Source organism: Dicentrarchus labrax, unplaced genomic scaffold, assembly GCF_905237075.1.
Source record: "Dicentrarchus labrax unplaced genomic scaffold, dlabrax2021, whole genome shotgun sequence".
NCBI classification, from domain to species: domain Eukaryota; kingdom Metazoa; phylum Chordata; class Actinopteri; family Moronidae; genus Dicentrarchus; species Dicentrarchus labrax.
In genome coordinates, this window is record NW_026136707.1 from 19,356,543 (window position 1) to 19,478,499 (window position 121,957).

General features: G+C 39.5%; 2 protein-coding genes and 1 long non-coding RNA gene across 9 annotated transcripts; 2 read left to right on the forward strand and 1 right to left on the reverse strand.

Annotated features, from left to right (window-relative positions):
- The first annotated feature begins 1,346 nt into the window (after positions 1 to 1,346).
- On the forward strand, positions 1,347 to 13,679 carry LOC127366998 (uncharacterized). The gene is made up of 3 exons (XR_007885421.1): positions 1,347 to 1,460; positions 1,576 to 1,650; positions 12,935 to 13,679. It is a non-coding gene; the product is annotated as an uncharacterized LOC127366998 (long non-coding RNA).
- A 2,988-nt stretch (positions 13,680 to 16,667) lies between these two features.
- On the forward strand, positions 16,668 to 30,268 carry ctnnb1 (catenin (cadherin-associated protein), beta 1). Its single transcript, XM_051406485.1, has 17 exons — positions 16,668 to 16,844; positions 23,367 to 23,417; positions 23,940 to 24,164; positions 24,284 to 24,537; positions 24,616 to 24,854; positions 25,153 to 25,354; positions 25,473 to 25,617; positions 25,708 to 25,811; positions 25,931 to 26,065; positions 26,205 to 26,408; positions 26,789 to 26,947; positions 27,151 to 27,270; positions 27,544 to 27,694; positions 27,951 to 28,072; positions 28,227 to 28,287; positions 28,948 to 29,195; positions 29,473 to 30,268. The coding sequence occupies exons 2-16, from the start codon at positions 23,405 to 23,407 to the stop codon at positions 29,157 to 29,159; spliced, it is 2,346 nt and encodes a 781-aa protein (XP_051262445.1). The 5' UTR covers positions 16,668 to 16,844; positions 23,367 to 23,404; the 3' UTR covers positions 29,160 to 29,195; positions 29,473 to 30,268.
- A 1,553-nt stretch (positions 30,269 to 31,821) lies between these two features.
- ulk4 (unc-51 like kinase 4) lies at positions 31,822 to 108,721 on the reverse strand. Of its 7 annotated transcripts, none has more exons than XM_051406465.1 (38): positions 108,667 to 108,721; positions 107,549 to 107,689; positions 107,255 to 107,354; positions 106,887 to 107,026; positions 106,647 to 106,788; positions 106,123 to 106,224; positions 105,721 to 105,804; positions 105,510 to 105,585; positions 104,778 to 104,930; positions 103,856 to 104,184; positions 103,499 to 103,568; positions 103,075 to 103,147; positions 102,446 to 102,538; positions 102,134 to 102,194; positions 101,790 to 102,016; positions 100,779 to 100,825; positions 100,134 to 100,212; positions 93,730 to 93,837; positions 89,414 to 89,497; positions 77,475 to 77,636; positions 76,661 to 76,846; positions 74,905 to 75,032; positions 70,139 to 70,272; positions 69,766 to 69,887; positions 68,976 to 69,032; positions 68,562 to 68,613; positions 67,726 to 67,820; positions 64,845 to 64,896; positions 63,336 to 63,534; positions 62,222 to 62,314; positions 56,782 to 56,830; positions 54,484 to 54,564; positions 53,669 to 53,774; positions 45,834 to 46,000; positions 43,805 to 43,906; positions 41,227 to 41,421; positions 35,534 to 35,622; positions 31,822 to 32,061 (listed from the first exon to the last, which is right to left on the reverse strand). In XM_051406465.1, exons 2-38 carry the CDS (start codon positions 107,684 to 107,686, stop codon positions 32,001 to 32,003), a joined length of 4,236 nt encoding a protein of 1,411 aa, XP_051262425.1. In that variant the 5' UTR covers positions 107,687 to 107,689; positions 108,667 to 108,721; the 3' UTR covers positions 31,822 to 32,000. The 7 variants fall into 7 exon arrangements, 6 of the variants coding, with proteins under 6 accessions (XP_051262425.1, XP_051262428.1, XP_051262424.1 ...); XM_051406468.1 differs by having other exon boundaries at positions 67,726 to 67,811; positions 108,650 to 108,721; XM_051406464.1 differs by having other exon boundaries at positions 108,650 to 108,721.
- Positions 108,722 to 121,957: the final 13,236 nt, after the last annotated feature.

Below are 121,957 nucleotides of genomic sequence, written 5' to 3' on the forward strand. Positions count from 1 at the left end.
GTCATTTAATGATATTTATGTTTAGAAAATAAACTCCAGACTTACTTCTAGCAGGGGTATAGTTTAAGGCTGTTGAAGTAGGGTGTACTGTGACCCACCATGGATTTTTAAGAATGGCTGTACTGAATTCCAGTTAAAATATGCTGAAATGTCTGTAATGCTACACAGGGTTGCACAGTTATTCACAATATGGTCAAGTGCAACATGTTAATTGCAGAAGCTGCAATTTTTTTTTAAGGTAGAATGTGACAAAAACAGCACTGTAACGAAGTACTGTAGTGCTGTAGAGATGCCCTGGCGTACAAATCATGTTCCAGGTTTAAGAAAACATGATACAGACAGACACCAATAAATGTCACATCATCATATAAATAGTTTTATCAGTGAAAAATAATCGCAATAGGATTTTTTTCCCCATGCCGTGCAGCCCCACATAGAAAATACACATTTGAATTCAGTTGGCAGTTGAAGCTGTAATTATTTAGAGGAAAACTGAAAGATTACAGGAAAGATGTAGACCAATTCATTGTTATAAACTCTAATCAAAAAGTTCCTGCAACACTCATTGTAGAGAATTAAATCACTTACTGCACATGCACATTGAAAAGAACATCTACTGGGGGTAATGTCGAAAACATACCTTGGGAATTTTATAAACTCATTGTCTGTTGAGATTTTCTGTGTCAGACAGGCCTTAAGTAGTGATAGTTTGTCGTGTTGTTGCCAGTTGCGTGTGCTGGAATGAAGTCCATATTCCAAGCCCCACATACTGTTCGTCCCCATAGGAACCACCACAACTCAGTCAGTGCTGACAGAATTACAGATATTAGCCCTTCATGGCAAAAGCATTTGAAGAGTGTCTTGAGACTTAAAACACAGAAGTACAGCAGAGCACATACACTGTGAAAAGTTTTAGAAAATTTAACAGGAACAATGTGTTTCATCAATGAAAAGAGTTTGTTGTATTTGTGCTGAATATATTGAGGCTTATTGGACCAGCAGTTGCCCACCAAATCCTACACTGTGAGAACCATGTGACAATGGCCATGCTAAACTCAATGCTAAAGAATCCCGGCTTTATGGTTATCATGGCACATTGGCCGCAAAAAGGAAAGTTTCATGCTTGTGTGTGTGTGTGTGTGTGTGTGTGTGTGTGTCTTTTATGTGGGTCACCCCACCATGTCTAATGGCCCCTTGCTGTGTGCAGCGTCCTGCGCTGAGCTGCTCCCTGCTGTCACACTCACACAAACAAACGCATACACGCAGCGGGGGAGATTTTGGGGTGTCCCTCACCCTAATACCCTCCACAATACACCACCACTGCATCTGTTGCTCCTGTTCTCAAAGTTGAAAGTTGATCAGTGAAGTGCTAGCATGTCTCTGCTATTTTTTAGATTTGGTCCTCTTTCTTTGTCACTTTTTCTCTCTCTGTCTACTTTTTCATCCCACACCACAGATGGGTGACTATTTTTACCATTTTTCTCTTCATTTAGGTTTCTTTTTTTTACCCTTAGTTGACTGGATTTTTAGGGTTAGCTAATGGCTCCTTCTTTGTGTTTTGTCTGTGTAAAATAGAAATGAAGGCATGGCCCTCTTTAGGCCTCCATCGCACAGACAGCTATTTAACCTGCTAGCAACTGCCTCAAACAGGTGAGCATCTGCACCACACACATTTAAAGCACCACTGAGACCTGTGCTATGTATATGTCTCTTAGGATTCAGGTTTTGTAATGAATCAGCTGCAGCACTGTAGTAAAATCATTTGATATGTTTGTATTGTTTGCATGCATTTCTGCTGAATGGAAATCAGTAGTATCAATATTTGTACTTGAAACATGAAACAGCTTGTTAACATTAGTAATCCTGAAGAAAATGCTGACACCAAGCTATCCTAGTGAAATTATCTTATCACTGTGTCTCATAAAACAACTGAATCCAGTCAGCTTATGTCTTACATTGTAATGGTATAGTTGTATTTGTAGTATCATTATTACTAGTAGGGTTTATTCTGAATGAATTCTGCATGAATGTGTGTTGTTTCCCTGCAAAGACGTCTCTGTGCGTCTATCAAGGCAGTAACCAGACAGGAGGGAAGAAGAAGACCGTCATTAAAATTCTAGCACTGCAATTTTATTTACAACTGGCATTGTGGAATAGTCTGAGGGGGGAGGGGAGAGGAGAGGAGAGGAGAGGAGAAGTACAGTGTGAGAAAGAGGGACGGAAAGAAGAGCGATCACTGAGATGCTGAGAATTCAGATTATTACAGCTACAATGTACCTATCCCCAATGTACTGCGGAAACACACATATGAACACACAAAGACATATCAATACAAGACACATGGAGAAGACTCACATGCTTATACAATAAGTACCATGAACATTCATGTAGACAAACTTGCTGCATACTCAAAAGTAAAAGTGCATGAAGCACCTGTACATGTGCTCACAGACACATACTCCAAAACATAGCATGCATGTTTACTTCCTTCCATAAAGCATGGAAACACACTAGTACACACACACTGACACACACACACACACACACACAGACTACATCTCAGCCACAGAGAAGCCAGCTACGTCAGTATATTTTCACACTGCGGTAGTGTCTCTTTGTCTGCCTGTCGGCCAGCCAGCTGTAAGATGGAGGGCGAGAAATATGCTTTTAGCGAACGGCTTCGTAAGACAGAAGACACGGCTTTGTCATTTTTATTTCTATACGCCATTGTTGTAATATTGATTTTTGTCACACGATTATTTTAATTTGGCGTTAGTTTTTTTTTTTAGTCAATGTGTGTATGCCTGATTATTTGTACACGAGTTAGGAGGGTGTGTGTGTGTGTGTGTGTGTGTGTGCATGTTGACCAGGGCAGTGCATTACTAGTTCTACACATCACAACTATGTATGTTTAGTATGTTAGATTTGTGTGTGTGTGTCCATATGTGTCCACACAAATATGCTAACACATACCTGGTGTGTGTTAAAATGTTTGTGTGCACATTGGTGGGGGAGGGCGACCTTCTGTCCACCTGTCCGCAGCATCAGCTGTTGTTTGTGTTACCACACACACACACACACACACACACACACTCACAGAGCAGGGGTAATTTGTTCCAATCCCGTCCTTGTCGAAAAGGAGAACTGCAAGCTGCCTGGCAGTTGTTATGTAGGGAGCACACACAGAGACATGTACACACACCAGGTGAGATTACGATACCACGGTCCTGCTCTAACACATGACATTTTTCTAAAGCTTACAGTATAATATTCAGTTTTTTGTGTGTGTCTGCTTTATTCAACTCTTTGCTAATTTTTCATTATATGAGCATATAAAAGACAACTTATAATTGTTTGTGCTCTGTTATTTTCATTTTAAAGATAGCCTCAACCATTGCCCCCCCAAACACACAGTAATGTCACAACAATGTTAGATGCAAAAACAGTAAGTGCTTTCCCTCTAACCCTAAACCAGCACAGCAGTGTAAGGGGTAATATGTCAGTTTTTACCCAGCACAAGCCCTACAGTCATTTTGTATGCAGTTAACAGTGATGCACTGCCTAAAAAGAAAGCCATTTCAAGGAGAAAGCATCGATATGTAACACACACAGGCACAAAATAAAACCCTAGAAATGCATTGCGAAGCAGAGACAGACACAGAGCCGTAGAGAATGAATCAGATGTATAGAAGGCCTCAGTGAGAGAAGGTTTGCCATTGTGTGATAAACACAAACACAGATGCATTTACGCTTTGATTTCAGGTTGCTTTTCACTGCTCGCAGTGGGAGCCGTCCTAAAGAAGCAAACCTCACACACTCACACATGCACGCGCACACACACACACACACACACCATGGACCGGACTGATAGGATTAGAGACTGGTGCTATAGTCACTCTCTCTCTTTCTCTTCCTCTCTCACCCCCTCTCTCTCTCGAGTCTGCCAAGCCTTGATTATTCACAAGGTTAGTTCCTGATTGCCTATAGCAGTAGCAGACACAGGTTCATTATCTCTCCACCTCTTTTACTCTCCCTCGCTCTCTGTCCTTCTTGCAAAATGCATGATGGTTGAAAGAAAATGCTTGACTCACACAAAAACAAAAATGTACAGCCTCACAAAAGATCCACCGTGTGGCTGAAATGTTATGTGTCAAATTAGCTTTGCATTTTTAATTTTTAACGGTACAAAGTGAAATAACAGTTCAAGCAAAAATTGTCAGTACAATTTTCAATTATCTCTATCACTGTTTCTATTCCTGCACTCTCCCCTTATTTTCCATTTAGCCGAAACACTGAATCACACCTTTGATGTGATAATTAGGGAATTCAATTGAGGATGAAGTGAAGAATTTTATTTTTTGAATAATAAAAACGTGTTTTCTATCTATCTATCTATCTATCTATCTATCTATCTATCTATCTATCTATCTATCTATCTATCTCTATCTATCTATCTATCTATTTCAATAAGATGCACATTTTTATATTTTACTTTATATAATCAATGATCTGGGTTGGCTCCAGATCCACAGAATATTATTTACACATTTGATGACGATGTCAGCTGTCAGTTATATTAATAAAAATACAGCACAACTGGAGACAGCTGGGTTTTGTAGAGCACTGATGACACTGTATGTGTACGTGTGGTGGATATCAGTGCTGCTGCAGCAGGCTTCAAAAGGTAGCCCTCGGCCAGGCTTCCGCTGTCACAGTGGAGCCGTCGTTATAAAACCTCCACCACTAGCTCAGATGAAAATACGGAATACGAGGAATGATTTTGGTTAGAAAATGTCTAAACTAAAATTTCAATCAATTGATGTTTTTTCCTAAATCATATTTGCCTGTGATAGCAATTGTCCTGATATTTCGCTAAAGATATTCTAACAATGACTGAAGCTTTATTTATTTGTTCCACGTTTGTTGTCAGGATATGGAAAGAGTGTTAGTTTTCCCCTCTGTCTGTGTGACAATGTCCCCATTCTGAGGAGAGTGTGAGTGTAGTGTTGACACATGTTAGTGCTGGCTGATTAGTCGACACATAAAGGAACACGCAGCTCCTCCATCACTATTCAGCCATTTTGTCTCCCTGTCTGTCACACTGGTGGAGTGGATGTATGTGTGTGTGTGAGGCTTTTGTTAAGGTAATGCAGAGGAGAGAGAGAAAGAGCGAGGGAGAAGACACCGTGAAAAATTACACAGACCACAGCCAAGTCCCGATGACCCAGGGATGCTTTTTTTCCTTTAATGTCTGCACTTCAGAATCATGCAATTTTAGTCGTTTTTACCCCTGAAGTCATGATTCTATAACAGCAGCGAAACACACAAAATAAAATGTTTTTAATGATAAATTGTTAGGAACATGTAGTGTGGGTCTGTTGTCTATTGTGTCTTAAGTGGATTAACAGAGCGGTCAGTGAGACAGACAGTCAAAGTGGCAACCATAACCGTTGTTTACAAGCTTGTGTCACCTCTGTCGCTTCAAATTTTCATACGATACTGATTTGTTTTCTTAGACTTTTCTCACAATAGCGGGGTGGAGTTTGTGCAAAATCGTTGTGTAATCTTTTTGCTAAAAGCATGAAAGTTGGCACAGTCACATCTCACACTTACCGAGATTTTATACATTTAAAGCTTCCTCAATATTGCTGCATGTGTGATTCTGTAGATTTTATTGTAATCCACTATTATTTTAAAGTTTTTATAAGAGATACAATGCCAAATTCATAATGCAATATTCAGGATTTCTGATTCTGGGCTCTTAATGTCACTTAATATCAAAACATAAAGTACTGGAAACTGCTGCACATTTCTGCAAAACACTGGATATATTTTGATTTGAAATTATTATTGTCAAATTATGTGAAATGTCAAAATGAAATCTCACTTTGTAATGCTGGTTTTGTTATATTTTGAATATTCACATACCATTAAACTGAACCTTCACCATCTCTATTAAATAAACAAATGACCAGTAATGTACACTATTGCCAAATGTGTCAATTAAGCATTTTATCAATGATATAATAGGTATGTAAAAACATATACATATTAATCATCTTGTGTAACGTTCAAGGCAAAGTCATTCAGTGATGACAACAGTTTATTCATATCAGCATGGTTTAATATCAGTTAAAATTAAAACTAAATATCATGGAAAAATCTAATTCGTTTTAAATTATTTTTAATACGTCACCACATACATCTAATAATTTTCATTAACATGATTAATAACAATATATATATATTTGTTTATACCCAGTTTCACAACAGCAGACTGTGTATGTTGTGTAGCGTAAATACTTCAAGAATGCAAACAAACATAGAGCATGAGTATTATTATTAGCTTAATTTGGTCTATACACCAAAATGTTCTTATCGACTTTCACATAAATATATTGTTTTAAGCTAAGAAATTAAATAATTGATTATAAGATCTATATGTCAAAAGCATGCATCAGAGTGATGCTCCTACAAACCTTGTTAATAAGTACTTATATTAGTTTGAACCAAATACATTCTTCTGGATTTATTTATTTATTTATTATTATTATTATTAATATTATTATTTTTATTATTGTTGTTATTATTATTATTATTATTGCATATATGTGTTAGGTAGAAGAGCATGATTATTTACCATACTGATAACAATTCTTGGAGAGAATAAAAACTAATAAATTGTATCTAATTAACAGACTTTAAATGTTTGAACAGCATAGCTCCCCCTCTGGCTTTCAGGTGGCTTAACATCTTAAACACACCTCATTTGATGGACCTGTTTGTGTACAAAGTCAAATAGAAAAGGTTGTGGTGCATTGTTTTTTGGTTTTTTTTCAATCTGGGCTCCTCTTTATTCAAAAGCTATAAAGCAAACAAGTGTTGCTTCAGCTGCATAGCATATAACGAGTATAAAGAAAAACATGTAATAATGTGTTCAATATTGAAGTTCAGTATGGAACTATTGCTCGTTTTGCTCTTTCCTCAAGTCCATTTTGTTTTTGTTTACAAAATTTTTCCAAATGTCCTTAAAAATCAACCACTCGCCTAAAACAAACAACTTGTAATCAAATACAAGTGTCAGTGTGAAAGCACAGGTTCTGTGTTGTGATATGAACTGATGTCTGTGTCTATTGTGTGTTTCTGCTGGGTCACATCAGTGTGGTGTTGTAGATAGGTTAAGAGCCAGAAAGCCATATATTTAGGGGACTTGTGGTGAAAAATACATATATTCTTCAGCTTTTAATCAGGCTATTCACAGAGATCGAATCATTTTAAGCTTCTTTCATATTTATCATCATGCTGCATATTTCTTATCTCTACAAGTGATATATACCTATGTATGTATACACTTAACCTTGCCTACAATAGACCAAAATGATAAGATTTCTGTAGTTTCTTAAGTACTGTGAATTATATGATGCTGTGATTTACCTTCGAGGATTTGAAGTCTCTTCCTCTTTTTTCTTTTTTCTTTTGAATCTTTTGAAAATTATTTCAATAGACACAAGCTGCCCAAGGTTGTGTGTCACTGCGTTTGATGGCCTATTCAGTAGTCAATGTGTGTGTCAACTTGTCCAAATATATTTCTGTGTTTAGTGTTAGGGGAAAGTGTGTGCAGCGTTTATTGGAAAATATAGCTGGTCCGTTCTATCATTAACCAAATAAATAAATGTGAGATTATTTCAGTAGTTTTGCATCAAAATTCAAATTTGTGTTGAGGCTCATTAGATTGTTGGAATCGATTTAGACGTATGTTTCCTACTTAAATAGTAAGACAGAAGATAAATAATATCATCCACCTCCTCACTGGTGTCTGCTGTCTTTCTTGCCTCTCGTGTTATCAACAGGAATATAAACAACACCTGCTTTTGTTTGGCTTGCAATAGCACTGAATGAGTTGTAGATTAAGAGCTTAGCGTGAAGGTGCTCGAAGTCTGTGATAGCATTAAGGCGACCGTCTGTTAAGCCAAATTATCTTTAAACGTTTAAAATGAGTCTTCTCCCCAACATTGAATCCATCAACTCCATTCAGTCCTGTTAGCTCTGACTGAGGCCTGTTCTATGGGCTGCTATTCACGTCCGACCGTCTATGTAAACAGAAAAGTGATGGTGTGTGTGTGTGTGTGTGTGTGTGTGTGTGTGTGTGTGTGTGTGTGTGTGTGTTTTAAACTGAGGTTTAGCATCCACAATACTCCCTTTCTGTTGTCTAGTTCTCATTCTTTCTTTTACGGGCCATGTGAAGCATTCTTCGTATCGTGAACACACACTCACACTCACACACACACACACAGTCAGACCTACGGAGGATCAGTCATGCTAGAGGTCGTCTATGGGCCAACTTGACATTGTTGTCTATAAGCTGCTTTGGAGCAAGAGGAGAAGTTTAAAGGACAATTCCTAATAGTTTGTACAAGAAAAGGCTTTCTCACTTCACATATAGCTCGGTGTCGGTGAAGCAGGATTTGTACGGAAGGGGGAGGGCGTCAATTCCGTCTCGGTTCAACCCTTTCCAGATGTGAATAGAAACTGCAATTGATTTGCTAATGATAGAGTATTCACTCTTAATAAGATGGATATAACAACCTTGTCCTTCCCAGTATTGGAATGTTTGGAAGAAAATTGGCTTCCTAAATTGATTAAACTGAAGGTGAACTGGAGCCAGCCGTGCAGGATGTTGTTTTATGCTGCGGAAAGATGATTTGAGATAAATGTGATACAGCTGTTTATGTCAGTGTTATTGCATGAAATTGTTGAGGCTAACCAAATTATAATTATTGAATGAGTGGAAATATATGCTCAGTCATGATTTATTAAATTAATTTGAATGTAATCAATGCTTACTGGAAGCACTCTCCTCGGCTCGGAAGAGGATGCCTGGCTCAGGCTGCCAATATCAGTGTCATCTTTTTTATGTGCAGACTTTTACATAATTTAGTTTTACAATTTAAATCACATTTGTATGTGTGTGTATTGATTTAGCTTTAACTATTTTTTTAATTGTAAAATAGTGTTTAATTAAATTTTGTAAGGCACTTTTTATTTATTCTGTTCTTATTCTATTCATGAATACGAGATACATTTTTGCTTGAGATATCAGATTAAAGTGGTCAGATGATATTAATCAGTGACTGTTTTCTTTAACACAGTAAACAAAACAGTTAATGATTATTGTTTACTTCTCACATTTGATTAATTTTTGTCCTCCTTCCGTAGATCCAACAGCTGCTGTAACATGCAGTTCTGGCTGGCATCGTATTAGCTTTTGATTTATCTTTTCTAGTTTATCTATCCAAACTAAACCACATCTGTTATATCATGACTGAGAATCACTTCCTCTGCTATTTTTCATCAAACTAACATTCACACTCTCTTATGGCTTGTTAAAATTATTTCTTAGTTCATAATGATATGACAATAATAATGACAGTCATTAGAACATGCTGTGTATGTGACACAAATGGCATATAAATCCAGATGTGACTGGCTGTAATGAGCAGCTGTTGACGATAATCCAGCTGATAAATGACTTTTAGAAGCTTTAAACCCTTCAGCTCCAGTATCTCTCCATGTGGAGTTTAATTTGAACATGACATCATGAGATGTAATGAAATATCAGGGAGCAGTGTGGTTGCTTAGTGCACCAGCCTCATACTCACAGTGTCATGTTGATTGAAATCCATGGCATGGCCTCCCGCTCTCTGTTTAATATAACAGCCATATATATGTATATAATATTAAAAACAGAGTAGCACTGAAGCTGCTCTGAATAATAAAGCTGCAGATATCTGTGAACACAATCCGTGGCCTTCCTCGTCCGTAGGCTTGCTGTGCTAGTCGCCATGTCGTTGCTTTGCAGCAAAGGTGGGATGGATACGGTGCAAGAAATCTCTGCATGATTTTACAAATAGATCTCAGTGCTAACACATCACACAGCTGCACTGTGTAACTGTGAATAGCTGTCATTGGGTTTCAGCTGTTTCTGACTCTCAGACCCTCAATTTCCTCTACCAGAAATCGGTATGAGTGTTGCCTCTCTGTCTACGCAGGGTAGATGCGGGATGGAGGACTTTTTACCATGGCAACCACTAATGCAGTATAGATGCAGGGACTGAACCTCTGCTACCGTTGTAATAACACAGTCTTCATGGAAGGCAGGTGAAAAGTCATCGGGGTTGTTGTTTTAAATGAGCAAGGAGTGCTTTTGATGTCTAGTGTGGTCAACACTAAATCCCACTTGGCTCTGCTGTGGAAATGAGGTTCCTGTATTAGTTCAGCACCACAGCATCCTTTCTATTCCGCTTCCCTCTAGCAGTGTGTAGATGACAATAGTCTCTCTCCTCAACATGGCTTCCTATATTGCATTATAGCACCACTTCATTTTTTTGTGTCAGCTCTACCAATATTGTGAAGTGTCTCCTTCACATTGTTTTCTATATCGGCTTATACTGCCCAATCCTCATAATCCCACTGTAGCCTGAGTCAAATGTCTGGTCCCTGCAGTGTCCTCTCACCTTCTTCAAGGACGTGAATTCTGTATCTTCCTCTTCCTTTTCTTCACACACTGGATTACAACTTTGAAAAGTGACAGGTTAGCATGACGTTTTGATTGAAGGAACTCTCTAGTTAATGATCTTTTTGTGTTTTTGCCGTTAAAAAAAGTCTTACAGTTTCACCACTGTATATTCTGTGGTGAATAAGGTGATGTTTAGATGATGCAATGTTTGCATGGCGTGTGTAAAAAAAAATCTTGCACACTGAAACATGCAGTGTAGCAAACTAAATAGCAGATATACAGAGGTAGTGCTGCTTGATAGTGGATTTAAAGCAATAAAGAATATTTTATATTGTGCATAGAATATCTTATTGTTCTTGTTTTCCCTGTCTAAAGCAGTGAAATCTACTATTATATTACCTTGAGAAAAAAATACAGTATACATTTGACACTGGTCACAGACTGAGACATCTACAGCTCTACAGTTTCTTCTAAATAAATTATTTGTTTGGTTTGCCCTGCTGTGTGTGAGACACTTTTCAAGAAGGCCATAACAATGACAATTTAGACAATGATCAGCACCCTCTCCATCACACAGTGGTCGGACAGCGGAGCACCTTCTCTCACAGGCTGCTCCAGCTCCGCTGTCGAAGGGACAGATACAGGAAGTCTTTCCTGCCATATGCCATCACACTGTACAATAACAGCTAAAACTCTGGTCATAACAATACAGTCTCCAAGCACCTTATATGTTTTATCTGTTCACTGCACCTTATATTTTTACTTTGCACTACAATTATACCGCTTATTTATACATTTTTTATATTGCATTTTATATTGCTTTTTTGCTATGTCTAGGATGTTCTCTTTACTTCATTGTGTTGTTACTGTGTGTAATGCTGCTGCTACACTGCAATTTCCCAGCTTTGGATCAATAAAGTATATCTATCTATCTATCTATCTATCTATCTATCTATCTATCTATCTATCTATAAGTCACAATCCTCTACACGAGAGTGTCAGTCCAAAGCAAACATTCCTTCTATGTGGCCCTGTCTTTTGCGCTTCCCTGACCTGCGCCACTGTTGCCGTGTGCGTGTGTCCCTGTGTGTGGGGGGTGTTTGTTTTGTCTGCCCCTATCTATAGCTGCGTCCTGCCCCTTTCTTTCACAGTTAGAGAAAGGAACCACACCCCTCAGGCCTTGGCCTAGTGTATGTGTGTGTGTGTGTGGCGTTTCGCTCTCTTGGGATTTTAGGATTCCTACACAGTCCCTTGACAATAGCTACACAACACCTAATACATGTACGTCTGTATGAAATCAACAAAGAAAGTTCTATAAACGCTATAATATGCACATAAAGGTACACAGCTCTACACATATATATATGTATGTGTGTATGTATATTTATGTACAAAAATACCCACATTTGGACACACACATTGCTATATCCTTGACTGCTCCTTCGGCATACATACATCTACTTATATAGGAAGTATTAAAGGAAATGCATTCACCACTCAGGCCCGTGAGTGCACACCTACAGTAAAGAATATGGAACACAGACAACTGATTGTACACACACACATACATATGTAAACAGTCGGAGCTTGAATGTGACCTGTGCTTCCCATGTGAATATTAACCCTCAGGGAGACTGGAACCTTCCTCAATGTGTACGTGTTTGTGTGTGTTATTTCTGTTATCCTGGCTCTGTGTTATCATGGGCTCGTCCTCTGTTTAGTGAGGAGAGCAGAGGGCACGTACACATACATGGAGTTTCCTCACAATTGTGCATTAAGCCGGATGAGTGCACAAGGCAGAATAATTGTGGGTTCTGTCAAGGTGTGTGTGTGTGGCGCAAGCAAGTGACAATGTATGCAATCTGCTATGTGTGCTGGTCTGTATTATGATTTTTAATCTGCTGTAGCACATTTCTGTTCTCAACCTGTAATACACACATGGAAAACGCTGTGTTGGACTGTTTATTCTGTCAAATTTGTAGGTGGAATTTTATTCAGTATTAAAATGTGTTTTAGTATGAGAATGATGTCAGACCAGCTCCATGGTGAAATTATAAAAGATGAAAGCTTCATCTTTACCCAGTGAATAGATTTATACTATTAGCTGATTACTTAAAGTGAATTGACCTTGGCCTGCAAGGTGCATAGTGTTAGATTGCAGCCAAATATTACCAGAAAAGATGCACAATAATTAAATCAGTATGGAAAACACATCTAGAAATACATTTTAACATGTCCTGCATTGCAAACAACACACATTTCTCTGACTACTGAACACATATTTATTGTACTCTATCAATAATATCCTATAATTAAAGCTTACATTAAAAACACATTTGTCATTACAATTACATTTTGCTTTCTCTAAATATGCTGTCTTGATGTCCATACCGATCTGCATTTATCAATAAATTGCAGGTGTAAATACTCGCCCAGAGAACTCCTCGTGCTGCCATGATGGAAAAGGAAACGGCCTCTCCAGCTGGAAGAACAAGTGCTGTGTGGGCTCCCTGAAGTGGTGCAACACTGGGTCATTGGAGAGCCACAGCGTGTTTGGGAACAGAACAGTCTGTGTTATTTCAGCACAGCCTGTTGGATGAAGGGCCATTTCACAGGCATTATGGATTAATCTTTGGCAGGATCTCTCCAGGATCAAACAAAATTGGATGTTTAACCTCACGTGTCCTAGAGCTGAGAGTTCTCTTGTGATAAACCAGGATAGAGAGGATTGAATCTGACCCACATTGGGTTAAACATCACATGCTTGTAAATATATTTAAACTGAACCCTGAATGAAAAGATGAAAATATAGTGAGTATACACATCCTTGCTCAGGTGAGTATAATCTAACCCCTGAAAAAATGATTAAATTCATAACATTATATTCCACTAAGTCGGGAAAACATTGAGTCTTTATTATTTTAACTACTCTTACACAAACAGAAAAAAGAAAGAAAACGATTAAAGACCTTTGAGAAATCCCCTGATAGTGTTCCTGTTCAGTTACAAAAGTGTCTTTTTCAAATGTACAGTTGTATTTTTATATTTGCTACACAGAAACACAGATTCACAGCTGAAACCTCCCATCGCTTCCCTCACTTGTTATAAACTGTTTGTTATATTGGGGAGTGTAGAAATATTCCCAAGTTCAGATTGACAGGAGCAGTGATTGACAGGTCTAAATTTAACAGGCATGGTACAATTTAACATTTCACCTGCAGAAAGAACTGTAAAGCAGGATAGGCCTAGAGATGTGGATATAACAGAATCCCTGTAAACACCAATAATAAAAATACCAGTATGGATGAAATTAAATGGCTGTTTTCTTGTATTATCAGACACAAACAAAACCTGATGCTGCTCATCAATGAAAAACATTGAGCTACACTGAATGCAGACAGTTTGCTTGATGCAGAAGGAGTTTCACAGTCATCACAGATTAGACTTCAGTAGGATTTTCACAGAGAGTAAATCAGATTTTTAACCCAGTGCTCTTAATCCAGACCCAGTGGTCACAGAAGGATATGTGGTGACAATCTGGTTCTGATTAAAACTTTATTGTAACTAAAACCTAAGTCTGTAACTGCAGTGTAGCACCGTCTCTTGAAACACCTCATTTGCTGTTTGTTTAAACATTTTTTGTTCACATTATTCATTGGCCTTTTGGCATAAGTACAGGCATTGTGTGACATAAATAACATACAGTTCTGATCAATAATAAATCTCTCACAGAGTAATTTACATTTTGAAAGGTCTATAAACAGTAAAAGACGTGCATTCTGATTTATGATGGGTTAACACATTTCCATCAGCTAAAACTCAACATGTTCAATATAAATACAATGGGGGGGGGGATTAAATCCTCTACTCAAATATATGCTCTTCTGATTTTTGAGTTACACTTAAATAATGTAAATTCAAGGAGAGAAACAATGAGCTTTACATTGATTATATGACTACATTTTCAGAATGTTTTTGGAAGTATTATATCACTGTAAATGCTCTGTAGTTTGGGTAAACTCTATTTCACAGATAGAAAGGAGGGTATTCCTTCTTTAATGTAGAATGTACATGTATTTTACAAGGAGGTGAGCATGGTGAACTACTTTAAGGATTACCATCTAACACAAACACCATCCTCCCTGCTCAGAGATACAGATTGCATGATAATATGTTTTAATGTATTTTATCCTTATCCTCCCCCTTATTTATCCTCATTTTTTACATCAGTAGCAACAACCACAGTCTTCAGTGTTTGATATTAAGAATGTATTCCTGATTATGGAGGCTATTTAACTCAGATTCCTTCAGCCATATTTTAAATACGCCAGCTTGTCTCCTAACCATTACGCTGCCTTTGCACTGATATGTGTTTTGGAATATAATCAAAATATCTGCAACCTAGAATGTTATGTCATCCTACTGAGTCCTTGTTTCCTTGGATCCTTGAAGTCACTGTGCCATGATGTCGTACCTATTTGGTGATATCAGCATGTTCCTGTGAAATCACGTGACTACATGAACCACGCCATTTGAGTTCACAAATCATGGTTATATATTAAACTGACTGACAGCAGTAATTCTCACTGTGGTTTGAAAGGCATTGAAAATAAAATCAATCATGCTCCGTTACTGTAATTTTCCATGTTGCAATCTGATGACACAGGGTGGACTGACACATTGTGTATACTGGCTGTGTTGATATAATTCCTGTATATCCTACCCAGGGACTGCTGCATTGACTGTTTTGAATTAGAGTTTGGCTTTCGGTAACCTATTCCACCCACATACTGTAAACAACGGGGAATGAAATAGCCTGTAGGCAGATGACAAGAGAGGATTTTACCTTTGTTTGCCTGTGACATTGTTAGCTTTAGAATGAAGGGACAGTGTGAAGGTGGCACATTACCTGATCTCCACCTTTTATAACACAAAGATTAAGGGACCAAACACTGACTAGAGGACTTGTTATGCATATTTAAATTTCCTATCCACTAACTTACCTATTATTGATTCAAATAGAAAGTCATCTGAAAATTACTAGCCAAAACGGTGTGATCTCAGAATAAAGGGAAGATCACACAATTCACTTAAAGGACATCGGCTATGCCCATAGATCACTAATAATTTTAATGACTTAATCTGCTTTCTAATGGAATCAGGAAATATGATTAATCTAGTTCTACAATATTTGGAAGAAATAATCCTTTTAGCAATGTAAGTATTGTTTCAACAATTAAGTCTATAATACAATTGCCTGAACTCAGATTTTCTCCCACCTTAAGAACAGTAGCAATTAATATAATACAGTACTATCCCTGCCTCACAAATGACTTTCTTTATCACTTTCAGCACAAGTAAACAAGGTGCTCCAACCTGCTGAGTGACTTTTTCTTTATTGCCTGTAGGACTTGTCACACAGTGTTGTTTAGGAAGCTTATAGCCAGTGAAATGTTTGCTGAACTTACACATGTAGGCTACAATAAAGGTTTGAAGGGCCATCTGTGTAACTAATAACTGATTGCCAGTATAATAAAACAATTATATCCCATTGTTGAGTTTTTGACGTTTGCCATGTTTATTATTGTTTTAATCTTAATCATTAATTGACTCTTGGCATCATCCAGGTTTTGAGTTGCAAATAAATATATGGTAGCTCAAATGAAAATCTGATTTAGTCTCTTGTTAATTTCCATTACTGTCTGTGTTTATTACTGATAATGTGGACTACTTTAATGTTTTATCTGAGAGGTTATTTGTTTGTTTGGTGATAGGAGTGATGCTATTTGCATGTAAAATCTTCCTGTTCAACCCTGCATAGGTGAAGATAATTATCAGTTTTTTTTCACTATCCAAGAGGTTTAACTTGGGGAAAGGAATCGGATTTCCCTTTTCTAGTCCGCCGGAACTTCATTCAATTGTGTATTCATACTCATGCTGTATACATTGATTTTGGCTGGCTTTTCTTTACTAAATCAACTAAAGCTCACAGCCGATGAATGTACTTATTATGGTAGATAAATCTATGTGGAGACGCGTAAGAGTGAGATGAATTAAAGATTAATCTGATTTTAGTGTCTATTTTGTTTCGAGCGCACGGCAGGATATATGACCACTGGAGGTGTTCTCCGGTCTATATAAAAGCGCCGCCATCTTACATTTTTCAGTCTCTACTGTTCCGGCCGAGTTGCTATTGACTGACTGCGGAGGGAGTGGACGAGGGCTCCCCGCTGACGCTCGTCCTCACATTTTTCCTCGACTTTTTCCATTGCTAAGTGGTCTTTTACTCTACAGGATCCGAGTGGACGGACTTTCTGTGTTGACAAGGGTAGGCTTCAACATTCAAACTATCGGCTCCAATCAGTTTCTCCCTCTTTTCTTGTCGGGCTCTCCCTGAATGCCAGCAGGAATGGAGACGGTTGTTGTGTGCGGGCCGGCCGGGGATGCTGCTGCTGCCGCAGCTCCTGAGCCAGCTGCTTTCACGGCAGATATCTGGGATATGCCAGCCACCGCCTAATGGGAACATAACTGTTTACAGACGATTCTCATTGAGTTTATCATAGCACGGGGTTGGCGTTGTGAGATATGGACCGTAGTTAGATGTATCCGATGGATGTCATTGCCTTTTATGTTATTGGGGAATCTTTAACGGGCTTCGGGAGTAAACGCCAACGTCCTCGGTTGTTTGAACAGTTGACGTTAGCCAACGGTTAGTTAGCCTAACTACCGATAGTTAGCCCCTCAAGCTGCTGGCCACATTCCACTATTCTGACTCATGTTTGCTCGGCTTGAGTTTCGCCTTTTGCTCGGTTGTTTTTGCAGCTGGTTTAGCTCAACAGACACACAATACGGGGAGAAGATACACGCGTGTGAAGCCCGGTATACCGGGGGGGGGGGGGCATGTGTGCAGCTCTACGTGGTGAAACTAAGTTTAATTAAAGGTAGCCAAGTCACGAGAGCTGGTGCAGCAGGCTAACGTTAAACGCCAAAGTTTAGTTGGGACACCGTAAAACTGAAAACCGCTGGAAAGTTTAATGTTAAATTTAGCTCTTTGCTAGAAGCATCGCTCTAGCTAGACTCATATTTATGGGTTATATTTAAGTTTATTTTGGGTCAAAGGGCCCGTGAGACTGTGTTTTCCTCCCGTCCTTTTAAACAAAGACCGACACATTCCTCCCAGCCGCTGTGCTTCAGGAGGAAGACGAGGAGGAGCCACAGTGTGAAATTTGAGTCAGTGGTGTTAGAGCAAGAAAGTCCGGGGGCAGCCAGCAGCTGTGGGGAGGAGGGGGCACAGCGCACTGTTGTGTGGATAGTTTTTATCAAATGTTTTGTTGCATGTGTACTTTTTTCGCATCGTCGCTTTGCACAGCCAGGTGTGTGTGTGTGTGTGTGTGTGTGTGTGTGTGTGTGTGTGTGTGTGTGTGTGTGTGTGTGTGTGTGTGGGGTCTGGCTGCTGGGGAGGGACAGGCGGGTGTCTGCGGGAGGGGGGGGGACACCTCATTGCCGATACAGAAGACGAGCGATATGATGGCGTCAGGTTAAAAACATCTGTTTGACTGTGGTTTAATGACACAGGACGACGTGGTGCTGAGATTTTCAGATAGGTTTTTACGCGTCATTGGTTGTGTTTTGGTTTCTTCGGAAAGACTGAGATAAAACACCGGCTGGAGGATGTTGTCTCATCCACCGGCGGCGGGTTTTTTTTGGTTGTTCGCGGAAGATCTGCAACTAAACTGGTTTGTGTCAAATAATCACAAGAGCAGGTTATAAACAATTACTGAACTGTTATCGGTTTTTTTTTTTAAATCACTGCAGTGTCTCTTCCCCTCGGTTTGTTTTTAAAGTGGGTTAAACTGTTTTTGTTTATTCGTCTTCCTGCGGCCCTCCTCTGAAATCCCCGATCAGATTGCACAGTGGAACAAAAAACTCAAAAACCTGTCATCTCGTCAGCTACATTTTCTTCAAACGATGCATTTTTTTTTTCACAGACAGAAGCGTGTGTGTAGGCTACATCCGAGACCGGTAGTGGTTTGAGGTGATCCACTTGCAAGACTGCTGTTCCCACCAACCTTTCCAGTAGCATTGCCATTACCTAATGCTTTGCATTTTCAGTCTAATGACCCACCTATGTGTCCGCATTTAGATGGTAATTTGTATGCAACTTGTAGGTCGGGGGTATATTTTTTTAATGTATGAACTTGTTACTAATAATCATTTAGTTTGTTAGTGTTATTTATTATAAATATAAAGTCACCATTGTCCTGGAAATGATTCATCACTTTGCATAAATTAGGGTTCAGTTTATCACCTATTGGCAATAAATGACTGCATGCAATCAACTCCATCTTTAAGGATGCAATCTTATTTATCCATTTTAAAATAGGCTGCTAGATATTAACAAGGGAAAAGTCTTCATGTGGACGTTTCTTGGATGTTTCCTGGAGCTCCTGTGTCTCCACGGGCATCTATCATTTTGCAGTTGAGACACAGACCAAACACTGCAGCGGCTGCAGGCATTGAGCTCATTGTACTGTTGGCAGCCAGCAGTGAGTGCTGCTGACCCTGCACATTATGGTGGCTACCACTGAAACCCGTGGCAGCTCCCATCTCTGCTTGTGCCGATAATGCAGCGTGTTTGGGTCATTTACTCATATGGATGTATTGAACTGTGTTTTTTCACTTGAGAGGAAATGGGCTGTGCAGGAGATGAATTTAGTGCTTTTGAAGCTCTGCTCTCTGTATCTTTTTTTTTTTTCTTTTAACACAAGCACTGTATATTTCTTCTAACAAATTAATTTTGTGTTCTTTAAATGTCACTGCATGCTAGGAAGAGACTGTAAAATTAAGCCACAAATGTCTATAGGCCAAAAGCGTAAAATGCAATTTAGAGGAAGCGTGTTTCATACACTGAATTATTTTTTAAATAAAGTAAACCTCGAGGCTCACCTGAACTTACTTTGTGGCAGCCTGGCTCAAATTTGCTGACAGAATGACTATTCTCTTTTCACATAGGAAATGGGATTGGAGAGTTTAGATGTGCTTGGCTGCTTTGAATTCCAGTTGTGAATAAATAGATTTTCAACCCTTTTGTAATTGGGTTATTTAAAGTTTCCACAAATTAAAAATGAGAAAAGATCTTCACAGTGCAGCAAAGAATTTTTTTCTGTGTAGCTGCATTTGTAATATGTTTCGTATTCAGCTTGAAGTGTTTTGAAATGTAGGATTTCCCACATAGCTTACAGATTTCGTTCCTGGTTCTTAGCCTAGCTGTTGATGTTTTAAGAGAATCGCTTAAATTTGGGCATGTTACACTGTAGGTGTCACCATGGACCTGTAATAGCATTATCTTTTATTTGTGGGCATTGAAATGAAGTTATTTTATGATGTGTCGGTCCTCTGCCGTTGTGCCCAATCCTGATCGAGATGCTCTCTCTTTAGCAATTTAACAAGTTTGACATGTGCGCAATCCTGATGGTTTAAAGAACAGAGCTTTCTACTGTGTGTGTGTGAGTGAGAGTGTGAGACGGGTATAGTTCAGCTCTGTCTCTGAATGTTAGGAGTTGTAGTTTCTGAATAGAGCCAGCCTGATGGGGTACTTTGGTACCCTTGTCCCTTGAAGCAGTGTTAAAACCAGACCTCATCCTCCCAGCAGAATCACCTTTATTTTCTGTTGTTTCATGTTTGTCATTCACACATTTAATGAACTCTGGCTCTCTATGAGCAGCGTGTCTTTCATTACTATATTCAGGGCGGTGAAACAGACTCTAAAGTACACTATTCCTGGCCTTCCAGTTCTGTGCTGGAACAGCAAGCCTGTCATTTGAGTGTTGTCCTGGGACAGTTGTGCTGTGATTACACTTCGCTTCATAGGGCTGTGTATGCATGCATATTACCCCTCCATCTACATTGTGTGTGCCAAGAGGATAAAATACCTGTTTGATGGATCTTTCCAAGCATAGTTTCATATGACTTTCTCCCTCTCCCCGTGGGTGCATATACCTCGAGTCATCCCACATACAGCAGCCAAGATACCCATCTGACTCTGATGACTGGTGTGTCACTCATTAGTCATCTGGTTTCAGTTGTGTGGCTTTTAACCGTACCAGGCGCAGCTCTACATATTGGGTTTCACATCTAGCTTCAAAGGAACCTCTCGTTCACATTTGACTGCTTGCCTGATATCTAGGAACTCTTACTGTAATGAGTTTCTTGTGTTAACGGTCAGAGTCTGACTTTAGGGTAAGGCTGCCATTTGTGTGTCTCAATTGGAGACCAGACCTTGCTTGTTTGCCCATCAAAAAAACTATCATCGGCTCAGTTTCCAAAGCCAGATGTAAAGACCCACATTTTCCACCAGTGTGAATGATAAATGGTTCCACTGTGCGCTTTGATTGCATGTTTGATTTGTATGCAGACTTGTATGGGACATATGGCTCCCATTAGGGCAGGGCTAGGTTATGTGAGGGCAGGCCTGCAAAGCTTGGGAGGATGGTGTGTGAACAGGGAATTTGAGTTTGTGTGCTTGTGGTTAGAAACAGCAGTCCTGGGGCCTGACGAAGATTGTGTTTTAATGACACAGCTGAGCTGGGGTGGTGTGGGTGTGAGAGGATGGAAGTAATCCAGAGCAGTAGTTTAGCTATCCTTCGTTGTATTTGCATACTGGCAGCCATTTAACTCCACAAACTCCTACACATTCACTGGCACTAAAGCCAGCCTTTTTTTTCTTGTTTTATTTTTTTACCACTATATGCCTGACTGGTGTGTATTTCTGTATGTCCACTTCTCATTGTTGGCCATTTAGTCTTTTTTTTTTTTGTCATTTTCATTGGTTCCAATTATATTATTATTAAAATATAGAGCATGTTGGAGGTAGGAGAATTAAGGTCCCCAAGTAAAGGCTATTAAACCTGTGAGGAACTAGGATGGTGATCTTGAAATATCTTTTTATGCCCAAAAAAGGCAGTCTGTATCACTTTGTAATGTGAAAACACAGTGGACTGTTTTTGCTTTTCAGGGAGACCAGAGTGGTGTGTTTCTCTACATAGATAATCAAAGTGATCATCACATAATATTAAGACAGCCTAATGACAGCCAGCAATAAGGTCAATATCTCTGAGAAGGGAATGCCAAGATTCGGGGCTGTGAAGTACCCTTTCCTGATATGCATGAGGAGCAGAGAACATGTTATTAATGTTTTAACCTAAGACCTGAATGATCACACTCATGGCCATTCCTTCAGACTGACATTTAAGTTGCTCCATCTGACTTAACAACAGTAACTAGCCTCAGCTGTATTGTTAAGCCTTGCGGCAAGAAGTGGCTACTCAGGATTTGAATGTCACACATTTACTTTACATGCATGGTGACCTGGGTGGGAAATTTACACCAGCCAAAAACACATGAAAGTGGCTGGTAGATTTCAGACACAAAATAAAGTTTTATTGACATTTAATTGTCTGGGGCTGGTACATGCTCAGTTTTAAAAAGTTAATTTCCTACCCTGATGGGCATAAATGAGAAAATCCCCCAAAAGATATTTTTAGGCTTTTAGCTTAGTTCCATTTGTTAGTTCATAGCTAGTTGACACAAGGTTAGAGTGAATAAGTCCATTCCCTTTATAGCTGCACTAGTACTGCACTGCTTTGCCTGTCAAAAACATAACGCTGGTGTTTGAGCAGCTTATTCTTTCTGTGTCATAATAGAAATATATATATATATATATATATATATATATATATATATATATATACACACACACACACACACACAGTATATACTTGGTTGTACTTTATTCAGTGTGTAGTACCAAATTTGCATCGTCCTAATGGTGCTGTACAAATGTGGACATAACAGCGGCCATGTCAAATGAAGGTCAGGTAACTGAAGGCTTTTGGTGGGCTTTAAAGAATGGTTTTGTATATTTTCATACATACTGTAGATTTTGTTGAACCAACAGACTTTGTCAGCAGGTCTGTGGTTTTAACTTGGTTAGTTCACTGCATGAAAGTCTTGGTGGGGTATGAATTATTTCGTGACTTTTTTTTTTTTTTGCCATACCTTTCCAGTGTGCCTGTATAGTATTAAAACATGTCCAAACTGGTATGCCATGCAGGCTTTGGTCTCTGTTTTCCTGTAGAATCCATCAAGGAATTACTACAGATGTACTTTTCAAAGGGTTAGACAAAAGGATTTCTGATTCTATGGATACATAGACCCAGTTTCTGTGTCTAATTTTAGCCAGGATTTTCTTGAGCGTTTTTCTATTTCCTGCTTTTGTGCGTTACTGTCATAACATTTATCTTTGAGTATGAATTGAAAATGCCTGTTTCAATTTTAGTTTTTTCTGAATTAATCCCCTCTCATTCGCTCCTGTCCTGCTGCTGCTAGTGTTTACGTTTCCTGCAGAGTGTGGTTTCAGCTTCAAAGCCAGAACAGGAATGTGTATGCCCTCCTCCCCCCTATTTTGTCTCCACCCAATGCTCCACTTCCCCTGTCCTTCCTCACCTAAATAGCGGCTAGCTGCTACACTTAATGGTGGCTTTGTGTGTGAGCTGCTGCTGTTTGCATGTCAGGCTTTAACAGAAGAGGAAATCCAAGGAAGGGAGGAGGCAGGAAAGGAAAGAAGGCGCTGGAAAGTTACTTGTCTGGACTGTTTTGAACCAAAACTGCCACTAATTTCCAAAAGTCAGGTTTTCTGCCTTTCCATCTGCGGTGATCTTTTTGCTTTAAAGTATTGTGGCTAATGTTTGACAGGAAGGAAAGATGACTGGCAGGGTAGAGGGTAGGAATGATTGAAGGTGAGATGCCACTGAGGCAGGTTGACTGACTTTTTTTTCTTTTTCTTTTTCAGATCAGGAAGCTGTGTCGGCCGCGGTTTGAGAAAGGAACATGGCTTCCCAGGGTGAGTTAATAGTTTTCAGCTACACACTTAAACTCTTTCACCATTTTTCTGCATCTCTCCTGCTCACACCCGTTCATTGAATAGTACACAAAGTGTTAAACTTTGCAGTAGTTCTGCTCCTGCTGCAGATTTATGTCCTCATTAGAGCAAAGTGAATTAGTTATTGATTTCAATTTGAAACTTGGAGCACATGTGAAATCAAACTTTATGCTCCAAGAGACCTTTACTGCTAAATGGCACCTCTCGTTAAAGTATGAGAATGTGGGACACAATAACATGAGAAGCAGGCATTGAGGCAGTTTGTACTCTAACATTAATAGTTGGAGAAATGTTCTAGTATTGAAAGACTATAAAGAGTATAAAGACATCCTTCTCTTTATCCACATTATTTTAATTTGACAGAAAAATTTAAAGTACATTTTTAAATTGCATATGCTGATCCCCTCTTATACTATGGTTGTATTCATATGTTTTTTTTTTTTTTTGTAGATGCACATTTTCTAATATTTTGTCTCTTTCCAGCTGATCTGATGGAGCTAGACATGGCCATGGAGCCAGACCGTAAGGCGGCAGTCAGTCACTGGCAGCAACAGTCTTACCTGGATTCAGGCATCCACTCAGGGGCCACCACAACTGCTCCCTCCCTCAGTGGGAAAGGCAACCCTGAGGAAGATGATGTCGACAACCAGGTCATGTATGAGTGGGAGCAGGGCTTCAACCAAAACTTCTCCCAGGAACAAGTACAAGGTAGGCCAATTTGTTAAGAGGAAGATCTGTTTACTGCACATACAACCTTGGGCTTGTATGGCCCAAATAGCAGCTTGAATCCCAGTATAACAAAACAACTGTTCTTCTGTCTCTTCCAGACATAGATGGCCAGTATGCCATGACGCGTGCACAGAGGGTGCGTGCAGCAATGTTTCCAGAGACTCTTGAGGAGGGCATGCAGATCCCTTCCACACAGTATGATGCAGCAAACCCCACCAACGTTCAGAGGCTGGCAGAGCCCTCGCAAATGCTCAAACATGCTGTGGTCAACCTGATCAACTACCAAGATGACGCTGAGCTGGCAACCAGAGCCATACCAGAACTCACCAAACTACTCAACGATGAGGACCAGGTATGTGCCCATGAAACCTGTCCTGAATTGTTTGTTTTTCGCTACGGTCATCCCCTAACATTTGTCTGTCTCATCCAGGTTGTAGTAAACAAAGCAGCTGTGATGGTCCACCAGCTTTCCAAGAAAGAGGCTTCTCGCCATGCCATCATGCGCTCCCCTCAAATGGTGTCTGCTATTGTCAGGACCATGCAGAACACAAATGATGTGGAGACAGCTCGCTGCACTGCAGGAACACTCCACAACCTGTCCCATCACAGAGAGGGTCTACTGGCTATTTTCAAGTCTGGAGGAATCCCAGCTCTAGTTAAAATGCTTGGGTATGTGAAAAACAATGAAGGGATGCTTGATTTGGAATTGTTTTTTCCTTTTGGGTTTCTATTTGTTTGTTCTGTCACTAATAGAGGAAGGTTTAGACTTACTTAGGTCACTGTGTCAAAAAGTAGGAAAGCCAATCGACTGTGACAATAGAAACATGAAAAATTGTAAGTGGCTGTTAATTCATCAAAAGAAGATGTGCAGAAGAAAGCCTTTTTAAGAAACCCAGTCTAATACAGATCCAGTTGGGGTTATGTCCCAGTGGGACAGTAATCTAATAAGCCTTTGTTTGTTCTGCAGTTCACCAGTGGACTCTGTCCTGTTCTATGCCATTACCACCCTCCACAACCTCCTCCTGCACCAGGAAGGAGCCAAGATGGCTGTCCGTTTAGCTGGGGGTCTACAGAAAATGGTGGCTCTGCTCAACAAGACCAATGTCAAGTTTCTGGCCATCACCACGGACTGTCTCCAGATACTGGCCTATGGAAACCAGGAAAGCAAGGTGAGAGGTGTGGGTGTGCGTGTACAGAAAGTAATGCTGTTAAAACACACAGTAAATTGATGGCTGTCGTAAGCACATTAAAACCCATAACATTCTTGTGTGTTCTCTTCTTGTGTAGTTGATAATCTTGGCCAGTGGAGGCCCCCAGGCATTGGTCAACATCATGAGGACTTACACCTACGAAAAGCTGTTGTGGACCACAAGCCGTGTTCTCAAAGTTCTGTCAGTCTGCTCCAGTAACAAGCCTGCCATTGTAGAAGCTGGTATGTTTGGTCTAAACATTAGTCATTTGAAATATATTGTGATGTTTCACACACTATGTAAACAACACAATCTTTCCACCTTCTGTCCAGGAGGAATGCAGGCTCTGGGACTCCACCTGACAGACCCCAGCCAGAGACTGGTCCAGAACTGTCTCTGGACTCTCAGGAACTTATCAGATGCTGCCACCAAACAGGTGATGAGAACTGCCCCGTGAAAGACAGTGACAATAACTTATAGACTACGTCAACCATGCTCTTGATTCTACGTACCCATCTTTCCTTTCATGCAACTTCACATTGTCTTTCTCTCTAGGAGGGAATGGAGGGTCTGCTAGGAACTCTGGTCCAGCTCCTCGGCAGTGACGACATTAATGTGGTGACTTGTGCTGCTGGCATCCTGTCTAACCTGACTTGTAACAACTACAAGAACAAGATGATGGTCTGCCAGGTGAGTACACACATTTAAAGTACGTTTAAGTAAATGTTAAAATTTGTTTGTATAAAAATCTGATCGGTCTTTGTAAAACGTAATATTATCCACCCAGTAAAGCTGGAACTCTAATGTGTCATTATCGGCTCCTCTGTAGGTTGGAGGTATTGAGGCGTTGGTTCGCACAGTGCTTCGGGCCGGAGACAGAGAAGACATCACAGAACCAGCTATTTGTGCCCTGCGTCACCTCACATCTCGACACCAGGATGCCGAGATGGCACAGAATGCCGTCAGACTGCACTACGGCCTGCCCGTGGTCGTCAAATTACTGCATCCGCCATCACACTGGCCACTCATTAAGGTACTTACAAACACACACACACGGACTTGCCAGCAGCAGTCAGCCACATAGGCAGTGCTGAAAGGCAATTTACGTTTGACCACACCTTGAATCTAAAACAATGGGCCAAACCATGCACAGCAATTACCTCTGTGGAACAGTGTAGCTGGCTACTACCCATAGGCAGCTGATCTCTTTGGATCTCTTGGGACTGAGTGTTTAGCACATGTTGCTTGTTTTGGATCTAGTCCAATTTAGAAGCTCCACAATTCTGCAAAGTTCTAGTATATTGTCTATTTGATGAAAAAATGTCTTGTAACAATTCTTGATCACTCTTGTGCTTGATGGGTACCTAAGGTTGAAAACGGGCTTAATTTACATGTGAATTGTTTGTCCATCAGGCTACAGTTGGTCTGATCCGTAACCTGGCTCTGTGCCCTGCAAACCACGCTCCACTGAGGGAGCAGGGGGCCATCCCCAGACTGGTCCAGCTGCTGGTCAGAGCACACCAAGACACACAGAGACGCACCAGCATGGGAGGCACACAGCAGCAGTTTGTGGTGAGAGCACGCACACATATGTTTCCCCCAACAACACCAGCATAATAGCCACTTTGACATCATCAGATTGCTTTTTATGTGATGTGTAGTTTGACTTGATAAATTCTATATAATCAATATATTATGGTTATCATTATTAAGTCCTAAAGGGGTCCTTACAATTTAAACTTAGCTAATTAAAGTTATATTGTCTTTGTCATTAGGAGGGAGTTCGTATGGAAGAGATTGTGGAGGGCTGCACAGGAGCACTTCACATCCTGGCCAGAGACGTCCACAACAGAATAGTCATCAGAGGACTCAACACCATTCCACTGTTTGTACAGGTAAAAACATAAAAACATTCTTGAGCTCAGTTTCACCCTGTACTTGTGCTTTATTATGTTGCAATCCACACATCATTTAAGTAAATAGTTTGGAAAACAAGAGAACAGTCCCTGCCTTGCTCCTTCCAGGATGCTCTGTTACATTTATTGTACCACCTCGTGTGTGTTTGCTCTCCATGAATCTGTGCCTGCTGCATCTCTTCAGATTATGTAGGAGTACTGTGAAGGTTGAGAAAATGTTTCTAAGCATCCCATCTGTGTTTGTTTGTGCAGCTGTTGTATTCTCCTATTGAGAACATCCAGCGTGTAGCAGCAGGCGTCCTGTGTGAGCTGGCCCAGGATAAAGAGGCTGCTGAGGCTATTGAGGCTGAGGGAGCCACCGCCCCACTTACAGAACTATTGCACAGCCGCAACGAAGGAGTTGGTACGTTCTCTCATTTACGTACTGCCATCATTCAAATAATGGCTCTTGTTTAGAGAACCAGTTCAACTGAGAAAAAAGTGCTTGATTTATAAAACACATTTTTTATGGATTTAATTGATGCACAGTGAAGCCCATTAATATTGTGACTGTAATCATGGAAATACCTGGCCTCCTAATTGACTCCTCTCTGTGAAAGCTGTAGCATTGCTTTATTTGTAGTAAATAATTTTCTGACCAACCCCCTGTCTTCCCTCAGCCACCTACGCTGCAGCAGTCTTGTTCCGTATGTCAGAGGACAAACCCCAAGACTACAAGAAACGTCTCTCTGTAGAACTCACCAGCTCACTCTTCAGGACAGAACCAATGGCCTGGAACGAGGTATGAAGCACTCAACATCAGCTTTGTTATTTATAATCTGTATATTTGTACACTAAACACTCAATTCCAAGATAAACGTAAATAAAGGCCCGCATACTGTGGTCACTGAAACTGCCGCCACCTTGCTCATCCTCATCTGTGTGTTTCTCTGCAGACCGGAGACCTGGGTTTGGACATTGGAGCTCAGGGAGAGCCTCTGGGCTACAGACAGGAAGGTAAGCCACCGTCTCACCTCTAGCTGGCTGAGAGGCTCCCAAGAGAAATACAGGAGGGGTTTAGAATACCAGAGCAGTTAGGCTGAATACAAACATTTAACTGATTATTCTTTCACTAATTGGGCATGCAGTCATGATCTTCTCCATGGACCTCCTCTGTTCCCCTTAGGTCCATACACAACCAAATTTTGTCACAATCCGTCTACTGCTCATGACAGGATTGGCTGTCCAAATTCACGATACACAGGCAGCTGGCGACATTGGTAAAGGGCAATAATGCTCTGAAGTTGAGGGTGGAGATTGATTTTACCCCTGCTGTCAGTCAGGATAACACAGCGGGCACCTAAGAAATACAATACGGCTGCTTTTAGTCATTGTCACAGTCGCCATCTAAATGTTAAGGGTGGACCTAGGACTGAGTACTGATCAATAGGCTAAGGGGCGAGGGTTGGCTGTTTGTTTCCATTCCTCCAAAGACCTGAACCGCTGTAGTTTTAGTTCACTGATGCTGGAGGATGGACGGTGTGCTGTGTTGCTGTGTTGCTGTGTAGTGTTCAGTTTGAATGATCATACTACTGTGTGACCGCTTGGTTTGTTAACATGCTTCTAACAACTGCTCTGCTTCCCTGCCTCTCCTCCATCCACTCCTTCCTCCCCCAGACCCAAGCTACCGTTCCTTCCATTCGGGGGGTTATGGAGGGGACTCGATGGGTATGGAGCCCATGATGGACCATGATCTGGGCGGCCACCACCCTGGCCAGGACTACCCCCCAGTAGAGGGGCTGCCTGACCTGGGACACGCCCAGGAACTGATCGAGGGCCTGCCACCTGGTGACTCCAACCAACTGGCCTGGTTTGATACCGACCTGTAAATACCAAGACCAACATTACACTACACTTTTTACTAGGTAAGAATATCTTTGCTCTCAGTAACCTTGTGTTAGCTGAAATAAATGTTTTTTTTTTTTCTTCTCCATTTTGCTCAAGCTGTAAAAGTAGAAGCTGGGGGAGAAATTTACTCACTGTGGCTGCTGCATGTTCAGACTGCTCCTACTTACGAAGTTGTGTGATGTGGTGTGTGTGATGTTGCATGGTGTTTGATCTGTGTGTGTGGTCTTAACCAACGCCTGTGTCCTGTCTCCTTCCCCTCACCTCCCGCTTTTCCCCTCTCTGCTCCCTCTGCAGCTGTATCATGTGATCTGGATGAACCTGCATCGTGATTCGCCCATATGGAGGAGGCGGGGTTTCAGAAAGTGCCTGAAGACGACTCAACAACAGCAAGCAGAGTTTCCTGTCTATGGGAACTCCATTGGGACAAAATAGATTTAAGTGCGGTTCTGTTCTGGTCTCTCAGCCTGACGGAGGGCTGACTTTAAATCCTGACATGACACATGGATTTTGATCTCAACAATTGATTTTTGAAAAACCCTTTTTATGTATTTTCATTTTCATTTTTACTTTTGGTTGTTTTACTTTTTTATTCTGTTTTCCTCAAGTCTGTAATGGTACAAACTGATTCTAGCTTGCTTTTTCATTATTCTGAATTATGATACTCATCTCTTGTTTTTGCAGTCCCTTGTATTTTAAGTCTCTGGTAGTGTTGAGTTTTTTAGTGGTAATGCTCCATCAAAGTAAAGAATCTGATCACATTTTAAATGGTGTCCAAACACTAAAGTTAATCAGTTGAATTGTATTCTGATGATCAAGTGTAACATTGTGTAGCTTTTGTATAAAAAAAAACATGAATTGGAAATCATGGTCCAAATATCAAGCTATTTTCTTGCTTTAAAGGTGGACACTGATGTGTCTCTGCTGTTCCAAAGGGGGTGTAGCTGACCTAGCTGGATGGGTGTGGCTATGGAAGGACAGGGGTGGAGGAGGGCTCTTATTGGTCTGCTGTTACTAAGGGGGTGGGGTAGTGGGAGGAGCTGGTTGCTGTAGCCTGCTGTGTTCTGAAACAATAAAATGGACTGTCATTTCACCTGGATGCCTCAAAGTCTCATTTCACCAACACCTTCAATCCAGGAGGACACAAGTTGCACTTTCTGTGGTAAATAAACAAGAACTATGGGATATGGTAGGAATTCTATTATGGTTACAATGGCGACACATTGGTTGCATGTATAATTAAGATCAGGTCAGAGGAATTACACACATATGTAGTATTTAGTTGTAGTCTTATTAGTAACCAGTCAGCCTGATAACAATGGACAAGTGATAAAGGAAAGTTTCTCAAAACGCTTCATGACGACAACACAGGTGTGACACGGTTTCACACATCAAATGACAGCTAGGTAGCGAGGTGAGGGGAAACTGACTCTCCACCAACTGTGAAAGTCCACATCCTCCTGCAGAGGCTGTGCAGTTTGGCAGGATGCCAGTTCAGTTCACTCCTCTTCCTCACGAATGTGTCAAACTGCAGTTAGTATAACTTGGTGGATGATATTACACAACTGATCAGTGCCAGCTGTGTTTACTGCAGCTTTAGTGAGATTAGTAAGATTAGCATATAAAATGAGAACCTGGAGTGAAGAACTAAAAGCCTGCAAGTGGTGACCATGTCCAGGATTTTGTTTTGTTTTTTTCAGAGGACATGTTGTTGGATGGAGGAGGCTGCGGGGGGTTACAGGGCATTTCCCAGGACTAATCGCAACCTTCCCAACAAGACCCACGTCTTGCCTCACTCTCCAACCTCATCCAGCCTCTTAGCAACATACTAGCAACACCTGTTTCCATGCAGACGCCCCTGTAATGGTATATTACAGTATTTTATGTGACAGTGTCTAATTTGTATAGCTGGGAATCTAATGGGAGATACCAGATATACCTGGGATCAGCACAAAGACTTAAATACACGTGCTAAGACCTAACTTACTTAATGACACACAGTTTGTGATTTCCGTGCAACAGCCAGTGGTAGAGATTTACCTCAGTCTTAAACTGTGCTCATGGCACTGGTCCCTGCTCGCAGAACATCTTCATTTGTGTGGCATCATAAGTCCTGATAAAGAGACACATTTCAGTGTGTGATGGTATTAAGGAAGAGAAAAGCTGGCAGTAGTTGAGCAGTAGGTTTCTCATAGCTACACTCGCCATCAGGCGAATTAGAAATGAGTTTGTCACATTACAGACACATATGATGGCAGACTCGTGATCTAATGAGCTAATGTTCCACCATTAATGCGGACTGGAAGTGTCTAGACAAACCCAGAGGCCAGCACTGTGACAGCCTGAATTAACTTTCATGCTGTAATCCTCTGCTGTCTGATGGACACTGGATGGATGTTTTGATCGAGCTGTCAAATTATTTTAGTGACACAGCAATATTTATTACTGTCATTGATCCAATTTGCAAATGTGATGAGAGTCATGTAGAGGGCTGCACTGACTGAGAGCTCTGATACCACACAGCAAGATACACTCATGTCTCAGCAGCTGTTAAATACTGGTTCCCCCAACAGCCATACATACATATTATATTCACATACAAGGATGTTTACTAAACATCCAATTTCTAATAATGAACCATGAGACTTAACAGATAAATAAGACGTTTTATTCCAAAACTGACAATATTTTGAAAGAACAATCCTCTATCCTTTATTCAAAAGTTTACCTGAAGACAGACGGTCTAAAAAGCAGGCTACCAATCTTAAGAAAAGTTCTGAAAAACAATGGTGCTGGTGTGCTTCAGCGTTGAAGATGAAAAGCTTTTAGGAGCCAGAGATCTCCTGGAGGATTTCAGCAGCCAGTGGAACTACATCGGCATGGCACCTAGGACAGAGACAAGAGAAGTTATTCACTGTATCACAGTCGTTGATTGCCCAGTGTCAGGAGGAATTTTAAACATTTTCCTTAATAAAGCTGCAAATGATGGGGCGTCCTGATTGCTTAATGGTTACGGGGCAGAACCACAACGTCCACGCTTCGATTCCTGCTAAGGATCTCTGTTGCATGACAAGCGAAACACACAACACACAACACACAACACACACACACACACACACACACACACACACACACACACACACACACACACACACACACACACACACAGGCCTGCATTTAAAACGCTGTGTTGGAGAACACATCCAATGTACTCCAACCCTACAGGCTGTCTGTAATCTACCTCTCCTCTCTCTCCCACCCTCTCTTATCTCCCTCCACCCTCCCCTCCCCTCTTCCCTTCCTCCCAGGTGTCTTTGAGGGCAGCCTGACAGCCAGGCCAGCAGAAGCCCACCCCCTTAGTTGATTAAAACCTACGTAATTAACCTAATTAACAGAGCTCCCAGAGGCCTAAGAAATCCTTGAAAGTTTGTGATTTTGGAGAACATAAATTAGATTCATAAAAGTTTTAGGACTAACTTTCACAGTGCCAAATTGACACTCAGCTGCACGGAGGAAAGTGGAAAATGAAATAATTAGTTTTAGATTACAGTGAATGGCTATTACACAATCCAAATTAGCCTCACACTCGGCTTACACCAACACTTGGAGGGCTTCTGGATGAAATGTACATTCTCAACCGTTTGAGATGGAGCCAAAGAACTGACAGCAGAACTTAGTGGAAAAACAGATTCCTCACTCGGTTTTTTTCATCAAAATAGATTCTTCACAGGAAGACTCAGTACAGTACAGTTAGACTAGTTCATTCCACTGATTCCCAGTGGATTAATCTCCATCTCTTTACAACTTGGTCCTCAATACCTGGACAGTTTGCACAAGACAGCTTTGAAATCTGCCCTCGGTTGTGACTGACTGACATGTTTGTCTGCACTACAATGAAGAGAAATACAGTAAGACAACATCAAAGTGTTTTTGTTTGAGTGATCAAATATAAAGCGCTAATAAAATGTACCTCTAGCAAAAGTGACCTATTCCCTAAACCAGTGGTTCCCAACCTTTTTCTGTCTGATGTGTTGTTGTGAATGGATTTTATTTAAGACTATGTAGACTAAGTATATAACTTGATGATTCTTCAAATGAGACATGGTGATCCTGGTATTGTTATATTTGGTCTTTTTTCTTTTATTTACATTTGTGTTCCTACTATTTAGAGTAGAATTAGTTAGTCGAGCGACCCCACAATCTTCCCACATACCCCTGGTGACTGCAGAAGTACTCCCTGGGGTACAAGTACCTCTGTTGGGAATGACTGACCTTAACAATGGGGGAAATGTTTAACAATCCACAGACCGTCACAGTGCTGTGCTGTTGTTAGGCAGCACCAGGTGACTTTCAGTTTGATAGTTTTCGGGTATTAACGTTGGTGTTTTTGGTAAAATCCTGAATCCAAAGTTTGAGAGGGTTGAGTTTTTGCAGAAGTTGTGTAGTTGACTGAGTGGGCTGCACTACTGATGGCTTCATGTTTGACTGAACGCAGCAATAAACGAAGGATCAGGTTTTGGGCCTCAAGGCTTTTCTTCAGGATGGAGGACTATGAGTGACGCTCCTCCCCTCCTTCTACTCTCGGTCGGGCTTGAGGTTTTGAAAAGGCATTCCTCAGGTTGCCATGGTAAAAGCTGAATGACATCATTTGGGTTAGGATCTCAGCCCAGACCTCCCCTCTCTTTCCCACTCTTCCTCCATCTCCTCTCTCTGCCCCAACTCCTCTCATCCTCTCAATTAAAGCCCCCCCTCCTCCCCTCCCTTCCTCTCCTCTTCTCTCTCCTCATAACTCCTTTCATCTCCTGCCCTTTCTCCTAAAACCTCTGCTCCCCTCCTCCTACCGCTAAACCAGTGGGAGTGTGCCAGTCTCAGCCACTTCAAAGGCTAGAGCTGATCTCTGCTTTCATCTGGCAGAGAGGGAGAGGAGAGAGAGAGGAGATGAGGGGAGAGGAGAGGAGAAGTGGAAAAGGGAAAGCACAAGAGAACGAGAGAGAAAGAGGTGAAAAAGAAAGAAAATGAGGGAAAAGGAAAGAAAATGGGGGAGAGAGGAGGAGAAATGGGTATAGAGGGTAACAAAAAGAGAAGAAAAGGGGTGACCGAGGAGAAAGGAGGGGGAGAGGGAGGGGAGAGTGGGAGAGGTCTCTATAGCAGGACAACAATACACCTTTATTATCGATCTGACAGGGTGTGTGTGTGATTGAGAGACAGAGTTTGTACATAGAAGAGGGGGAAAGCGACTATTTGTGTGTATTCATTGTGTGTGTGTGTGTGTGTGTGTGTGTGTCTCTGTTTGTGTGTGACAGGTCGCTGGTTTCATACATCAAGAGATCAAAGGAAGCATGGTCGCTACGGTGACAAAACCCTTGGCTCAAAGAGGGAACACACATTCGGCCCACATACTCATAAAAGGCAGCCAGATGCAAAGATACAGGTGTACACATGAACACGAACAAACAAACACACACACACACACACACACACACACACACACACACACACACACACTATATATATAAATAGACGCAGAGTTAACAACTCAGGGAGTAAAATCTCTTCCAGCTCTATGACTGATTTTGCTTTGGCATTGGATTTTGAAATATATGTAGAAATATATATAGATTTTTAAACATTGTTTTTTGAAGCTTTTCCATTTTTCAGCTCATGTTACTTGCTGTGTAGTTAAAAGTGAGCATTACTTGCAGTGAGTCATTAAACAGAGAATCCCAGTTGAAGTAGTGTTCCCTGTATATTTCTAGTGGTTGAGATTGTGTTGATCCATACAAACCTTGCCGTTCCCAAACTTAAAAATCTTAAGAAGAAAGCTGTTACTTTGTCAGGTGTGTGAGGGTGGTGCAGGTCATGCTTCCTGCCATTAGTATCAGATCTCAAGAGACTCCCAAACAAAGTTGAAGTTTTGTTTTTAATATGACTCAGCCCTGTGTGAGCTCACATCCTCTCAGTTAACACTAGAAAACTAAAAAGATCCATTCCGACGTGCAATGCACAGACATGTTAAGACATGCGTAACACTAATAAGATGAATGAAAAGGCTGGAGGAGGCACATCTAAATCCACAATGATTTGTTATTGGTAACCTCTGAGATATTGTTTCAACACTGACAGACAGAAATGAGCACTTTATATACAGCCAAATATCTTGTTTGCCGCAGTTGTTTGATTATTTAGTCAATCTGTGATCTGTGCAAAGTGTCTGTTACATCAAAATGGAATAATGGAAGGAATATGCCCCAATACATTGATTTATTTGACACACACACACACACACACACACACACACACACACACACACACACACACACACATACACACACACACATTTAAATGCAGAATCACACACCTGTTGGACGTAGTTATATCCTGCAGTAGACACATTAGCTCTGCCCCTTCAGGACACTCTAACCAATCAGATTGCTCTGTGGTCTGCACCTGAAGAAAGACGCAGAAAGGAAGAACAAAGTGAGCAAGACAAGAGTAAAGGTACGGTCACGTTATATTCAGTTAAAAGGCAGCGGCCCACACTCGACAAAGGATGTGATGACATAGGTCTGACACAGGTAATAAATGACACCGAGCAGTGTATGAGAGCATCGCTGCACTTTGTAGTCTGGCAGTGAAAAACAGGGAGATGACACACTGAATAATGACCTCTATTTTCAAACACAATGCATCACTGTTTCTGCGGGCCAACTGTGCAGATGTACACAGTCAAAGTGGAACAAAAGTTAAACCTGCAAGACACCAAAACAACACTTCAATTTTTTTCCTTTTTGTTTAAAACGGATTGTTTATCCAGTCAGCCTTGTAAAGTGATATTGGTTGAATATAAGAGCCAAAAAGTCAATATTCCTCACCAATCCCCTACAGGCTACCATTAGTCATCCTACTGAAGGTCAATAAATTACACTCACAACAAGCCCAAACACCCTACACCTCAGTGTGGCAGATTAGTGCAGCATGACTTTGTATGATGTCATGTTTAAAAGCCCTTTAGTCAGTACTGATATATGATCATAGAACTGTCTAACAGTGGGGTTTATCACTGTTGTCTCAACGGAGAAATACCATCATGCAAGTATGTGTATGCATGTATTTTGTCCCTGTCCTCTTTTTCAGGCTTTTTGACTGATTAATCAAAGGAGGAAGAGAAGCAGCTATAAGCACTGATCACCATTCACCAATAATAAGAAAGCAGTGATGAAACATACGTACATTACAACATTAGAAATATCATTTTCACATTCTTTGTTATTTTTTCACAGCGCCACTCAAAACCATCCCACAGACTACTACATTATAAGAAGCACTGGTCTGTGTTATTATCACAGAATCATTTTTCAAGTTACCACGACCAACTGCTGAGTGACATCACACTCATTTGTCAATGTCATTTCAAAGTAAATTGATTAAAGAGCTAATTTGCCAAAAATCCACTTGAGTGCACACATACACACACATACATACCCTGTGTGTTACATTAGTGCTTTCCCACACATTGTCAGTCATTTTGATTCTTGCCCTCCTTACTGCTCCTCCATGGATTTATTCTATGATTCTACAGCTGGACTTACACACACTGTCCATTAGACTGTCAACTAAAGAGTTTTCCTCTCTCTACCTTCAATGTATTTCCTCATCACGTGTTTCTTCTCTTTGTCATCCCAAATCATCATTTGTTTTTATTCCTGTCCTGACATGTCTCCCTACACCATGATGTCTTCGCTTCACACCCACCCAGGAACACCTGGTCCACAGACTGCTCTGTGTGTGTGTGTGTGTGTGTGTGTGTTAAGGATGGTTCTCACTTTAAAAAGAGGGCATTTAGTGTTAGTGTTTAAACTGACAGCCAAGTTAGGTTCTGAGTTAAGATCTGATTTATAATTTGTTTATTGTTGGAACAAATGTACTCTAATAAATACTAAAAACTGTGTTTGCCTGTGTCTCTTTAAGTGCTGTTCAAGGTGTGTGTGTGTGTGTGTGTGTGTGTGTGTGTGTTAGTGAATATTTATGTGTGTGTGCGTGCATGTGTGACTGAGTGGATGTGTGTACGCCTGTTTGGTGAACGTGTTCTCTCTGATCTCCAGTGACATCATCACCTCTGTCTCTGCGGCGACACAGCATGGTTGTTGCTAGGCAACGGGGTTAGAAGGAGACAAAGACGCTCCCCTCACTCGCTTACTTTTCACACACACACACACACACACACACACACACACACACACACACACACACACACACACACACACACACACACACTTTGCCTTCCACATCAGGGTGAGGTGATGTGTGCCTGCCAACCAACCACTAAACACACACCTTCTTATCATCCCTTTTCCATCCCTGCTCTCCACCACGTCTTCACCCTCTCCTCCCCCTTCACCCTTCCCTCTCCCCATCTCTACCTGACCAACACCCTGACTCTATAATACTGGACTCAAAGTCAGATGAGAGGCACATAGACAGTATAGGACAGACAGACAAATTCAGACAAAGACAGCGCAGGGCTGTGATGATAGATATTAACTTCAACCAAGTAACAATGTACCAACAGACAAGTGCAGAGTAGTAAATTTAGCAGAATAACACACATATATATATAAAGATGTATGTGTGTTTAAAGTTTTTGTGCACTAGACACCAGTGGTGGAAGGTAAGAACATTTGTACACTTGTAGACATTTTTTACTCTGCTACATTTATTTTACGAATTAACAATACAAAATATGATCAACAAATAAATGATGCTTTATTATATATGATATTAATAGATTTATTATATTATATTAAGTAAAATAAGACTCCACATATGGTTGGGATTTACCAGTTACCTAGCAGCATATAAAATAATTTCATTAAATAAAATTAGCCCCACCTTCACCAACTGCGACGATGAACATATTAATTCATTAATAACTATAACAATAATACAACCTATATTATTCTGACATGGGCCACTCAGCATATTGATTCATTTTACTTTAGGTTCAGTATATTTTGATGCCATTTTTTTTTTTTTTTTGCTTGGTAAGATTTTGAATACAGGACTTTTACTTCTAATAAGAGTATTTCTACACTGTGGTATTACTAATTAAGTAAATACTGAAGTAAATGATCTGAGTACTTCTTCCACCACCGCTGGGCCTAAACACACTATTCTACATGTAATTCTTTGAGAGACATGGGGACATTGTCTTTATGAAATTTAAAACTTCAGTTCAATTCGTGCCACCTATAGAGACTTTGCATAATTTTTTTTTTTCCTGTGTGTGACCCTTATGGTCAGTCCTTCGGACACACTCATTCAGCTTGCCCCAGGCTGACTGAGCACTGCAACCGGGCGACTGATGGATGGATGATGGATAAAGGATAAATAAATGTCCACGTATCCGGCTCAAACATGTGAAAGGTTACAATAATTGGACATAATATGCTTTGACATTTTGGAAACTCGGCGATATTTCTGCCTCCGGAGATGAGAGAGGAGGAACATTCTAGACACAAGGGTTGGATTAACGAGCAGTGTAAGGAGACACACAGAACAGCATCGACAACAATCATCTAAACACCCTGCCTTGCCTCACAGATCTAGGTTTGTGTGTGAACACAATTTACATAAACATAATCATATTAATAAACGTAATTTCTGCTGGACAAGTTAACATTACAGTTGAATGGGTTACTATGTGTGAAAGGGGCTTGAGAAAGACATGAGTTGTGCATACATATTAAGGGTCCAATCACTGAACACAATAAATTCTATGTTGCCAGAGGGAGGCTACCAAGTTTTAAAAAATGTCGTACAAATCAAACTGCCTGAAAAAACTTCTTATGAATCCCTTTTCATTTAATTAGCATCCCCCTTTAAGTCTTTCCAAGTTGGGTGTGTTGAAAAAAAAAGAAACATTGAAAATTTCACTAATTCAGACTTGATTCATTCTCCCTCTCTCCTCCTTTGCAGTTTCCAAGCTATTAGCGGGATCTTTGATTGAGATTAACAGAGCCCTGAAATCAATGAAAGATAATTAAAAAGTCATTGTTGAAGGGCAGGCACTTGTCTGGGTGTGTAGGTGTGTGTTTGAGAGAGAATGTGCGAGTTATTGTGTTTCTGTGAGGAAGTGTGTGTTGTGGATAATGAATGTCTGTTGCATTGTTTCAAAGGTGCACATTTTTCTCTGATTGATAACGAGATTCAAAAAAACTGTTGATTTCAGTTGTTATTTAAAACTTTAGCTACTAAACTTCAATGGAAAAAAGTACAAGGTGGGGGAAGAGTATTGCAACAGTACTCTGAGGGAACTTTAACATTTAAATCTTTTAAATTAGCTATGTGCAATGAGGCAAATGACTAAATGTGCAGAATGGTAGATGGGTATGTTTTTGAGCAAATAAATTAGTGCTGCTCCTAGAACTGAGCTGCTTAGTGACTCATCCACTAGCTACCAGGAAATGGCTGAAACACAGTTTTGTGTGTATTTTTCAGGGTGGTGAGCAGGATAGAAAATATACACCTCTGTGTTACTGTAGCTGTTAGCGCAGGGGGTAATGAGGGAGTTTGCACAAGGGGACAAATTTGCCACAACAGACAGACAGAAAAGAAAAAGAGGTAAGTCTGTGAGCTTGTATGTGACAGAGTTCGCGTGTGGGTGGTTCAGGTGGCTGGATCTAATTAGTTAGAAAAATCAAAAATACACACATGCCAATTCTGTCACACACACACACACACACACACACACACACACACACAACTACAAATGTAAGGTAGCTTACAGGCACAGCCTTCAGTCAGATCATATGATCTCAGGGTGACAGCTGACCTTGTGTCCCACATGCAGAAACTATTTCATGACCCTACGGCCAAGCCAACATTAGGAATGCATTTTACATAATTCATAGGGGTCTACAGAAAAATCCTATTTTTCAAACTGTATTTTCACTGGACTTCACCAACCCTGTCTCTCTTTTATCTAGCTATTCAAATTAATATTGGACAATTCTGCAAAGCCCTGAGTTCAATTCAATGACTACCTTTTTAAAACATCCAACATTTTTAAATAATGTATTTCTAAAGTATCTTTACCAAAACAATTTAAGTATGGTTAGTTCAGGTAACCAAAACTCCTTGTTTAATGATTAAATGCTGTCATTTACTTCCACATCCCATACTACATAAACAACATATCACTTCATGCAGTTTGAGCACTGGGAATACAATGTATTACATTGCAGAATTATTTCCTGGGAAAGCTAGGCTGCAGAATGTATACCAAATACAGCTTCAAAGCTGACTTTGTCTGATGTGGTATGAGTTTAATTAACTTACACATTGGCTTTTTAAGTTGAGTTGAGTTGTGAAGGAATCTCTACCTAAAGTAGTCAATTGCTGCAGCGTTGTTTTATTGTAAGGTGTTTCTATCTGTCGCCTTGTTAAAACCCAATTCTAGTGATTGTAACCACATGGAGCTTATGTTATTTAGTACGTTTGGGGGATAGAAGCCCACTAAATCTTCACCTGCTTCACTGCAGTGTGCTTTTTTTAAGAGTCAGGCCATCTTTGGCCTGTACTACAAATCATTTTGACTCTCAGACAAAATTGGACAGACATTCGAACAGAGAGTGACAGGCAGATACAAACCAACACTTTTTCTCCCTCTCTGGTTTGCTCGCTCTGTCAGTCTAGTTCTGGTGAAACTACACTCTATTTTCAGAACAGCAGCACAGCAGGGCTGTCTCTCTGAGTGTGTGTGTGTCTGCACTGAGTCTGTTTCTATTATTCCAATATTTTCATCCTGCAGTGGTGGCAGTTAATATTTCAACCCCCAAAATACAAACAAACACAGGGCCTTGATTCTTGAATAATACAGAGGTATTCAAGAATGTTTAAGTGCTGCAATATGAACAATACCGGCACCTGAAGAGAGACACACAAGTGTCTGATAAAATGTTACACAAGCAAAGTTGATGTCTGTGCATAGATGTTGTTTGTCTGTCTGTGACTCTGTGATTGTCTGCGTGCCTAAATGTGCACTGTACTCACCAGTCGTTTGATGATCCTAAGTGTTGTGCGTTGGATTCGGGGGGTCTCGGTGTGCATGTGTGTGCGCAGCGTGTGTGAAAAGCTTTGCAGACAAGAAGGTGACAGGCAGTCATAACCCTCTCCTCCAAACAGCTGGACCAGTAGAGACAGACACTGAATACACTCCTCCCAGACCTCCTGGTTTTCAGTCGACAGCTACAAGGAGAGAAAATAAATGATAAATGGAAAGATGAAATAACTTCATGCACCATGTTTATATTTTCGTTACTGTGGTTGCTATGGCTCATGTGAGAAAAAATAAAGTGAATGACTGAATTGTTCTTCTTATAGGTGTACACACAGGTTACCTTATTAAAGCACACATTCAAGATGAATAATTAAAGCCATTTTACATTAAAAAAAAAAGTATTTTGCAGCGTTCAAACAAACACTTCCAGAAATTATTTACTGTACTTGGATATATCAATTCATTTGAAAGCCATATCAAGTAAATATAAAACTATTTAAAAAAACGTTACATGGGGCTGCTCACCTGGTAGAGCGTGCGCCCCATGTACTAAGGTTGAGTCCTGACCACAGCAGTCTGGATTAGATTCCAGCCTGTGGCCCTTTGCTGCATGTCATCCCCTCTCTCTCCCCCTTTCCCATCTAACTTCAGCTGTCCTATCCCTTAAAGCCGGAAAAACTATATATTGAAAAAAAGAAGTTACATGAAAGCATCCAGGATCAATGTTCCCTCTAAACCGTGTGGATCCTAGCGAGGCTGCTTCTGGTTACGGACCCTTGCCAAATTAATTAACTTAATGCACTGAGTAAATCATAATACTTGAGCATGCATCAATGATTAGCCCACACTCTCTTCAGAAATATTAGATTCAGGGATCATATTGACGCTGCTGCTCTCTCTATCCCACTAATCTCCCATGGGGCAAAGGGGGGGGGTCAAAGGGGCTGCACAGAGGCCGGGGGTGTGTCAGCTGCCCCCTCTACCCTTTCATACACAACCACACACACAGACGCCCACCCAACACTCAATGTGTCAAGCAGAAGTAAAAACGTCTACTGTGTCTCTTGAGACCTCCACTTCTCCTCCTCCCACACCCCCTTCCTCTCTTTACACCCTCAACTTCCCAGGATGCCTCACGGCACCCTCTCTCTTTTGAATGGATTCTCTCCATCTTTCCTTTCCCCTTACCCATGAATCTCACTTCATCCCCTCACCTGTTTCATTCTTTTGAACCCACCACCTTCTTCCGTTGAACTCCTGACCTATTAATCTAAGTCACCTTCTTGTTTAGAAATACTTACAAATGATGTTTAATTTCTTAATGTAGCTTAATGTAAACAAAGTTCCAGAAGGCAAGAGACAAAGACCACCATTCTTCAAGCAATCCAATTTGATTATAAGTCTAACATTAAAGTACTTTAATCATAATTCTGAGATTTTGAGCGCAGATAGAGGAGGGGGTTATTTTGCATCACATATCTGATTTTCAGTGATTATTCTATTCTCAGTAGTGTGTATAATGCCAGAAGGTGTGGATGTATGAATGGCTACCACAATAACACTTCCACATTTCTCTCAGCAGAAAAGCAAAGATAGCACCCACTCTTATCTTCCTATTTTTCAGATTGCATCACATTCTAAGCTGGCTCTTGCAGATATAAGAGCCTTTTCTGCAGATTTATGGGATTAATATTTGTAATAACTGGTAGTTGAAGGAATTTGACAATGGGCACAAAGTCTGAGCATGAAAGTGCATTTCAAGATTGCTTGATAAACTTCATTACCATAACAGATATACACACACTTCTTGGGAAGACAGCTAATTAAGGAAAAACTTTTAAACGAGCTTGATGAGTAGTGTTGCTGTTTACAGTGCGGTCAGACATGGGAGGAGGTTTAAGAAATTACATATTTTGTCGGAGAGGAAGCTGTAGATCTAGTTACTGGTCTTAATAGATTCATTCAGTGTTAGTGAAAATTAATATAGTTTTACAGAATTAGCTTTACTCCCTTATGAAACCACAGTTTTACCTTTACATGTAAAGTTAATTTAGACGTTATGTGAGTTACGTAGAAAACAGAACTGAAGTGGAGATCAAACTAGCTTGTTGTAAACAAATCAAACTAATTTGTGGGATCAACAGTGAAATGATAAAGCTCATAAAATCTTTAAGGTGACACACACTCAGATGCACAGTGGAAGGGACTGTGCTGGGCATTAGCAACTGGTGAAAAAGGCTGCATAAGGAGTCACATTCAATCTGAACTAGAGATCTATTTCTTGTATGAGTAGTACTTGTATTTATTTGTATCACTCAGCCTGCTAACTAATACAAGTATTACTTATGTGTAGAAGGAACACATAACCAGAAAAATAAGCATGTTCTATCCCCCACACGCACACACACACTTCCTTGCATAAATAAACATACATACACAGGTTGTCTCAATGTATCAGACAAACATTTAGACATACAGTACAAAAACATGCATGCAAAAGCAAACAGAAAATATTTATGTATGCATGCAAAGCATTTACACACACACAAGCTCTGTGAGTGTTGTTCTCACCATGTGAATGAGGTGTGTGCTGAGTTGGCTCAGGGGTCGGTTTTCTAGGAGCAGCTTCTCTGCTGCCTCCATCTCCACTGCTGGACAAGATAGCCTCTGGCTCTATACACACACACACACACACACACACACGCATGCACACGCACACGCACACACACACACACACACACACACACACACACACACACACACACACGTTAAATCATTTATAGAGATTTGACAGTCAATAATGATGGATCCAGAGACCTGCCAAGACAGATTCTGACAGACTGAGGCAGACAGAGAAAGATAGATAGACTAAGAGAGGAAATAAGTTTTCTGCATACGTTGTGTTATTCTAACCCTTCTTTAGCACAATATGTGTTCAGGGCAACACAGGTTGAACAATTTTCTCTATTTGTCACATCGAGTCATTTTTGCATCTCATTAAGACTTCAGTCTTCTCACCCTCTTCTCCCCCCCCTCTCTCATTAGCACCTCTGTTCCTCACTTTGGCTTATTTTAGTTCAGTTCATGCCTACAGTGGAACTTCAGGCCAATTAGAGGTGAAATAATGTGATTAATACTGGCACATATTTTCTCTCTCTCTCTCTTTCCCAAAGTCGCTTCTTCTCTGTTATGCTCTCTCTCCTTCTCTTTTTTCTTCTGTAGTATATATAATCTCTGACTCTCTCTCTTTTGACCAACAGAGTAAGAGTTTGGGGAGAGCGGTCTAGTCACGTCCTCTCTCCTTATCAGACCTTATTACCCAAATGAATTTGGTTTGGGCAGAAGTTTTCTTTTTAATGAGCTTTGCATTTCTCACAGAATTGATTTCCGTTGCACATTCTGCTTGCTCCCTTTCCCATCTCTGTCTCTCCTTCTATCTCTCCATCCTTCCTCTTCCTCTTCTGTCCTTCTCTCTTCCACCCAGTCTTTTACCCTGCCTCCCCTTTAGTCCTCCCAGCCCCCCTCCCCTGTCCAGGCATTAATATGTATGCGTTGGGCTGGGGTGCACACTATGGGGAGATGGGGGCTGGTGTGTACGTCTATATGTGAGCGTATGTGGGTGTGTGTGTGTACGAAGGCAAGCTGAGGACAAAGCCAGTGGTGATAATGAGGCCGCAGGGACATAGCCAGACAGGCCCCTCTGTGTATGCCTATGAGTACAAGTGTGCGTGTGTGTGCATGTCTGTGTATGTGTATGTGTCCCATGGACTCGGGACCTCATCCCCTTTCTCCTGAGTCCACAACTTCAATATTGCAGTTGCTTAAAACTGCTAGCTTCCACTGCACACATCAATGGACACACACACAACTCACAAACACACACGTACACACATGCCTTAAGGGACATGATACAAGGGCAACATTTTGAGGGAGTTGACTTTGTGATTCTGTGCTCAACAGAGATGAAACTGGTAAATAGTGGTGAATCAATGTGGGAAATACACCAGCCTATAAGGTCCAAATGTATCATGATACAGCAAAACAATACATTTGAAAAAAAAAAAGAAAAATACAAGACAAGCCATTGTGGCTGTTTACAGATTTCTTTGTAAAGACTGCAGCAATGCAGTGGTGTTTAGAAGTTTAATAAAATTGAAGTTAAATGTTAGTATGGATATTGGTTAGGACTCTTGTATCTGTAGAGACTCTTTGCTCTACAGATACATTTTGAGGTAGTTAAGCAGAGAGCCACAAAGCTGAGATCACATCCACATGAACTTCTAATTATAACAATGAATGGTCATTTATGTGCAGCATCAATGGGTTCTCATTCATGAAATGCTAGAATGTGAGAAAAAGAGGTTAGGAGACTTAGTTTGTTGAATTACTTAAAGAGCGTCAGTTTGTTTCCTTTTTTCTTTCAGCACCAAATACAACAGAGACTGTACTAGCAACTGCAAGTGACCGACCATAATCTCTGTCACTCGGGTAGGGCATACTTTGAAATGCAGTGCTAATACAACTTGGCAGCTTGGTGGCCGTTGTTAGAGACAGGGCAGTGACTTTGTTGTTCTCATTAGCTGTGTTTGAGTGTTCATACCTGCAGTGCAGAGCGGACCACAACAGATGTTTGTTTTAGGATGTTGTGAAGCAGTTCCAGAAGGGCTTGTAACACAAGATGGCTGACCTTCTTCCCAGCATGCCCCTCCTCATCCAAGTGGACTAGTGCAGCTTCTGAGAGAGTGCTCACCACCACCTCTATTAGGTCTGTGCAGAAGAAAGAAAATCATTGGATAAAGTTACTAGATGTTCTGAGACAATGACTTCTTGCTACCAAAAATGTTACACTGTGGTGACAGCGTTGACATCATGAATGACAAGATGAAGCTCTTGAGCTGCCTGTCTCTCTATTGTCATTGTGACATATCAAATGTAGAAAAATATCAGATTGCTCACAAGCTCATTCATCAGTTTATATGACCTCACATCATAGATTGTAAACAATCAAACCAACCTACTTCCACATTCCAAACAACCATCACACCTCCTCTTTCTCTTACATGAATGTTGGAAGCATAAAGAATAACAGTATACCTAAGCCTGACTTGAGTAAATGTCTGTAGCTGCAGGCTCTGGTTTGACTCCACAGTGGATCAATAGCTCCTGCACAAGATGACACACACTCTCCCTCTTAGGTCGATTTGCATTTCATTGTCACCAATTTGCCCAGCAGAGAAAAATAGCTGAATTTGACATTTAACTATTTAAACAGAACTCGAGGCTCTGCGGGCTGAATTAATCTGTGAAAATCTGATAGTATCAACACACCAAAAACCACAGAATGGTAACACAAACAGCAACAACAAAAGGCAACTCAATTTAGATGCTCATCTAAAAATACATTCCGTTCTTCTCCTCGTATCTCTTTGTCTTCCCTGCCATCTCACTCTATCTCTCCCTAGAAAACTGTCCAATGTAGAACATGTTGTAGAGCTGCTAACCCTTGCTAAGCCATGAATAAATAGCTCTTACTAAAGTGCAAAACCATGTTCCTTTGCTCATTAAATTTAACATAGCACAGAAGATACTCTCCATTTTGCAGCTCGATCTGTGTAGTTAGCTATTGTAGACTTCAGTCCCTGAGGTATTCTCACCACACGTCTCTGTAAGTGAAGACCAGATAGATTTTGCCCTGACTAGGTTGACATGACACATGCCAAAGTTGTACTTCATTTTCTTTTCTGTACACAAAAAAGTAACAAATAACAAATGATTTAAATAAATCTGTGTTCACTGGGGAAAATATAACCAGTGTTATTTTCTATTCCAATAGATCTTTATTTAGAATGTAGATGTGCGTGTGTGTGTTTATTTTTGTGAGTTAAAGTGCAACACTGTAGACACTAGAAAGCTATTAAGCTAGCCTGCTGTCAGTGAGATGTGCTGTTACTTTGTCAAGCTACCTCATAATTAAACAGACTGCTCTACTTTGGACTGTTCAGTCAAACAAAGACCTCTTCTGCTGTTAATGTGATCCGACAATGCAGTCCCGTTCAGATGAAAACTGTTCTAGATAGTTGCTTATGGATATGTTAATAATATTATTATGTTATCATTTGTTTAGAATAGCTGCCATGACTATACATAGTCATCTTTACTAAACCAAAGAGAGAAAATAAACTTTGATCAAATAAATTCTTCTAACTTTACTGATATTTTAGCCACCTGTCAACCAGGTTTTAGAGCAGCATCATTAAAAATAAATAAATTACTCTTTGATTGTGTACCCCAACATTTTAAGCAATATTCTCATGTTGGGGATATACATAAGCAGAGTATGTCTGTAACAGGTGATCATATGGACTATTAGAATATAAAATTCCCTTTTAGGAGTCTGCTCCTGATTTGACTAGGATGACTATACAGCACAAAAATATCTGCAATTAATCTGCAAAGGTCACACTACGCATTTGAAATGGGTTACAAAGACAAAGAAAAGTTCTCGTGGAAGGGGAGGGTTGCAACAGGGCTATGGATGTAGTGGAAAGTTGGAAATTGGAAAGGGAATTTGAAGCACATCCAACATTATTTCCAAATGCATCCATTGTTTTCAGTTCTTAGTCACACACTGGCAGTACTCTCAACCCTTCAAACCACTTGTCGGCATTAAAAATGTTTTGATTTTCTCATGGCGTCAGTGCATTTAGATTAGACCAGCTGTTCCACCCAAACAAAACATGCCTGATCACAGACCAAAGACACAAATCATGTATTGTTTTAGTGGATAGAATTACTATACACTTGGTGAGTCTCTGTAAACACACTACGTGAGGGAGATTAGTGATACAGAAGAAAATAAGTAGATTTGACAACCAAGGACCAGACCTGTTGTTGATGAATGTCAATCATTTGACTGAATGTTCTCATCAATATGAATGAACCAGAAGAGACATTTGGATCATTAACTACAAAAGGAATATGACTATGGCAATAATGCCAGCACAGCAGAGTCTGTACTGCATTGTAGAATGATAGATGATTGAATACCTAGTCATCTGAAAGCCATAGGACAGATAAACATTTTCCAACTGCAGTCTCCAAATGAAACATTTGCACACTTCCAATGAACAAAACATTTCTGCTTGCTTGACCCTCTGTGGGTACCCTTGATTAAATCATGAACAAGCAACAAGTTTCTGCAAAATAGTCAAGCAAACTTAAAAGACTAGTTGCTTTTAATTCCACATTCTACAAAGCTTCCCAAATTAAGCTGTGCATCAGGAGTGTGGGAGACAGAGACACAGCGGGAATGCACAGAGTACAAACAGTTCACAAAGTTCCATGCAAAATAATAAATGAGTAATGTTAGCAACTGACATAATGACCCTTTTATGCATCGACCTGAACAAAAATAGCAAATGCAGTTGAATATGCGCTTAGGTTCATTGCACACAGGATACAACTATTGCTCTGGTCATCATGAATACATGGGAAAACAGGGACCCACATCTATTTATGTTTTTTATGTGTTTTTGCCATTTTTTTTTTGCCTTTATTGACAGGACAGCAGAGAGAGAGATAGAACTGGCAGGGGAGAAAGAGGGGATGATATGCAGCAAATGGCCTCAGGCCAGACTCGAACCCGGGCCGCTGCGGTAGGGACTCAGTCTTGAAACATGGTACACGCTCTACTCTGTGAGCAATTGGGGGATCTGGGACCCACAATTATTGCCACTGGAGATTTATTATAGATTACAACAGACACTGAATTTGTCTCAACAAGAATGTCATAAAGCTACTTCAGATACTGCCGTCTTATCTTGGTTTGGTTCCTTTCTGGTATTAAGTCAAATATACATCAGAAATTGCTAATTGAATGGTTGTACACACACAAACAGGCTTTTGCAGGTACTGCCATGGCAGAGCACCCAATATGAGCTCTGTGCATGTGTGTTAATAGTAATAATAATGAGTATCACTGTGATTGAAAGGTATGGATGTATGTGTGTATGTGTGTGCAGTGTACAAACGATACCATGGCTTTCAGGGGAGCTCACTTTTAGTGCAAGAATAGCAGTATCCTTTTTAAAGCATATTAGTGATGAGTCACCCTTGTACACAATTATACGGCAGTATTAAGTTTACACATAATCCAAAAATAGAAATGCATGGCCAAAATAGCATATTACAGCCCCTCCAGGAACTTGCGATCACAACAATTAACGCAAATTCAACCAAACCATGTCTCAGTGGAACAAGTTGCCTTCAATATTCATTATTTCACTTTCTCCTGAAACTTCATTACAAAAAATGCCTAAAAACATTTGGCCGCAACAATCCTGATAATGTCAGTATTCTAACTCATGTCTTATTAAGAGGAGGCAAGGTCCCCTATAGTTTGCACCCTGCGTACATGTGTGTTTACTTGTGAGTTGAGGACATACCTTAGTGTAATCAGAGGAATAGCAACTTCATTCAGTCAATGCTAACAAGTCAATTTTAACAATGTCAAATATGTCAGGACCGGAGGAATCATTTATGAGTGAAAACCACTGTGCTCTGTCCTATTTTGGACTTTAACTAGGTTAAAAATAGACATTCCACAATGCTTTGCAGTATTATCTATTTATAAAGCACTGTAAAATGAGTTCTATTGGGAATCAACAGGATGGATGACTCAGAGCACTGCTATATAAGCAAAGTAGGAATGTTTTCTAGGGACAGAAAAACCTCTACTAAACTAATAATACATGATTAACACAATAATTAATAATTAATTAATTAATAAATGAATGTTTCAGTTCATTTAAACAAAGCTCAATTAAAGGCGTACATGTTCTCAATAATGTGATTTCCCCCAATAATGTATACAGCATCTGGATTAGTCTTTTTCAAGGATAGAGTGAAGCATGGCATAGTCAAATCAATTAATGTGTTTAACACCTAAATGCAAATGGTTTTAAGCTCTATATTGATGTGATCCTACAGGCCCAGGCCTTTAACTGGCAGGTCCTGGGGCAGATACAGCCTGCAACTGTTTTTGTGTTAGCCCTTTTATTAATTTACATCATAAAATTAATAGAAACCATATTTTATTCAGTATATGTTGTCTAGACAGTATGCAACCCAATGGCTGATAGAAGTAGCCTCTGTAGTGCACTCAATATTCCTGTATTCCAGATTGCCACAATTTTTGGTGGCTTTTATTGCCTTTAATTGATAGTGACAGCGGAAGAGTGACGTGAAGGGGGAGAGAGGGGGGATGACATGCAAAGGGCCACAGGTCGAACCCATGGCCATTGCAGCAAGGACCCAGCCTTGGTTCATGGGGTGCCAGCTGTACCAGGTGAACTATCCGGGCACCACATTGCCACATATTTAAAAATGTAAATATCTGATGATTGCTTATTCACACTGGGATGTGCAAATTTAGGTATTTAAAATACCTTAAAAATAATCTAGAAATATACAGGACTTTTCTTTGTTTTGATATCAGGATTATATATCGGCCATCAGTCAGCCCGTTTTCTAAATATTGGCATCACCATCGAAAAGCCCATTTTAGTCGACCACTAGTATATCAAGGGACTGCTATGCAAACTGCACAGGTATCATTCTATGCACAGCATAAACTCAAGACACACTGCAAAACATCCTACATTTTGTCTTATTGATTGCCATTATGTAAAATTGTCAATCCAGTGACCCTTTGGGTGCTTGCTAATATGAAGTTATTAATATGGAAGACAGATGTTTGTGGTATAAAAGAATGCTAGGGGGCATTCATATTGATTGGACACATATGGTTACGGTTTGGAAGACCCATTATAGAATTCTGTAGACACCTTTTGGGGAAATTAATCCAAACCTGACCCTAATTTCAAATAGCAATTTATAGATGCAAGTTCCACAGAAACTAGATAACCCTGGCACAGAGGCAATTACCTAAAAAAATCCTCTACGCTTCTCACAGAAGGTCAAGAAAAATAACAAGGATTGATGGTGGATCAAACCTGGAGAGGAACCTCAAAGACCTACAAGGATTCTGAAGACACATGGAGCCCCTGAAGACTTCTTTAATTAATTAAAGGACAAGCATGCTTTAATTAACACCTTGTCAATCGTCAGCACTGCAGCCTACTAACAAACTCAGGGTTTGCTTAGTATGCGAATACTTCTGAAGTGTTGGGGTGAATTTTTGCTGCTCTACATGCTCTAGATGTGTCCGTTTCATATCAAATCAGTCTGCTTGTCAATGAGCCTACAAAATGAGTCTCAAATTCAGGCTTCATTTCCTTATATAATCATATTACTACCTAGACTTTCTACATGAGTCTGCTACATGTCCTACATTAAAACTCAGTCATGCACAATCATAAAATAATAAGAACTTTGTTTAGGAAGCGTCTCTTACTCCCCCATCAAGTTATTCTCCCCCTCCAGCCTCTCTCGATCTCTCCCTCTATCAAACTGTCACACACTTCAACCTCATATTTTCTCCTCTATTATCTCCTCCCTCCTCCCTGTATCCTCACCCAAATGCACCACATTCTCTCTCTCTGTATATCCCACTCTGCCTCTCTGTCACCTCTCTGCTACCCTTTTTACCTCCCATTTTGCTTTCCTGGCTCTATCATCTTTTCCCTCTCTTCTCCCTCATGCTTTTTTGCCATCTTCTTTTTCTTTCTGTTGTTCTGTTCTCCCTCCCTATCTCTCTCTCTTTGCTCCCTCTGTCTTCATTCCCCAGGGGGTATTATCTCAGTCGGAGGCAAATCTGCCCAATTATAAACCTCATCTCCTCTCTCTCTCTCTTACAAACTCACACACAAACATACTGGGTGCTCCTGCATCCAACGCTCCCCTCTACACACACATATACACATCTCCGCTCAGTCTCACACATACACAGAAGCATAGGCACAAATACACTCACACAAGCACAAAAAACCACCTCCCTATTTTGCTCTTCTTCACTGTCTATTTCATTGCCTCCCAACACACACACACACACACACACACACACGCTCACACACCACCCTTCTCCTCCTCTCTCTGTCACACCTTAAAAAGCCAATTATACACGCTTCCTCCCTTCTCCTCTTCTCTCCTCCTCTCCCTCTCCCTTCTTTCTTGCCATCGCCACACTGATCTGGAGTGAACCACAACTAAAAGAAGGGAGAAAGAGGAGAGGGGAGGATTAAAGTGGAGCCCAAAATAGAGGATAGGTTAGAAGGTAAAAATGGGAACAAGAAGGAAGGAGTGGAGATGATGAAGCTGAGTAGATTGGAAAGTGGATGGTAGTAGAAAAGGAAAAGGAGGGACAAGAGGGTGAGAACAAGGGCAACAGAGTAAGAAGAGAGGAGAGGACAAGATAGGATAGTATAGGATAGGATAGGATAGGATAGGATAGGATAGGATAGGAGAGGAAGCGTTAATTGCCCAGCCAGTATTAGTGCTGGGTTGACAGTTTCTTGTTTAGAGGAGAGCTGATTGGACGATAATGATGCTGACTACTGAACTGCTGCACTGCTGACCCAATGGAAACAGAGGGAGAGGAAGGGGTGATAGTGGTGGTGGTTTTTGGGAGGCAGGGGCTGGGTAGACAGAATGAGACAAACAATGATGAGTGAGAGACAGAAATAGAGAGGGAAATGAACATGGTCCTAAATAGAAATTTAAAAGTTTTGTGCATTTTTTTTTTAATATTATTAAATGGGGGGAGTGGTGTGTTTAGAAAAATATACACACACACACACACACACACACACACACACACACACACACACACACACACACACACACACACACACACACACAGGCAGCAGTGTTTGTAGATGTTTTCCTGCAAAAATCTTTAATTTATTTAGTTTGTTCGCTAATGCTAGATTTAGACTGCATCCATATGTGCATGAGCTTTGTGCCTTACTATTCCTTCCTTCTAATTAAAGTCCTAATCCCAAAGTGGCTCATGTGTGCTAAAATAGGCTTAAAATGACCTAAGTTCTGAAAAATGTCCTCACTCTGAGACACACTCTCCCCTCTGGATCCACTGGAATCACTTGCAATCGTCAAGAAATTCTAATATCATTGAGTTCCACAAAGGCTGAAGGACAAAATCATTGCCCCTGCCTCATGCACACACATGCACAGCCAAGGTTGTTGACCTAAATAAGAATTATACTGTAGCAGGACAGAAGGCTGGGGAAAACAAGATGCCAACAAGTAACATGACAAAAACTAATGCTAGCAGAGTAGATACATGATACCAACATAATGTGTCAATGACAGATGGGCCTCTAGGACTCACTTAACTCACTCACTAATAATAGAACTAGTGTAAGCAAAAGTACAAAACAAGAAATGCTTTTTTTTCCAAAGCAGAGAAAAGTTAAATTTTCACTCTCTCCACACAGGCTGCATGCAGACATTCTGTACCTTGTTGGTATGGTGGCTCCAGGTCCAACACTGTGTCTCCACTAAGATTACACAGCAAGGCGACTGCATTCTGGATCATCCCACTGGTGACATTACTACTGTTAGTCTACAGAAAGTGAGAGGAAGAGATAGGACAACTAGGTTACAGGCCAGCTACAGTCTAACAGTGTATTCCATAAGTAGTCTGAAGTCTATGCAATATTATGTTGCATCTACTACCTAACATCAAACTAAATGTCATATTTTCTAACAGTTCTAGTATAACATTTCTGTCATAGACTTTCATCACACACTCACATTCTCACAACACAACAAACCCCACCTTTATACTACACAGCCATGGCTACATCAATTAATCAGAGAAGAAGAGTGCATGAGGGAATCATTGTTAATCACCCGTGTTACCGTCTGTCGTGTACTGTATAGTTAAGGTTAGACCTACAGCTCCAGCGAGAGAATGTAAGTCAATTCAAATTCCTCACAAGGATAGTAATACCAACATGTGTGTGTGTCCTTTCTGACTTGACCAAAATCAACCTTTGAACAAAACCTTCCAGCACACAGAACATATTAAAAACCTACGTACTTGCACACGAACCAAACACCAAAGTTGTAAGCTTTAATTCCAAAATATCAACCTCCATGTTTATCTCTTTATAGAACTATTACTTAACCACAGTAAGTTGCTTAAATACGGTATATCTTATGTGAGCCTATACAGTTAGGTTTTAGGCCTTCGTCCAGTTCTGCCCCTAGAGGCTTGCACCATAAATGTACTAAAAGAGCCGGACATGGTGTTTAAAAGTCAGCCATACTGTGAAATTGTCCCAGGGGCATGCAACCTTCTTTGACATCAGTTTTTCCCAAAGCCTGCCATTAAGTGCACATCTTTGGAACTGTTGGCAGGGTATCCCAAATGGCACACAGAGTCAACAATAACCACACAACACAGAAACCAACAAGCAAGAGAAAGGAATATATTCACTGATTAATCCTCATCATTTTGTCATACAAAATGTATATTTTGTCCTGAAAAATCACTGGTTTATCAGTTCAGTAGGTCTCCAGTTTATTGGCACATTATTATGAATTGAATTATTCAATTCAATTAAATTTTATTTGTATAGCGCCAATTCATAACAGAATTTATCTCAGGACACTTTTCAAATAGAGTAGGTCTAGACCGAACTCTGTACGAATTATGGCATGTACTACTGGATATCAGTGAGCATATTATGGACTGTCAATGTTGTTACCTAAAATCAAGAAATTATAAATGTTTTTTGTTGTTATTACAGGTCAGTTGATAGGTGTTCATGAGATTTCTATTGTCAGAAGCACAGCAACATTGCCAAATACTTATTATATTTATTCACATGCAAGAATTAGATATGATATGATATGATATGTTCTCCCTACCATGAAAATTGTTACTGGGGCACAGAGTTTAATTCATTCTGTCTGTTAAAAGGATGGTGTAGTTGTGACCTGTGTTAATGGATTGGTTTTGAAGAGAAACGAGGAGCAACGATGCAGTCTCTCCACTTTTCTGTTTCTCCTCTTCCTCCTCAACCTCTCCCCTTTTCCTCTTTTGCCTTTCCTCCCTTTACTCTCTTCTTCTTCTCCATCCCCTCCTTACAAAACCTTCTCTCCTTCCTGTGACAGTAATTCACTTCTCCTTCTCTCGCCTGCCCTCAATTCACTATTTGATCCTCTCTGAGATACACCAGCCTGCCTGCAGGGTCTTTGTGTGTCAGTGTGATCTGTGTACTGGCTGATAAGCCAGCCTGATGCTCATCATGTGCAGTAGCCTGGGGCTGAAGACAATGACATCAATTTGCACCTAGGACAACCTGCCCATCAGTAACAACAAATGACAAAGCTAATTTATTTTGATCTTTATAGACTAATAAGGCGTGAATGGACTATCTTGTACATCACTGAAAGCATAAACCTGACAAAGAGCAATGAGGAATGGCAAACTAAAATGAATTTTAAGTTAGTGACTAACTGGCCCGCACCTTAACTCAGAGTTTTCAATATGTTTTAGTGGTGTTAACTACAGAATGTACAATATAAGAATGGTGGGATTGCTAAAAGTATTTAACTGCAAACCATTCTGTTCAGTCGTCTGCCTCCTCGAGCACAGCAAGCAACCAGTTAAAGAACCACGGTCCAGCCAGTTTCCTGAGGTCCTTTCATGTTTGAAACAGAACTACTTCATCATCTAGACAAATACAATTAGGTGAGTTTCTCCATGAAACGTGTGATCCACAATGACAGGTGTAATCAATCCAGATCACAGTGTTTTAGGCAGCATAAATCAATCCAAATGTGAGCATTACAGACGGCACTAATGGATCCTGACATGACTGGTTCAGACAGGAGTAAACAATCAGGAGGAGAGTTAATCAGGCTGTTGGATAACAGTGTTTAACATTCTGCATCAGCTAGTCGGGGCTGGACAGGCAGCCATGCAGAACGCTGATTATTTAGTGAGTATGTGTGAGAGTGTGTGTGTGTGTGTGTGTGTGTGTGTGTGTGTGTGTGTGTGTGTGTGCATAAATCATAAAGTGTTTGCTGCAGTGCAAATGTTTTGGTTTGCTAAAAACAGAGTGTACTCAATGTGTTTGTGTGTTCATTAGATTGTGCGTATGGAAAAAGGGTCAGGTGAAATAAATTGTTTACTGGAAGCGTTGTTATGCTTCGCTGATAACAGACAAGTGCTATGTGTTTGTGTGCATGCGTTTGTGTGGGATCTTAATAGTGGAGTCCATATTCTCACTCTATTAACCCTTCCTCCTCTCTATGGCTGACCTGCCAGTCAATTACACCAGTCGTGTAATAGGTCAACACCACTCAGACTAATTTACATAAACACATCTATGAGGGTTAGATAGAGCAAGTGAGAGAGGAAAGAGGAGGGAGACAGAGTAAAACTGAGCTGTAATAAAATACAGCGGAAATGCCATAGAATAATACAGACTGTGATAACTTGGTCTTATTAGCCAATTGTAAGGCTATTTAACAGACTGACTGATTCATTGACTGACTGAATGACCAGGTGATTTGCTAATTGGCTGCATAAAAAATGATTGAGGGTGGTTTCTTACCATAATGAGTTGAAAGACCGTTGGTAAGATCCGACTGTGTTTGATCAAACTAAAAAGGAAACAGAAAAACACATATTGGAGCAGAGGTAGAAAGACGAGGGGAGAAATTAATTTAAAGTAGAGGCAATTCAACTGTTCACACACACACACACACACACACACACACACACACACACACACACACACACACACACACACACACACACACACACACACACACACACACACACACACACACACACACACACAGGGCTGTTTCATCTTTATTAAGGTTGGAGTTCCGCTACAACGACTCCTGTCTGGTACCAGTGGAATTGGGGAAAGAAGAGAGACGAAAAGAGGAGACGCGATGAGAGCAGATGAAGTCAGAGAGGTGAGAGGAGGACAGAGGAAGAGGAGATCGGAGTTAAGAAGAAAATGAGGTGATAGAAGATTACATTTGGCAAATAGGAGAAAGCAACAAATGGATGGAAGAACTGAAAAAAAGAGTGATAAATCCAAACTGAAAATGTTGAAGAAATGCAGAGAGGCAGAACAGAAAAGAGAAGGAGAGAGAGATGGATGTCTACATAGGTAATGACATTCTGCCTACTTACTGATCAAGGTTCTTTCATTTGCAACCAATTACTTTGTGTGTCAACACCTACATATACACCTTGTGGGTGTATGAGAGTCTGTGTGTGTGTGTGTGTGTGTGTGTGCGTGTGTGTGTGTGTGTGTGTGTGTGTGTGTGTGTGTGTGTGTGTGTGTGTGTGTGTGTGTGTGTTTATGTGCATAAGCAAGCATTCAGGCTGTGATAGGAACAAAGCCAGCTGAAGTCTGGTGTTAATATGCTGAAGACAAAGCCTGTCCACTGATTTGGAAATCTGTCTTCATTTTACCTATGATTTATAGCTTGTCTGGCAGGCATCAAACCACTTATGGAAATTTAAACAAGCTGATTCAACAGTGTCTGTATAATTTTAGACTTTTCAGCAGCGAACACTGTGCTCCATCTAAACAGGGACTGACCTATAGTTCCTTTGATTTTCTTGGTATATCAACTGGGAAGTTGTGTTGTATCTAATCAAAGTTGTTAAGATGTACCAGTAGAAATACATCTGGTCAGCAAAAAAGAGTAACAAATAGCCATCAAAGGATGTTAACAAATCCTCATAACCTTTTACATTCCCTTTTCACTCCTTAGATAGTTTTATTTTACTGGCCAATTGCCTACTTCATGCTCTATATATGTGCTGAACTATATTTAGTCTTTTCCCTTTGTTTAACTGATTGCTGTATTTATGCACATTTGTATGCAGAAATCAATACAAGCTCAATTCTATCTTAATGTGTGCTGAGCAAATATTCCACACACCATTACACTTCAGAGCAAAACCATAAGCATCTGCAAAATACACTGCCATTAATTGAACCAAGCAGTAGTTTGAGGATTCAGGGGAGCATGGACCTAACATTTTCATGCAACCAACCTGCTTCAGTATTAGAACTTACATCTAACCAATTTCTGCAAACTGTATGAGTCTACACCACTGATCTAACTCTAATTTAAATTGAAAAAATATGTTTCAGCGTGTAGTATTTAGTGGCATCTAGCTGTGTAGTCGCAGATTGCAACTCCCTCACATCACCCTCTCCTTCCAAGCGTGAAGGAAATGCTATGGTGGCCACGTAACACGAAAAAAAAACGCGAATGTCCCTATATACAGCCAGTGTTTGGTTTATCAATTCTGGGCTACTGTAGAAACATGACAGTTCAACATGGCAGACTCCATGTAATGGAGATGGATGCATCTGTACATATAAATAAATATCATTCTAAGGTAACAGAAACATAGGAGTTGATTATAACCTATTAAAAACATGTCTATAAATATCATATTCCATTTTTGCCAATAGTGCCTCTTAAATGTTACATACTAGACCTTTAAACATTATCCATCTCCATTGTCTATACTGTCACTGTCTGTGGAAAACAGAGTTGGGGATTATATCTCTGTAGTAGCTCGTTTTTACTTGCCAAGATGAATGAATCCAGATCAGTGATGTACTTTATATTTAGCTCTGTACCCTAAGTTAGGTCTTTTATGAAGGGGTAAATGTGTGTGTGTGAGTGTTGTGTTTGTAGATGTGATGGATGGCCTCCCATTAGGTAGGTGACAGGCTGAGAGATGAGAGGACAGGCCAGGCCAGCACGACATGATAAACTGGACCACCTTAAAACTACCAGCCATACATCAATAGACACAGTGCACAACACCAGACGCCGAACAAACCAGAGCACAAAAGGCCGCCTGTAACAGGACAAACACAGATGAGACAACCCTTACTGCATTAGTCATACATCATCAGTATTAGCTTTATAATAGAGAATATAAAAACTATAGAAAAATCACATTATAAATGAACAACCAATAAACTAGATTAACCTCCGCTCTACTGGTCACAAAATTCGACTGTCAGCTCTAAAGCTTAATCTTGGAGGATTTTGAAAGGGCATCGTGGCTCTTGTTATTTGAAGTGAAAAGATAATAACCACCAACAATAAAGTTAGGATGTCATATCTTAACATTGAGTCAAATATGTACTGTATATCACAATACCACACTGGAAAGTTATTCCATAGAGGATGGTCCAATTATTTATAAATGACACACCTTAATGAATTTTTGTACTATCTAAAGAATATTTTTTTAAATACTTTTCATGCATTTATTCACACCACAGAGCAGCCCAGTAAAACAGGCTGTTACAAGCAATTACAGACTTTTAGCATGTGAAAACGACCACCTTGGTGTTAACACCTAATGATTCCACTTTTCTTTGGCTTAGAGAGACTTAGGTGTCCAAATGACTAGCAATTTGATGATGCAAAGGTTGAGTCCATGTCAAGCTATTAACTAACGATAAAAGAAACAATCACACAATAGCCAACCCAGTTAAACTAGGAGAAAATACTACCTGATACCTGGTTGATAAGCATGGCATGTGTGTAAGGGCTAGGCCACATCCAGACACATATACATATGAGGACATTGAAACATACATGGGCACACGCATATATGAAACCACACAGCACAAGGTTCTTTGGCTAAAGGTCATAGTAAATGTAGTTGTTTGAAGGTGTGTCTGGGCTGTGATAATGCAGAGAGAAACAGCAGGCTGCCTTCCCAATGTTAATGTCCCCAATTTACCATCTAATTACCGCTCGGCTGGCTTCATAGCCACACTTATCTAACCAAGACCCAGGCAATTTAATTTCTGATTGTATAACCGCAGTGATGGAGGGAGAGTTGTGGAGAGAGGGCACAGAGAAAGAGGGAAATGTGGACTAATGTTAATAAATTAGAGATGGTGAGAAAAATAGAACGAAGGAGACAGAGAAAAAAATTTAAAATACTGTTAATAATGTCAGAGGAAAAGACTGAGCGAAAAACAGAGATGTAGAGAGAAGAGTGCTGACACCAATTTGAAAAGTTCACGTCACTCTACTTGTGTCAAGGAAAGAGGGGGATGAGGAGAGGTGGAGGAAGAGGAAGATGGAGACGAGAGGGGGTAATATTACTGATAAGAGAAGTAGGGACGTATTCAGTTATGAGAGTGAACTTTGAACTCTGGGAGGGAGGGATGGAGATGGAAGGAGAGTGGGATATTAGCGATAAGAGGTTTGTTAGGTTATTATTGCTGAAGTAGATAAAATAAATGGATGGAAGCAGGGAAATAAATGAGGGAAGGACAAAACAGAAGGTTAACAATCATGGTTACTTTAAATTAATACTTAGTACTGAACGATTAAAGATGGAACATAGAGCTATGGATGAGCTACAATATTTGGCCATGGACATTTCCATGTCTATGACCACTTTGTGATCCAGAAATATTGGTAATAACTGTATAATTAGACTAAGTGACCAAAAGGTAGGTTGTCTTTAAAATAGCCAACAAAATTTGAATATACATTTTGTATTATTATTAACTTTATCAACTATGTTTTGCTAAAGAAGACTTCTGATTCCATAATTTGGTTAATATACAGCTCAAACAACTGCTCGTAATGGAGTCTGCATCATTTTATCACCTGCTTTCACTCATCTTCTCTTCAGAGCAACGAGGTGATGCATTTCAAGTCATGTTACCTCACCCATTAACACTTCATCTATCCATCTATCCTTGTCCCCCACACTTTGTGAACATTTCCTCTTCTTCCCAATGCTACCCTTTACCACTTCTTGCCTTTCCCATACTCTCTCTCTCTGCCTCTTCTTTTTTCACCCTCAATTTCTGTCTATGTCAACAGCTGAAAAGAGAAGACAGATGACCAGAGAATCAAGACCTACTGACAGCTGCTGTCAGAACACATCTATCAAACACACATGCATCAGTGCATGCACGAGTGAGTGCACGCATGCACACACAGACAGACACACACACACACACACACACACACACACACACACACACACACACACACACACACACACACACACACGTACACAGGTGAGTCATCTCATGGTTAGCCTTGGGATCAGCAGATTCTGTGTGCAGCCAAACCAGGAAACACATCCTTACCTCTTTTTATTTTGGTGTCAGAGGACTGCTTCCTCAAGACAAGTTTTTAAATTCCTGAATAGCGAATTACTCTGACATTATGCACTGCATTACTTTAGCGCCAGCAATAATTTTGTCTTAGTGTCGTATATATATTTGAAGAGTGTGCAGTACACGTTTTAACAAAGATCTTCAGGAGTTGCTAGTGTGCCAAGATATATCAGCACAATATGTCAAGACTTTACACATCTTAGCTGATACAGCACCTTATGCCTGCCACTAAACTGATTACTAGTGTAGAAAACACTGTCTTTAAGAAGGGTGAAAAAGGTCTTGTTGAATGTAGATTACCAGCAGTGGTGCAGCTGTGCTGATGTTGCTATTAGCTCTGAATGTGTATCACCTAAATCAATAAATAAATGATATATTTTTCTGTATGTACTGTAATGAGTAACTCAATCACTGCTAATAGTAACTGTGTGTGTGTGTGTGTGTGTGTGTATTTATACGTGTGTATGTATGTGTGCAAGGTTGTGAATAAAAAAAACAGTAGTGATTCACAGTGCTGAACTGGGCAAGACTGGCCTTGGCATTAAAACATTGCACACAGAACGCCTAAAATGTGCCTGTGTGGATTTGTGTGTTCCCGCTAGGACTCCAAAACACTTCAATCATACCAAAGCTTGATCTTGGACAGAGAACCAGAATAATAGAGTCACAAGTAAAACTACATTTTCTGTACTCTTCAGTGTACTGTATTGTGCTGATAATGCTGGGGTTTTTAATGTAAGGTACAGTAAGGTCGCATTTAGTAATGCAATGCCTTATAAGTGTTTTGTTGTCTCTGTATGATTGAAGTGTGTGACTGATTGGATGCCTGTGTGTACACTACCTGCAGATCTGTGTGCTGTGTTCAGTCATCGATACCAGCAGTTTGAGTGCGTAGAGCGGGATAGGTTCTGTTGCTCGAAGAAGAGACTCATACCTAGACATAAACATGCATGAGTACAACGTTTGGCTTTCGTAGTGTTAATAATTAATGTACTGTTCTGATCATTAGTAACAGAGTGTAAACTGGAACAGATCTGGAGAGAGGGGTGGAGAAGAGGGGGAGGGGAGAACTAGAGTTATGATAAGGAGAGAAATGTGGGAAGAGGAGCAGAGGAGAGAATTTGAGAGGCAAAGGGGGAAGATGGGGGATGGAAGTGCGAGGAGGAGAAATGGTAGTGGAAATAAAGGTGAACAAGGGGTAACACATGAGGCAACCAAAAGCGAGGAAAACATTTTAAAATGGGAGATAAAAATAATAATGGTATGGGAGGAGAAAGTATAGATCCACATAGAGGGTGTGAAGGAAAGTGAGAAAAACCCACCATAAATGTCAACATCCATTTTGTATTTTTGTTACTCCATGATTTGAACTTCTGCAAACTGAATTTGTCTGTCTCTCCTGCTCTCCACATATTTTACAATCATTTGATGCCAACACTAAAGACAGATGCTTGTCAGTTAGCTGTATCTGACAAGTACGAGGATGTGACCTGGACCCAAAGAAGCAGGGTCCAACTCACAAAATACTATTCCATTTAGACGAGATCAATAAAACATTACACTAGTTTCTAGAAAGAGAAAAGTCCACTGGAAACCCAAACAAAATTTGTTAAAATGATATAACTGATGGTTGGATATCCCTGTTTTCATTTCAAGAAATCAGGGTCTTACCACTGTATTCCAGCTGTTTTGGCTTAAATATTGTGTATACCTACAGATTTTACCGAGAAGAGTGGGGTGCTGTCCAAAGACTATATTGGACTTTTTGGAACATTGTCGTTGTTGTCAAAGAAGAAGAAATATTGTTTTAAAATTCAATAACAATACCACTGGCATAAAATTGAGCATATGGAATAGAATTAGAATCATAATAAACTTTTTTTATTTATGTTAAAATCCTGTTTCTACAGAAAAAAAGGAGGAGACCAGAGACACTTAGAAAGAGTCAGACCAACCTTGGAAGCAGAGATTTAATGATGAGAGCTGAGATTTGATGAGAGTTTCTATCATCTATTCCATCTGCTCTTCCTCCTTCCTCTCTCCTCCCTTTTTTTTTCTCTGTACCCTCATCTTCCTCCGTTCCATCACTCTCCTGTACTAGCAGGATAAGACTGAGTTCGGACAGCACCCTCAAAACAAACACAGAGCACTCCACTGGAACACACAAACACACAGAAAGAGGAGGAGTATTAATATAATGATAATATAAGTGTTTAACATACTGTATGTGAGTGTAGTCAGTAGTAGCTTTCAAGCCAAAAATGTTAGATTCAACTCGGAGAGAATGTCACTGGAGCTCAAGACTGAGGGAAGATGATGTTCTCCATATTGGAAAGGAGGTTAAGTGGCTCAGTTCCTACCTATTTGGTAACACCTCCTGGATCCATACTCTCCACATATGTGTTAAAATCTTTATGTATCTGTAACCTTGTCATCATAATTTGTATATAGTGTGGGGTTGTTGTTTTTTGTTCTTTCCATTTCCAAATGGATGCTCTAAGGACAGTGGGTGTCATATGCTGTACAGATTGTAACGCCTGCTGAGGCAAACTGTGAATCATGATATTGGGTTTACATAAATAAAGTTGACTGGACTTGATGTTCAGTGGCATGTTTTGACCAGTATGATGTGTTAATAAGGTATTTTACTCTAATAATTTTCTTTTTACAAATAATATAAAATGTACATATTCTAATAAACTGATGCCAAATGCCAAACAAATAACAGAAATAAGACAGTGTAACATTACACTACATATCAATAAAATATACAGTTGTAGATCAAATCCATACAGTAGATACTAAAATATATACATACTTACAAAAACAAGTCAAAAACAAAACAGTCTCAAGGTTACAAGCTCTTTTGGAGCAAAATAGCTACATAGTGATAAGAAGTCAAAAGGAAGCACAGTATTCATGGCCCACACAAAACAAGAATTTAATTTCACCCCGAGAAACTTGCTCCACAAAACATACACCTATTCTGTCATGCTTGGACCCACAAAAAACAAAATACTGCAGTCAATAATTACAATGATGCTTCTCACTGGATACTGCGACTCATTAATGCAGAGACTTTTACAACCTTAAACATCAAGGTTTGCTTCTTTTGCTCACAATCTCCCCTCTTCTTTGCCATCTCCTTTCTACACACCTTTCCTTATCTATTTATCTGCCTCTCTACTTCTATGGATGTATGTACAGTATCTAGCATTCTTTTTAAGATTTTCTTTTGCATTTTTTTGTGTTTGATAACAGACAGGAAACAAGGGGAGAGAAGGGGGTGTGTGACAGGCAACAAAGGTCGCCGGCTAAAGTCCTGTCTTGTACTCTTTTCCATTTGCCATTTCCTCTGTTCTTTTTTTCTTCCTTCTCCTTCTCACTGTGACATTTGCTTGTATTTCCACATCTCCTCTGTCTTGTTCTCTCTTGCCTCTCTTAAAAATGACCATCTTTCTTACCATTTCTGCTGAAAGCCAGTGTTGTCAGAGGTGGCAGGATGGCATCCACAACCTTCAAGAGACATAAATAGACAAGAAAAATAAACAACTACACTGTATTGGTCCTCTAGTAAAGCAAAAATATGGCAGAATCATTTACAGTCAGGTGTTATATACAGTTAGTATAATTCTTCAGTGCCATGGACATGAAACAACTAAGGTCAAAATAGGCTGAAATTCTCTGGCAGTAGAAAATTAACTTGTAGTAAATGTACCAGCACAACTACTACCAATGTGCTTTTATGTAAAAGTTCATATTCAATCTCACTGTTGAACATAAACAGTATAAATATTATCAGTGGTTCAATTTGGTCCCATGTTCTCTCCTTTGAGGGAAAAAATATATCAATAAAAGCAATTTCTGCCTTTTCTCTAAAAATCTACTTAATATACAGCAAATCTGAAAACAGGATATATTTTTACATTAAAGTGAATAGAAGACACTGTAGTATATTAATTCAGTGGGCATCAACCACACAGACCACTGTCACACAGGATCAAATTACTATGGAAATGCACTGTTGAATGCTCTCTTTGATCACACACACACACACAAATGTACTTCCACTACTGTCAAAGCCCTTATTTAGGCATGAATCTGTATTGCATGAATTTGCATGATTACTAATATTACCATAGAAACAACACTAATGCTGAGTGAGTGTGTGTGAGGTCATTACATTGAAAGCCAGAGAAAGGAAACTACAAAGGATGTTGTCCACCACTTAATGGTGTGTGTATTAATATCACAACCATCAAAAGACTGGATAGCGCCTGTGTGGCGAGAAAGGCTTGGCACAATTTCTCTGAACTGTGAACTATGGGTGACATGTCCCTTCACTGTCTGAAATCCTTTCTTGTCCCCATTTTCAGTTTTTGCCCTCTTACCTAGTTACCCTGCAGCCTATTGGACAAGCTGTGCAAAAATACAGTTCTTCCTGTCATCACTATTGTAACTAACCAATTTCCCTGACTTTGCTTTAGAGCGATAAAAAAAAAAATAGTAATATATATATTAAGCTGTTTTGGGTTGCATATGCATTTATTTGGCCTCCTTGTACTATTTGCAAATCACAAGGAAAAGCTGGTCTTCGACTTCTGTTTCCTTCAGTAAAGAAACAAACAAACCTCATGTGTACATTGTTGATTAGGCATAGGCAGTGCACAAAACAGCTTTTTTCCCCAATATACCTGCTGTGCTGAAGCTACTGTATATCATTAATTCTACAACAAATATTCTATTGTTGCATGCAGCATGCAGCTCCTGGATAATGACATGCTCAATATATCTTTGTCTTACTAGAAGACTGAATTGTCACTGCAGTAGACCCAGTTAAAAAGAGGCTGGTGGTTTTCTCTATTCCACCAAGTGAGAAATCAACTTTAATAATCAATCATTCTTTGTTAACTCAATTTGATATTGTTTAATAGTGATGTAAGTGCAACCACCAGTTTGCTTTTTCAGGAAACTAATTTATTGTTAGTCAGTGTCTGGTGTTGTATGTATTTTTTTGAGAAATTACTATGTGTTTTGTTTATTCTTTGCAAATAAAAAGTGCAAAATAAAAGAAACACTGAATTTCAATATACAACCCAAACATAACCCAAAAAGCAATGAAACAACCATTGTGGCTGAATGCACATTTAGATTTAACATCCTGCTTAGTGTCTGACATGAATTTTAATTTGTATTTGTTTACAGATATTAATTCAGATTTTAAAGGTCTGTGTATCCTGTGAAGTGTTTTAACTGTTTTTCCATATCGCAGTTCAATGATACACTGAATCAACTGGGAGTGAATTAATCCCCATAACTACTTGGTTGAACAGGTAATGCTTACATAGGTGAAATGTTTAACTTTCAGATGGCTAAAGAACAAATTTAACCTTTTCCATAGTGGATGCAAAACTCACGGCAAACTCTACTTTGTGATAAGGATACAGAGACGTAAACTACTCAAACATGACTGTGTGTCCTTGTCCAGTGGGGAATAAAAGTTCATCTGAGCTGGCTGGTGGTAATTAAAGTGTCTTCCTGTGTTATTGACTATCAGTAGCAGCAAGCCTCCTCTTTGCTTCTTTCCTCAATTCCTCATCTCTTTTCTTTTTTCCCCTCTATCCTGTCTGCTTCCTGCTGCTCTCCACTTCCATATGTCAATAGTCATTAAACACAATCTCGTCTCATCCCGTGCACATACACGAACGTACACTGACACAGAAACACACACAGATCTGATGAGGTTCTGTTGGTTCAATAGTTGATTAGTGTCTTGCCTAATAGTGCACAAGTTGACCCCCTGTCCTCTAACAACTAACAGACAAGTCTAGTATACAAGAAGACAAACAATAAATATAAATACGGGGGGCACTATATGAAATGAGATGTTCATGGAGACACTTAAACATACATCTGACAATTTATGGCCCTTAATTGTTCTCTGCAAGCTTTCTATCACAGCAAATAAACACATGTATCACTTGTGCTTTTCTAAATGAGTAAACAGTAAAAAGTTAAAAATCTGACAGTCTGAAGAGTAACAGAATATCAGGATGATGACAGGCTGTCAGTCCCGTCAGAGGTAATGCACTGACATTTGTTGAATATCACAAGATACCTGTCCTATATTTCTTTACTACACTCTCAGAAGACAGTCAGTCAGTTAGGCAGGCAGACAGACACACAGACAGACACACAGACAGACAGACAGACAGACAGACAACAGACCGGTAGTCAGTCAGACACCGAAACAGACAGACACAAAAACAAGTAGCCAGTGCTGTATCAGGTAGACAATGAGTCAGACAGGAAGTCAGTTGCATATTTGCTTGCATGCATACTTACAGCACTATGATGTGGAGCGGTGAGAGCATGGTGCTGACTCAGGACTTCCACAATGGACAGAGATGTCCTAATCAACTCCTCACACACTGTTGCACCTAACAGGGAATCAAATATCATTCAGCCCTACTGAATCGTCTCCTCAATAAAAGTGGAGGACGGGGGCGCCCTGTTAGCTCAGTGGGTAGAGCTGGCGACCCATGTACCGAGGCTGAGTCCTTGCTGCAGCAGCCCAGGGTTCGAATCAGACCTGCGGCCCTTTGCTGCGTGTCATCCCTTCTCTCTCTCTGCCCCCCTTTCCTGTCTGTCTTCAGCTATCCTATCAAATAAAGGCAATAAAAGCCAAAAAAAAAAAAAAAAAGTGGAGGATGACCTACAGACTGACCAGTAGCTGAACTCTGCACTGACGGCTGAGTGTATTCCATTTGTGAGCTAGAAACTGGAGTATGGTTGATATTATTGCCGTTGGGCAAGGCACTAAACCCCTCCAGCTTCTCCAGATGCAGTGCACTGTGGTTGACCCTGCACTCTGTACCTTGCCTTGAGCACAAGCATCTTAAATGCCACATCTGCCTGTCTGAGGCTGCATGTATCTGCCTCCTTAACTTTCACATATTAACACTAATATTTACATTTTTGTAATCCAAATCCAATTTTTTAATCCTAATGATCCAAAGGTTACTTGTGAGAGCAGCCTTCACAGCCAAACTTTATATGCTAAAAAATATGACACTGTTCCAACTACATAACACTTCATTCATTACTTGAAGTTTTTATTCAACAGTGTATAGAAGAAAAACACAATCTGAACCATTTTCGCAATTGAGACAGTAACTCACCCAGAGCACTGGCCAGATTTGTTTCATTGGACTCTATAGAGGTGATATAGTTCTGTAAGAAACAGAGAGAGTAAAATTACATCTAATCGATCAGCATAGCGTGTACTGTCATTAATGAGGGTTGTTTTCATTTTGTGTTGTGGTTCCCAGATTTCTTCCTACCTAAATATTAATGGTGTACCATGCATATCAGTTCTGTGTTTTATGTAATCCTAAATGTCTTAATTGCCTAGACTTGTTGGAATATGAATATATATTTTAACTTGTCACATGAATTGGAATTCAAAATGTTAAAGCATCCTAGTTTTAACAGTGTTCTTTTTTTGCCTTCAGTTTGTAAAACCATCGCTCTACTGAAGAGACAGATAAAGAGTCCTTATGACTGCTGGTAATACAGTATTACCAAACACTTACCAGCAGCAATCCAATTTGAGCTAGAAACTCTTCAGTTACAATTTGAGACCTAAAAACCTGTAAGATGAGAGAGGGTCAGTCACACAGACAAACAAGGAAGGGGTGATGGGACAACTAAGGGGAAAAGGGAAGGTGAAGAGCAAAAGTATGTATAACATTATTTATCTTGCTGGATCTTTATACACAAACTAAAATGTAGTGTCACAGCACCTTATATAACTAGGTGTATGTATCTGGCCCTAACCTTAATTAAGTACATTATAACATATCCTGTTACAGGCCCACAACGACAGTTCAAAAATATGGATAATTAGATAATTTATCTTTTGATGTTGAATGGCCAATACTGTGTTGAACAATGAGGATGGGTACTGGTAATTTATGAGGAAAATCTATGTGGACCATACAGGCAATAATGCTAGAAAATTAAAGCATAAATGTGTAAGATATGGCCAGAATTTTAGTTCATGAATGTTTATTTTGGGTTTATACTGTTGTAGTTAGTGGGTTCAGCGGTTCATAGTAATAGCAGTTAATGCAAATTAACACAAATGATTCCACAGTCATATTGTAACCACTTGGCATTACTATTTTGAGATTAGGTGTGGTTGGAAAGTTATACACTTTCTGAGGACATATCAAGGTTTATTACATGTCTAACTGTAAACAATCTTGAACAGTACCATAACATTGAGGGTGGGAGGAGGTTTTTTTGGAGCATGTGGCCAGGTATTCCACATGGCACCTTTAAAATCAAACAATGACGAAAACTCCTTTTGGTCCACGTTACCTGTGATGAAAGAAGTTCAAGTAGTACAGACATTGTAGGCAAAGTGTGTTTAAGCTGTCTGCTCTGAGCTGTAGATGGGTGTCTCCTCCCGATCACACCTCGTAATGCACATAAGACTTCCTCTGGGGAAGGGAGAGGAGAGGACACGAGGAGATGAGAAGGGATGAGAGAAGAACCAAAGTACCTTATTATCACAACTTTTTACATACTGTCAAAATGTAAAACAAAGAGAAAAGCACAAAAAACTATTACAGTATTTATTTTACTTGACCATACAAATATTATATGGATATGGATATTTTGGTGGGGTTTTTTTTGTTTACCATATCTGGCAAAAAAATTATCTTAAATCATAAATTTGCTGTTGTTGTACCCAGAATCAGTGGTGCAGTGCTACTCAGATACATGATCACTAAGTCCAGACACTGAGACAGGTATCCTGACTGGCTGGGGTTCTCTCTGAGGGGAGTGGCTTTGCGCAGGTCTCTCTCCATGTACATCACAAGTCTAGACAGAAAGAGACACACATGCTTTACATGTCACAGAATGTATTTAACATTACAGATTAACACATAGACATTAATATTTCAAGGATGCTGATTTTTTTTTCACTCTGACTGCTTTTAGTGTTTTATGCTTTCATGTATTCTACTGCTCTGCTCAATGTGAGTTGTTCAGAAGTTTCAACTTAATAAATAACATGTAAATGATGAAATAAAGCAGATACATCAACAATATGATTCTTGTCAATAGGCTATAAAATTTTGACAGGATGCATAAAAAGAAGGGGCATGGAGATTGGCTGGGAGAGAGACAGACAGACAGAATATTTTTATTCTTGTCAGACTTGTATTGAACAGTAATCAATAATATTTTATTCATAAATTCAGAGCAGAGCAGAAAGGTCACCACTGCTAACTGATATTCATTACTGACACACAAACACGCCCACACATGTGTGCACAAGTACACACAAGAACAAACGGCATGAATGCAGATACATGCAGAGAGATTCAGAGAGGTCATATTAGTTAACAAAAATATTGATTTTAAGCCTAAGAGTGGCAATGGTGCGAGGGGCAGTGGGGGATTACTAATTCAGTATTTTTCCTCATAATGCTGCATAAAAGATTAGCAGCCAGGGTTTGCAGTTATATCGAATGCAACACAACTACTGTTAGTATATTAGGGGTCCAATGCATTTCAGAGGACCATGTGTGTTTTTTCGTGCTTTTGTTTGTCTGTGTGTGTGAAGACATGTGTTTGTGTATGTTTGAAGAGGGATACTCATTATTAACTCATCTGAGCTTTGCATGTGTCCTTTCCTATTCTCAGAGAATACACGCACGCACGCACGCACGCACGCACGCACGCACGCACGCACGCACGCACGCACACACACACACCAGTCACAGTTGTTGTGGTGTAGGGTACAAGGTTACACCATACCTAAGGCGTTCATTCGACGCAGAAGTATAAATCAAGCTTAAGTAAGATTTAACCGTTGTTGCTGCAGCTTGCGTTTTCTTGTCAATCAAGGTGAGAGTGATAGCAGGTTCATTACCGAATGTGTTTGAATTTTGGTGTCGGGGTGGCCCTTTAGTTTACATTTGGTTCAAGAATCTTCAACAACACAACAGTCAACATTATCTGATGACTTGAATATAATGCAAAATGTAATGCAAAATGCTTTCAGTATATCTTTCCATCTATTGTACATGCATGTCTGTCTGGCTAGTTATTTGTCTGTCTGTATCTCTAACCAGTTCTATGCCAGCTTGTTGTCTGTTTGCCTATTTGTCTCCCAGCTAGGCTTCAGCCTGTGTGTTCCTCTGTTAGTCTTGCAGCCATTTTTTCCTGATTGCTAAATAAAGAAAGACAAACTTGCCACCTCTCTGTCAGTCACTGTGGGAGACTCACAAAGTACTCACACACAACTGACCTACAAGTGGCCCGCTCTGTGTGTGTGTGTGTGTGTTGTGTGTGTGTGTGTGTGTGTGTGTGTGTGTGTGAGACTGCCTCTGTTGAAAGCCATCACACTCCACTCCCAATGGCAATCTTGACACTTCCTCAGTGAGGCCTGTGCAAGTTTATCACATACAGACAAAAACACGCACATAGGAGCACACACATTTTCACGCCACTGAGGAGCTAATTAAACACAACGTGCCTGGGTGAGAGCAGGACTGAGGGAAAGACGTGTGTCTGTGTGTGTGGTTGAGTCATGCAGAGTGCTCGGTGGGAGAGAGACAGGCAGGTCAAGTCTGACAGCTCTAACACAGTGAAAAGAGGGAAAGCAAGTAAGAGGAGAGAGACAGGGAGGACAGACGGGCAGAGAAAAAGAGCTGAAGAGAAAGTGAGGAAAAAAAATGGCTTCATTTTGTTTTGGAGTCACGTGTATAAGCCACATATTCAGACGTTCAGGAATGATGATAATTCTCATATCTAAATATAAGAAAGCAAAGTCATTATAACAAGAGACCCAGCATATGATGCAGGAAATGAGGTAATCCTGCTGCTTCATATCCATTTCCTGCTGCCGGCTATGTCTGTGTCTCAGTTCTATGGGACATAAACATACTATGATTTGCATACTATTTTCTACTATTTTTATGTGTTTAAGCAGTTAGTGTAGAAGAAAGTAATGTAGACATGCACTGACAGATATGACCATCAAACTACACCTTTGAAATGCTACTGCCAATTTAAAATTTGGAAACAAAATGTTTTTCCAAAGTTACTTCCTTTTTGTTTTCCACAATATTGCTGGATCTGTCCACAACCAATTTGTTTTAATTATGTCCAGCAGAGAATAGCTTTATTTCCTTCACTCCAAAGTGTATTTATTATGCATAATAATCTTCGAGGATACTTAGTTTTGCCAGACTGTAAGTGTGAACCCACTACATAATCAAAACCCAATTAGCATTGTATGATGGAATTGGGACACAGCTTATAATTTAAATGTCCTTATAATAATGTAAAACAATTAAAAACATTTAATGACTTGTATTACTGCTGACATAAAAAAGCTAATCAGCAGCTGCCAAGGAGAAGTTTTGTGATTATATCTGTCAAAAGGTAATAAAGTTGTATATTGGGATTGGCACTTTATTTTTGGTGAGTAAAAATAATTATTAGGAAAAGTAAATAATTGGTTGTTAACTAACTAAACTTAACCTTAGTTTTTTATGGAAAAGTTAATCTGGCAGTTACTTCAGACATGTCAGAGAGCGATAGCTGCGAATAAAAAAAAAAAAGTCTCAGACTGAGAGAGAAAAGAGAGAAAGGGTAAAAAAATAAAACAAACATGGTAAGAAAAAAAGAGAGTGAGTGAGAGAGAGAAGAGACAACATGGCAACATGGAGGGAGATAGTTATAAGCATCCATATGTCAGTAATCTAGGGCATCTTTTTGAAACTGAAATACCAACTGGTCATACATTACCAGGGGAACTGGCTGCGTATGCATATGCATCTGATCAAGTGGGCTAATGCACATTCACAGCTGCATTGCGAGTTAGTGTGGGGTGAAACACAGGACAACCAGCTAATGAACCATTTGAAGTTCCAGTGAAGTTACAACACACAGCAGCACAAACTGAATGTCCAGGGTACATACATTTATATTATCATTCCCACGGCTGCTGTGCTAGTTAACGCAAAGGTTATGCAGAGTACGACTGCCTTGCCAACAACCTCAGGCAGCATTTTTATGGAGAAAGTCTCCCTTTTAAATGCAGTCTGCTTTAAATAACAGATAACTGTGTTGAAAAGCAATCTCTGTGTGCTTCTAACAGAATGTGAAACCTCTGTTTCAAGATAAATCACTCATAAAAGCATGCATGGCCCAATTTGTTTGTTTAATAATCTAATAAATATTTAACTCAGTTTGTTGTATAACTCGTCCACACTAAGTCAGTTACATGTGGAAATTAAGCTTTTTCTCTGTCCACATTAAGCTGCTATTTTTCAACACCCAAAACAAAAGCTATTCTAAATTTTCAGACATGCTCAGCTGCTTTGTGGCAGTACAGTGAAAAGATCAACTGTCTATAGGCTGTAACAACCTGAAAACGGTAGTGTGGACACAAGTCACGTTCGCAAATAAACAATGTTTTCAGATTTAGTAAATTACTGCGGATGTAGAGTGTGTGCAACTGCACAACACAAAATGAAAAGCTCTTAAACTGACAGGAGTGAGCCATCTTCCCTCTCCAGCGATCAATAAGACACACAAGCCTTCTGGAACGACTCTTGGACCGAAAGGACTGCTTGGCTGGAAATTGTATCTTATACACAAATTAACTATGTAAATTTGTGTAGACGTGGTAGTTAGTACAAATGCCAATTTCTTTCAAATTAATAATATCACAAAAACAAAAACATGGAGCACAATTTTGGATTTGCTCAACCGCACTGTATACTGAAGAGGGAATTCAGTTTTAGCTATGGTGTGGCTGGGTAAGAGAACACAGTCTGAAAGCTACAGCTAAATAATTAAAGGGGAATCCCACCCTGAAATGGAATTCACAAATGCTATTTGTTTGTTCTCTGACAGTTCAGTCTATATGTGAACATGGGCAACTACATTCCACAGAAACTAATTAGCCAGGGGTCTGACAGACTGAGTGAAGTTATGAGTAAGCTTCAATGGTCCAAGCCTCAGTAGAGTCAGCCAGTAGGAGGGCGCACAAGGTATACTATGTAGTAAGATAACTGTTACAGACACAAATCCCTCTCAGGCAGGACCCACATGTTATAACTGCATTACACTACAGTTAAAAAGAGTGTGACTCTTTAATCAAAAAAAAATAATTATAGTTGAGACTTGCAGCCTCCTCCATACTAAACAGGATAGATCATCAATTCCAGAGCTGCATAGATTATTACTTTCTACAAAAGAACAACCAAATCTCAATGTTTGCTTTCATAATGCATTAAAATACTGTTTATGAAGACCTTCAAATATCCACTTGATATATGAGATGGTTAAATTTTAATACAACTAACTTGGTCACAGTAAGTCACCAAAGGTTAGCTACATTCTGGTTGTTGTTCTGTTAGTCATATAAAACAAATGTGGGTATAATAATCTGTGCACCCAGCGTGTGCATGCTTGTGGTGAGTGTGTATTTACCTGTGTTGACAGCAGTAAAGCAGTGTGTGCGTGTTGTCCTGTATTAGCAGCAGTAGTAGTAGTAAGGCTTTGGCTCTTGTTACTGTAGATGGACTCTCTAGACAGCGCAGCACCTTCAACACCAAATCCTACAAGACACAAACACACAAATAAAATAAAGTGAAAGTCTTCCTGACTGGTTATGAATGTTTCTGCTGGTGTACTGTCCAAGGTACTATACTTTGCAATTCAAATACAAGTCAGCTATATGGAACAGCCTTTAAACACAGTCACCCAAATGTTTATGTGGTAACAAGTAGGTTAATTCAGAGTATAAAGAGACTTTTTTCCCCCACACGGTACATAATTCTATGTTCTGAGATTATCTTATCAAACAATATTCCTGCAACATATCAATATAATGTATTTAAATAAACAAGAAATTATTCAATTATCAATTTCCTTACGGTGTCCAGAAAAAAATTCATTCTGACACTGCTTCGGCTTACAGGCTAAAACCTAATCAGCTCAGACTCCACATTATCTCACAACATGCACACATACAACACACACACACTCGAAAACAAACTTATATGCCTACAGCTACTTTCGACATCCATTCACTCAGCATAAACTCAGCAACTGTAACTGGTTGGAGAAATTTGTGACTGGCCAAAATTCATTACAATTATCATTATCACCAACACCATACACTTCTGACGGTGTGTATGTCTGTGTGAGAGAATGTGCATGCATGTGTGTTTATGGGCTGGCAAACCAAGTTAATTAATTTCAAAGCCTACTGGTGTGTGCCTAGCTGATAAGTCCCTCCCCACTACCCATAATGCTTTGCTGAAGTAGAAGGCTGCAGCACGTTCATTCAGCCAATTAGCCCAGATACTGACACACTACAAATTAGTGTATGTGCATGCATGTGCACACACACACAGTCACTCTCGCACATGCATGCACACACACACTAACAGACAGAGTTCTGTGTAAACAAACTCTTGGACTGTCTGTCTTTGTGCCAGGGGAGAGAGGGAGAGGGGAGAGAGAAGGGGGGTGAATGCATATCAGTGTATAATTAGAGCAGAGTTGAAGTACTAAGTTTGTATTTCGGTGTTAAATTGGAAATGCTCAATGCAAATAAATTCTGTTCAGAGTCAATTACCATTGCTAGACCCCAACTTAAAAACCTTCAAATCAATTTTAGCCCCTCTGCCTTACCAAGATTAGCACTTCGCATACACACTAGATGGGCTGTCTTGTAAAAAATTAAATAAGCAATTCCTGACAAATTAGTTCATGCACAGTTCATGAACTGTACGGAAGAAAGAGCAACAGAGAGACAGACTGACCGAGAGAGAGACAGATACAGAGACATTGAGAGAGAGAGAGAGAGAGAGAGAGAGAGAGAGAGAGAGAGAGAGAGAGAGAGAGAGAGAGAGAGAGAGAGAGGAAGCACCAAGTAAAAAATTTGAGAATTGAAAGATTGAGAAGAGTTTCCTTTGTTCCTCATGTTGTTGTGTTTTCATCCCTCAGTCCTTGTGTAAAAACCTCCCCATTAGTGACATTCCCTTAAAAATGTCTCTAAAAATCAAACCCTACCCAGTGTTGATTTTACCACCTAAATCTTCTGTAGAATTTCTCTGTGGCAATATCAAGACATGCTATATAAAACAACATTGTTGCTTATGTTGGGTGTCTCTCTGTATTTGTGTTTGACATTTTGTAATATATTCTTACGCAGGTATACATTAGAGTATACATGTACCCTGTTCTGTGTGATGCGGTGTGTTTGGATGCGTGAGTTGAGTAGGGCAGTGGCCATAGCTGTGAGCAGATGCTGCTGGACCCTGGCTCCCACTCCACCCACTCCCTCCAAGATAGCCACAGGGCCACAGGTGTCAATCACTGACAAAAAGACTGCTGGCACCACCCGGGTTAGTCTAGAAAGAGACTGGAGACACAGAGACAGACATATAAACATACATGCGCACATGGAGGTAACAAATGTCATTCATGGATTGTGTTCCCATTCCCTTGTAATGTCATGTTTCACATGAAGTTCCTCGTGTTAAGCTGTTAGTGCCTAAAATAAGGAGCAAGTGCTCAATGGTACATAACACGGAGTGACAAATAACTTTCCACACACATATGATTCAGTATATCAAATGCTACATACGGGTTCAGTTAATATATGTACATGTAGCCCATATAGATATTTGGTAGGTAAAGCAACAAATAATTTGTTGTCATTTACCATTAGAAGGTCATAATCATTTTCATTATTTTTCGGTTAGCCAGGGGAGTCTAAATGTATAATAATTTTTCATCTGTAATCACAAAATACAAACAGTTCAAACAGTCAAGCATCTTTGCCTGCTTTTATCTTCAGTTTCAAATAAATATGTATAACTTCATAACATCAGCTTTCCTTTTCAATATCAAATACTAGACTTAACCGCAATGTTTTGATTGTCTGTGTGTGGTTTAGGTTATACAGAGATGTTAGTTCATGTATCTGTACACAATCACACATATATGACTGTGTGTTTGAGTGTGCGTTGTCATGCATGTGAACTTACAGAGATGGCTGTGACTCTAACAGCCTCCACAGTGGAGTGAGTGAACAGGTACCACAGGGCGGAGCCCATCTCTGTGGTAACCAGGTGGTGGGAGGGGCCAGAGACAGTGGTGGAGATGTTCTCTATGGCTTTTGCAGCCATGTGATGAACTATAGAATCATCCTGTAAGACATACACAACCATTTTTAATCATTTATATTCAATTTGAAACAATGATCAACCAGGTCATTTTTATTTATTACTATTTTAGCAAGCTTTTTGGCTTAAATGGACGGAGAGTTAAAAAGAGACAGGAAAATGGGGGGAGAGAAAGAAGAGAGAGGAGATGACACGCAGCAAAGGGCCGCAAACTGGAACTTACCCTGGGCCACTGCAGTAAGACACAGCTCTACCAGGTGAGCTACCAGGGCACCCCATCAACCAGGGAATTTTAGTATACAGTTTTATACAGTATTTAAGTATACAGTATACTATTTATAAACTGAAATTGATTTACAACAAGAGATCTGGCAAAACCAATAAAACATTCTCAGTAGCAGAGAAGACAGATCATCTCATACCACAGTAAATGAACCATTTGTTGTGTTTCACCTCAGTAAATACTAGATATATTAATAGCATAGTCCATTACGTAAAAAACATTACAGCAAGAAACTTTCGCCTAAAAAAAAATATTCAAACTATTTGACAATTGATTATCTAGTTTTCATGGTTTGACCCAAGACAAATTATGATAAAATCCCTGCAAGAGGATTAGGGACCATGAGTTAGTTGGTCATGTCCCCAAAGACTCTCCATAGTATAGTCAACATGTATAGAGACAATACAGATGAAAGAAGATAATGTTGTTCCACAGAATGCGCTTAAAAACCTTGTGTCCACCCACAGAGCCAGTACAAATATGTAACATTAGAACAGCCAAGTGGTGGATGTCTTCTATTTGTACCAATATATGTTTTATTGTTTTTTTCTTGTATAGAATATAATGCCATTGTGAGCAACACATTTACCGGTTCATTGTCAAGTTACAAACTCAAAACTCGATTACTGAAAAATGTCATACACCAAAAGGCAGAAATGAACAAAGAACTAATCCAATCACAAACTGACAATTAGATTAGCTCTCAACATCACCTCAATATAAAAAGTAAAGAGGCTGCACATGTGTATGTGTGTGTCTGTATGAGCTGGTGTGCAAGTGTTTGTGTGTGTATGCTTATGTGTATACTGTATGTGCCCACACACCTTTGCCTCAATAGAGAATAGTTGCTTGTGTTCAGACAATGGGGCCACACTAATGAAATCTCTGTGGCTGAGGAAATGAGTTTTTCCAGGAGAGTCATTGTGGAGAAAGACAGGAAGTAGAACAGAAGCAATTGCCTCTGTCAGGTTATTATTGTGTTTCACTGTGTTACATCACTTAGACTCTACTCTCCCTAGATATTAGATACAATAGAGCCTATTCATAAAACACAGTTAACTGTATTTTGTGGTAAAGGTTCACAATAACAGTTGAAACATTAATTTTCACCATGGCAATTTATCATGGTAATTCTGAAAATTGGTGCAGGTGACACAATTACATAATTACACTACTTGATTGTTGCATATTTCACACGCACCTTGCACTGTCCACAATTGTACGCAACACAAACATTTGAGAAAGAATTAAGACAAAGTCTACGAATTACAGTGATACTGACTTGAAAATCTGCCTTTTTAACAGAAAATTCACTCCCTATAAACTTGAAAACTGTCTGCAGCTGTGGTCAGCTCATGTCATCTACAGTGGACCCACATGCTGACAAATTTACAAATAATCCACTTTTCTGCTGCCCATCTGTGTGCTAAGTAGGCTTCAAACTGTAATAGTTTTGGCAAAATATGGCAAAATAAACTGCTTATGTTTTGTGTAATCCACCTCCTCAAAATGTCTAACACTCTTGCAATATCCTCAGTACATGGATGGACAGCAGATGAAGATTATGTGGATTGGGCTGCAGGAATGGTTTGAAAAGTTTATATAAACATTTAGATACACTTCTACCATGGAAATTTGTCACCATAGGAACCTACTATAATAGATATGAATAATGAATTCAAATTGCTCTTCAAATAGAAAGAGCAGATTGTCAGTTTTAATCATATACGCCACATTTTCAATTTCATAAAAAGATTCACCTCAATCCTTTCTTTCTTCACATATTCACTATGCAATAACAGGAAAATAATTCCCCTGCAGAAACTTTATATCCAAAACAAAGTGAACATTTTAGAATTGAGAATAATCTCGATTCTCTCATGAAGGCATGGATGTACAGTACCACTGACATTTGACAATGCATCAATGGTCAGGCTGTGATCAACGGTTATTTAACATTTTATAAAAATTAAAGACACATGCTACTCAACCACATGGGAACTCCAATCATAACTGATAGCTTAAATAGCCTATCTATTAATCCAATATAGGACATCACATTGTGTATTCAACACCAAGGGACTACATAGCACATTGGCATAATGAATCCTCTGGCACCCCTCCGGGAACAAGTAGAATGGTCTGTTCCAGCAGTCCCTAGGCCGTGCGGGCCAGCTCACTAATGAGCCCACGGGGGAGCACCCACTGTCTCTGTGTTTAATAGACTGTAGCCCTGCCAGGAACTACACAGAGAAAAAGAAGGGGGGGCTGAAAGAAAGAGAGAGATGGAGTGAGAGAGATATCCTTACATGTGGTGAGAAACAAGTAGCTCATGCAAGAAACTCCATCATTATGATGCAGACAGAGAAATGGAGTAGACAGAGGAAAGAGTTATTCTCATTATAATTTCTCCCAGTATGAGAAATAAGTTCATCCAAGTAACACACTCATTATATTATACTCATTGTCCTACTTAAACCTCACCTCTCCAGAAAGTCAATCTCTAAAGATTCATTTTTTTTGTAGTGGCTTTCCCAATAACTTGGCTACAAGGTCATCTAGGATTTTTTTTGTGTGACGTGTGAGACTTTCCCAAATTTGAATATAAATGATTAGAGATCTGTGATTCTGACACAGCTGAAATTATACCATCACAATATGATGGTATAATTTTATAATACAAAGTTTTTCTCACAATACCACAACTTCTTACAAGCTGAGAGTCTGTCCAGTGTACATAAACATATGTAATATGTTATTTAATAGTTTTAGAGAAAGACTAATGCTGTGTATGCTAACGTACTGCATACTGCTTACTAAATGAATGATTAAGTATGCCATTACCAGTGGACTGTTCACACAGAGGTGTACTCAAGCAATACGTCCTCTCTGCATCACAGGACTGTATTGATGACAGCATTACAGATTGGAGAGATTGTTGAATGAAAATTGTATATCAAAATTACCTCTTCCACTCACTGTTTCCACGGTTATTTTAAGGCAAATTAAAATGATTAAATATTTAAGTGTAAAATACTTTTTCTACAGTACATTACATTTGTGAGCTCCTGCATTTTTCTGCTCAACTGCACCTTAACATCCTGTTTCCTGAGTAGCTCATGCTTCACGGTCACTTGCCATCATTCTTGATTATTTTTTCTAACCATGCCTCTTACAAGCCACAGTGTGGTGCCTGAAGAGACATGGTGCAGTTGAGTGTGTTCAGTAAGCTCATGGCGCATACTTAGAAATTGTTGCTATGCATCCGGGCATTTCCTGCATACACAAAATTCACATACTATGCACTTGGAACGCACTACATTTAGGTTAGGTATGCGATTCTGAACAAAGTGTAACAGTCTACAACTATGCTGGCTATTCTGTGAGGATGTACTAAATACTAATGACAGCATGCTAACATTCGCACAATGACAAGGCATGTTAACTTTATGTCACCCTGTTAGCATGCAATCAAGCTAAACATACTAATGTCATAGCAGTTCTATCATTATAGTTGTAATTGAGAGCATTAATAACAAGTGCATTCCATTTAGGTAAGCCAGTTCCAGGGTCCTGTTATCATGCATACTGGCTCACTAGCATGGCTTATTGAGGCACTTAATGGAACTGAGTCATCATTACCCAACGATGTTTGACCTGTGCTTTTCCTGCTATTCAAAATGGCTGTTGTAAAAATGCCCATTTGGTAATTTGCACTGAACACAAAGTACAGCTGAGCCTGAAATTCTGGCTCGCTGGTATAATATTCATCCTCTTGAATGCCATTAGACATTGAATATCTACTCCAAATTTCATCAAACAAATCAATCCATCCAATAGTTATTAAGACATTTTTACACAAAACCAAGAATGTCAACTTCATGTGTGCACTAGAGGGAAAGTCTAGGGATCAACAAAGTCATTAGGCTGGAAAAATATGTAATGGTAGGCCTCATTTTATCAAGAACTATTTAAGATATTTGTACTCAAAATCAAGTCCCTGCCTGAATTGTATAGCTAACAGGAGAGACTGCACTGCACGTCTCCTCATGCCCTCACAGTGCTCTTGTATTGCTCTTCTAGTTTGTTGATACAGTAGCATCATCTTGTCAAGTGTTTATGTGTAAATCAGACTCAGGGGGGTGAATAACTGAAATAATTATTAGGAAATTAATTTGTAAATATAGTTCAAACAATAAATTAACAGTAGAACTGTAGGAAAAAAAATTGTTAAAGGTCCAGTGTATAGGAGGATCTATTGGCAGAAATGGCATATATTCATAGGTATGTTTTCATATGTCTACAATCACCTGAATGTAGGAATATCAAATTAGCTGTTTCACCAACATGGAGTTCACCATGTTGAACCACCATAGTTCTACAAGAACCCAGAAGAGACAAACCAAAAACTGGCTCTAGATAGGGGCATTCACATTTTTTGCAAGTTTTACAGGGACCGTAGGTCCTCCTTCAAGCTTGAAAGGGGAGGGCAAAGTGAGGGAGTTGTGAAGGGGAAAAACTAAAATTCTCTCCAAGTTTCTACAAATAAAAACGGATCCATTACCTTAAAAAATTACTTGATAGTCATTGAACTGTAAGTGTTCATTAGGCATCTTGATATTTAGTTGCAGAACATCTATATTTTAGTTATCAAATTAGAAAATTTGAAATGTCTCTCACACTCAACTGCTTCTCCTACTTTGTACCTCCTCCTCAATGATTGGTACAGATTTAAAAAAATCCAATAAGGGACTAGCATTTGGTAGAATTAGAGCATGAAGTTCAGCCTTCCAGAGGTGTCATGGGCAGATCTAATTAAATGACATACCCACTCTTATACATCCTCACTTCAAACAGCCAGCCATGATCTCTGAGTAAGAACTCATTCCAACTTAAGACCATTAAAGATAGATATAATACTCTGGAAGAACATGCATTCTTTAATTTCTGGTTTCCTGTATTTGAATTTGACAATTGCTGGAAAAAACAACTTTATTTTATCTCACTGGTGTATCCAGTTTAAACAGGAATTCAATCTTTTTCTCACATTTCAACAGAACCAACTCGCTTCCTGGCAACTGAGTTAAATTAAAATTCTCCCTAATTCTGTAGCTCAGGGCAGACAGATAAGATTTACGCACTTTGAACTCCTGGCTAAAAAAAGTTGAAAAAACCTCTCTTTCTAGATGAAAAGAGTTAAAAGGCTAGGCAGATATGGAACAATAAAATCCTGTCTTCAAGTGTCAATCAGTAGATTAGTTTTATATCCAAACATGTTTGCACCTGGCCTCTCTCAAGTAGAAAGAGATACACATCACAAAAACTACATCACATGACTTGATGCAGGATTTGTGTGTATGCCTGTGTGTGCCCAAGTGCATGTGTTCACATGTCTGATGTGGTTTCCCTCTGTAATTAAAGTCCTTTAGAAGCCAGTGCACCTGGTTTTAAATGAGCCCCTATGGCAGGGATACAGACACCATCTATCAGTCTCACACAGCACATCTAACACCACTAATAGACCCACTCAAAGAGAAAGACAGACTGTCTGATTAACAGGCTAACAGACAGACAGTGAGGCGTGAAGGAAGAGGAAGAGACATGTGGACAAAACAGCAGAAAAGAGCATCAAGTAGAGAAAAACAAGAAAGAAGACAGACCAGCAGACAGACAAACCGACAAGTTCATGTAAACTAACTATACAAGCAGACAAGACACAGAGACAAACAGATAAAGACACAGAGATACAGGTAGAAAGACAGGCATACTGCCTTAACAGAGAGAAAAAGCAGTACAGAAAGACAGTCTGACATAAGAAAAAGGAGAGGCTAATATAAAAGGAAAAAGAGGAGAAACAGACAGGTAGACAAAGAGGTACACAGATGCACAGCGTTATAAGTCATCATTCTTTTTCTGTGTGTAAATGACAGCGGCACCGTCATTTTAGAAAAATGCACCAATCAATACAACACAGTAACAACACAGAATACAAACACATATAATTTCATACATGCACTCCATACGTGTGTGTGTGACACATGTGTGTGCACGCGCGCGCATGGATTGGTCATTTTATGTTAGAGACACAAGGGTAGGACCCATGACTGTCTTAGAGAGTCCCTCTCTGTTCTCCTCTCCTTTGTGGAAGATAGTGATAAATCATTAATAGGCTCACCACTACTATGTATGTGTGTGTGTGTGTGTGTGTGTGTGTATGTGTGTGCGTGTGTGTGTGTGTGTGTGTGTGTGTGTGTGTGTGTGTGTGTGTGTGTATGGGGGATTTCTGCCTTCTGCCCCTTGGCTTCCATCAATGTAATACTTTTCACACATCATCTCTGTTGCACGACCGCACGCCCACCCACCCACCAGCACGCACATGCACGCACATGCACGCACGCGCACATACACGCACGCACACACACACACACACACACACACACGCACACACACACACACACACACACACACACACACACACACACACACACACACACACACACACACACATTTTTCATCATAGGCAGCAGAAGCATCATCTTGTTCAGGCTCATAAATAATTTCCTGCAGCTCAAGTCTGGCCTGGAAACCTGCCTTTCACTCCATGCCATCCACTCCCCCTCTCCGAATACAACTCTCTCTCTTTCTCTCTCTGACTCTCTGCCATCTCCTCTCCCCCTCCCACTACACTGATCCTTCTCTCTCCTCCTCTATGTCACTCCCTGCCATCCACCACTGTCCCTCTCTCACTGCTAAAACCACCATGCTCGCCTTGGCTCTGTGCCCCCATCCCAGTCGACCCCTTCTTCTAGTACAACGCTCTCTATCCCTCTCTCCAGTGCTTTACTTGTAAATCAGGAAAACTCTCAACAGCAGTGGGGAGGGGGGGCTGGGGTGATCTAGGGGGTCAGGAAATGCATCAAAACCACACAGCCTGGAGCGTATTAGACAGGGTCTTGGCGCAGTATCTCAATGCTGTCATGCAATAAACAGTGTGTGGCACTGGATTTACATTTAGCACATTGGTAGACAATCTATTTCTCCAGACAACACTACACAAAAAATACATGACTAAATATTGGAGACACCCCTGAAGCAATAAGCCAATAATAATAAGGGATTATTATAACAAGGATACAGCTGGTCACTTCAGACGACATAGGTTCTAAGTAGTTCAAACATCAGAAATGCAAACTTTACATCCCCCACACTGCGTAGCATAAGGCCAAGTGAAAAAACCAATAGACAACCAATGATCCTTATCAACATTTTTATACTGATTGATGACTCAAATTAATACGTGTTATGTGAAGGGCATTGTCTAATTTGACGAACCTACTGACAATTCACTGATCACCCAGCAGTAGCATTTTAGCTCCTTTTAGCTCATTGTTTTGGTTTATAATCCCGTAACCCCAACCTTATCAAAACTCGTATCCAGCAGCAAGCAGCAGTTTTCAGCAAAAAAAAGGAAAAAACAAAAACAAAGATCAAGTTATCAACTAGCTGGTGAATATAGTGGAACATTTAGCAGCTGAAGAGCTGACATTTCCCTAAAAAATTGTTGGGGACAACATAGGGCTAAAAGGAGAGTGAATATTGGACAACCTGCTGGTTGTGTAAATAGCTAAATGACTGTTTATTAACACAATTAATACAACAACTTGTGACAATGTTAATGTTGTGTTTACAATTTGTTACACTGCCACAAAACTAGCAAGAACAATCTAATAATGCAGCTTTAACATTTAAATAATGGGATGTGAATGAAACTTTAATTTCATTATTAAACGGAGGATATTTTAGTTTGTGATAGAAAAGTGATATTATTCATTTGTTGCAACCACGTTGTAAGCCAGAAATGAATCACAAACCATGATAATATTAGTAACTCATGTTTGGAAAAGATTACTGCTTGCTATTTAAAATGCCATTTATAGGGGGAGACTACATTGTCAATAATAAGTTACACTAATGAAAATGAAAATAAGAACAGTAACTGCAGTGCCATTATTGCGTATACTGATGCTTTGTTGTGGCTGTACACCTGCATTTAGTCATATTCATGCTACATACACACTGTGCAGTGTAGCCATTATTTTCAAACATTTAATTACTGAAAATACTAATTTGTGGTACAAAATTGTCTTAATTGACATTTCAGAGAAAAAGGATAAAACTATAAGAACAAAGTATCAGTGAATTACTGAATTAGGAGTCTCACAATATATCGGTACTAAAAATGTTTTATATTGATATGTTAATAATAGACAAATAATAATATCTTGTAAATAATCCAGCGCCTCTTAAATAATTTCCGTTTCTTTACATTCTCAATTTTTGCTTCACGCTCCAACATAGGTGGCAATAAAGGACCTCAACACTCATTGCCACCCACCATAAAATGTAAAAAAGAAGATGTAACTACATATATACAGTAACTAGCTAACTAGCTACTACCACACCAAAAAGAGACAAAACACAGTAAAAGTTAAATATGAATGTGACTGATTGACATTTTTTATATATCTCACAATAATGTCATTATCATAAATTCTTTTGGCCATGATAAGTGCAAAGCAAAACAATTTTCAACCGCACAACTACAAATTAATTGTTATACAGAGTAGGAATCCTTTCTTTGAAGTCGAATTTATTTTCTACTGGTTGTCCTTCAATGAAAGGCCAAATCTTGACACTTGAATTATGTGAATGCGCGTTGATTTACTGATCACTCCTAACATATTCAGCTGCCTCTCTGTTTGTAGTCAAGTATTATTCTTTACTTAAGTAAAAGCAGAAATATCATAGAAAATACACTGTTACATGTAAAAGTCCAATATTCAAAATCAACTTATCAAAATATGCTTAAAGAGCAGAAAGTAAAAGTATTCATTATGCAGAATGGCCCATTTCAGAATATTGTATTACATATTATTACATTATAATTACTGATGCATTAATTGTTATCACTTTAATGTTGCAACTGGTCATGGTTTTGATTACTTTATGTATGTATGTGTATGTATTTTGCTTTGTAGCTTAATAATAACAAAAAAATAATTAGTCTATTTGTACAAATAATGACAGCAAACAAATCTGAAGCTAATATCCATTTTTTACTTAAACACATAACAAAATCAAAGTTTTTTGATTTGGACCGCATATTGTTGTTTTTCAAAAAAATGTCACGAGACATATACTGAATGGGACATTTCACCACAGAAAATAAACTTGTAAGGGCTCTCTGGGGGACAAACTATTCAATGGTGACACTGTTTCTTAATGACCTCCGGTATATCTGTGACATTTCTCTTCAGTCAGGTGATGTACAGTATCCCCTGACCATGTATCAGTCTTAAGAAAATGCCTGGCTGTAGGTTTGGAGGAAAGGGGAAGTCATGAGTAGTCATGGATTCTTCAAACAGTGAAAAAGTATACATGTGGTCTTGCTTTGTGGGCACTGAAATTCAACACAAATTCCATTGTCATGTTTAGATTTTCCCCTTTTTTCCCCTCATAGATCATTGTCAGGGGAGAGGGGAAGCAAAAGGACAAAGAATGCATTACTTGCCCATCTGTTTATGTCTGATGAGGGAGAGCAGAAAGTGGCACAGAGAAATTCATTCACCTTATAATGGAAGCTTGGTGACGTAGTGACTAGTTGTAAGGCATCATGTGCCTGAGGTACTGTAGCTGGTAACAGAAATATACATGTAGATATTGCACTAGCCATTGCCCTTTATTGGAGCAACGTGTCAACACAATCGCAATATTGGACTGGTCTTAAAATGTGGGTCCTCATACCAAAATACTTTCTTATGTAACAGTAATATTTCTATAATATAATATTTAAGACGAGCTAACCCTGTGTAATAAATTTCTAAGTATATGATCTAGAATGACTGCCATGATGTTATTTTGTTTATAATTTTGGTAATAAATGATCATTTAGATTTCAAAAAATACAGGTGAATTCAAACACCAGCAACAATGGCTCAGTTCCATTAAGTGTCCCAGTGACAGTGACAGTTTCCTGCTATGACATGTAAAAATGTATGCTGTGTAACCAGTCGATAAAGGTGATTATAATAGGTGCAGGTGAGACCGCACCCTAAAACTGACTTGGAGTTTTTTCTTCATTCCTAAAATGTCCCACAAATATAATAAGTATAGTAAACTATGGTACAGTGTGACCACCTTGTTAACTCCAGCAAATGTAACGCCCATGAGACAAAGTTAGACTATTTAGACAGCTCTGTAATATAATAGCAAATATACTTCGTGCATCCACGAAAAACAGCCAGTCAGCGAGAGGGGGAAACAGAGACAGGGTGGAGAAGAAGGGGAGAGGAGGGTGAGAGGGAGAGATGGAAAGAAAGGGAGGCAGGTTGGGTCTGGGGATGAGTGTCTGGTCCCTAAGGCTGTGTGTGTGTGTGTGTGTGTGTGTGTGTGTGTGTGTGTGTGTGTGTGTGTGTGTGTGCGTGCGTGCGTGTGTGTGCGTTTCAGTCAGCCTATTCTCACAGCTCAATAATGATAAATAAGTCAACCTCCTCTCTCCTCCCCTCAACCCCTCTCCCTGCTCCTGTCACATATACCCCTCCTCTGTTCATCTACCCCTCCACTACACTCCCAGTGGTAATGAAGCAACAGTAGGTACTAGCTGACAACTGTGTAGACCAGAGTTTCATCTATATTCATTCTGCTATAGTGGGCCACCACAGTAAGACCCCTTCTACCTCTGAGACACAAAACAACATCCATCCATCTCCTTCTCCCCCTCTACCTGTTCACTCTATATATTAATCTCACCACCCACCAAAAGGTTCCTTATTCAGCAGCAATTGCTGACCCTGCAACAACACTACAAAGAACAACACCATAATATCTTGTGATGTAGCACTGGGCCGTGCACAGGGTCCAAACCTAAATATGACCAGGTCAATCTCTAATCGTGAGCTTAATGCAAATGTTGAAAGATTACCTGTATATTTATTCACATTTAAGACACAGCTTGATCACTAGAGACATGTGTCATTTTGTTATAAAATTATACCAGCCAAAGTCATAATTTAGCATCTTTTTGTGACAGACTAATATAAGAGGTGAAGCATAAGCGTAACGACAGAGAGGAGAAAAAAGAAAAAAAACGAGAAAGCCAGCAAAAAGGAAAGCTACCTATATTCCTGCTTGTGTTTCTGCTCCATCTACTGTATGTGTGTCTGGAGGGTCCTAATTGCTGCTGAGGTCAGGCTGCTGAGCAGTAAAGGGTTGTGTTTGATGCAGGTAAGAGAGTGTGTGCGTGCATGTATGTGTGACTGCTCTGCATGCCCTTGACTTGCAGCTGGCAAACAACGCTTTAGGCCCCCACAGCTGCCTCATCATTACTGTTCACAGGGATCCCCTGCTACACACTCGCAAACACACACTCACAGGCACACACAGTGAGAGAGACTTAGTCACAGCTACACAGGCACAGACACAAAAACAGACACACGCAGACATACACAGAGACACTCACCCCTTCCCGCAGGCTCCTCATTAAGCCAGTGTAGGCGGCAGTGGGAACGAACCACAGTCCCTCTGGGGAGCCTCTCTTCTCCTCCTGATAGAGAGACGTAGAAAAGACAGGGAGAAAGGGTGAGAGGAGAGAGGAGGAGGGGGTACAGATTGGGGGGGGTTGGCAGTAGAGGAGTGGAGTGGGAATGAGAGCAAGGCAGAGAGATAATGTGGAGGAGATGCAAGTAGAGAGGAGTGAGGAAAAGGGCAAGAAAGGGCCAAGTCGGGGAGGGGAGAAGGGAGCAAGAGGAGCCATGACATCTTGATTACTTGGTTATGTTGTGTTGAACATGCTTTCAGAACCATTTTCTCTATCATTTTCTTAAAAATATTGATATTACTCAAGATAATATGTGTGAATATTATACATGTTTTCCTTAATTTTGCTTTGTGTGTTCAATCATCTAACTCTCATTTTTCACATAATAAAAAAGGTAGAATAAAAAAAGAGAATAATTTAAACTTTACCCATACTCATGAAAGTTTTAATTAAAATTCACAGGACAGGAAAGTATTTTTATGATAATTTCTTCTCTCAGCTACTTTAACAATAATCCATTAATCTTTAAATCTATAAAATGCCAATCAAGGTGAAATCCTCACATATGACAAGCTGAACCAGAAAAGTTTGGCATTCTTGCCATTCTTTTTTATCTATTTCTTGTGTTATTATTCATCTGATTATAACGAAACATGTACTTCTTTTCCTGACAAAACAAACGTTATATACTGTCATACCTACACTTACAGGACACAAATTTGGATTATTTCAACCAACATTTTTTTACTTTTCATGAAACAATGCCCCATTCCATTGCTGCTTTGCTAGGCTCTAGGCTATATCTAACCTTGAGAATAAAGACAGCACTGGAGGCTATAGGTAATCATTGTCATTGACTGGTGCTGCAGAAGAAGAGAGGAGCAAAGCAGATGATTTTACCTGGGGACACTTAAAGGGCCATTCCATATAACTCAAATGAAACTGTTCTCCTGTCTTTATATAGGCAAAATGATTCCACCTGTTGGGAGGAGTTCACACCCTGAGTTTAGGTTTTTCATTACAACTGGTTGTAATGACAATATTAGCTACTGCTGTTCAAAGAAGTTAAATATTTGGGTTAATCCACAATGAATCACATTTTTGGTGGCTGCAACATGCTTGAAAACTCAAAATTTGCACATTAGGGTTGCAAAACGGTTAAACTACACCGCAAAGACAAGTTTGACCGATATGTATGAATATTGTTACGCACATGTATCCAAAAATACTCTGGGACCCATGCCAGAAACCCAACAGGAAGTTGGCAATTTTGAATTTTGTGCTCATTTGCTACAACATTTTCAGGTTGTATTTTAACGAAATCCTCCTAGGGAATTAATCGGATCGACTTTAAATTTGGTCAGTGCAATCAAAAAAGACACAATTAAAAGTTGTATTATTTGTTACTGTGCATCGAACAGTGTGTCCATAGCTTGCCGTTGAAGTTGAAATAACTTCAGTGCACTTTTCCCAGTTTCAACCAAACATCACATGTTAAATCCTGCCTTGAACACATCTACATGCAAATATTCAGATATAGTCAAGCAACAGCTACTGGAAACAGGAAGTAACCCTTGTGTGTCAATCATCATCTGATTTACTAGAAATTTCCACGGTGTGGTCCACACATGATGGTCACGCATCATCGCTGCTTGCAGCTTTGATTTATTATTGTATTCAGTGAAGGGTTTCAACACCATGTGCTACAAATGATACCTCAAATAATATAATTAGTAACGTTTTCTATGGTCAAGTACTATTACAGTAAACTTTTTGTTGTCATTTGTGGTCATGTTCTATTTTAGAAAACATTTTCACCATACCAAACTGTACCCATCATATGGGAATAGTCTGAAAGCTAAAAACCTTGAAACAGTCCAAAGTCCAATAAAAGTTCATGTGTCTGTGGTGTTTTTCAAGGTTGTAAGTTATATCTAACCTTGAGAATAGAGGCAGCAATGCAGCTGATCATTGACACTGAAAACCCACCAGACAGCCAACCAGCCAGTCCACCAGGGGACTCTTAAAAGACTCAGAACAAATCAAATAACTACTGGGTTTTTAGAGCTATCAATTTCTTGACTGGCGCTGCTGGAGAAACATCAAATTCTCAAGCCAAAAACTGAAACAAGGGATATGTCTGAGACAGAAGCCCACACAGCACTAAAAGTTGTGCTAATCATTGTCATTGACTGGAAAACACAAACAGCTGGAGATTTTTAAAATCCAATACTCAATCCAAAGCCAACAAGCAGGCAGCTTTACACAAGAAGGTACCACTCACCTCTCTCTTATTACTAGAATTGCTTAACAATAAGGTTAACCTGGTTTCTTGACAATTTGTAAGATAAAAAATTTGCCAAACCTAAATTTATAAAATAGAAAACCTAGAAAGCACAGTAAAAAAATGTCATTGGAAAAAGCAACCAGTAAAAGCAGCCATTCAAAGCAATGCATATCTGTCCGTGGTTCATAGAGTTCTACCAGGGACATATTTTGGCAGCATATCAACAATACAGTACTCATTTACTAAAATAAAGTTACTTCAGTGACACTGAAAAGAGCTAGAACATGTTATAGAAAAAGAAAAAAAAGATTTTAAAAAATGTCCTGCGAATAAAGAAAATAAAAATATTTTGTTATTTGTTTCTTACCCTAACTAACTCACAGTTACATTTTCAAGGTGCTGTTTAACACCTGGCCATGATCACCGAGGGAGGTACAGGAATCAGGTAATTATTGTGTTATTATTTGTCAAGAACACACTGGCAACAATGGAAAAACACTTGCAAGTCAGTTTATTAAGAGCTACTGCAGGACACTGATGAGATTTCTCATGGCTTCAGGAGAGTAATAAGTGCAATCAGGCAGGGTGATTGATTTTTGAAGGTTATTCATCAGTCGTGTAAACAAAAATCTAACACTTAATTGACTTGCCTGGCTACACTGAGGTTAACCAGATATAAATTAGGATCACCTTTTCTAATAAAGTCAAACGAGGCCTGCTCCACTTTCTCTCTTGTAATTGTAATTTTTAGGGCTGGGGGTCAATTCGCTTTCAATTCAATTTAGTCGGCGTCCAAATCTAAACTCCATTACCTAATCACAGAGCACTCTGTTTCATTCATTTCACTCAAGATTGGCATTTCTTACTGACGTAATAGGAAAATGTCATTTGATCTTGCACTTGGCGTCAATGTTGTGCTTGTTTCACTTGGACTCATTAACTCAAAAGAAAGCAGTCATTCCCCATTAATTACTTCAGAGAAACCGTTCTCTGATGATTTTCACTAACCACATTTAAAAAGCCATCTCTTGGGGGCATCCTGAGGGGCTTGAAGTGTAATGTGCATACTACATGAACTGTGTTATGGGCTAGTTGGTTTAAGTTTGGTTTGCACAGTTTGCAAAGCAAACTAGAGGTGAGCAACTTTACAGTTTGCCAGCCCTCTATTGTTTGAGGTTGTGATTTATCAACAGGATTAACAACAAGTGGATCACTGCATTCATTGCATTTCTCACAGGATTTAAAAATATCCATGACTTAATTGACTTTTTCCAATTATTTCAGGTCCAGTGTGTAGCAGTAGGCCTCACCAATATTAAGAGTACTTATTTCAGCTTTAATTGACCCTGACAAACTATAGGATGCCGATTCCATCAAAATGTAGCAGTCTCAGAGAGACCCAGATAGCTGATTTCTTCTAGTGTGGTCAGCTTAAGTGACTTACAAAACAGCAACATGCCAAATTCAATACCCTGATTAGACTAATAACAACAATTCAAACAGTAACACATACTTTACCAAAGATCTGGGACAACGACTGAATTATTTCCACAAAAGCTGGAGAAATATTTACATTCACTCAATGACAGTAGCTGGACCACTTTTGTGTTTCAACCCTTCAAACGGACATATATAGTATTACTTATTCAAAAATTACCTGTGGTCATAAAGTGCACACTAAATAAACTGCAGAGATTACATTGGAAATAATTGCATGTTCATGTTCACAGCGATAGCATTAGTGCTTTTCCTGCATGTCTGAATCTTTTGTTTGACTTTCCAACTACAGTTAGGCGGATTTTCACATAAGCCAGTGTTCAAAGACCTGTCCAAATAACATATAACAATAAATAACTGCTTCGCCCTGTTTAATAAAACAAAAATACCAGAAAAAATACATTTTAACTTTAATTATGTCTCTTTATATTGGCTTCTGTCATACAGTGTGTACCTGAGAGGTGATGAGGTAGAGGAACTCCCCGAGTGGTGGCAGCAGGAACTGTTTTATTTTGCTATTCCTCAGGTTGTCTCTCAACAGGTCTGTTAGTGTGGACACAGCCTGTAAAGAGAGAAGAGAAAGAGAAAGATGGTTTCATCAGCATTTCTATTTTATTCTTGCAAAATCAAATAATAACATGCTCTATTAAACAAAACAATTATGACAAGAACATTTGGTATCAATTACATTTCCTCAATTAGTGTGGGAATAATTACTTTGGCATCACAAATTTAATTTTCACTAAAAAATGGGATGGGTTGTACATCTCTGGAGAACCATATTTGTCTCTGCAGATCTACAGAACTTCAATAATGCTTTTTGTCTCACATTTCACCTTTATGAAAAAATTGCAGCTTCTGTGATTTTTGAGATTTCTATACTATTTCGATTTGTGCAGGTCTAGTACTCATCACTGTGTACTATATGAAAAAGTAGGCTGGTCCTCATTAGCAAGACTAGAACAATTTCAATTCAACAAGGTCTCACACAAAAGCTGCCAGTATACCCTCTTCTCAAATGTAAAACCACTGCTCACCAGACCAGATCTCAGCCATCAACTACTTTGCACATTATAAATTTAATGAATTACACAGGATTTTAAAACTTGAATATTTCACATTTCATCCCACTGGCTGATTTTTAACATTTAACTTTAACTTAATTTATTTAGCAATGTTTGTGATTGTCTCTAATGCTGTATATGCTTTTGTTGTTAAGTCTGGCTACGTTCGTTGTATGTTATGCACTTTTTATTGTCTGGTTAAGCTGTATGTATTTCTTCTCTTGTTTTGTCTGGTTATGTTTGTTTTTCTTTCTATGTGCTGTTCTCAGGTCTTTCTTTGATAAGACCTATTGATCTTAATGAGACTACCTGATTAAATCAAGGTTATATAAATCCTTTGTAATAAATGACTGCCTGAAATATATGACCCACAGACATCAGCAGATATTTGATAATTCTCTGCCAGGCCTGTACTGCTACCATCTGCACTTTTTGCTTGTTTCAGGTCCTTTTTTGCCTTCAGTTTGGTCTTTAGCGAGTAAAATGCATCTCAGCCGGACTGATATCAGGTGACTGACCTGGCTAGTTGAGAACACCCCTGGCCCCCTAAAAACTCATTGGTGGGTTGCCTGTATGATAAGGATCACTGTCCTGCTTCATTGTCCTGAAATAGGGGGACCATACCAAATAACACCACACCACAATAAAGGGAATAAATAAATAAAGTAGAACATGACCTCATGCCATGTCACACTAACTATTGTTGGCAGCTTCTTATCTTCATTCAATAATAGAAGATGTTCTGTGTACAGAAAATGTACTATTTTAAATGAAACTATTGGGATGAATATGTTTTGTATACGACCATAAAATGTGAGAAACTATAGACAGGTAAGGGTAAAAGCAGAAAGGGTAAAGAATGGGGAGGAGAGGACAGAGTAAGAAAGGAGGATAAGTCAGTGAAAAGGAAGAGGATGTGGGAATGCATAAAACAGAGACATAAAGATGGATGAAGAAAATAACAATGTAGAGAAAAGAGAAATAGGACAGAAAAAGGCTGGGAAAGAGGGAGAAAGACAAAACAGGAATGAGAAAGATATGAGATGGGCAGCAGCAGCAACAGTCTTACTGAAAACCACTAAAACGCATATACACACACCAAAATCAGTGGTAAGGGACACACACATATGCATGTATACACAAACACACGCATGTATTCAGAGCATTAAGTATATGCATTATGCACACACATAACTAGGTACATAAATTCATGCAATCATTGTAACTTGTAAGAAATGCACACCACAATCTCTCTCACACACACACACACACACACACACACACACACACACACACACACACACACACACACACACACACACACACACACAGTTAAGTATATGCAGAGACAGCCTTGCTGGCTGGCTGCTTCCTGGCATTAGCATTACTGCCAGCTTCCCCCCTCTGTGATCTGATGCAAGTTCTGCCTCACTCCTCTATCTCTCCCTCTCTTCTCCACTTTCTTTTTCCATCTCTGTCTGTTTGCCGGCTCTCCTTCCTCAATTGTGTTTCTCTCTACTTCTGTCTTTTTTCTTTTTTCTTTGCTTTGAATTGCCCTCTATGTGTGTATCACATAATATCTTTCACTCTCTCGCCTATCTTTCTTTGACACTCGCTTGCTTTCACTGTCTCTCACCTTCAGTCTCTCTTTCTCGTTGTAGGGTGAGAAGTGGTAACAGTCTGTTTGTCATGTTCTCTCTCAACATATCTTCCCCTTTCCCAGTGGAGTTATTTTTTTCTTGTATTATTGCCCAAGAAGCATGGTGTATCCACACGCTGAGCCATCGATGAACATCGTAAGGTATCAGTTTGCCACTGGAATCCTGAGTAGGTCTAAACGTTATTGCCAGTACACATTGAGACTAGGACAGAAGCCAATATGTTTGAGCTGACCTTATTTAAACTTATTTATACATAAACTATAAAACTCATAGCAAGTTGGGTCACTATTAATCCAGTTAGTGAATGGTACACATGGTTTTCTGTCTCTTTCCCACATGAGCTGAACCCACAAATAACATAAATAAATGGCTGGGGAGTGGGGAGTTGAGATTCTAGGGTGTGTTTGAAACTAGTTACGCAGCTGCTCTCAGGCAGAGGGTGCTGAAATGCACCACAGTGCAACGAGCCAGAGTGAAAAAGCAAACAAAAACACACACACACACACACACACACACACACATATCCAGAACACATTATAATTATCTCAGGATCAACATTCCCTCAGATCCCATAATGTACATGAATGCACATGAGAAAACATATGTACTTAATTAACATCCATAAACAACACTCATATAGTGCCAGAGAATAAAAGACATCCCAACACAGCACACAGAAGTTTTGCACATATACACACACGTGACAAACAAATATACAGGCAGTTATTGTATGTCTATACACAAGAAAGAATAAGAGAACAGGTTGGTGGATTATCTGTCCTATAAAGACGGAACTGCACATGACTTTACCGCTAATACGATGCTCGTCTCAGGTGAGAGAAGAGACTGGCGTATAAAGCAGTAGTGCATTGCAGTCAGAGGTAACCCTCTTATCTTCAAGCGCCCAGCTTTACACCTAAATGTGTTCAACTTTCTAAATTTACATGTCCTAACATCGACCCTTGCAAATGTATGTTCTGATGTGTTATGGCTGATCTGACATACTTCGTGTTAAATGTTGAAACAAGACAACAAATGCATGGCTCGAATATACAAAGCAAATATATTAAATAACATTTTGTTAATGAATCAAACACCTAATTTAAGAGCTGCTGGATGCAGATTACGGCAGGCTGTGAGAATATCTTCACCAGATATCTCCAGGAAACAATACAAATTTTTTGTTTGACCATAGGCATATAAATCTATACGGTACTGAAGGTTTTTCAATGATATTTATGAAAATGTATTTGTTCTCAGATATTTAAACAACACATGTCATATTTCCTTGCAAGAGGTTTTTATAAATGCTTTGAATAGTGTCTTCCTGGACCCAATGCCCCCTGAATGTGTGTTCCTAAAGATTCCTGTGAGCTTTTAAAATGCGTTAAGACTCTATATCCCCATGAAACCCCCTGCACAGTGGAACTTTTACTGGCTAAACCACTGTAAAAGCCACAGAAAACTTTAGAAGTGATAAGTGAAGGGGCAAATCCTATCTAGTTGGTTTTGAAAGCACAACTTCTCCACGCTGCATAAAAAAAGTGTGTTAGTACCATTAACCCAGAAAATGTTATTCTTATTTAATTCTATTCGACAAGAGAGAGAGAGAGTGAAGGGCAAAGACAGACTGACTAGAGAGAGAGAGAGAGAGAGAGAGAGAGAGAGAAGAGAAAGCAGGTGGACATGCAGAAAAGAGAGTGAGACAGAAAGAGAGACAGACAAGACAGACATGAGTGTGTGTGGGTTTTCTGTTTTGTTTTTATTGTTTTGGGGGGGGGGTCGATGCATATAGCAGTTACCATGGTAACTAAACCCTGACAATCTGAGAACCCCTGCTGAGAGAACACACACACACACACACACACACACACACACACACACACACCACACACACACACACATATGCAAGTATGTGCTGTTTTATTGGTCATCTGTTAGCCTTACTATAATATAATACACACAAACACAGAATATATGCATACACACACAAATAGGGAAACAGAACACAGAAAACTACATACACAGGACCCCTGTTGAGTGCACACAAACATATCTCAAAGAAGCCCATCCATGCTTACACACACACACACACACACACACACACACACACACACACACACACACACACACACACACACACACACACACACAGAGCCCCTGCTGAGTCTATAGATGGACACACATGGTCATAGACACAAATAGACACAAACAGGCAGAAACGTACAGCTTTGTCCTTTTCTTAACAATTTGTCATCCCGCGGTAACTGCAGGGAGGTAAGGAGGGTAGCGGAAAAAATTTTCCGCCATTTGTCTTTAACAACAAGCGCACAGAAAAAACACTGCTATGCCACAGTCGGCCATTTTGTAAATCGGCGTGACGACTCAGTAGCAGTGAAGTGTCAGAACAAGTGGAGAATGAGAAAAGAAAAAGACAAACCAGGAACGGGAGCGGATGTGGGATCAGAGCTACTTTAGCCGGAATGGATTTCATCCAGAATAAATAGATGTGATCGAACAGACGAAGAGACAAAAGAAGAAGAGAGACAGGAAAAAGGTGTTAAGTTCTGTTCAGGATGAAAGGATAAAATGCGAGAGAGACGCTCCAGATCTCACCTCCATACAAAACTGCTTTTACGTTGAATTAGTTCAGCACCATTCTGAACATGTGCATATTGAGGGGGGCTCAGTAAAGTATCTGAATTGTCTATGTGTGTCTCTCTAGGAAAATGTGTGTGGGTAGACAAGTATGTCCTGTTAACTTACATCACTTTCTTTAATATGATTATGGGTGTTATGGTGAAACATTCAGTTGCCAGTTTATTAGGCACACATAACTAAAACTAATGCAGTCTAATACAACAGTTCTACAATAAGTCCTCCCTCAAGGTTATAATGTTCAGTGTTAGTTCAAACGCTTTTAGAGAGGTGTCTATTCAACTGTATAATCATTTTGCTGTTGAATTGTACTGCGTTGCACTGACACGTGTTTCTATTATTTTGTCTATTATTTTATATCAATGAAGGTAGGCTCAATAACAGAATCACCTCTCTCTCTCTCTCTCTCTCTCTCTCTCTCTCTATATATATATATATATATATATATATATAAATAAAGAATAAATAAATAACAAATAATCTGTAAAACCAACACACATTAAAAAAAATAAATGGGACGGTCATATTAGCATCATCATAAGCTGAAACTCTTTATCTAATCAGTGTATGATCATGTAACGGGTAAGCTGCAATGTACTTTATAAGCAAGAGAAGCCAGCAAGATCTCTGTGTGTGTTTACTAAAAGGGGGGAGGGAGGAGTGTCGTGTGTGTGTGAGAGAGAGAGAGAGAGAGAGAGAGAGAGAGAGAGAGAGTGTGTGTTTTCAGTATCTCAGAGGCCAATGAAAGACTTGTTGTCTTCTGGTTTTTTAATGCCACCTGCTGGTACACATTAGTACTATAAAGTTAGAGTGGACAGAACATGTATTCCCATCCACATTCGGTTTTAGGGCAGATTCTCCTCATTGGGTTGGATGTTTTAAACAACAAAAACAACTAGGGATAGCATTCAAACAAACATTACACAACTATAAAATTACATAAAATCTTAGTTGTGCACAGCAGCATTAAGCAAGACTTACCGTAAATAAATTAACTATACATATTGTAAGGTGTACAGCATTCATTGTTATGTTTTATGTAAGTTTTTAACCAAAATGTAGATTCATATTGCCTGTAATGGGAATATGGTGCTCATGCTGGTATGTACTGACACCTCATGGTGCAAACTGGTTCTGCAGGTTTTAGGTCCTAAAAATATTCTGAAACGATATTGGATTCCCCCGTTTAATTGTTTGTTAGTGAACACTTAACATTATTTTGATCATTTATCTTGTTTTGGAGTAAAAATTATCACAGATTTGAGAGATTTGTTGATGCTTTTCTATAGTTCCAGTGTTGTTCCTGCACACTGAAGGCTGAATGAACAGATATACTGTAATACCAGTCGGAATGAAATTTACCACGAAATGTGAGCTTGCAGAAGAATCAATACATTTCAGTTTACATTGGAACACACTGTGTGTGTGTGTGTGGGGTGTGTGTGTGTGTGTGTGTGTGTGTGTGTCTTCCAGACCTCAGAAACAGGACTGTCCTTTCCGAGTTCAGTACAGTGCAGAGCAAGTAGGCCCATCACTCTGAGAACCTTGATCCGCCTGGAAAACATTTGTATTTTCATTTAATTAAAAAAGTGTTTGTATTTATGTTTGCATATCAACAAAAGAATATACATTTTCTTAATTTTCAATCATCAAAATTCTAAAACTAGTTCCGGATAAAGGAGGGGTAAAAAAAAAACCTAGTTCAGAGAAGGAGAGAATATGAGTTCCCAGTTCAGAACAACTTTGTTTTAGCTTTCATAGACAATGTTGTGTGTTTGTGTTAACAGCAGTAAGTTCTTAAAGAACTGTAAAAGAAAGGGAGAGGGAGAAGAGGGAGAGAGAGAGAAGGAGAGTGAGCGAGGACACATGCTTAAGTGCCCCTGATGTTTGTTACTACATCTAAGTGCTTTTGCAGCCAGCAACCTTTCTATCATATTTGAGCTCTACCACATTACTTGCATTTTTGGTATCAGAGTCTTGTAGTTCAGCTCCACCAATGATTCTTTTAGTTTGCATTTTTACTATAGATCAGTGTCAACCACTTATCGAACATTCTAGTAAGTTTAAAAGGCACACAATCATTCTTCCAAATTTATATAAAGAATACATAACATACTTACAGATCCCAGTTAGGAGCTTGTCGTAACTGCTGGGTCAATACTGGAAGCTGAATAAAGAGAGACAGATACAGAGAGAAAGAAGAAAGACGAACAAGATAAAGACCCAAATTTGTACGAAATAACAATATATGACACAAAACACAGGTTTTAGATTATTTGACGTTTATAAGCTTGTTCAAATTTGCTATGTTTGTAAACAATTACAAACATTTAATTTTTTAGGTCTGACAGGTAAATAAAAATTAGCAGAATGAACAAAACTATGTAGCTATGATTTTAAGTAAATTCTGGTGTGTTTTGTTACAACTAAATTCTTAATTTTGAAAAATACGTGCACCGATCAGCCCCATACCAACACACTGATGCATTGTGTGTTCTGACACCTTTCTATCAGAACCAGCATTAACTGTTTCAGCAGTTTGAGCTACAATAGCTCGTCAGTTGGATCAGATCACACGGGCCAGCCTTCACTCCACACATACATCACTGAGCCTTGGCCGCCCATGACCCTGTCTCCGGTTCACTGCTTTTCCTTCCTTGGACCACTTTTGATAGGTACTGACCACTGCAGACCAGGAACCCCCCACAAGAGCTGCAGTTTTGAAGATGCTCTGATCCAGTCTTCTAGCCATCACAATTTGGCCCTTGTCAAAGTCGCTCAAATCCTCACACTGCCCATTTTTCCTGCTTCTAACACATCAACTTTGATGTTATGGCTGATCAGTGTATGTTCTCAGGTAGTTCATGTTCAAAGTCAGACGAAGGGGAAGTCCTATTTTTTTTTAGCTCAGAATAATTCTATGGGACAATGTCCTTGTCACCACACTAATGACCCTCTTTTGAAGAATGACTAGCTGGGAGCAATGGCAAGAACGTCACACATGTTATACCTTCCTACTGAAGCTGAGTGAAACAAATGTATAACTATTATATTGTACTGTATGTGTTAGATGCAAAACTATTTATAGTATAATTTATATAAGGATCCTAAGTAAATACAAGTTTTCCTACCAGTGTTGAGTTAATCAGCCTGTTAGCAATATGTTTATGTCCAATCACACAGCAGAGGTAGCACAGAAGATTGAGCCTTGATCGGGTGGCTGAGGAGAGAGGAGGAGGAGGAGGAGCAGTGGAGGAGGAGGAGAGAGGAGCTGAGGGGTTCTGTTCTCCAAGGGATGAACAGAGCTGTAAGAGGAAGACAGTCCACTCGTCATCACTCAGGGACTGCAGCTTCTCAACTGGAAGAGAGGACAGGAGAAAAACAATAGCCATACAGTCCATATTACCTCTGTACTTTTTAAGGGGCACTGATAAAATCTCACTTAATACTGACTTGAAAATTGAATGTACCACACCTGGATATGCTGGTACACAAAGGGTTTTTGGATCAAAACGCACAGGAGGACTCTTAAGAATCTGGTAAACAGAAAGGGAACACCACACAGAGAGACTCAGGATGAGCCTGATCTTCATATCAAAATTCCCATGTAGCTATTACTTCCTAGTAACTATGTCACAGTGTCTTATAATAAAGCATTAACAGCAGGGAAGGCCCCTCACAAGGACACCTACCACTGAAGATTATTAAAAGTCAAGCAGTTGTAATGTATCTGAAAACACCCTGAAATATAAAATAGCCCCTGTATAATAATACTGCATGTCTGTACCTTGGGGTTGTCCATGATTGGGGTGATAGTCAGATCAGAGTCAGTATGGAGAAGAGCTTTCAAGCAGGATCTGATATCAGTGTCAGTACTGGCCTAAGAGGAGGGGTAAGGAAAGAGAGAAGAGCAGAAGAGGTATTTAGTAGTATTTGTAATTGTATTTAACTATTTATGTATTTACTTGGAGTCACAAGTCCTCCATCTCCAAACACTTCGCTCAATAGAGACTAATAACTTTCTCCTAGCTTTTGTTGCTAAAACTGGGTGGAAACAATTAGAGTAAAAAAAAAAAAACAAGCATTGCAGAACCAATCCAAAGTCTTTAGGGCCATTCTTACCACCATTAAAGTAACTACTCCACATTTAGATCCTAGATTATTGGATGCCACTGAGATCTCCCACTGTCTGGTATCATGAGACTAATGTTTACAAGGCACACCAGCAGATGGAAGCAGAGGATAAACATGCCTTTAATGTTAAACCTATAAGTGAATGTTGGTCTTTGGTAGGAAAAACAATAGTTGTAGCTTTAGGCCCAGTAACTATGTTGCCAGTTTACCACTCGTGTTATTATAGTAGCACGAAAAAAAAACGAAAAAAAAGTGTTAAAAAAATATAAGCATGATGTTTACATGTTCTTGAGGTGCAGGGGTCTGGTTTGGGAGGTCTGAGACACTGCAGCTTCTCCTTGAGTTGGCACGGGAGCTAAAAAAACGACAGGAGGGAACATTACAATATACTGCTGGTTGCTTATGGTTAGTAGTTAGATATATGTACATGAGGCTGATCCCCTGTACCTTAATTGTTAGAGGACAGTATTGGATAGAGGATCACTTGGGCCACTCACATTTGTAGATGTGTGTGTCCAAGATAAGAGTTTGGATGGAGTACAACTTAAAATATGTTGTATAACTCTTTTTAGATTCACATTCTTCTTCAGACAGGAGAAATTAAGGCCATCAATTAACTTACTGGGTACAACCTTGGCAAAACATGTATAACCCTGTGACCCTGGCAAAACAGGTAGATAGGCAGCAGATAGACTCAACTGAATACCTGAGCAGGAAAATGGCCTCAGTGTTGTCCTCATCCACACCACTCTTTGGTCTGAGTTCTGATACGTTATCTGGGGGAGGAAGCACACAGGATACTCAATCAGATTTCCAACAGTTCATTATGACACGGCTGAGATTGATGCCTAAGGCCACACAGGTGAAAGATGGCGCACACATTTTAATCAGATATGAGATTTGCAAAATAGCAACTACAGCAAACAGTGAAACATCTAATCGTTTGCAGTTGAGGCAAAAACAATAGAACAGAACAAATTTGGCTTACGCATCTAAAAAAACAGAAGACTATAGTCATGTTCATACAACTGTTATGACATCAGACATCAAGGGAATGTGTTACCTAGAATGAATGACTTATTGGGCTGCAGTGTGTGGCACATCTGCTGGGCCCCAGCTGGCTTGGGGTCATCTTCTGTCTTTGCTTCCCCCTCTCCTCCTCTCTCTTTTCCCACCCCCCTATCCAAGCCCTGGTTGTTCCTTAAGGCTCCACAGGTTGTGTGTCTGACAGCTTGTTGGCAATCAGTCCTCCTGTCAGATGGTCTGTGAGTTGTTGCAATTGTTGTCTGTGATGAAATCAATTTCTTGGAAATCCTAAGGGCTGGATGAGTGATGGCTGAGTGGCTGTTGGGAAGCTCATCTACCTGTCCTAGGAAAAAAGGGTCAGGGATCCTTGTGTATTTGTGGAGGAAAAAAAAACACACACACACACACACACACACACACACACACACACACACACACACACACACACACACACACACACACAAACTATTCAACTGAGGCAAAAATATGTTTTTATTTAAATGTGTATATTGGAGATTAAGCCTATCCTCTTCTCTCCATAGCTTACATGCCATAATGTCCCTCTCTATCTATCAGTGTTTGTTTGTCTCTCCTATCTAAGTGAATGCTGTGCTTGTCTCTTATGTGTATGGCGTGTCCTTTTTCCAGGTCTCCATGGTGGAGAGGTTATGTGGCTCAGGTCTGTCTACCTATCAAGGGGTGTGGTATGCTGTACAGATTGTAAAGCCCTCTGAGCCAAATTGTGATTTGTGATATTGGACTATATAAATAAAATTGACTTGACTTAACTATGGCATCATATTGAAAGGTGTTTCAGAAATTTACCATTCTATCATCTACCATTAATGAAAGATTATACTCTTTCACAAAGCAAAGCTGTATGCAGTAAAATTGATGGAACAAATTGTCTACAGAAAGCTGTAGGAGCTAGCAAGAGAAATAATAATATATCAACACACCTCGAGCTAGCTGAACCAATGCCCTCACAGCAGTTTTTGTCCTCCTTATGCCGTGCATCATCCTGAGCTTCTTCTTCTCCCTCTTTAAGATCCTCTTCCTCCTTTAGTACTTGTGTCCAGAAAGGGTGGTCCAGCAACTCCAGCCAGCCCATCCTCAAGAACAAATCACAACAAAACTAAACATTAGGACACAGAAACATGATACTAAGGTCAACATGCAATAGAAACTAGCACTCTGAAGTAATTCTACATTGAAATTAAATACATTTTACTTCCTAAAACTCTCTAGTGGTCCAATTTTATTTAAGTCAAGAACCAGACTTGCTTTATTAATAAAACGTATTATTAATATCGAGTACAAGATAACAGCTACTATGTAAAATAAATAAATCAAATAACATTAGGGAATTTGTTTAATTCTGTTCATGAACAGGGGATTCAACTGGACTGGGAACATAAATAATACATAACAATAACATTTGCATCATTGTGATGTTAAAACAATATATGTAAGCTACATCAATGACAACTGAGCAACAAACTCCAACCTGCTCTTTACAATTTAAAATTGACATTATGGACGTTAAATTGTAGCTACCATGAGATTTCCACCCTATTAAATGTTATGATGATAGTAGTAACAGCAGTTGTAGAGTAGAGTGTGTGTGTGTGTGTGTGTGTGTGTGTGTGTGTGTGTGTGTGTGTGTGTGTGTGTGTATCTATGAACCTGACCTCGTATCTGGGTTTTTGTTGAGCAAGCCTTTCAGAAGATTCTGGAAGTCCTCACTGGGTGGACTGGATGAAAACTCTGAAACAAACAACAAAGAAGTTAACTTTACTAAACACACTAATTAAACAAACAAAAAGCTGTTACTCTTTAACAGCAACATGCAAGGGTAAGTTGTTCTGTGTCTCGATGTGTGTGTGAGAGAGTGTATATTACCTGTCTGTCTGGGAGGTCGTGGTTCCTGAAGTAAAATCATTTCCGTCAGTTCAGTGCAGCTATCGGAACAGAATGGAGGTTTACCTGCAAAACAAAAACAGTTTGGATTTAGGTTTACAATAAAATACAATATAATATAGTATAATACTGAATGTTGAATGTTAATATCTTGTTGTCTGTTAACTGCAAGATTCAGTCATCAGTTATAAAACACTAATTCTGTTCATAATTAAGATCTTTTTGTTTCAATCTATTCATCATCAGTAGCATCATCATAATCATCATGAATTAGAAGTACCCAACAATAGCGAAAAATAGGAAGAAAATGTTAAATTCAATTCACACTAATTAATATTCAGTGTATGCATGTGGCAGTGTCTGTGTACGTGCACATGTGGGTACCAGTGTACATGTAGTAGAGTATACAACCCAGAGCCCAGAGATCAGAGCTCCTATTGGTTTCTGATCCCTGCAAAACCTCTGGAGCGCTGTAAGTTGGAGAACCTGAAAATGCACATACAGTAATTAGAAAAGACAAAAACAGTAAAAGAAGACAGGCATCCTAATCATACACAATAAATGTTTTGATGTTAAGTGATGTTAGTCAACTTTTACATTTGTGGGAGCTACATTGTGAAGAATTCAAGAAAGAAAAATCTTCCTCCACCTGACCTTTTGAAATCAAACATGAGATAAGCTGTTTTTTAACCTATTGTTGCACACCCAGTTATTCCTCAGGTGGACACTAGTCTTTTTCTGCATGCTTTTCCACCCCACCTGTCACATAAAATCCCTGCATGACTCTTCACGTTCCCCGGCTGCCGAAGAGTTCAATTCAACTGGATCCACTGGCTAATCTACTTCTCCATCAATCAACAATGCAATGTATACACAGAACTATCAATATTAACAAATACTCATCTGACCTTGTAGTCTTTTCCTGTTATCTCCTTTCCCTGACTCCTCAGATGTAGAGAGCAAGCTAAAGAAATGATCCAGTGTCTCTCCCTCTGCCTTGGACGTACAGAAGTTACCAAACTTCAGAATGCCACTACCATCCAGTAGGATCTAGGGACAACAAAACGAGAGTTACTGTATCCATATGATAATGATACTTCTGCTGATATACTGTTAAGTCCTACACACACATGAATGCAGATACAAACCTTAGCAGGGGTCAAGTCAGAGAAGATGATTCCTAATTCATGGATATGTTTCAGTCCTTTGACCAAGTCCCATCCAAACCTCCTCACCACATCTTCTGACAGAAACCCATCATTAGCAATTACAGTCTCCAGGGAACCACCTGATGGGGAACATTGACAGCAAGAGAGAAAAAAGGAGACAAAAGCATGAGAGAGGAAAAGTAAACCAGAATTAAAGGGTATTTACTATTTGGGAAATCTTATCAGTTCAAAGCTGCTATAAGATGCATTTCTCGCTCCACATTATTTGACGGCTGAAAACCAGAAATAAGTTATAACTATTAATGGCGCATGACTGCTTATCAGGAGTGCCAGAAATAATTACTGACCTGTACAGAGCTCCACTACCAACCAGAGGTGATTACTTGTCTCATACCACTCGTAGAAGCATACTATGTTTGGATGATCCAGATCATGGCTCAGACGTACCTAACGGGGGAACAGAAACAAGATCATCATTTAATGTGTACAGTAGGTATTGCAAGACTCCAAAGCAAAACCCACCAGGAAAAAGACTGGTCATTTCTCTTCAGGCTGCAAAAAATATCATTAATATATCTAGAAAAACATGAAAATGTAACAGATGTCTTAATACGTTTATACAGGTTAAAGCACTACCGTACATGGTTAGTGATCTCAGGTCGCTTGGCTTTGTCAGTGCAGATGATGGCTACATAGTTGAGATTGCCCTTCCTTCTTCCTTTATAGACAACAGAGCTCCTGCCTGCCCCAAGCTCCTCATACAGGATGAAGTTCTCCATTCACTGTGGAACAGAAACCAAAGAGACCTACAGTTATACTCATTAGACATTTTAAGAGGCTGAGCAAAAAAAGGGAAGAGAGTAGAGTTGTTCATCCATGAGGAAAAGGAGCAGAGAAATATTTGACTACAGACTTACAGTATTTTACCTTCGCTTTATCATAAATGCTGTGCATTTGCTGCGATGTTATCCACTCCAGAAATAGAAATATAACATAATATTCTAAATATGTTTTAATAGTTATAGATTATCCTATTATCAAATTACCATAAACATATATATTCAAGTTGATGTTTATTTGGTTTGACATAGGCCAGCAGTCTTTAAAAAATAAACACAACAGCATCATTCAATTATTTTATCACGGCTCAAACAAATAAATATGACCATAATGTAAAGTAATACTGTAATGTGTTATATATCTAACGTACACTCGTCCTGTTAGGTTTGCTATAAGGGGAGCTTACATTTAACAGAGACATACGGCTAACGCTACCTGTAAAGTTAATCAGCTGATTATAATTACGGCTAATTAACGTAGCTGCAGAACACCTGACACCTGTTTCACTCTGAAGGCTTGATTTGAGCGGAAAAGCTTTCATTTCCAGCTAGCTAAGGCTCTAAACAGGTAGCTATTGTAGTTATATTAAATGGGATGTGTGTAGTGGACGTTTAGCTTTTAAGAAGTGAATAACATTAGCGTTAACTTAAACTGCCATGGTAGAGGCGGTTGGCTTGTATGTAATGTTAGTTAATGTTAGTTAACTTAGTTATGTGGTCTGGCAGTCGTCTATTCAGGAGCACGGACAATGTGTTCGCGTGTAACAAGACCAAAGTTACCCGCAACACCTAAAAAGTAACGTTACGTACCTAAAAACTGCATACAACTTCAAACACCGCGGCCTTTAATAAAAACTTAACTAATAATATGTTGGCAATTCCTCACACCCAATATCAACTTACATTAACTTTAACGTTACCTCTTCAACGGCCCGCTGTTTGTTGGCGGAAGAGTGGGGGGCCACGTAATTCCAACTAGAAGAGGGGAGTGTGGAAGTATTTAGATAAAGTGAAAGCTAAAACAATTCACCAAAGTCATTACATATGTGAAAAGACGTTTTTGTACTAAATATAAAATATTTCCACACGTACACAATTCAAGAAAGAAGTTGGTTTCATTGTAAAAGTTGTTGTAGATTTTAACCTAACCACCTCCAAATGGCATATTCCTGCGTCGCTAGGATACAAGGGCGCTCACAACAGATGGAGCACGGCGGAGGGCATGGAATATAACAATCACAAGCACCATCAAAATAAAACATTTTAAAAAGTATATTACACACATGTAAGTAGCAAGTTCCACAGTTTACAAAATACATGTTTCCAAGCCACAGCTTTTTATTTACATTGAGGCTCTTAGATTTTCTTTTTTTTCTTCAAAAGTGAATTCAACACTTTGTTACTCTTATTTTAATACTACAGTCAATAAAAAAATGTCCTGCTAGAACTGTATGATATGTATGTTAGATTGCTCACTGTTCAGCATTAAAATACCCCCCTCCCCCCTCTCTTTCTCTCTCTACACACACACACACACACACACACACTATCAGACCATCAGAGTACAGTTACGTCATGCATTCTGTCATTGAATAAAACCGGCAGCGGGACACAAGGCACCCGTGACACTCCTGAATGGATTTTATGCAGACCATCGGTAATGTTGCAGTCATGTGCGGGTTCACCGACCCAAAAATGGTGAGGTCGGAATTTTCTATTATAACCGAGCAACAGCCTCTATAAAACACCATTACCTTACAGGACCCACCTGTATTTATCCGACCAAGCAATTCATAATGCTGTTAAGCACTTGGTTAATCCATTAATGAACATTAGCCTATACAAATTGAGTTTTTGCCAATTATAGAATAAAACCCTCATCCAACCATGTAATAAAACCAACAGAAATTTTAAGTAGGCCTATAAAGCAAAACCAAGCAAGGTGAAATAGGGTCAAGAATAATTTAAAACTGTCTAAATGTTGGGATACTGTATATAGATGAAGAAAGGATGAACAACAGGGGACAGTGGAAATCCTTTCGGTGCACAAAACTTAAAACTTCCTAATGTGTAATGTGACACACGATTTGTAAGAGTGCTATTTCCTGAGAGCATTTCATTCTACAAAATAAAAGCAACAAATAAATTCAATTTAATAAACGTTTTCTCTTACATTTGCCCCATACAACATTGTATAAATACATAAATAAATGTAATGGACGTGGATTTAAAAAGTAGGCTGTTTTAATGATTGGTGACACTTGTGTTGCTGCAAGGTTAGCCCTTTTTGTGTGGTGATACATACTGCCACACCCAGATTACTCTGTCGCTCCTTTTCTTGAGCAGAATTACACAAATAAATCCTACTGTCGACCTCAGCTGTAATTTATTGTCACCTGTTCATTTCCATGTGTTATACGGACAGTAGAGATTGACACATATAATCCCATAATTTAGACTGAAAAGATTTCAGACCTTGCTTTGGATTGGTGTTAGTATTTATGTTTAGTTTGAAAACATACTATGACACTATTATTTCCATAATGATAAAACTATTGTACTACTTTGTTCCTTTCATATTAAAAGGCCTTTCTAATGCTTATCAACAAGCTCTCTAAATGCAGCACAGTGTTTTCCATATTTGCATATGTGATTTCCATTGTCCATATCACACTTTATATGCACTATCCAGACAAAGAGAGTTCACAAACTACCTTAGAGGGTATTTATTATGCTTTTAAAGCTTAATCCATATTATGACTACATAAAGAACTGATATTCTGAAACAAGCTATAACCTGATATGAATGCAGTTTATTTTGAAATCGGTCCCACCGGATGTACTCCCACATTGTTTCTACCTTGACTCAGCGCAGCTCAGCAGCTTTGTTTCCATGAAGCGATTCAATCAGCCTTACAAAGAAAACCACAGAAAAGAGCTGCTGAAGTTTTGTGAACAGGCACAGGACTGACTCTGAATTATTCGTCCGTTCACTTAGCTCGGTTTCCGCCTGACTGTGGTTTGATAGTCTGATCTGTGTGGACCTCTGCCCCCCCCCCCAACCACAGTGTTTCCCAGTAGCGGTGCCCTCCTCAGTTGGGGTTAGGGTTTAAGTTAGGTTATGGTTAGGCGGAGCAGCAGCGATATCTGGTTAGGGGTTTAGGGTAAGGTTGGGGTCGGGTTACGCATCTCTGGTTGTGGATAGGACTAAGGTTACTCTCAGGTTAACGCACATATCGACGGGAAGGCAGACTTCGGCACCACGCCGGTCGTATCGCAGCGTTTTTGGCTCAACCACATCTTCGTGAGTCTTTTATCTGATCGCCAAACGGAGAAACCGGAATCATTTCACCTCTTCGGGGAAGTCCGCTAAAGCGGTAAGAAGTCTTTTGTGAGTCCGTGAGCGTCTCAGATTGAAAGTTTTTGATGATCATGTGGTGATTTGATGATGATATTGGAGCAGGTGCAGTGTGCACACGGTTCGGTAGATAACAGGTTACTCAACACTTTTTCTCTCCGTTAGTGAAACTTGGGTTTTTCCTCGTTGCATTCATCTGCTCAGCTGTGGACTAGATGGCCCATGTGGTTTTGCAGGAGAAGCATCCGTTGGTCTGATCTAATGAGTAGTTTGCAGTAGTTTGTCTGACTCAGAAGTGAAAATGTGCAGCTTGGAGAGTGTGTCACAGCAGTTTGTGGGCACCTTTTAATAAGATTGATTTCAGGATTTGGTTAGGCCTGATCCTATCACAGTAAATCTGCCTCTACTCATTAAAAGTGACTTAAGTCCTCTCAGTCTCCATAAGCAGTGTGACTCATTATCAGCTATATTAGCTCTCTGACTGTGAGCAAACTTGTGCCATTAGTGTCAAGATTGTGTGTTATTTCTCCTCTGGTCAGTCAGTGGGAGCATTGTGTATATGAATCAGAGTTTTTGTAAGACAGATATTTTTGCTTGGTGTACCTTTCATCACCACTGTACATATTACATACAAAGCAGTTAGCTTTTCATTGTGATGCATTCATGCTTTTTACATCTCTTTGTGTACCTTACATCTGTTTAAGTCATTTTTTGTAATGTAAAGTGTAATTATAATGTGAATTAATTTTAAATTCATAATCCCCTTATTCATTTCCTTCATTAAAAATATATTTTACTGTTCAGTTTTTCCTTTACAAAACAGTCACAAAGGAGGAAACTGACACAATTAGCCTCAGGCCGGTTACAGAAGGCATGTGAAGGTTTACTGAGATGTGGATTGTGTTGAAGAGGCACAATATTGTACCTTCAGTGTGAATGTTATTAAGGGGGGCAGTGTGTTTTTTTTATTTCACATGAGCTACTCTGCTGAGGAGGAGGGTTTCTCATCCAGTCCAGAGAGGCTAAATAAGGTTCCAGTTGGTTGTGCCAACTAAGAGCACATGATCCGTGGAAGGTCTGCGTACCGTCTCACCGCTCAGACACACAGCGGGCCTCACTGTCAACTCAGAGACTCCTGAGAATGTTCAACACACAACCAGAAGCTGGACCTGAACAGATAGCTCGTATGTCTGACCGATAGAGCGACTGACAGATGGGCTGTTTGGGGGGGGGGTGTTGTTCTTATCTGACCTCTCTATCTCACTCCAAACACACACACACACACACACACACACACACACACACACACACACACATACACACACATTCAAACGGTTGTGACATATGGTTAATCACTTATAGCTAGATGTGAGTTATATCAGTATTTTGAAAGCCTAGCACCCGCTTTAGACAGGTCAGAATGAGTTTCAAGGACTAAACTGTATATGACTTTCTCCAAGAAATAAGAAATGATGGAGTGACGACAGTGAGTGGTATGAGAGTGGTTTCATGTGAGTTTGCTGGATGACCTTGTATTGCAGATTTATTTGAAAGGACAGAAAAAAAGTCAAAGGTTGCTTTTATGTATGAATGAGGCCCTCAGTATTAACTTCAAAGCGTGTTTACTGCACATTATCAGTGCTGAGTAACTTTATGGATTTATGACTTGCTGAGTTTCGGTTGAATTTCACGAAAATGTTGCACGACAGGGTTAGAATGTGTGAGCGTGTTCAGTAAACACTGTTCGAGGAGTGAGGAGATGTTCTCACTGTGTTGCCTGTGGGATCTTGTCTGATCATAGACTGACACTGGGACTGAACTGAATTGTTGGCAAGCTGATACCCCCATAGTGATACTACTGCCATTTGTTACAGCAATAATAATGGCACCAAGAAAGTAGTTTAGCTACAGTGACTTTCATACAGTCCTGAGGATTGTCACTTCTGTTACACAGGATGATTCTACAAGCAGGAAAAGACAGTAAGAAGAAATAATATACTAGTTTTAGGTTTTCAAATGGATCTGGTGAAGGGTGAATTTAATGAGATGTGTGCATCATCAGAGATAAATCCTGATTGACAGACTTCCTAAATCAGTATCATGTATCTATCAGATCACAACTGCAGTGATTTTACTCTAATACGGGGGGCTTGAAAAGTCTAAAATCCAGTCATCTGAATTTTAGGCCTTAAAATGAAGTCCAGTGTGTAACATTTAGGAGGATATACTATCTAGTGTATTATCATCTGAATATAGGAATTGTTATGTTTTTGTTACCTTAGAATGAGCCGTTTTTATCTACAGACACAGCGGGTTGCCTGGCATGCAAGCTGCCATGTTTCTACAGTAGCCCAGAAGGGACAAACCAAACACTGGCTTTAGATAGGGCCTTTCGCTTTTGTGGCCACTGTAGTTTCTCCGACTCACTTCACAACCTAGTCTCATTCCCAGGTTGTCAAATACAGACGCAAGCAGTGTTCTTCAGTCTTCTCTAGATGCCACTAAATCTTATACACTGGTCCTTTTAAAAAATGATGGATTAATGTTAAATCAATAATAAATAATAAATGTTAAAAGTTAACGTTACTTGTATAAAGTTGCATTTTTCAGTCTAGCTTTTAAATGTGTTTTAGGGAAACATTTGTATTGATGATGATGTAACAACTACAAAACAAAGCCGACATAGAAATCAATACCAGTTTGTCATGGGCATAAAATAGGTCTGAAATTGCATTCATGATAGTGGTGGGATATTTGATAGCATACAATGTGGAACAACAACAACCACAAACAATGATGAATAAAGCACATATGATACATTCTATTAATTAAATCTGTAAGTATTTGATAGAGTTGTACAAACAACAGTGATGTACTTTGGTGTGATACAGCACAATATAGTGTTAATGGTGACAATCTAATAAAAAAAGCCTGTAAATCTGCAATAAGATGATTTGTTTTTGGTGTCAGCGTTACAGTTCACTGAACTGAGCTGAAGGGATGCAGCTGTCTGTGCGAAGCATACTGGAGGCTATAGTGAAGCACGCTGAACTGTGTGTCTATGTCTTTAATATACGAGGAATGCCATATAAATGGAGATTATTGTACCAGACAGTTTACATACGGCACTGCAGAGGCTAAGAACTTCTTCAGATACTTAATAATGTGATTGGCATAAGTTTTGTTTTAAAAATTGTTCTCTTCACTCAGGTGGAAAGAGAAAGATGGAACTGATAAGTATTAAACAAAACCATCAAACCTTTAACTCAGGTCTTGTATACAGTACAAACCAGTGTCTCTGTGCCAGGCTGCTTGTTTGATAAAATCTACAGGTCTGACTGTGCTTTGCTTGTTCAATCCCAACACACGATTAACCAAATAGCCTGACACCATGTACAGCTTTCTGAGCCATAGTTAAAGAGTGTATGTGCTGTGCTATGTTTTTTGACTTTTCTCTGTCTTCCCATTGTCTTGTAGAGGAATAACTGTAAATGACAGACCTTGTTTCTGCTCCACTTAAATGCCTAACTCCCTATATCCCTCCATCACTCTCTCACTCACATCATCTTTTGCCTCTTTCTTCCCTACACCTCTCATCATTCTGTCTGTAATCCATCCTCCTTTTCATCTGTCTTTGGTGTGATATGAAAGCAGGGACAGTCTCTCTGCAAAGTTTCACACAGGCTGCACTGTCTCACTGTTTAACTCTAACATTACATGAAGGGATTTAAAGGATTTTTGGAAAGGATGTCTCAACTTCCTTTGGCGGATCACGTGACTCGGTCTTTAAAATCCAGCTTCCTGCTTCTCATCTCACCTTAACTTCTCTCTCTGCCTTCCTCTTTGTCTCTCCTTCCTGTGAAGCAGTTACACTGAGACTATGGTATACCACTGGTATCAGGTCTCGTTTTCAGACAATGAGCTTGCTATATTTTTACTCTGTAGGAAAACAAAGAACGTATGGCCATTTGAGAGAGCTCGGTGTGAGAGGTTAAGACCTGAATGAGGAGAGTAGAAATGGCGAGAGTACGCCAGAGGCAGATGGAGGGAATAGGCATCCCAGGGACAGGAGATTTCCTCCTGTTTGCCTGTTCCTTTTGTCTACTCCAGTCACCATCATCGTCACTGAGACCACAAGTAACAACAACCAAAATCTGTGATGAGATTAGCTCAACAGGGCAGAGCGGGTGTGTTCTGTAACTTTCCTCAAACTAGATCTTTAAAGTTGAGCGGAACAGGCAGACTTCGTTGTGGTTTGCTTTAGTTTTTAAATTGTTCTTTGGTGTCCAGATGTTTTGTGCTGTTGGTGAGTGTTGCCGTCATTTAACTTCGAAGGGTCAAACATTTTTGATCAGTCAGTTAATAGATCTCTTTCACAGCAGCCATTTTGACAAGAAATATTATGACAAACACAGGTTACATAATGACGCAGTGATAATGTGTAGCAGAGCCTTTCCAGTGAGCCAACGTGCACAATAGCAGCGTCCCTGTTTGACTTGAATGGAACAGAACCTTAATTAGTGCCACATTAGGCGACATCTGTGCTTACCCTACTATTTCATGTCAGAATGGCTGCTGAGAAAAAGGTGTATTGCTGTGAAAGTAATGTGTGGTTGGGTCAGCCCTTCAACAAATTTACTAGAAAGGTTAAAGACACACACACACACACACACACAGGTGCTTCAGTTTTCAGCTGATTGGATGACCGTCCTGCTAGTTGGGTGGACGAGCTACAGTGTGTGTGCAAGCTGAGGAGAGAGAGCTCAGTCCATACGAACCCACTCTGTCATGAGAGAGGACATCTAATTAGTGAAAGTGAAAACACCCGTGGTGTCGGTTAGGCTTTTTTGTGTTTTTTTTTTTTTATTACATTGTGTCCTCAAACAATGAAACGCGTAATAAAAGAGAACTACTGTGAACAAACTGACAAACAGATAACATTAAGTACGACCAAAGTGCACAAAATAGTTTACAACTTTAATCGACCTTCGTCACTGATACAATACACTTTTCCAATCTAGCTAATTGGGCACTGACGAGCATAGCATGGTATAAAATACTTTACCTTTTAATTTTTGTGGATGTAAAGTTGTGTGTGTGTTTTGTTTTCCAATATATAGCCTTTATACAGCACTGACAGCCAAACGTTTCTTGAGTCATGAGTATTAATCAGCAACCCATAGCATGTCATCCTTGCAGTGGTTTAAATTAGATATGTAAATGTATAGATATGTAAAAATCCTTGATTCCCTACATTCCTCTCTTCCTTGCTGTTGCCTTCTTTGTGTTATTCTGTAGATCTGAGAGGTGTGTGTGTGTGTGTGTGTGTGTGTGTGTGTGTGTGTGTGTGTGTGTGTGTGTGTGTGTGTGTGTGTGTGTGTGTGTGTGTGTGTGTGTGTGTGTGTGTGTGTGTGTGTGTGTGTGTTAAGGGGCCCTCTGGAACTCCATGCACAGAAGACTATTTTAAGTGTAGAACATCCGTTAGTAAAGAAGTGAATGTACTGTCGGAGACTGTTAATGTACGCTGAATGTTAATGAGTGACTGAGGTTCTGGGGTTGAATGTATGAGGCCAACGTTACCAATGGACCACCAAGGAGTCTCTGCCACAGCAAGGTTTTTCTGAGATAAATTCTTCTCTGAATGTTGTTGTCTCTCATTAATCACCACTGCCATGTAGCTGTTCAAAGTGACTGGCCAATAAGTGTGCACACTAACAACAGGTCTGTTACTTTAGTGTTGCTTTAGTTTGAGATACCAGTGCAAACCTAAATAATACAAATTTATGAGATGATTTAAATGTATCATAGTGAACAGATCTGTGATGAATAATGAAGAGGTTTGTCAATTAAAGACTATTTTTAATTACATATAGCTACTTGTTCTTTGCTTTTGTTTGAAATAAATAATGTATTTTAAACAGTGTTAAAATTTAATGTTAAAAAATTCAGTACTTTTTTTTTCAATTTCCCATCTTTCATTAATCTTATTGTTGCTCCTGAATTAAAAAATCTGATTGTTATTGGTTGTATCTCTGGTCAAACAGAGGATATTGGAGTATTGATTGGATCTATTGATCATAAAGTGGGCTGCAGCTTGGACTGGCCGTCCTTTACAGCCTGAATGGTCCATTAAGTTTTCAAATTGAAAAACTTGTTTCTTAAATTCACAAAAACAGTTTACCCAATATTTTGCTTTGTTAACATCTGGATCTGAGGGCAAACTGACAGAAGGTGCTGGGAAGACTGAGGGACTTTCACGTAGTCTTATTTGAGAGAAAAGGATGGGGGGTGAAATAAAAGTCAACCCAATCAAGTTAGAGGGAATTAAAGAGAAATTTGAGCTCAGGCTCAGGACAGCCTGTGACCAGTTAGGTTCAGACTGAGAAGAAAAACTTGTTCACTTGTACATTATCATCAAACTGGACATGAACCTGCACGCTTTTATACTGTTTTGTACATGCCTACTTTGTGATTAAGCTGTTTCAACACACAGGATAAGGTTGACACTGCAGTTTCCATTAGCAACCAATGGTTACTCTAATCTTCTGAATTCTGTCAGCTTCTAATTACTGCTGGTTTTATGGCAGGAGATTTTTATATGTTTGTCTTCTCACCAAGGTGATGTTACGGAGGCAGTTATTACATGTTTACAGCCGACGTATCTTCTGAGCAGGAACCCAGAGTACTATAACATGTCTTGAAGCTAATTTTAGACTCTTGACCTCTGACCTCCTCCTTGTGTGTTTCATGGCAAACAACACTCAGAGGAAGTTTTTTATGATGTATACAGTGTTTCCTGTGTTAGAGCTCCAGTTTATAATCCGTCAGCATGTGCTCACAGACAGATGACCACTGGAAACAGTTACCCATTACCATGTCCTTCTCAATTCCATTAGCCAGGACACACACAGACACACACATTTAATGGCTGGAAACCAGCGCTTCTCCAATTCAAAGTGCTCTAAATTATCAGTTGGTGAAAGTAAGGAAATCCCCTCTAGCAAGGACAAACCTCGGCACTCAGCTGCTAAAAGTGCTGCAGAGGCATGTTGTGAATAGATGTATTGACTGTCATAGTACTCAACAGTAGATGCATACCCATAATTGTGTTGTACTGTACTGACTCCTGCTTCAGGATAAACTGCTACAACTTTAACAGTTTTGTAGATTAATAGACATTGATAGACTAATTGGGGAAAATGCAGTAGAGTGTGTTCCTTCCTAAGTCATTACTAGACAGACAATTCCTTTGTTCTATATAAAACTGACATAATATGAATAATCAAAATGACTCCTACACATATGTCTGTGTAGGCTACAGTGTGTACTGATGTAGTTTCTTGCAGTTGACTGACAGTTGATCAACAGATGGTAAACTGTGGGTGTTATATCAAACATGCATTTAGACACTTCATTTGCAGCCAGACTGCTCATATGTCCAGTTTTTTTGTAGTAACAATTACATTGCACAACAGTCAGTGAGGATCAATCAACTGAGGATTAATCATAATCCTGGAAAACTGAATAAATGTGGTAACAGCATGTGGAACTGGCACTGTCTACAAGGAGACATACAATTTAATATGGTACAATCATAATCTTTTAAAGAGATTTTAAAATCTGTCAGTTCTTACTTTTCATTATACTGTTTATATATTATATTTTATAATAAATATGTTCCCGTTAAATTAGTATTATTCACTCAGCAGACAAACCCCACACTGGATATAGATAGTGCCTTTGACGTTTTTTTGCAAGTTTCACTGCCACTGTAGTTCCTCCTACACGCTTAGAGCCGAGCAGTATTCAAATGGTTGTGTTCAATCTGCAATCTGGTCTTTTAACAGATGATCAACTGAATGACTATAATTTCTGTGGACAATGCAGTCTCCATACTGATAGAGACTGAATCAGTATTTTTGGCAAAACAGGAGGAGTTTTCTTGTTTGTTTGTTTTATGTCAGGTCATAAATGTTATGTCATGTTTATATATGATAATAATGTAAAAGGCTGTATTTTATGGTGTTAAATTTAAGTAAAAAACATTTTAAAAAACAAAATACACTGCATTTTGAAAATACTTCTGAAAATAGGTATTGGCCTGTTTTAGGCACTGTATGTGTGTTGTTTCTGTGCATCTACAGTATCTGTCTTTTGACCTAAAGGTCTCAAGGAGGTCAAGTTGCAAAACCAAAACACTGGGGAATCCGAGCTGGGCTTTGACTCAGTCTTCTTAGGGTCCATGTTAGAGTTTAATTGTTGATACTGACAGAAGTTTTGGGTGGTGCAAGTCTGGCTTCCTTCAGGAGTTGTGAATGAATATTTGCGGCCTGTGTTGTAATGTGCATATTGAAGCACAGTCAGAAGTAACTGATTAACACAATGCATTGAGAAATCTTCTGTGGGAGCTAGAGGAATACGTCTTTGTTGGACAGTCTTCTCCTTGACAATGGAGCAAGAATGAATACTCCTGCCTGTACAGTGTGCACCAGTGTACACATAGTGCTTTTGAGGGGTCATTAGGAACTATTGGGGCTGTAACCAGTGATTACTTTGCCTAGGTTTTGATCTATAAATATTTTTATAAATAAAAAAAAAAAAAAAAAAAAAAAAAAAAAAAAAAAAAACCCCCAAAAAAAAAAAAAAAAAATATTTTTGTTTTTTTACAACCCAAAAAAACCCCCCTATTTTTATTTATTGTACATCTATTGTGCATCATTTTTAGTTTTCCATTAGAATTCAGTCAGCATTTGTGTCTTTTTCATTATGCTTTCCTTGGAGGTAGAATAGATTGAGTATCAGCAAAGAGAGAATGCTTGCTAATACAGGGGCTTGAACCCAGGCCCCCTGGATGCAAGTGGCTCCTCCTACTCATTACATCACCTCACCTCACCAAATATTCCTTGTATGTGTAAACACCTACTGGGCAATAAACCTGATTCTGATTCTGATTCTGATTCTGCTACAAGTATGTTTGGATGTGTATATCACCATGCTCTAACCCAGTTCAGAAATAAGTTACATTAGTCAGAAACACAACATGGAAGGGCTGCATGCACTGAACCCACACTGCACTGAACTCTCTATATTGGAATCTCAAGAAAACAAATTGAAAGAAAGTGGAAAACCACACCTTGTCCCCAGGAGAGAAATTAGAGTTACTATTCTGTTCATGAGCACCGGCTCCATCAGCCCATTGAAATAATCCACTTCCCCTCAATGCAGCCCAACCCTGTCATTGTGAGACCTGCTGCAGGACTGTACAGGGTGGGGATGTTGTGGCTACAACATATTAGATCCTGGTACTGTTGATCCTGGTACTTTTGATCTTAAACTTGGAAATGTAGTACTGTTTGGTCAGCATTACTGCAATTATAACGATGCCAATCATTCAATTCAGTAGCTATGAAATGATTCTGTTTTAAAGAGCTGCAAAGACTTTTTTTTGTGATTCTGAACAGGGTTTGGAGTTTAATGAAGACAAACCGTTCAGATCAGAAAGACTTGGGTCCTGATCTATAGAAGAAACATTGCAGCCTGTCATATGTTCTGCAGTGACTGTATGGTTTGTTGTCATTAGCAACAGTGTTTGGGCATTTGGATGTCCTAAATAATGGAAACAGTGTGACCTAAATATTACTTCCCACAAGGCACTGGGCTCTGACTCAATATGTCTTAAGAGGACGATGTGGTGGAAAAAGAAAAATGGTGGGAAATAGATGAGTGTAGATAGAATAGGACAGAATACAAGAAGTAGGGGAGGGTGTGGCGCAATAACACCACAGCTGTGTTTTTAGTGATGATAAAGAGAGAGTTGAGGTGTATATATCAAGCAGCTTGTCTTGAGGGTTGTGTGTGTGTTTTGAAGAGTCGACTATTAATAGAAACGTAGACAAGTTCCTCTTCAATACTGCAGCCTGCCAAGTGATATGATTGTGTTGTACTTGTTCGCCTTTAGTTTGTCGGCCAGGTTTTTTGTAACATGTGATGCATATTGGTTGCTCTTTTCATTGAGCCTCACTCACTCATATGATACATTGTAGTTGATAAGAAAGTGTCCAACTAAATAATCCTGAGAACCAGCTACATACTCAGCTCCAAACACAGCTCAGTTATACCAGTAATGCTTATTTTTACAGCTATAGTGTATTTATGTGATCTTTTACTGCTCTGGAATTACAACTGCATCCATTCGATGTGTATGTGCTTTAGGTGACAATATTCACTTGCTTCTTACGTCCTCTTTTGCTATTCCATTATATAAAAAAATACACAGAGTTAAGAGTTTATAAGGGGCTTAAGACAGTACAATACAAATAAATGAATGAAATCATGTTTGTGAAGGTGATATGTTCAGTTTTGGTTGTCAGTGTGTGAGAGGTGTCAAGAGACATTTTCATCGAAATGATGAATCGATTAGTCCAGTGGTTTTCAAACTGGGGTCCAGGAACCAACACTGTTTCTTAACATTTTATAGACCAACAATGAATATATTAAAAGAATGATCGGCAGATTAATCAATAATGAAAATAATGGTTAATAATTGCAGCCCTAGTTGACAGAAACACCACTCAGTCTACTGCAGTCCAATCCAAGACTATAAATACATAAATAATGAGTAGACTTGACATATTTATAGCATATTGTCAACAAACATAGAACATTATACACTTTCAAAGATATTATTTATTACAGGACTGTTGTATTAGATTGTATAAGATTATACACCTAATATACTGATAAGACACTGAATTCATGTCTATAATTATCTACACCTTGAATGTGTTGTGTTTACTAACCAGTCAGCCAATATGCAGATGAGTGTGACACCATGTCTATAAATACTACTGTTG

Excerpts from the sequence above, each read along its gene's own strand:
- ctnnb1 (XM_051406485.1), top strand. Across the intron at positions 26,409-26,788 it reads CACACTGGCCACTCATTAAG|GCTACAGTTGGTCTGATCCG; the intron begins GTACTTACAAAC and ends TTTGTCCATCAG. Across the intron at positions 28,073-28,226 it reads AACCAATGGCCTGGAACGAG|ACCGGAGACCTGGGTTTGGA; the intron begins GTATGAAGCACT and ends GTTTCTCTGCAG.
- ulk4 (XM_051406465.1), bottom strand. The coding sequence starts at position 107,686 with ATGGAGAACTTCATCCTGTATGAGGAGCTTGGGGCAGGCAGGAGCTCT. Across the intron at positions 102,539-103,074 it reads CCCCTGCACCTCAAGAACAT|GCCAGTACTGACACTGATAT; the intron begins GTAAACATCATG and ends CCCTCCTCTTAG. Across the intron at positions 63,535-64,844 it reads ACTGGCTTTCAGCAGAAATG|TGGAGTGCTCTGTGTTTGTT; the intron begins GTAAGAAAGATG and ends TGTGTGTTCCAG.